At 37.9% G+C, this 144179-nt stretch overlaps 3 protein-coding genes across 11 annotated transcripts in view; 1 reads left to right on the top strand and 2 right to left on the bottom strand.

Annotated features, from left to right (window-relative positions):
* ESF1 (ESF1 nucleolar pre-rRNA processing protein homolog) overlaps positions 1-23767 on the bottom strand; it is a 71085-nt gene extending 47318 nt beyond the window's left edge. The window contains exons 1-9 of one of the 3 annotated variants that reach the window (XM_057502712.1): positions 23638-23731; positions 23416-23521; positions 21745-22429; positions 9765-10141; positions 9069-9182; positions 7249-7349; positions 6104-6256; positions 3868-3982; positions 2058-2205 (exon numbers count right to left, since the gene is read on the bottom strand). In XM_057502712.1, coding sequence (XP_057358695.1) covers positions 2058-2205; positions 3868-3982; positions 6104-6256; positions 7249-7349; positions 9069-9182; positions 9765-10141; positions 21745-22387 — 1651 coding nt within the window. In that variant the 5' untranslated portion in view covers positions 22388-22429; positions 23416-23521; positions 23638-23731. The other 2 variants (XM_057502713.1, XM_036892112.2) reach the window with 2 other exon arrangements.
* A 20-nt stretch (positions 23768-23787) lies between these two features.
* Positions 23788-54175, top strand: NDUFAF5 (NADH:ubiquinone oxidoreductase complex assembly factor 5). Of its 5 annotated transcripts, XR_008997888.1 has the most exons (12): positions 23788-24045; positions 25198-25238; positions 27669-27732; positions 29373-29420; positions 30790-30893; positions 33726-33765; positions 36424-36621; positions 43598-43658; positions 49388-49471; positions 49805-49887; positions 51163-52276; positions 52324-54175. XR_008997888.1 is itself a non-coding variant. In XM_057502714.1 (11 exons), exons 1-11 carry the CDS (start codon positions 23788-23790, stop codon positions 51286-51288), a joined length of 1107 nt encoding a protein of 368 aa, XP_057358697.1. In that variant the 3' UTR covers positions 51289-54175. The 5 variants fall into 5 exon arrangements, 3 of the variants coding, with proteins under 3 accessions (XP_057358697.1, XP_036748005.2, XP_057358698.1); XR_005026196.2 differs by lacking the exons at positions 51163-52276; positions 52324-54175 and adding an exon at positions 47781-47876; XM_057502714.1 differs by having other exon boundaries at positions 51163-54175.
* Positions 54176-73203: 19028 nt separating this feature from the next.
* SEL1L2 (SEL1L2 adaptor subunit of ERAD E3 ubiquitin ligase) lies at positions 73204-131151 on the bottom strand. Of its 3 annotated transcripts, XM_036892195.2 has the most exons (17): positions 130994-131096; positions 123726-123888; positions 106718-106771; positions 106206-106265; positions 106036-106117; positions 104661-104815; positions 103912-103968; positions 95647-95715; positions 94665-94742; positions 90592-90654; positions 89948-90035; positions 87483-87631; positions 86173-86338; positions 85991-86065; positions 81784-81956; positions 73992-74120; positions 73204-73852 (listed from the first exon to the last, which is right to left on the bottom strand). In XM_036892195.2, exons 1-17 carry the CDS (start codon positions 131041-131043, stop codon positions 73733-73735), a joined length of 1731 nt encoding a protein of 576 aa, XP_036748090.2. In that variant the 5' UTR covers positions 131044-131096; the 3' UTR covers positions 73204-73732. The 3 variants fall into 3 exon arrangements, with proteins under 3 accessions (XP_036748090.2, XP_036748091.2, XP_036748089.2); XM_036892196.2 differs by lacking the exons at positions 81784-81956; positions 86173-86338; XM_036892194.2 differs by lacking the exons at positions 81784-81956; positions 86173-86338; positions 103912-103968 and having other exon boundaries at positions 73204-73855; positions 130994-131151.
* Positions 131152-144179: the final 13028 nt, after the last annotated feature.

The following is a 144179-nucleotide window of genomic DNA, read 5'->3' as shown; positions in this document are numbered from 1 at the left end:
CCAAAAAAAATTTAAATAAGCATATAGATAATCTGAGAATTTCTGTTTCCATTAATGCAAGCAAGAAACTTCAGACCAGGCCTTTCCCTAAAGACATCAGCTTGGATGAAGTATTTAGAAAATCTTTTTAAAAGTGTCAATAGAACTAAAAAGAAAAAACTTCAAAGAACTGAGAAATTAGTGAAAAATTATCAAGTTAAAATCAAGAAAGGAGTATCAGAGAGATGATCCCAGCATTCAAGACCTATTTTGCCTTGAGAGGACTTACTGATCCGCAGAAGAAACAACTATGAAACTAAACTATAGTTTTGGCAGCCTGGCAGGGCCTAGAGGTCAAAAGTTAAAAAGCCATGGAGGAGGGGATTTCAACTAGTACCCCCACATTAAGCAAGTATCCAGAGGGATATACTCTCAGGGCCAGGGTCAAGCTGAAGTAATCAGCACTCACAAAGACTTGCATCACCCACAAAGTTCAGGGAACCTCAAGCCTTAAAACTTGGAGTAGTGCGATCCCAGAATGACTAGAGTAAATTAAAGTTCTGTCTGATAATATACCCTCATCTCCAATATCAAACTGCACACAAAGTTAACCAGGAATTCAGACAAACAAAAGAGAAATATCTTGTGAAGTAACAGAAATCAACCTAGAAAGACATGAAACACTGAAATGATCAGACATAGACTATAAAAACAGATTTACTTTTTACAGCAATGAAAGTGTTGAAAATATCTGCAATAAATAGAAGACTATAAAAAGCAATAATGCCTATTTGAAAAATAACCAAACAGGACTTTTAAAAGTGAAAAATAGAATAACCAATTAAGATCTCAGTGGACAGGCTTACCAGTGGATTCAACACTGCTGAAAAGCAAATCAGTGAACTGGAAAATAGGTCAGAAGAATATATCCAGAACGAAGCACTGAGAGACAAAAGATAAAAAACATAAGAGAGCAGCAACACAGAAGTGACAGCACAAAGATCTAACATATATTTAATTGGAGTCTCAGAAGAGGGGAGAAGAAATATCTGAATAGATAATGCTGACAAAATTCTGAAACTGATGAAAGATACCCACAAGTCCAAGAAATCCAACAAACCCCAAGCACAATAAATAAAAAGACATCTACTCTTAGTTCATGGTAAAACTGCACAAAGACAAAAATAAAGAGAAAACTTTATTTCTGGAAGCTATTGGAATATTATCACCAATGTGGTGGTGGGAGGACTAGACACCTAGAATTTTTTACCAGTGAAAATATCCTTCACAATGAAGGCAGAATAAGGATACTTTCAGAGTAAAATTCAAGAGAGTTTGACACCAGCAGATTCTACAAGAAATTATCAAGGATATACTTGAAGCTGAAAGAAAATGATCCCAGACAGAAGTATAAGATTTAGAAAAATATAAGGACCAAAAGAGGTGGAGAAAATGTGGATAAATTTAAAGGGCAGTATAAAACAGCAATATTAATATCTTGTGGAAATTTAAAAAAATAGAATTATATAGAATAGTGTGAAAGTTGTTTTAAGATTCCTTGCATTGTCTAGTAAGGTAAAAATTATTACTTACCATTAGATTTTAATAAGGATGCAAGTCATAATTTCCAAGCTAATCACTAAATGAAGAGAAACAGAGTCTACCTTCTAAACTAGTCAACGAGAAAAATGAAATGTAGAAAACATTCAATCAATACAAAAGAAGCTCTTATTTTCAAAAACAGGAGTAGTACAGCATTTTACTAGTCTATTAAGATAGTGCATAACTATATGAATCAGGACAAGTCTAAAAGGCCAGTGGACAGGTTAGGATTTTAAAGAAAATGTTTAGGGTTAACGGAAGTCAGGCTAAGAAAATACTTTTAAGTAAAAAATTTCAAACACTACTTATAGGTGTATATAATACTATACATGTGAGTATGCTCTGAACACAGACAACATTAAGAATTAGTTTGGGACTCCCTTTTAAGCTACTGCTAAAGATGTATTTCTGTTAACAAGTCTAGATTAGGCATCTAAATGCCTACAAATGTAAAACAACAAAAGATTAACAAGTACCTTGTAGCTCTTCTTCCATCTCTTCTTCATCTTCACTAGAGGAAGCTAAGTAGGCTTGAAAATCCATGTCCAAAAGCTCTTCCTTCTTAAACTTCCTGTTGAGTATTGTGATTCTGTCATGATCAGTCTCATCCCAAGTGATCTCCACCTTTTACCAGTGAATAAGAAAAAAACAAGAGCAGAAATGTCAGCAACCTAACCTTCTTAAAAAATATTTATCACTAATGTGGATGTTTAATACGCTAAAAAAGTTGATAGGCTCAAACAAATAATAAATGATATACTCAATGCTTAAAAAGTATTCTATTTGTGAAAAGGAACCCTTTCTATTAATCTGTATGTTCCTCCTAACTCTGCTATATGCAAGGTACTCCATCATTAGAAGTAAAAATTCATCAGTGTGTAGATTGTGGTGAAGAGAAATAAGAAAATGCTCAAGTGAAAAAGTTAACATTATTATGATCAGTGAAAACATGTCTTTCACTTTGAGTTCTACATATTTCAAGAGATCTACAAACTGTGTGAAATCTGTTAATAAAGGTTTCAGTACAATCTCAGTAGGGTCCCTTTTCCAAAGATTAAAAGCCACTGATGAGAACGGCATCCACTGGTTGGGAATACAATAAACCCTGATGATCCAGGAATTCATCTATAATACGACTGGTCTGTGACTGGCTCCTGTCCTCTATGCAGCCCTCATTCTCAGATAAGGTCCTGTTAGAGGTTTTATCTTCACTGCAGGGTGAGTCCTGCATCTGTATTTTTTTCCTCAGGCCCATCTCTCCAGATCAGGACAATAATAAAGGCACCAGTTAGCCAAGGGATCCTTAAAATAGCTGCCATTGTCTTAGAAATTCCAGCTAGTCACAGGATCCAGAATTATCCCTATTTCCATAATTAAACCTGAGCTGATAACCAAACAATGCTTCTGGAACTCGGACATATGTAGATGATAGAGCCAGACCCCAGGAACTCCAAAATGGCTGGCTAGACAGCCTGCCCTGGTCATTTTTCAGTCTTGAAAATAACATGACCTTATATTTTATGTGACTGAATCTTTTAGACTTCACCTATTGCATAATGGTGGGGTTTTACTACACTCAGTAACTACTCAAGGCCACACAGTGCCCACCACAGCATGCAAGTGACAGATACGGCAGTTCTCTCTCCTGCCACCAGCCTTTCCTCAGAGGAACATAGTGGTTCGTCACAGAAAGGCAGTGGGAAACCTGTGGGGTTGCTGTAGAGTCCAGCTGTGGGCAGAAGGTTAATGAGAGAGGGAAGAGAAGAGAGATAGATGATAGGCTGCTAAGTAAGTAATTTAAAGAAACCTTTTGGCTGTTACTATTAACATTAATGTGACATTTAGTAGTACTGAATTAGTCTATTTCAATTGTTTTTACAATTTTGGATCACATATGTAGAAAAACATGTGTTTATATTATATTTTAAATTTTCACTGGTTTTAACTGTGATTTGAGGTAATCTGTTAGCTCCTTCCCCCTACTCCCTAAGATAGTTATAACTGACAAATTACATATTAAAGAATCTAGGTGAATAAGAGTGTATGGGAAAGATAGATGAGAAAAATGAAACATTTGCAGGTAATTGACTCAGGCTGAAAGGCGTAACAAAAATATGAAAATAGGCTCAAACAGATGTGGTAGATTAAAACGCAAATATACTCATGTCTCATTTCTATTTGTACTTGTGCATTAAAATTTTGAATACTTTCCATTTTTAAAGATGCTCTACAAATTTTTTCTTAAAGCAATAGAGTCCAGCTACACGTTTCTAAGCTAAGAAATACCGTTGATGTTCCCATTGCAGCAGATGTGAAATATTTTGGTTTATATGCTGTTAAATCTACTTCTGAGGCTACGTCCTTGGGCTCTTCATCAAAAGTAGTATCATCTGGTATAAACCTAAGAAACAAAGAAAAAATAAATTTATTTAAACATACACTACAGTGATAAATTACAAGTTTAGATTCTCTTCTAATTAGCTGTAGTTTATATATATCATATCAAAATTTCTATAGAACACACATGTAGATGAGGCAAACAATGTCAGAAGTAATCTTGCACAAAATTTCTGAAATTTGTATGCTATAAATCTGTAATTAACTAAATCTGAGTGAACTCTGTGTAGACAGAGGCCCTGTATTAGGAGTTAGTCAATATGAGGCAGGTGTAAACACACATGGGTCCCTCATGCTTCAAAAAGACCTAGACTCCTGATAGTGTGGTCACTGGCTTGTTACATGAAATTTTGAAGATCATAAAGAATTATTAATGGGTAAGTGTACTGAATAAAAAATATCATACACATGAGCTTTCACTGAGAATAAGTAAAAAGGTTTATTTTTCAAGACTAAAAAAAACCTTAGCAATATTATGTCACAACTTTCTTTAACTGTTAAATGTAAATTTACCACTGTAATTGTTTGACAAGTCTTAGACATCATGCTAAGGAATAAGGGGTAAAAAGCAAAGAGTTAAATAATCCACAATTAACACATGTAAGTTTTGTAATTTATATTGGAGATTTTGTTTCCACACACACCCAAAAACATATGCTATATAATCCATCAGAAATGACTTTTTGGGGGAGGAATGAATAAAGCTCATTAGGTCTATACAATATCCTAGTCCAGTAATATTTTTACACAGACTTAGTAGAATAAAAAAGTAAATACCTGGGATCAATATTTTTAAATGTTATTAATATGCATGGTTTTACATTTTGGGGGTGGATGAAAAAAGTCTTCCTTAGATAATTAGTTGGCAGCAGAAAACTCAATTTTCTTTTCTGATGCTATGTTTAACAAAATAAAACGATATGTCCATGGTCATTGATCTTATTTTCTAGGCACTGCCAGAGCTTATTTTAACACTGCATGGAAATGTCCCAAAAAGGAAACAGGAAGAACAAAATAATCCTGAAAAGAACATGTTAATGTGAATTCACAATACCCAGAGTTTGTCACTCTAACAAATGTTCAGTTGCTATTTAAACATTCAAAACAAGCACCTCTTACTGAAACTAACAGAAAAGAGAAAGAAATACTTACCTGATATGTCCTTCTTGCATAAGCACGCTAAAATTTTACCCCAAGTTTTGAACTGAAAATTTTTCATTTGTATTTTTCTATCAGTTGGAATGCTTTTGAAGTATAAAAGTCCCAATGACTATGAAATGATGCACTTTTTCCCCCAAATATTTCATTTTGAGACCAAAGCTCCTAACAAACCTGGATGCAAAGACGTGACTTCTATTTCAAGTGTCACAGTAGAATGGTTTGTTGAGTTCAAAAAGACTAGGTTAATGATAAAATGGTACATAAGTTCAGCTTCCCGTTTCCTTAGAACTGATATTCACAACCATCTAAGGTATTTCAGCTCTGGGTCAGCACAGACTGAGCATGTGGTGAAATAATGACCAAGTCTGAAGACAATGCCAGCAACACTGTACAGTCACCGAGCAGTATTTAGAGCAAACTTTCCATGATGATGGCAACGTTTTTATATGTTCTCTGTGCAACATGTAACCATTAAGTACTTGAAATGTATCTAGTCACTAAGCAAATTAATGAATTTGAAATTTTAAAAAATTAAGTAAATTAAAATAGTCAGATACGACTAGTGGCTACTGTATTCAACAGCACAGATCTATACGTACTGATTTATTAGCAAATTCTTTTGCTTCCACCTTAATGCTTTTTGAAAAGTTAGTTGATCTGGTTCCTAGTTCTAAAAGAGAACTGCAAAGAAGTATCATTACATATAACCCACCATCCTAAAAATATAGCCAACACATTTGAAATTAAAGGAATTAAATATGAGGTGACTCAGACCTAATACTTTAGCAATTTTCTCATTCCAGTTTCCTTTCTTAAGAGTGATGTTCTACAGGACAAGTTCACCCAAAAGCAAAACATTTTCCTTTGTAATACGAAACAAAAGAGAACATTACCAATTTCAATATTTTACTTCTTATAATCATGTTGTGCTACAACATTAAATAGTAAGACACACAAGGATTACCTTAGATCTATAAACGAACAACTACTTTCAAATTCCAGGCCATCACAATCCTCATAAATTTTACTAGCTGTTTCAGGAGAATCACAGTCTACTATTGCATAATAGTACTTCAGTCGTTTGAACTGATAATCTCTCAATTTTTCTCTAGAGGTCCTAAAAGGGGAAAAACTCATTAAGCTTACATATGTAGGAACACATATACCCATTTTCTTTTTAAAAAAACAAATGTAATTGTTTCAAGAAAAATACATTATAACCTGGCCTTTATTCCTTCATGACTTTGTCTTTGTGAACAGTAAATACCTAAGCTTAATTTATCATTTGACAAGGTCTAGAATAGGTATTTTGATTGGAATTTGGTATCTAGAAAAGGAGAGTGTAAGTATTACATGTGCTTACCTATGATTTTAATTCTTAGAATAATTTGTTTTGCTATCACATAGAGCTTCCTCAAAACTGCTGGACAGGATCACTGTATTTTAATATATGTTAGGAAAGCATCAGTTTTAATTACAATGAAATTCCTGATCTTTAAAACTGTTTATACCAGATGCATGAGCTGTTGAGTCTAAATGGTTATAAGCTTATTTTCCCTTAACTACCACATGGTCTCTGAAGGTTTTTCAGTGGTTCTCTTTGGCCACCAATCTGACCACCATTTTTATAAAGTGCCCATATAGCTCCACCTAGTGGTTTAAAAACGATCTTAATTTTTTTTCTGTATTAACTTGGTGATGATAAACAACTTATTCTTTTATTTTTGTTTGACACTCAAATAAGAAAAATTCTACAATTTGAAAGCAACCAGAATTTCAGTGCCACTTAGATGGAAAGCAACATCTCAGAGTAACAGCAATTTTTTGCTAATTTAGAGCAATGAGGCTGAGAACTCTAAATCAGTTCAATCATGAAATGTTTTTCAAAACTGCAGTAACTATTTCCATCAATATAGGAATATATTCACACAATGTTGTTGGGCTAGTGTGGTACTTCTGACAGACTTTAACCTGCTTTTCAACCTATTTTAACTATGAATGGCACAGTATAAACTTTAGTCCTAACTAACTATTAAAATAACCAGAATTCTCTGAACTAGTGACATGAACTTAGGAGGTTTGGTTTTATTTTCTATAGTGACTTAATACCAGTCCTTTTCAGGAGCATCTTCAGGAATACTTAATAACTCTACTGGTCCTTGAAATTGCTCTTCCTTCATCCTTTCCTTTCCAAATTCCGAAGGATATATCTAAATAGAAAACAAAAAGGTCAATGTAATTTATATTTCCCTTCTCTTACAATATATAGACCTGCCAAGGTCATACATTCTTTAAGAGTAACAACTGGACTAAATGGAAACAGCAAGGATGACTTACTTCCAAGCCTACTACAGGAAGCTAAAGCATGCTGAAAAATCGCATAAAAATAGTCATTTTTGCTGGAGAGAAAACAGGTTTGGAGCTTGGGAACAAAAATAAAGTATCTCCTCCACACATCAATTGGGACAAAATGGTTCTGGAATCCAAGGGAAAAATTAAGGAGGAAAACAAGATTCTAAACTGAAGGAAATCAATGTAAACACACAAATGAAAAATGACTAAATAGGTTACATGAAATATACAAATATGATTAAAGAAATATACAAAACATAAGTAATGAAGAAAAACAATTTTGTAATATCCAACTTATCTCTAAGTCATATCATTTATCCATGTCTTCCTTGAAAGAAATTATTTAAATAGAAAAAAAGTGATGATAATCTTATCACATAGATTAGATATAGTATTGGTATAAAAGGATTCAGCCTCAGCAGGACTTTGTACTAAACAAATAATAATACTAATAACTAATTTTTTGAGTTGTATGCACTATGTAATTTATAAACTAGGGGACCCAAGTTTTTCTTACTAACTTGAGTTGCATATAATAGGTTCTAATGCAGAACTTTTAATTATATATGTAGTCACACCTATTGATTCTTTATGCCTTTTTTTCTAAGTCTAGAAACTTCTACCCGTTTCTTGAAACATGAGATTTAACAAAATCACAATTGTATTTTACTCTGTTTCTGTGGTTTGATTTTTTTTCTTTACTTTATCTGGATTTTATCTGGGGTTATTATGAAGGGAAGATCTGAACTAAGTTCTCAGTACAAAGATATGTCCACTTGTCCCAATACTATGTATTTAAGAAGCTTATTTTGATCCCAATTACCATATTAAACTCTTTTATTCATCTATTCCATTCTATCAGTTTGTCTTCCTGTTTTTACCCAATCCTGTTAACTCTTGTAGCATTATAAAATGTTCAGATATTCTAACTGGAAGGGTGAATCTTTTTATACTGGTATGATTGCTCAAAATCTATTAATCATTCTATTTATGATCTTAAATGATTATTGGTATTTTCTTAACTTTCACCTGAATTGAGCTTTTGACTGAAACTACACTAATAGCATGTATCAGAATCAAGACTTAAATGCAGGTCTGTCATTCCGCAAAGCTTGGATTCTTAATCACTATGCTTGCTCTCTAGAAATATAGCATCTCAAAAGTTATTTAAGTTTTCCAAATTTATCAAATGTATGGTTTACTTCATACAGACCATGTGTGTTTAAAGCATTCCCAAGGATTTTATGTTTCTGCCCCTTGTAAAAAGAGGATTTTTTTTTAACTGGTTAATACTGATAATGAAGAATGTAATTTTCAAAAAGATATTTGTCTTTTATCCTGTCCCTTTACTGAGCTCATATTATAAATGCTTTTCAATTGATTTCTTTGCATTTTTAAATTACAAACAATCATTTAACTAATCCGTAATTTTACCTCTTCGTAAATTTTATACCTGTTACGTCAGTTTCATGCCTAACTATAATGAACAATTTCCAGATTATTTTCCTCAAAAGGGATGACTTAAAAAGATTTAAAATGCTTAGAAATATTTACTTCAAAATGAAATCAATTCTCACCTTTACAGAAAATATCACACCTCCTTTAGGTTTAAATGAATTGAACAGAGCCAGCAAGTCTTTTGCCTTTAGTCTATCCCAGTCCATGTTGCAAACTGCTAATCGATGTGTAATCTAAGAAATGAGAAAAATTGAATATTATATTATGGGTATCATTCCCAATGCTTGCAAAATAAAGATACTAAGAAATGTAATGCCTCTTTTCCTCTAAGTTCTGAAATCATCAATAAGTAGTTTCAGAATGTAAGAGTCACACAATGGTAAATTATCAATTTGTCAATAGATAAGAAGCACTTTATCTTACTTGGACCTTAGTCCAAATCAGAACATGATGAGCTAATCTTTTAACTACCAAGTTTGTTAAGCAATTTTGCTACCCATGCAAGTGTAGGGAAGTTGAGAATGTTACCCTACAGCATTTCTAATAGGTGCAGTAGTTAAGTGAAATATAAACTAGCTAAAGTAAGATTTTTCTAAAAATTTCATGTGATTTTTATTTATTTAATTATTCCTTATCTGCTTGGATATCTAATCTATATGAATATATTCCATATCAAGATTTTTTAATCAGAATAAAAATCAAGAATATCATTTACCAAGAAAGAATTCCCACTTAATTTAATGACTATCGATCCTACCATCCATAAAACTACTTGTACTGTGCTCTTCACAAATAATCTTTAGTCAAAAGGTCACCTCATCAGTCCGAGGAGCATCTTTATCTAATTCTCTCCAAGCATGCTCAAATCCAGATTCCTCTGGCAGTAAATCTGCCATATCTTCTTCATCTTCAGAACTAGTTTCTATATTTCCTTTGCCCCTTGCAAGATCAGGGCCACTGTCACTTTCATCCTCCTCCTCACTCTCCTCGTCTTCATCCTCCTCCCTATCATTTTCATTTCCATCATCATCAGCAGTAGCTGAAGCTCCACAAGTGCTTATAATCCCATCTTCAGATTCTTCATCATCTTCTGTTTCACTAGCACTTCCTGAATCTTCCTCCAGAGCATCTCTGTCAAACATTTTACCACCCAATGAGTTTTCATAATCATCATCCCTTATGAGTGGAACCACTGCAAAAAAAATAAAGGAGGGAGAAATTAAGAAAATACAATGAATTAAGTGAATCCAACTTATTTTGACCTCAAATCCAGCACAAATAGAATTTCTGTGAAACAGATTAAAGGAAAATAGAAATCCAATAATACTCATGCTTAACCAAGTTATTTAATAGCGATCTTAACATGTGAAAGATCATGTTAAGTAGATTAATATATTCATTTGGTATTTACGGAGTACCGGCTGTATGCTAGGTGCTCAATATACAATTATTGGCCAAAGAGAAACAGTCAATACCCTCAATTAATTTCCAGTTGAGTGAAGAGGATAAATGGACAGACATTGATAAAATAAAATCAAATAAATACACATAAAAAAATGAAATTACAACTAGGACAAATGCCAAGAAGGAACATAAGATAATAGTATGAGAGCATATATTAGAGGGTCTCCAAGTGAATGATAACTGAATTGCTACTTGAAGGATGAAGAGGAATTAAGTAGTCAATGTTAGACTAACAGATGAGAGAAAGGTTCTGAACAGCAAACAGAGCATATGTAAAGATCCACAAATAGGAAGAAGTTGGCAAGGATGTCTGGATTGCAGATAACCAAGAGTCTAGTAAGAAATTAAACTGAAGAGCTTAGGTAAGGGCTACACTATCTAAAAACCATACGGAGGACTTATTTTGCCATAAAAGCAATGTTTTCAGAAAGAGGGACATCATATTTGCATACTGAGGTCACCTTAACTAAACTATAGAAAACTGACTGGAGGGAATTAACAGTGGATGTGAATAGAGAATTAGAAAAGTAATGAGTACTCCTGACAAGAGATGAAGGCAGCACTAAGTTGGTGGCAGCAGAGGTATAGAGAAGTGGTGGAGCCATTTCTGATTTTCAGAGTCAGGACGTAAAATCAATAGTAATTAATGACAGGGATCAGTGTGGGGCATAGGAGTTTTAGAAGTGTTGAAGATGAGTTCTAGTGTCTTGACTTGCAGAGCTAGCTAGCTGGTCAGCTGGATAGATGGATAGATAACAGGCAACGATGGAACAGAACCAGTTTGGTGGAGGAAGATCATGAGTTCAGTTTTGGATATGATGAATTTGAAATGTCTTTGAATCAGTCTAAGAGGAGCTATCAAGGCCTATGGCTGTATGAGTCTACAGCTCAGAGTACAGGCTACAGATAAAAGCTGGCTTATCCATGTATGTGTTGTGATAACATAAGCTGTAATGTGGATGAGATCACCCGTGAAGAGTGAAATTATAAGTTTCCTGCTAACCTTTGAACCTTGTAATTTATGGTTAGTAATATACAAAGAGTGAAACGTTGTTTTCACCTAAATTGGATTTTTTTTAGCCCATTGAAAGGGCTCATTTCCTGTTCCTAAAGCAATCACATGCTTCTGTCTACTCTGTGTATGTGTGTGTGTGTAGATATATCTTATCTTAGACGTTTTATTCATCTTTAACTTGGATCGTATGTTTCTGCTCAGAGGCCCTAAGCTTGGAGAATTAAATATTTATTCACTGATCAAATATTTATTGAGTAGCTATTATGTAAAAATTATTGAGCTAGGTGAAGGGGAAATAGAGATGATTTGTAACATGATCCCATGCTCTTGATGGGTTTATAAACAAAAAGAAATCATTTAATGGTTTATGAAGCTATGTTCTAAAGCACCTCATAGAGAGAAACATTTAAATCTACCTGCAGGGAGGCATCTATAAAGGAAGGCTTCACAAAGATACCATTTGACGTGAGCCTAAAGTTTTGCTAGGAGAAAGTATAGAAAACATGTCACACATTTATTTCAGTTCCAAAGAGAGTGGGGAGTAATAAATAACTAGCCAGTAGATATAAAAAAGCCCCCCAAAACCATACCCTTAAGTTTTGTGTATAGAATCATAAAAATACAAAAACAGCCAAAGAAAAGTTACTATGAGGTAAGCATCAGAATTCACGTTTTAGCAACATGCTCAGAAATAACTCTTTGGGGACCTGGCTTGGAAACAGTTGCATTATTTCTCATCAGTTATTACTATATCACTTTCAGGATTTTTGCAAATCACCAATATTTTTTGTTAAATTGAACATTTTAATAAAAAAATTAGCTTTGAACAACATCCCTGAAGTCACAGATGTGATGTGGTGGTTATATTTTTTCCCAAGATGTTGAAATAGATACATACTAACATAAAAATAGCCTGAGTATCTTACCTATGATATCTTTTCACATATGACAATGGTACACATATCATACCTTGGGTTGTATAATAAACTGATACACAGGAGATTTAAGATCTAGCATTTTATTATTTTTGACATCAGTACATACAGCGTATTTATACCCTCAGTAAGTATTTGCTCACAGCCTACCATGCACAAATCCTTATGCTAGACACGGGATTACCTCTATTACTAGATGGCACTGCACTGCTCTCCTAGTGATAAACACTACTATTTATCCAGCTATTTAAAGAAATTCTTTATCATTTTCCTCCTGATTATAAAAGTAATGAATGCTCACTGAAAAAAAACCTAAGAAAATATGGTTTAATGAAGAAGATAAAAATGACTAGTAATTTTTTTTCTATGAATTTGTTTTCTATGATATAGCCACTGACTTTTTGAAGTAGTTAGTCATACCATTTGTGCTATTTTGCAACCTGTTTTTAAAACTTAATATATCATAGACACAATTAGATAAATCACAACTTATTTAATCAATTAATGATTTGTTACCATTTAAAAAAATTTTTTAAGCAATGCTATATTGCACATTCTTTGAACACATGCCCAATTTCTTACTTAAAATAAGTTTTCAGAAGTTCAAGTGCTGGGCAACATTTAAAAATAACATATAATACCAAACTACAATCCTCACATCACCTTTACTTCATAAAACTTAAAAGCCCCTTGCACGGTCACTGGAATGAAAACTGATGAATGAATAATGGACAAAAGATGGTTATACAGGAGTAACGTAATCCCTACTCACAGACAGTGCCTTTTTCGAGACTGTGGAACCAATGTAAACTACAGCAAGCAAAAGGCAGGTGGAAAGATTCAAAGACTTGAGATGCAGGCGCAGCTCTGCATGCTCACATAAATAATTTTAACCTTGTTCCTGATTAAGTTTTTTTACTGAGAAAATCAAATCAAAAATAAAAGTATGTGAAAAGATTCTATAAAGTCTATTCAAAGGATTATGTGATGTTACAAATCCAGTGCCCTAAATGAGGTGCAGTTTAAGATGTGAGACTAACTTACCTCATAAACTCAGCATCAAACCAAGCTTGCTGTTGTTCTCATTCTAATCATATTTGCCAATTTCAGTAATCAGACTCCTTTCCTTCTCCTTACACCTCAACTTGTTGCCTGGTTCCAAGCAAATGCCTGATACCTCCTACCTTTCGAACGTTCTCAGCCTGTCAAGACCTCTCTCTGCCCTTTCCTAATGCCTACCCTCCTTGGGTCCTGTAATCACGGCCAGCCTTTGGCTCATCAGACCACCAATTTTCAGTTACAACACCATCAATCAGCAACATCAACTCAGAATTTCCTGCTGCCAAAGATGACAAAATTTTAATAACCTTGGTAAACATTTAAACATGAATTACAATCAGATGTTTTTTAATTCCAAACAACAGCATTTCTAGTTATATAATCCACTCACCCCTTCAGAGACATTATCTAATCAAATGGGAATACTGATTTCTTCTGGACATACCCAACCACATATTTGCTCAAAAGTTCTTTCCTGTAATATGCTCTAGTCCCCAAATTTAATTTTTCCAAACCCCAACCAAAACAGTGCTTCACCTATGCATTTTTCTCTAATTACCATATTGAGTGACTTTTCCTATGAATTCTCAGTGCCTTCTGCTACACATCTTTTATGGCACTTACAATTACTCCACTTTGTATTGTGGTCCTAGTATCTTCCACTTTAGATCTGTGCTAATATGGTAGCCAGCAGCCAGATTTCACAATTGAGTTCATCCGTATTTGAAATGTGGTTCATTCATATTTCATAGTTGAGATTAGTATGAAGATAGAATGCAAAATATCCCATGAAGTTTCTAATATTGATTACATACTGAAATAATTTTTTGATATACTGGGTTAAAATACATTCATAAAATTAATTTCACCTAGGGAGGAACCAAGATGGCGGCATGAGTAGGACAGCAGAAATCTCCTCCCAAAAACATATACATTTTTGAAAATACAACAAATACAACTATTCCTAAACATCTGTGAGAACCCAGCGCCTTGCGAAGGGGATAAGATACAAGCTGCGGCCTGGCGGGACCCAAGCGCCCCTCACCCCAGCTCCCCAGCGGGAGGAGAGGAGTTGGAGCAGGTAGGGAGAGGGAGCCCAGGACTGCTAAATACCCAGCCCTAACCATCCACACTGGGAGCACACACAGTGCGTGGTGTGGTGGATACTAGGGAAACGGAACAGTAAAACCTGCGAGCGGGTTCCCACAGCCGGTGCCCCTGGGACAAAAGAAAAGTGAGTGCTTTTTGAAAGTCTTAAAGGGACAGGGGCCTCACAGCTGGACAGAAGCGGCCCGGCCCACTCAGCCCAGCTACTGGGAATCCCAGGGAACTCCGAGCGCCCTAAACCCCTGGGCGGCAAGGCAGCTCTAAGGCCCCTCACAGCGATAAACAGCCTCCCACCCATCCCCCTCCAGTGCCGCCCGCCATAACAGGGCAGCAGCCTGAAAGGGGCCACACCCACAGCAACTATGCGGAGCTTACTCCACAGCGGCTGGGCAAGAACCAGAGACCCCGTCTGCACGCAGCTGCCCAGGACAAGCCACTAGGGGTCGCCGTTCTCCCAAGAGAGGAACGCGAAGAGCAAGCAGGAAGGGACTTTGTTCTCCCAGCTGACACACATGCCAACTGCCCATTGCTATGAAAAGGCAGAAGAATTTGATTCAGACCAGCATCACACAGACATCCTCCCTTGAGAGGGAACCTGGGGAGATAGACCTAACCAATCTTCCTGAAAAAGAATTCAAAATAAAGGTCATAACCATGCCGATGGACTTGCAGAGAAATATGCAAGAGGTAAGGAGGGAGAATACAGAAATAAAACAATTTCTAGAAGGACTTCAAAGCAGAATGGACAAGATGCAAGAGACCATTAATGGAATAGAAATCAGAGAACAGGAATGCAGAGAAGCTAACGCAGAGAGAGACAAAAGGATCTCCAGGAATGAAAGAATATTAAGAGAACTGTGTGACCAATCGAAACGGAACAATATCTGCATTATAGGGGTACCAGAAGAAGAAGAGATAGAAAGTGTCTTTGAAGAAATAATTGCTGAAAACTTCCCCAAACTGGCAGAGGAAATAGCCTCTCAGACTACGGAAGCACACAGAACTCAAAACATAAGGGAGCCAAGGAGAACAACACCAAAACACATAATAATTAAAATGGCAAAGATCAAAGACAAGGACAGAGTATTAAAGGCAGCCAGAGAGAAAAAAGGTCACCTACAAAGGAAAACCCATCAGGCTATCATCAGACTTGTCAACAAAAACCTTACAGGCCAGAAGAGAATGGCATGATATATTTAATGCAATGAAACAGAAGGGCCTTGAACCAAGGATACTGTATCCAGCACAGTTATCATTTAAATACGAAGCAGGGATTAAACAGTTCCCAGACAAGCAAAAGTTGAGGGAATTTGCCTCCCACAAACCACCTCTACAGGGTATCTTAAAGGGACTGCTCTAGACGGAAGCGCTCCTAAGGCTAAACAGATGTCACCAGAGAAAATAAAATCACAGCAAAGAGCAGAACAATCAAATACTAACTAAAGGCAAAAAATAAAATCAACTACCCACAAAAGCAGTCAAAGGAAATACAAAAGAGCACACACACAAAAAACACGTAACATACAAAGAATGGAAGAGGAGGAATAAGAAGAGAGAGAAATAAAGAATCATCAGACTGTGTTTATAATAGCTCAATAAGTGACTTAAGTTAGACAGTAAGATAGTAAAGAAGCCAACCTTGAACCTTTGGTAACCACGACCCTAAAGCCTGCAATAGCAATAAGTACATATCTTTCAATAATCACCCTAAATGTAAATGGACTGAATGCACCTATCAAAAGACACAGAGTAATAGGATGAATAAAAAAGCAAGACCCATCTACATGCTGCTTAAAAGAGGCTCACCTCAAACCCAAAGACGTGTACAGACTAAAAGTCAAGGGATAGAAAAAGATATTTCACAAAAACAAGGAGAAAAAAGCAGGTGTTGCAGTAGTAGTATCAGACAAAATAGACTTAAAAACAATGAAAGTCACAAGAGATAAAGAAGGACATTATATAATAATAAAGGGGTCAATCCAACAATAGGATATAACCATTATAAATATATATGCACCCAATACAGGAGCACCATCATATGTGAAACAAATAAAGAATTAAAGGAGCAAACAGAATGCAATGCATTTATTTTAGGAGACTTCAACATACCACTCACTCCAAAGGATAGATCCACCAGACAGAAAATAAGTAAGGACACGGAGCCACTGAACAACACACCAAAACAGATGGACCTAATAGACATCTATAGAACTCTACACCCAAAAGCAACAGGATACACATTCTTCTCAAGTACACATGGAACATTCTCCAGAATAGACCACATACTAGGCCACAGAAAGAGTCTCAGTAAATTCAAAAAGACTGAACTTCTACCAACCACTTCTCAGACCACAAAGGTATAAAACTAGAAATAAATTGTACAAAGAAAGCAAAAAGGCCCACAAACACATGGAGGCTTAACAACATGCTCCTAAATAATCAATGGATCAACGACCAAATCAAAATAGAGATCAAGCAATATATGGAAACGAATGACAACAACAACACAAAGCCCCACCTTCTGTGGGATGCAGCGAAAGCAGTTTTAAGAGGAAAGTATATAGCAATCCAGGCATATTTAAAGAAAGAAGAACAATCCCAAATGAATAGTCTATCAAAATTGGAAAAAGAAGAACAAATGAGACCTAAAGTCAGCAGAACGAGGGACATAATAAAGATCAGAGAAGAAATAAATAAAATTGAGAAGAATAAAACTATAGAAAAAAATCAATGAAACCAAGAGCTGGTTCTTTGAGAAAATAAACAAAATAGATAAGCCCCTAGCCAGATTTATAAAAAGAAAAAGAGAATCTACACACATCAACAGAATCAGAAATGATAAAGGAAACATCATAATGAACCCCACAGAAATACAAAGAATAATTAGAGAATACTACAAAAAACTATATGTTCACAAGCTGGAAAACCTAGAAGAAATGGACAACTTCCTAGAAAAATACAACCTTCCAAGACTGACCAAGGAAGAAACACAAAATCTAAACAGACCAATTACCAGCAAAGAAATTTAATCATTAATCAAAAAACTACCCAAGAGCAAAACTCCCGGGCCAGATTGATTTACCACAGAGTTTTATCAGACATACAGAGAAGACATAATACCCATTCTCTTTAAAGTTTTCCAAAATATAGAAGAAGAGGGAATACTTCCAGACTCATTCTATGAAGCCAGCATCACCCTAATACGAAAACCAGGCAAAGACCCCACCAAAAAAAGAAAATTACAGACCAATATCCCTGATGAACAGAGATGCAAAAATACTCAACAAAATATTGGCAAACCGAATTCAAAAATACATCAAGAGGATCATATACCACGATCAAGTGGGATTCATCTCAGGGATGCAAGGATGGTACAACATTCGAAAATCCATCAACACCATCCACCACATAAACAAAAAGAAGGACAAAAATCACATTATCATCCTCATAGATGCTGAAAAAGCATTTGACAAAATTCAACATCCACTCATGATAAAAACTCTCAGGAAAATGGGCATAGAGGGCAAGTACCTCTAATGGCCATATATGAAAAACCCACAGCCAACATCATACTTAACAACAAGAAGCTGAAAGCATTTCCTGTAAGATTGGGAACAAGACAGGGATGCCCACTCTCCCCACTGTTATTCAACATAGTACTGGAGGTCCTAACCAAAGCAATTAGACAAAACAAAGAAATACAAGGGATCCAGATTGGTAAAGAAGTTGTTAAACTCACTATTAGCAGGCGACATGATATTGTACATAAAAAACCCTAAAGACTCCACTCCAAAACTACTAGAACTGATATCAGAATACAGTAATGTAGCAGGATACAAAATTAATACACAGAAATCTGAGGCTTTCCTATACACTAACAATGAACTAATAGAAAGAGAAACCAGGAAAACAATTCCATTCACAATTGCATCAAAAAGAATAAAATACCTAGGATTAAAACCAAGGAAGTGAAAGACCTATAGCCGGAAAACCGCAAGACATTCTTAAGAGAAATTAAAGAGGATACTAACAAATGGAAACTCATCCTATGCTCTTGGCTAGGAAGAATTAATATTGTCAAAATGGCCATCCTGCCCAAAGTAATCTACAGATTTAATGCAATCCCTATCAAATTACCAACAGCATTCTTCAACGAACTGAAACAAATAGTTCTAAAATTCATGTGGAACCACCAAAGACCCCAAATAGCCAAAGCAATCCTGAGAAGGAAGGATAAAGTGGGAGGGATCTTGCTCCCCAACTTCAAGATCTACTACAAAGCCACAGTAATCAAGACAATTTGGTACTGGCACAAGAACAGAGCCACAGACCAGTGGAACAGAATAGAGTCTCCAGACATTAACCCAAACATATATGGTCAATTAATATGCAATAAAGAAGCCATGGACATACAATGGGGAAATGACAGCCTCTTCAACAGCTGGTGTTGGCAAAACTGGAAAGGTACATGTAAGAGAATGAAACTGGTTAATTGTCTAACCCCATACACAAAAGTAAATTCGAAATGGATCAAAGACCTGAATATAAGCCATGAAACCATAAAACTCTTAGAAAAAAACAGGCAAAAATCTCTTGGACATAAACATGAGCGACTTCTTCATGAACATATCTCCCTGGGCAAGGGAAACAAAAGCAAAATGAACAAGCAGGGCTACATCAAGCTGAAAAGCTTCTGTACAGCAAAGGACACCATCAATAGAACAAAAAAGGCATCCTACAGTATGGGAGAATATACTCATAAATGACAGATCCGATGAAAGGTTGACATCCAAAATATACAAAGAGCTCACGCACCTCAACAAACAAAAAGCAAATAATCCAATTAAAAAATGGACAGAGGAGCTCAACAGACAGTTCTCCAAAGAAGAAATTCAGATGGCCAATAGGCACATGAAAAGATGCTCCACATCGCTAGTCATCAGAGAAATGCAAATTGAAACCACAATGAGATATCACCTCACACTGGTAAGGATCACCACCATCCAAAAGACAAACAACAAATGTTGGTGGGGTTGTAGAGAAAGGGGAACCCTCCTACACTGCTGGTGGGAATGTAAATTAGTTCAACCATTGTGGAAAGCAGTAAGGAGGTTCCTCAAAAAGCTCAAAATAGAAATACCATTTGACCCAGGAATCCCACTTCTAGGAATTTACCCTAAGAATGCAGCAGCCCAGTTGAAAAAGACAGATGCACCTCTATGTTTATCACAGCACTATTCACAATAGCCAAGAAATGGAAGCACCTAAGTTTCCATCAGTAGATGAATCGATAAAGAAGATGTGGTACATATACACAATGGAATATTATTCAGCCATAAGAAGAAAACAAATCCTACCATTTGCAACAACATGGATGGAGCTAGAGGGTATTATGCTCAGTGAAATAAGCCAGGCGGAGAAAGACAAGTACCAATTGATTTCACTCATATGTGGAGTATAAGAACAAAGGAAAAACTGAAGGAACAAAACAGCAGCAGAATCACAGAACCCAACAAAGGACTAACAGTTACCAAAGGGAAAGGGACTGGGTAGGATGGGTGGGAAGGGAGAAGTGGGGGAAGAACAAAGGGGGCCTTATGATTAGCATGTATAATGTGGGGGTGCATGGGGAGGGCTGTGCAACACAGAGAAGACAAGTAGTGTTTTTACAGCATCTTACTATGCTGATGGACAGTGACTAATGGGGTGTGTGGGGTGGACTTGGTGAAGGGGTGAGTGTAGTAAATATAATGTTCCTCATGTATTTGTCGATTAATGATACAAAAAAAAAAAGCTAAAATTAATTTCACCTAACTAAAACAAAAGAGAACAAAAAGAAACAATGCTTTAGAAATTTAACCCTGGCAGCTGTATTCTGCATCTTCATTTCTCCCTAAGGGAGAGAAAAAATAGCACCACTAGTATTACCATTGCCCAACACTACACACACACATACTGAGTCAAAAACCAAAAACCAAACGAAACAGAAGGTGTGATTCTGGATAGTGTAGCTAGTTGTTTTGTCTGTTTAATTTTTCTCTCTAAGTCTCACCTTCACCCCATCCATGTACTGTTTTATTTTCTCAGTTCTAGTGAGAGACTTCAGCTGCTTTCCATTGCCAGAAAGTGGATGGGGGTGCAGCTAAAAGATGGGAGGCGGGATGGCTCCCTGTTTAGGTGGAGTCCAAGGTTTCCAGGGACGAGTCTATACTCCTGTGGCCTGGTCCCGGTTAGGTCTGGGTATTTAGTGAGAAAAACGCAAAGTCTTTGAGACGACTAAAAGGCAGAATTTAGGGGCTCCGAAATAAATATTTTATTCTAGGGAAATAGAACAATTTTAATAATGTTTTTCTATTTTCGTTTTTGCTCTTGTAACTAAGATCTAGAAAACAGACTATTTCCAAATAAGCTCTTTCCCCCCTCACCCATAGAACTTGCTTGCCCTTTCATGCATTTTTCTATTAAAAGAAAATTAATTTCACCTGTTTCTTTTTATTTTTAATGTTATCTACTCTTTTTGGGTGTCTACTGGAAAATTCAAAATTACGTATTTTTATTGGACAGTACTACTTTTAGACCAGTGCCAGGACATAGGGCTTAACAGGCTGTTATTTGCAAACGAGGATCTGCAGAAGGGCAGGAAGGGCTGAAATCAAGGCCAAACTCCACTCAACAAGACATGCACCCTGCCAGGGGGACTGTGTCTATTCTAGGGGAAAAAAAACTATTACTTCACTCAAAGGTAATATCCCTTACCAAACTGAGAGCTTTGTAGGAACTAGTGTCCTTTTTCTAATTTGTGAAGGCATCATATAAGCTAGCATAGCTCTGAGATGGAAGACCACGTCTCAGTCCTATTACATCTGCTACAAACTAGTTTCTAAAAGTAGTTGAATGACGGAGTGCCCAACTGTGCTTACCTTCATCAGACACACCTCTTCTTAGCATATAACACTTTATTTGGTTAGAAAATAGAGTTCTCACTAGAGCTTTTAGCTTCAAGACTCAAGGTTTTGTTTCTCTTCCAACCACTATACCACCAAATCAAAAATGAACAATTATTATATGGTATTTTTTTCACAGCTTTATACTTTCAAATAAACATCTGACCATTTCCATCATACTATGACAACACTTACATATTTGCTTTTTTAAAGGATCACTATAAAAATAAATAATGTAATACCAAATAATCCCTAATTCTTTCCAACCAACCTGAATGTATTTCTCTTCGTGTCTCAGAATATTTGACTTTGGGAGATTTCACAATTTCAGAGGTGTCCACATCTACTGTTCTTAGTTTTCCTTTTGGACATGAGTCTGTACGATGTTGAACAATGTTTTTTTTTCCTTTTGTACCTTTCTGTGTAAATTCTTTGCTATCATTCTTGGGGCTTATTTTTGAATCAGCCTTCTTAGATTTATATGAGGTTTTCATTTTCTGAATCCTGTCAGAGTTATCTAAATCAGTTTTATTTCCAGAATCCTTCTGATTAATTTTTTTGGTTTCTTTCTTTTTCTCAACTAGATTTTTTGACTCTATTTCATTTTTAGTCTGGGTTTTTTTTTTCTTCACTTTCTTTTGGTTCAGTGCTTTGTTATTATCTTCATCAGATAGATCTGAATCAGAATCTGAAAGGTCGTAAAAACGTTTCAAATCTTCGGTAGTGCTATGGTTGATGGGGCGTCCTCTTTTATCCACAGCATAATTCAACTTGAACTTTTTGTCATGAAACATTGCTCGAAATCTCTTGTCAATTTTGACTTTTCGATCCTTTTCTGGCATTTCCCAAAATCTCGGGTCCTTTGTAACCCGTCTAAACCGCTGGTCACTCATTATTTCTTGTTTGGATGCCATTTCTAAATGTCTGATTGTACAAATGCTCGAAGAAACCAAATACTAAAGAAAAAAAAATAATGAACAGTTAGTAATATAACTAAATAAATTGCTTTGGGAAAAATACAATACATTCTAAGATAAATGTAAATAACTTGTAAAATAATAAAATGTATATAAAATAAGTCTAATTTCATTTCCCAAACTTAATTTGAGTCACATGCAGAAAAGCAGAAACTATGAGAATATCCTCTTTTGATTACAGAGCATTTGGAGAAATAAGCTTAAGGCAACACCAAATAGAATTCCTGGGCTTTATGGAGGGAGTGGGGAACAAATGCATATTAGCCAATTGCACTCAGAATTTCTGCATTTCCACTTATATACTTGTATGTCACAAGCTAAAAGCTAATGTAATCAAAAGATTCCCAAACCTCAGTTGTTCTCACTAGTTTATTCATTCTGGTCCCATTTTCTGTCAACCTACCTCATGTTTCTCTGAACTAGCCTCTCACAAGCCTAGTCGCCTAACTAAACAGATCAAAATCAATTCAGGTATAGCTCACAAAGTTCTCTCTTTAAATCCGACCATCCATCAAGAACCAGAAAAAGTCTCTCCCTAGTTAATAGACATTACTTCTTCCTACAATTTCTTCTGTAAAAAAACATATTAGAACGTGTGTGTATAATTAGTATTGTTCCCTTGAAAACAGTCACTCATTGATTTAGAATCTCTTGATTTGGGCAAAAGGCGCAATCACTGATTATTAAGAGCAAAAGGAACTGATCAAACAAGGTAGTAGTGCTGTTTCAGCAAGACTTAATTGTAAAGCTGCTTTTCCCTTTAATTTTAAAACAACTTTTTACACATCCAAAAAATCAAAGGTTTCAACGATGCATTTATACACTTACGCATGTAATACTCCCAGTAGCCTTACGAAGGTTGCACTGAACATTTAGAACGAAAACGTAAGATAAACGCCAGGTATTCAGTGTGGAAAAGGAGACCTCACCTAACCTCCGACTCCGCCCTCATCCCCGTAACTCACCCTCTAACGCGGGGCACAACCTAGATGTTCCCAGAAGCGTGGTTCCTCCCCAAGGGTTTCGGACTTGGAAGTCCCTCGACAGGACCCTGAAGAGGACCACGGGAGCCTGAGGAATAAGGCCGCAAACGTAAGGAGGAAGGGCACACCCTCACGATCCAGAAGGAGAGCCTGTCACAGACCAGTTTCCCCTCTACAGTGCTTCTCGACCCCGAGCACACTAACCTCCTCCGAACCCTCTCCGAGCCTCACGTGGGACTCACTCCCACAATTCCCCGCGCGACTCTCCGCCGTAATGGCACGCGAATTGGGCCAAACTACATCCCTTTCCTTCCGTGAAGATCTCTGGAGGCAGGCCCAAAGCCGCAGCGGTGCATGCGCACCAGGCGCGCCAGCATGTGGCGTCGCGGGATGCTGCGACCCGCTGGGCTCTGGCTCCTGTGGCGGCGACCTCCGGCGGCGGGGGTACCCCAGAAGACCCTCAGCCTCGGGAAGGTCGCTGCCGCCGTCTCTTTCCCAAGCAGCAGCTCGTCCAGGGCCCTAAATATCTTCGACCGGGATTTGAAGAGGAAACAGAAGAACTGGGCAGCCCGGCAGCCCGAGCCGGGGAAGTTTGACTACCTGAAAGACGAGGTGAACGAGCGGGGCAGTGCGGGAGGGCTCGCCGAGCCCCGGCTTCGGGTCCTGGAGCCTCGGCGGCCGGCGCCGCCGCACCTCGCGGTGTGACCTTGAGCAGCCGCGCTGCGTGTCTAGGCCTCTACCGTAATCGCTGAAGGGCTGGGCTCGGATACTTGCAAGGTGCTATCATTCATTCACTCACTCACTCGCCCAGCAAATGCTGCTTGACTTACAGAAATGTCCTGGGCAAAGGAAGACGGCTGCTCTCATGCAGTTTGGTTTTATTCTTGAGGGAGGCGAGACAGTGAACAAGAATTGTAATTTCAGCTGAAGAACTGCCCTTGTCTCATATATTCTAGTCCTAGTAAATGAGGTTTTTTTTTTTCATAATAAACAAAAGGTATTCGTATTAGGAATGATGTACAAAGTGGACTCTAGGAAAAGGCTTTGGTACCTCTTGCCTTCTCCAAAAAGAAAATACACATGTTCTAAACTGCAAGTCCTAATAGAAACTTAGGGAATATTAGGTTCCCACATCTTTGTTCCTGCTAGGTAAAGCTGGCCTAGCAAATGCGGGCACCTACTTTATCACCTCTTTTAGATTGGGATGAGATCGGGAAGAGGAGGCGGGAAGTGTGGTTTCTTCAGATTTGGCTAAGTTTTTCTAATTTGCAAATATTACTCAGAAAAGCTTACTCATTTAGGAATTACACAGAATTTGTTAATACTCATCAAATAATAGAGTTTTTATTAAGTGACCTCTCATACATTGATCTGTAATAAATCCCCAGCTACCTAAGTAATTTTTTACTTTTGTATACCTCATGCTAGTATCTGTGGACAACATTGTGGCTTTTTCACCTTGCCACCTTACAGCCCCATGGACAGTAAAGGCTAAGAAATGTATATATAAAGAATGTTAAGACTTTAAATCATCAAATTGACTTCTGAACTAATTTGCTTCAGTTCGTTTCCTGGGATATTTTTATTTAGTGTTCCTATTCACAATTTAAAAAGAAAAGTTGCTGTCCTCAAATTGAAAGGAAGTACTTATCAACATGTTAAAACATAAGTAACCTGTGGATTGTTGAATACTGGAAAAAGAGAATTACTTCTCTGTTAAACCTATTTATCTTGTGTACATTGTTGCCTTTTGTAATCCTTCAGGTTGGAAGTCGAATTGCAGACCGTGTATATGACATAGCCAGGTAAATGATGATTATCATAATAAAGTACAGTTAACTTTTGACAAGAAACTCGAGAAATTGAATGCTAATATTTGATACTTGGAATGGCAGAATCTGGAAGAATTTAGTACCAGGATTTGTGATTTTAATCACTCTCCAGTTCTCTCCTTTTTTATGTCTGGAAGAACAAGTGTTCTTTCCTTCATTGTTGCCTAAAAAAAAAAGGGAAGCACAACTCATAGCTTCTCTTTACACCTGAATGACTGATCAACTTGATTAGGCCATAAGCCAGTAATAGAAAGATTGCTCCAAAAATGGGAGCAAGGAATTGACAAATGTGAATTTTTGAGATTTACTAAACCTAACTTGAAAATTTGAACCGAAGTTAACAACAGAATCTTTTCCCATCTAACTAGAGAGTCTGCCTAGTTTTGCTCCTCAATTAGGTTATATGAGATTTTGGTGATTTATGTTAAATATTGTTAATGGTGATAGGGTGCTATGACAGTTATATAGAGGCAGATATGAGAAAACACTTCTGTCAGGTATTAAAAGATTGATGGATTCAGTGCTCTATATTAGGCATAATGAAAGCTTTACAGATTCAGGTTCACAGCTATGTGGAAGGAACCACAGTTAAATGATGGTTTTGCAGTAGAATTGCACTGTGAAGTCAGCAAATCACTTTTTATGTTCTTTTATTTAAAAGACATACATTAAATTGTACCAACATGGGCTGAATTTATTAAAGCCTATAAAAAAGGGAATTTTTTAAACTCATAGATTCACATTTTCAGTATGTCCTTGGTACTTAAAAAGATCTTGGGATTGGTTAATGGTTAAAAAGAAAGCTTTTTTTTTTAAGGAAAAAAATGCTTCATTGTTGCAAATAATCACCCCAATTTCATCTTTTATTATTTGAAGTTCCATTATTTAAAGATATGAGAAGTAGGTAAATTCTCTATATTATAGTCATTCATTTGCCTGGATTTTAGCCCCTATGATTTAATAAATGAAATGTTAAATTTTCCAAATCAGAATCGATTTTTCAAGCCTTTTTATGTCATAGTATTAAGCAAAATACAGGTCTAGAGCAAGACCCATGATTATGGCTGAAAGTTAAACTAACATTAATTCTGAATTACTAAAATTATTTTAATTTGAAGAATTAAATTGTTAAAAATACTAGCCTAAATGTTCATGCACTGATGTTCTATGATTAGAAAGAGTAGTTTATATTGTCAATACTTAACTTCGGTTGATTTTTACGAACTATTCCCATAGATTATTAAATGTGGTATCTGGAGTCTCAGTACTCTTACAATTAGTGATAATAATAACTCATAAGTAACTTACATTGAGCATTTATACAGTGTTAAATATTGTACATGCACTCTTTCATAAAATTCTCACAATGATCATGAGGGAGGTTTTCCATTTTCTGGATGGGGAAACAGAACCAGTAAGATTAAATCATTTGTCAGTAAATTCTAATTCATGTCTTTCTGATTCCAAAATCTGTGTACTTGACAATGTCATACTGCCTGTGTTCACAGTCAAGATAGAAGGCATTAGGTAGATAAATGATTCCTTTTCACCAGCGGTTCTCCAATTGTGTACTAGTATTCTATGTTTTGACGCAGGTTTTTTAACAGAAATTGGAAAGGGTCTCTTTTGGTTCTAATAGAAAAAAAGTCAGTCATGGATACAATTTTAAGTTTTTTTATCACAAATTTTTTTAGACTAATGGCCTAGAATTAGATGTGTGTACTGATTTAGTGTGATATATGATATATTTAGAGTAGACAGCATAGCATAGGGTATAATAGTTCTCATTCAGGTTTCAAATTGACTGAATTCAAGTTCTGACCACCACATAACTAGTTCAGTGACCTTGGATTAACTTACTTCATTCTGAACACTTAGCACACTGCTTTGGACCTGGTAAGATTTCAGTAAAAGTTATTATTTAGTTAGTGTTTTGTTTTTGGATTAACATGTTAATACTTCATGGTACTTCATATGATGATTTCAAAGTTATCTGCTGCCTCAACAAATTTGAGAAATAGGGATGATTTGTAAGTTCCTGATAAGTATGCCAAATATTTCCATGCTAATTTGCATTAGTTTCTTTTCATTCTTTATCTGGTTATACCATCAAATTGAAATATCCCCACTAAATCTGTTCTTCCAGTCCACATCATAGAGCCATCATGTTATGGAAAGCTGTTGGACTGTAAGGCCATGTGAATGGCTGGACTAGACAGACTTGGTCTGTCTGGTATGTTCTCTGATAGAAAAGCCTACAATGCAAGGCAAAAAAAGAAAGATGGTATAATTTTTTGAAAGTTGTGTTCAATAAAATGCTTTTACTTAAGAAAAATTGGTTCTTAATTATTGTATGGACTGTATTATTACAAACAAAGCATAACCTATGCATCTACTTTTTAGAGATTTCCCACTTGCTTTGGATGCTGGTTGTGGAAGAGGTTACATAGCACAATATTTGAATAAGGTATATCTATTTGATTACTTAACTTATTTTGAGAAATAAAATTGGCTAGTTTTAAGGAAAGACTTTCTTAATTCAATTTTATCTTACTTAGATATTGATTATATTAGAATTGCTAAGTAACTTTTTTTTAATGGTTGAACCAGTGGGTATTTTGTATCCCTTAAGTATTTTTTTCTTAAAGTGGGTTTTCTTTCTTTTGAACCATTTTAAACAGTAGTTCCTACTGATAGAATGTCTTTAAATCTGTAAAAGATAAATTGTCTTCATTCTCACTTTGTTCAGATGTTTTTGATAATTCACAAAAAACCAGATTGACATTCATTTGGAAAAAATGATTAAGCTAGGAGAAAACCACTAATGTCATCAGTTGGTTAGGAATCTTTCTGTGTGATTAAATTTAAGTAACCTCTATTAATACCGTTTCATTTTGCATTTTCTAATTCAGACCATTAAGACATTCATTTATTGTTTTAGGCTTTATATATATGACACTGTGCTGGTCACAGATTAAAGTAGACTTTATATATGAAACCTACTTAGAAAAAACATATACAAAACACTGTCGCGATAGCAGTAAATGCCACAGAAATGGTACTGTGATTAAACTGCAATAGGAATTAAGGGAAAGGAAAAGTCAGTAGGGGTTCCTGTGGTGAAAAGCTTCTGAAAGGGCACAGAATCTGACTTGAGATTTGAGAAAAATTGGATTGGTGTTTTGTAGGGGTTGGAAGTAAGAGCACTGCAGGAAGAAAAACAGAGGTAGAATACTGAATGGTGTGATACAGTGATGTTTAAGGAAGATTAATTTGGGGATGGTACAAGAAGGATTGAAGAAAGGAGAGCATAAAGAAACACGTTAGGAGGCAGTGTTAAAGGCAATGCAGGTGTGAAACATAAAGGCCTGCCACTCGTGGAAGCAGCATGATAAAAAGGAAGGGATGTATGAGAAGGACCTAGTAGAATCCCCAGAACTTGACGGTGATCACATATGGTGGGCAGAGCAGATCCATTCTTCTAGTTGCTCAGGAGAGAAAACTTACTGATTGCTCTTGTGTCCTCCCCCGACCACATCAAATCCATAAGCAAATCTTAATTTGGATTTTAAAATATATCCATTACTCTACCACTTCTTCCCACTTTCACCATTATCATATTGGTTCATATCAATTCATATTGCTGTAGCCTCGTTATTGGCCTCCCTGCTTCTACCCTAGGCGCTGACAGTTCATTCTCACAGCAAAGTAATCCTTTTAAAACAAGTCAGTTCATTGTCCTCTGCTCAAAACTTTTGGCCTCTTATCTAACTCAGTAATAATCCATAATCCTAATCCATAAGGCCCTCAGTGACCTGGCTCTTCATCATGTCTCTGATCTTTTCTCCTCTTCCTCTATTTTATTAAATATAGTTAAATATATTAAGTATAGGGATGATTGCATATATTTAAGTATGTGTAACTCAATATTTGTTATTAAAAGTAATTGTGTTCCCTACTGGTTTTATGCAGAAAAATACCCTTGGAAAGCTGAAAATTATAATTATCACTTTTTCCTTTAGCAATTTCAACAGTTATTTTGTTAGTGGGTTTTTATTTATCTGTTTGTTTGTTTTTATATTAACTGATAAATTTATTCCATTGCAGGAAACTGTTGGGAAGTTTTTCCAAGTAGACATTGCAGAAAATGCTTTGGTATGTAGCTTTTTAACTCCAGTAGTTTGTGATCCCCTGGTTTGATTTTTTTAGTTCTTTTTAATATTTATTTCCTTCAAAATGAAAATAGCTTTTTTGTTTCTGATTATAAATATAACACATACAAAGAAGAATTAATACAGGAAATACAAAAGAGAAAGAAAATATTATCCCTAGTACACCAGAGGCAACCACTGGTGACATATTGGGCTCCACTTTTACAGATATGTGACTGTCTTCCCAACACACAATTTTATACAAATGATATTATGCTGATGTGACATATTTTTCACAGGATATCATTCTTTTATATCAATGAATTATATACACACACACACACACAATCTTTTTAAAGGCAGTATAGTATTCCAGTATATGAATATCCTATGGTTTATTTGGCTAAATTTCTACTGAAGGACTCTTGTATTTCCAGTTTCTCTATAACCTACACTGTGATGAACATCCTTATATAAAGCAAATTGTGTGTTTGATTTATTGTCTCCCTGGGAGTAAATTCCTAATAGTGGAATTTAGGGATTCATTGATGTTCATCATTAAATTTTTGATACACATCTCCAGACTGACAACCCTTAGGAAGACTGAACAACAGTGTTATATGAAAGTACTTTTTCCTCCTTTTCTTTGGTAACACTCGGCAAGTTGTTTCTGTCTTTGTCAGTCTGATAGGCAGAAAATAGAATCTTGTAATTTTTCTTCTGCACTTCTTTGATTATTAGTGCAGCCAAACATCTGTTGATGTCTATTGACTTGGTATTTATTTGTTTATGAATTTTGTAAATAATTTGGATATTTGCCTCTACCTTATCTTTTATCTACTTTTGCCTTCGCATGTTCCTATCCTAGGTGGTTTGTAAGAGCTTGTTTTTTAGAGATATTAATCTCTCATCATGTATGCTGTAAATATTTTCCCAAAGGTGTTGTTTACAATTTTTTACAAGTTTTGATTAATTTATCATCAAATATATATATCAGTCTTTTCCCTTAGAGTTTCTGGCTTTTGAGTCATATTTACTTAGGAGTTTCCATCTAAGAGTATAAAAATATTCACCCATATTTTCATCTAGTACTTTTATGGCTTCAATTATTCCACTGAAATGTTCAGCTTTATGAGATTTCTTTTGGTGTGAGAATAGGTATCCTGTTTATGTTTTCCTAACAAGCTAGCCCCTTTTTATAGCTAGTCTTAAGTATCCTTTAAAAAATACTTTTTGAGCTTCTCTGTGGCTACTTTATTTTTTGCAAGGGATAAAACAGCTGAGTAAATACAACACTGATGTTAACAATGATTGCTTTAGTAAGTGACATTTTATATGAATGTATTTTTGAACTTCTATTTTTTAATCATTAGAAAAATATCTTAGAAACAGAAATTCCTACTATCAGTGTTTTAGCTGATGAAGAATTCCTTCCCTTCAGAGAAAACACATTTGACCTGGTGGTTAGCAGTTTAAGGTTAGTAAATCTGTTTGAACTTTTTAAAACTGTGTGTTATAAATAGATAATTTATGCTATAAAATTTTAATATTATAGGGTAAAGAAAATGGATAATGGATTAAATTCTTGGTAAAATTTCTTTTTTTTTTTTTTTTTAGTCATAAACTAGTTTTCTTGGTTTATAAAGTGTAAGACTTTTCTGTTAAACAGTTCTGGATCATGTGCTCCCTAGAGGAAACAGTATGATAATAGTATCTCAAATTTTTTTTTCCCCAGCTTTCCTCAATTTGCTAAATAAAGCTCATCTGTGATAGAAGGGTCTTTCTACCTGCTATACTTTAGTGTCCTGGAATTGATATTTTTAGGAGCAGAAGTTGGAAAGAGGATACTAGCTTCAGTAGTCAAATGTTAGAGCACCCTTATAAACTCATTCTGGTAAATGAGGAAAAGCTAGCATTTCCCTCAACTTTATTTCTTCACATAATTACAAGGTTACTTTTCTTTCTTTGTGCCTTCTTACCACATTTATTACACAAACATGTATTATAAATGTTTACTGAATAGATTATAATAGTACAACCACTAAGCTAGATGCTTTGGGGGAATACAAAAGTGAATTCAGACAAGGATCCTCAAAGAACTTAAGTCTAGTAGAGAAAATAAAAGTATCCTATGTTGTACTTCATTTCTCCTATCTTATTATTATAGTCAGATAGATTTTCTTTAAAGATTCAATAGCTTTTGACAGCTGTTTTTAGGGTGACAGGTCATCACTTTTTGCCCAAGACTTTTCCAGTGTTAGCGCTGAAAGGCCCAGGTCCCATGCAGCCCCTCACTCTCAGGCAAACTGGGAGAATTGGTCACCCTTGCTGTTTTCTTCAGTGAGTTTACAGTTTCTTCCCTGCTTTTTAAGATATGCTGAACACATTTAGAAAAGTATTCACATTCTAACATGAAATGAAAAACGTTACGGAGCCTTGGCCTAAGGGAGAGAGCCTGGACAGGAAGTCAGAACCCAAGTTTTAACTTTTGCTCATCTGCTTGCTATTTACAAATATCTAATTCTATTGTTTTCAATTTCCCCATAAGTATGATAGAGCTTATAATATGACCTCCTTAATTTTTAAAGTATCTAATCATTTCTAGAAAACATTATGAAAGATAAATATGAGCTTAACATTAAATGGGTATTCAATGCTGTCCTGAAAGTCAGCATCAGAGGAAGCCAGCTCTCTGCCAGTGAGACCTGACTGTCCTCTACACAGACCATGATTCTTGTTGTCACATAGCACCATATGCTGGAGAGGGTAAACAGGGTTAAAAGATACTGTAAATTAAGTTTTAAGTATATAGAGCTGTGGGTTTCTGTTTTTTGATGATCTTAAAAAACTAGGATGTTGTTTATCAGAAAACTCTTCTGAGTTAAGTTATTGTTGTGTAATACTATTTGCCTTTGGAAAATTGTAGGTCTACTGATGAATTTTATGTTTTTCTAGGAAAGGAAGATTTGGAATACTATTTATCTCTAGCTTCATTGTTTGATTTAGTTGATGAGCTTCTTTAAACATGTCATCAGATGCTTATTTTTACTACTTTTTTCAAATAAGCTTTCAGAATAGCACTGTCTAGATGAGATGCCAGATAGCAGTGACTTAGTTAATTTTTTTCTCCAGCTTCATTGAGATATTATTGATATATAACATATATAAGTTTAAGGTATACAGTGTGATGATCAGATACATATATCTATTGTAACATGATCACCACAATAAGGTTAGTTAACCTCTCCATCCCTTCACATGATTATGCTTTTTGTATATGTGTGTGGTGGTAACATTTAAGATCTACATTCTTGAAAACCTTCAAGTATATAGTACCGTATTGTTAATCATAGTACCATGCTGTGCATTAAATCCCCAAATCTTACTTACAGCTGGGAGTTTGTACACTTTGATTAACATCTCCCCATTTGCCTAACCCTCTAGCCCCTGGCAACCACCATTCCACTCTCTTTTCTATGAGTTTGGTTTTTACATTCTGTATATAAGTGAGAACATTCAGTATTTGTCTTCCTTTGTCTGACTTACTTCACTTAGCATAATGCCCACAGGGTCCATCCATGTTGTCCCAAAAGGCAAGATTCCCTTCTTTTTTATGGTTGAATAATATCCCATTGTGTATATATCTTTATCCATTGATGGACACTAAGGTTGTTTCCATATCTTGGCTATTATGATTAATGTTGCAACATGGGGGTGCAAATATCTCTTTGAGATTGGGTTTCATTTCCTTATGTGCCTGGAAATGGGATTGTTAGAGCATATGGTAGTTCAATGTTTAATATTTTGAGGAACCTTCACACTTTTTTCCATAGCTGCTATACCAGTTTACTTTCCCACTAACAGTACACAATGATTCCCTTTTTTCTACATCCTCATTAGCATTTGTTATTTCTTGTCTTTTGATAATAGACATCCTAATAGGTAAAAAGTGATATTTCATTGTGGTGTTGATTTGCATTTCCCTAATGGTTAGTGATGTTCAACAATTTTTTAATTTACCTGTTGGCCATTTTTATGTCTTTTTGGAAATCAACTTTTTATTCAGTAAAGAATAATTAGACAGTTAATCATATCAGCAGAGTGATATACTGTCACAATTTCTATTGTGACAGAAGGCAGGTTTACCCCTAGGAATATTTTCTACTTTAAAACTTGTATAAAAGTTATCAGTGAGTTTGAATAAGCAATTTCAAACTTCAAAATTAACATCCTTATTGTGGCTTATTATACTAGTGATAATTATACTAATTACATGAATTAAGCTGAAATATGCATTTTCATATCTTAGTTTGCACTGGGTGAATGATCTTCCTAGAGCACTTGAACAGGTAAGAAACTTAATGTTAGTTCTAATAGCCTGTTATTAGATGTTTCCATTTCTACACAGGAAGTTATAGATGTTTTATATTTTATACTTCTGACAATTATAAATGGAAGCAAATGAATTATTTATTATTTTCTGTGGGCTGGATATACCTGGTACCCTTTGGCATATTGAGAAGTACATTGGGTGCCTCCCCATCCCCCGGGAATTTTAGAAATCTAATTATGGAGATGTTTTAAATATTTATGAAAACTTTAAAACTTGTATAAAATGATATTGATATCATAAGACATTTTCTGTATGGGTTTCTTTTCTTTCTTAATTGACTATAAATTTTTGTGGGTAGGAACCTGTTTGTTTATATTTGTATCTTTTCTATGCCTTACTCTCACAGAGTGCTGGGTAGATGTTTATTGGTTGATATTTATCAGTGGCCAGGTAAGGGGTGGATAAAAAGCATTGTGTTCTAAGAAGGGAAGGAGACCACCATGGCTTAAAATGCCTACAGAAGTTCAAGAGGAGGAATTACTCCAACAGGGCCTTAGACGGTAGGTCAGATTTGGAGCGGGAAGGCATACCAGGAAGGCAGAATCACAGGATAGGTGGGAGGTATAAGAGCCTTTGGAGCATAAATGACAAAAGAAGCCTGTTTGGAGATTAATATAGTGCTAGAAGGGGGGCACATTGGGACTAATTTAGGAGGACTTGAGCAACAGATAAAGCATTTGGAGTTTATTTTTAGGCAATTCAGAGCTACTGGAGAGTTTTGAAGAGGAAAGTGACATGAGTAAAAAGCTGGTAGGCAGGATATTAACTATCATTTCCTAACCACATACCATTTGCCAGTCACTACCCTATTTTGTATATGTGCTAAAAATTCTGCAAGATGTCTTTATTTTGCGGATTAGGAAACTGATGCTAGAAGTGAAGAGAGACCATTTCAGGTCCAGGTCATGAGGTAAACTAAGCCTAGCTGGCAATGGCAGGAGTTAAAAGGAAGAGAGAGGTATTTAGGACTCTGCAAAGGAGAAATCACCAGCTTGGTAACTAATTGGATCTGGTGATCAAAGAGAGGAAGGGTCAAAGCTCACCTTCAAGTTTTGTGTCTGGATGCCTGGGAGAATAATTAGTGAAAGTAGGGGAAAGAGTGGTAATGTTCAGATAAAGGGGAGAGAAAATGACAGCAAAAATATGGCAATAGGAAATGGGAGTTGGTTTGAGAATAAGTGTGTGTGTGTTGGGTGTGTTGGTGGGATGGTCAGGGCAGTGAGTTTGCTGAGACAGATATCCATGGCATAAACAGTTGAAGATGAGCTTAGAGTTCTGAGAAGGTGGTCTGGCTAAAGATAGAGATTGGAAAGTCATCCTTGTGAAATCCATGGGAATTGGTAAGCCCTCTGAGGTAGAGAGAACTGCAGAGGACTGAGGAGTACATCTGAGGTACTTGCTATCCTAGAGTTTGGTCACAAGAGAAAGGAATTAACACTAATGGGACAGAAGGGAAGAAACTAAAGATTTTACAGTTGGCTTGCTTATATACTGTTTGTAATTGCTTGGTAATTTATTAAATACAAATTCAAGATGGATACTTTGATTCGAAGAGCCTACTGTGATTTGGGTTCTGGTTTACTTTAGAGTCCACCCTATCCTGTAATGGTCCTCATTGCTGAGAATAGTCAGAGTCAAACTAGTTACAGATTGTAGTTTTAATAGAATCAGTGAAGAAACGTTTGTGATTCTGAAATTCATTGCAGCCACTATTTTGCTCAAGTTGTCAATTAAAAATTGTTTTTGTTTTAAATCTGGAAAGTAAGTTAATTTTTCTTTCAAAAAAACTAAAGTGTTAGTTGGCAAATGTTGTGAATCATGGTTTCTCTGTTAATTAGCTTTTTTTTGCATAACAAGCCACCCCAACAGTGATTTAAAACAATTTACTTAGCTTATGATTTTGAGGGTTGGTATCTTGGGCTGACTTAGGAAATTCTTCTGAGTCTGGCTTGGCTTACCCTTGTGTCTGTGATCCGCTCTAGATTGTCTAGGATGGCCTCAGGGGGCATCCTGGCTGATCTCCACCTCTCATGTCTCTCATCCTTCACCAGGTCAGCTCAGGCATGTTCACAGCGTGGTGGTGGGTCAGGGCTCCAGCAGAGCAGATGGAAACACAAAGGCCTTACGAGATCTCAGCTTGACACTGACACAGTTACTTGCACTCGTTTTTTTGGCCAAAGCAGGTCACAGGCTCGCCCAGATTCAAGGAGAGAGGAAGTAGATATCATCTCTTGATGGGAGTTTTTACAAAGTGACATTGTACAGGGCACAGATACAGGGAGGGTTGTGAGTTTTGAAATCTACCATACTTAAAAATGTTTTTCCTCCAGTGTTTTTTTGATGATTAAAGTAAGTCGTGTCCATTATTAGGAAACTTGAAAACATACAACATATTTTATAGATATTAATACTATCAATGAATGTATTGTCAATCCTAACTTTCAGTGCCTTTCTGATACTAGTTGCTTTAGATGTTATTTATTAAATTATCTGATTATTAATTGACAAAATAAATGATAATCACAAAATACTGATTTAGACATCATATATTTATTCTTCTAACACTGTTACATGTAAAATTTTGAATAGCTTTGTTATTTTGTATTTATTACAGATTCATTATGTTTTAAAACCAGATGGAGTGTTCATTGGTGCGATGTTTGGAGGTGACACCCTCTATGAGCTTCGGTGTTCGTTACAGTTAGCAGAAATAGAAAGAGAAGGAGGATTTTCTCCACACGTTTCTCCTTTCACATCTGTCAATGACCTAGGACATCTGCTTGGGAGAGCTGGCTTTAATACACTGACTGTGGTAATTATCAGGAGACTCAAGTAACCCATTTTTACACAGCAGAGAAACAACTTCTCATTTTAAAGATAGAAAGCTAGGTATTGATGGTATTACGGGAAGGTCTTGGCACTTTGTCTTTTTAAATTTGGTTTGTATAAACACATTTCAATTAACATAGGTGGGAATGTAAAATTTTTAGTATTTGTTACTTGAATAAGTTCAAAAAAATGTACTTCAGTTAACAAGGAGGCTATTTCCTACAACTTCCTACTCTATCAGATTCTTCAAATTCAGGGTTAGGTCTAATATGAGCAGGCATTCCAGATGCTAGGGAAAGGGGGGTATACAGGAGCATTTACTGCATTGCCTCTACCACCAGCCCTTAGTTGAAATAGTGCTCTGAGGCAGAAATGAGAGAATGCGCATTCACAAAGCCTGCAGTTAGATCAAGGGTAAAGAAGGTAGAATGGGGCTATACTACATTAAGCCTGGAGTGATCTGGGAAGAGGACTTGTAGGCTGTCAGGGCAGGAGAAACATGAGTCAGCATGTTACAGTGATGGTGTCTGATAGGTAGAATTTTGTTCCTGGCTAGGGGATGTTGGGGGATTTATTTCACCTCTCTGAGCATTCATTTCTATAAAAAATGAAAATGTTATTCACCTCAGGCAGCTGTGATTATTAAATAAAATAAAGGGTGTATAGTGCCTGGATTATGGTAGATGCTCAATAAATATTAGCTCCTGCCTTTCTCACTCCCGCATCCTCTACTCCGAGCACTCTGATGGCCAAGGCTTCCAACAGGGCGTCATCTGGAAAGACTATGGTTGTCCTCTTCCAACTCCTGTCAGTAGCAAAGTTATTCTAAAGGATGTCATTACTACCTTCAGAGATCAGTTGAATAGACTTGCTATGATTTTCAAAACCCCTCAGGCCTAGAAACATTTCTAAACCTGATTAGAGGAAATAGGAATTTCCTGATGAAGAAAGCATCATATGGTATAATTAGAGATGATAGGCTTAAAATTTAAATAATTGGTTAAAGAGATTTAGTGTGAACATAATTCATAAAAATCATCCAACCCAATGGATTGTTATACTCTTCCTTATTTAAACAAATCAAGGGGCATAAATCAGCAGGGCTTCTGATGTTGGAAAAGGGCTTCAAGGGAAGGGAAGAGACTAGTCCAGGAACTGCCAACAACATTTCGTGATTTCACCACTGTGTCTTTTGTAAACTTCTAACTAGCCTGAATCAAAAACTGCATTTTGAGATTTTGGGCAGGTGGAAATGGAAAAACTCTGCTTCATGCAAGGGTTCTGCTTAATTAAAACAAATGCTATTAATAAAGGCAGTTTTACATTGAGGGATCATTATATATTTTTAACATTTTTAAGTATATAAGTAGTAACAAATATATTTTGCTTGTAAACATGAAACTGTACAGATGAAATGCAGGTCATTTCCCCTTAATCCCTAAAATATTAGCTCTTTCCTGAGAGGAACAGCTTCTTAAAAATGTTGGTCTTAGGACCCCTCTACACACTTTAAATTATTGAGAACTTAAAGGTTTCTTGTTCTTGTGAGTTACATCTATCAATATTAACCATATTAGAAATTAAAATGGAAGTTAGTATTTAATAATTCATTTTAAATAAACAATAATATGTCTATTACATGGTGACAAATAATTATTTGTGGGATAAAAACCTATTTTCCAAAAAGAAAAAAGCTGAGAATGTCATTGCTTTACATTTGTACAAATTTCTTTAACATATGATACAATAAAAGAGCTAGATTCTTATGTCTGCTTCTGCATTCACATCAATTTCAATATCATGTCATGTAACTTCTGAAAAATCCCATTGTATATTCATGAGACATTGAGAGGTATAGAAAAGGTCAAACAGCATCTTAGTATTATTATGAAAATAGATTTGATTTTGTGGACTCCAGGGCTCTCCAAACCACACTTTGAGAACTGCTGCCCCGGAGGTAGCTCTTAAGAGTGTGGTATGTAATGTTCCAGCTTTTTTTTAAGCAAGAAATACTTTATCATACTATTTACACACACACATATACATACATATTTCTGAAACTTATTTTTCCGTCTTAACAGTATATTTTAGAGATTTTCTGGTTCAATATAGATATATTTGCCCTCCTTAACTTTGGCATATTATTCCCTAGTATGAATTAACCATGGTTGCATTTAACTATTTCCCTAATCAATTACATTAGATTTGTTTCAGTTTTGTCTGTTTTTTTTTTTTCTATCATTAGTATACAATTACATGAGCAACAACGTGGTTACTCGATTCCCCCCATTATCAAGTCCCCACCACATACCCTATTAGAGTCACTGTCCATCAGTGTAGTAAGATGCTATAGAATCACTACTTTTCTTCTCTGTGCTATACTTCCTTTCCCGTGCCGCTGCCTACAGTATGTGTGCTAATCGTAATGCCCTTTATTACCCTTCTCCCTCCCCACCCACCCTCCCCAGTCCCTTTCCCTTTGGTAACTGTTAGTCCTTTCTTGGGTTCTGTGAGTCTACTGCTGTTTTGTTCCTTTGGTTTTTGCTTGTTCTTACACTCGACAGATGAGTGAAATCATTTGGTACTTGTCTTTCTCCACCTGGCTTATTTCACTGAGCATAATACCCTCTAGCTCCATCCATGTTGTTGCAAATGGTAGGATTTATTTTCTTCTTATGGCTGAATAATACTCCATTGTGTATAATATGTACCACATGTTCTTTATCCATTCATCTACTGATGGACACTTAGGTTGCTTCCATTTCTTGGCCATTGTGAATAGTGCTATGATAAACATAGGGGTGCATATGGCTTTTTGAAACTGGGAAACTGCATTCTTAGGGTAAATTCCTAGGAGTGAAATTCCTGGGTCAAATGGTATTTCTATTTTTAGCTTTTTGAGGAAACTCCATGCTGCTTTCCACAATGGTTGAAGTAGTTAACATTCCCACCAGCAGTGTAGGAGGGTTCCCCTTTCTCCACATCCTCGCCAGCATTTGTTGCTCCTATTCTTTTCTATGTTGGCCACCCTAACTGGCATGAGGTGATATCTCATTGTGGTTTTAATTTGCATTTCCTTGATAATTAGTGATGTGAAGCATCTTTTCATGTGCCTGTTGGCCATCTGAATTTGTTCTTTGGCGAATTGTCTGTTCATATCCTCCACCCATTTTTTAATAGGGTTATTTGCTTTTTGGATGTTGAGGCATATGAGTTCTTTATATATTTTGGATGTTAACCCCTTGTCGGATATGTCATTTACAAATATATTCTCCTATACTGCAGGATGCCTTTTTGTTCTGCTGATGGTGTCCTTTGCTGTATAGAAGCTTTTTAGCATGATGTAGTCCCATTTGTTCATTTTTTATTTTGTTTGCCTTGCCAAAGGAGATGTGTTCAGGAAAAAAGTTGCTCATGTTTATTCAAGAGATTTTTGCCTGTGTTGTCCTCTAAGAGTTTTATGGTTTCATGACTTATATTCAGGTCTTTGATCCATTTTGAGTTTACTTTTGTGTGTGGGGTTAAGACAATAATCCAGTTTCATTCTCTTGCATGTAGCTGTCCAGTTTTGCCAGTATGAGCTGTTGAAGAGGCTGTCATTTCCCCATTGTATATCCATGGCTCCTTTATCATATATTAATTGACTGTTTTGGGGTTTTTTTGCCTTTTAGAAATAATGCTGAAATGAATATCCTTCTGTTCATTTATTTATTCAATTCATTCATTGTTTTATTTATTCATTCAATCTTACAACAAACATTTAATGAGTAACTTATATGTGCCACATTCTATCTTCAGATATAGTAGTGAACAAAATCCCATGTTCTTGAACTTACAGAGGGCCTATTTGGTAGATGTTAGAGGGTCCAGTAATGCTGCGTGCTGTGGACCAAGTTGGATTTTTGTTGTTTCTGTGTGGAGGGCAGGACCCATAGTCTTAATCAGACCTTGAAAGTGGACTGTGACAAAATGTTAGAAACCACCTGTTTAAAGCATTAATCTTTAATATTTATTTTCCATAATAATAATAGTCCACCCTTTTCAGAATTGTTTCCCATATTGCTATGTTACAAACCAAAGCGAAAAAAAGAGAATCTCTGATTGGGAAGGTAAAGCCTCCAAAAAGTAGGAGGGGCTGTAGGGAACGGGAGTGACATAGAGAGGTGTGGTACAAATATTCACAGGGGTAGGGCAGAGAATCTGTGTGAGGCAGTACAGGTTTTCAATAGTATTGGGGGACCCAAAAGTTGTTGCCCATTAGAAAAAAAATGGGAATTCTACCCTGAGTCACTGAAAAAATATTAAATTATGTGAACCACATGGAGTTTTCTACAGTTAAGAAGTGAATTATGCATTTTAGAGAGATTTCCAATAAAATTAGTTAACCTGGCATAACATTTTAAAACTTACATTTCTGTTAATTGGAAAATCTGTTAGTTCAAATGCTTCTGTATTCTCTAAAAGTGAGCTGAATGACTTAAACATTAATATAATACAGAATTACAGGTGTAGAATCTACTTTATGGTATATAAAATTAGAGAGGTGTTGATTTAATAATAAATCCATTCAAATTTTTTCCTTGAGACAAATAACACTCTCTGTAATGTGCTGTATTAACTTTGTATCCTAATTCCTTTTCTAAAAATCCCATCCAAAAAGGCTTTTAATCTAATCAGTTATACAAATTTATGTTTCATGCAACATTAGGTATATTACTTTTATATTGCAATGGATTTTTATTTTTAACATGAAATCAAGTTAAATTATTATTATATACTTACATTTATATTACCTTGTTAGTGAATTATTTTCAGAGCTAGTTGACATTCTAAATGAAGCACATTTCCTTTTAGGGTAGAGTTGTCAGAGTGGTATATTAGGAGAAAACTGCAGATATGTTCCACCGTAATTTGAATAAGGCCTTTGACCAGAGCTACTGTGGTACTCTTGATTGAGATGGTGCTTTTAGTTGGTTTCACTGAAGAATTATCTTCAAAGGGTATTTCTTAATGGCTTGGTATCAGCCTGAAAGGAATTTTGTTTTTAATGTTGGGATCGCTTCTTAAGAATAGTTTAATGTAGAAAGATACATAGAAGAAATGGATTACACAAAGGTGGTCTTATTAAAAAGTGAACTCACATCCTGATCCATGCATATGTTTTAAAAAAAAAGGAAATAGAAAAAAGTATAGGTAAAATGAGATAAATAGAGCAGTGCAAAGTGAGTCTTTTCCTGACTTCCAACAGCCTGGTCCCTCCCTCCATAGATGACCTTTGTTAGCTGCCTTGTACATCCTTTCAGAACAGTTTTTCTTCATAGACCAGAGTATAGTTACATCATTTAAACTACATATGCAACAATATATGCACTCTTTTATTTTCTTTCTATATGTACTCTTTTGTGTTTTTTTCAGTCAAAAGCATCTTCAAGGTCTTCCCCTACATATATCTACTGCTTTCTTTTTTTGAACAGTGGTATAGTGTTTCACTGAATAGATACACATACTTTAATTTACATAATCAGTTCTCTATTGAGGGATGTTTAGATTGTTTCCAGTTTGTTTTTTTGTTTTTTTTTAAAACAATGCTGCAGTGAATTTCCTTTCACATAATCTGGCACATTTGTCAGGCCAACTGGCGGTGGAATTACTAGGCCAAAGAATCTTCACATTTCAAATTGAGATGGATTGGGTCAAATGACTCTCCAAAAGGCAGCATCAGTTTACATGCCCAATCAACAATGTATGCAAATTCTTACTTATACTTTGGTAGCTCTACGGTTAAAAAAAAGTCATTTTGTTCTGCATTTCTGTAGGAATTTGAATGGGTGTTTTTAATAAGTGTTGTTTTGAGCTTTATGCTTGATTCTGTATAACATTAAAGTCCAAAATTGGGAGAATAGTTAATATATAAATAAAGTTACAAAACACAAAAAGATCTAGATCCTCAAAAGTGGTTAATACAAATAAGATGAAGTTTGATATCCATGCACCATTTTGATAGCAAACTTGAAAAAAAATAGGTATCATATTTAGGGCTAGTTTTTAATATAGACAAACTCCTGCATCTTACTACTTAATTTTCTGTACTCAGTACATATTTTCACCTTGCAAGCCCCCATCTGATTGGGCAGCCCATCTCCATCTTGTAGTTGTGCCATCTGCCCTTGAATCTTTGAAAGTCACCACTGCAAAAGAGGCAGCCTGGAAGAGCCTCGCTATCTCTTTATTACCTTGCCCTTCTCCCTTTTCTCTGGCCAGATGATATGTCTGTTGGGGGCCAGGAAGTGTCAAGGAGCACCTGGATATTTGGGGAGCATTAGTGGTCTCTGTCACTGTACCAATAGTAAACTCTTGTGTCAAGCTTCAAAAAGAATGGGGCATCTTTGTCCAAAAGTTCATTTGAGAAATAAACTTCATGTGCCAGCAGTGTGCCCGTCTCCTAGACAAGTCAGTGTGGTATTGCTGTGTTCCTAGAAGTGGCATCAAAACATCTTGGGAGGTGACTCTTTATTTGGATTGATTCTGGGTGCCACGTTGTAAAAGGGAGACTGATACTAACCAGGTACAGAGAATTGTAATGAGAACATGTAAGGATCTGTAAATTTTGTCTAAAAGACTAAGCTCCCCTTAAAAAAGTTATGGTGTCCTGGAAAAGTTTTCCAAAACTTGAAAAAGAGGGTAATGAGTTGTAATTATGGAATAGTCTTATTCTGTGTTGTTACCAAGGAGAAAACTAGAACCAGCTAATGGACTTTTAGGAAGATTTCTCTTACAATGGCAAATGTTTATTCTACAATTTGAAATCTTCAAGTCTAAGCCAGATGACATCTGAGAAGAAAATTGTAAAAAAGTCCCTGCTCACCATGAGAGATTAGTCTGGGCAATTTAGAGCTTCTTTCAAATCTGGATTTTTTGTGATGAATGTCAAATGAATATTCCTTTTTCTTTTTAAATAGGACACTGATGAAATTCAAGTTAACTATCCTGGAATGTTGGAATTGATGGAAGACTTACAAGGTAAGGAAGAATTTTTAGACTCCATATGAGAGTCATATTTTGAGAGCTGACTTTATGGCAAGCACCAGGGATACATTGGTGAGGAGAAAGCGGACTGTCTTCACAGTACTTACAAAATGGGCAAGGCAAACATCACACAACTGCCACAGATACATGGCAAACTAGAACTGCGGCAAGTCGGTGAAGTAGAGGTACATAGTGCTTTGACTGCCTATAAAAGGAAGGCAGGACTTTCCCTGAAGGGTGCATTTGCAAATGACAGAACACATCAGTGACTTTCTCCATTCAGAGTTGGCAGCTCAGGGCCAGACACAAGGAAGCAGGCAATTAGGTTAGTGTGGAATTGGGATGTAGGTTCTGGTCTGAGCATCAGAGAAGTTTTGTCAGAAGTGGTGATTGTGTTCTAAAAAATGAACATGAATTAACTAGGTGAAGAAGGGAGGGCAGTGTGAGTCCCTGGCAAGGAGAACATGTGTAAAGGCTCCTTTGCAAGAAAGCATGACAAGGACTGAAAGAAGGGCATTTTGGCTCAAATACAGAGGGTAAAAAGAAGAGAAGTGATGTAATTGGTGGGCTAATTGGGGGCCTTATAGTCCTGTTAAGGTTGTTTGTCTTAAAACACCCCTTGAGGCATTTTAATGGGGGAACAGAAGGGAGAGTCATGATAATAGATTTGTATTTTGAAAAGAAAAGGGTTGGAGGCTAAACTGGTAGGAAAGCTTATTGGTGTAAAGCTTATTGAGAAATGATGGTGGTTTGAACTAAGGTGGTGGTAGTGGAGACTAAAAGAAGTAAATGGATTCTAGAGATACTTAGGAGATAAATTTGATCGCTCTTCCGGATGGGTTACATGTGGGTGAATGAAGAGAGACATTTCAAACATAACTGCTGAATTTCTAGCTCACATAAATCAGATGGATGGCACTCCTCCTTGAAAGAGCAAACTGTAGAAGAAGACCTAGAGTGGGCAGGGAGAGCCCTTGAATTCACATTTGGGTATGTTGGTTTTGAAGTGCTTTTGAAATATCAAAGAGGAGATGTCAAGTAGGTGATTAGGTATGTGGGTAAGTTGCTTGGAGGAGGCAGATTGGCCTGGTTAAAAAACTGAGTCATTTGTGAATAGGTGGTATTTGAAGCAGTTGCATGGAGTGAGAGGATGGAGTAAGAAGAGAAAGTGGCCTCGTCTTGAGCTTTTAGAAACCTAACATACAGTGGCTATGTAGAAGGGCAAACCTGAAGAGAGACTGGGAAAGAATAGCCAGCCAGGTGTTAAGGAGAAACAACAGAGAAGTATAGTGTTGCCTACACCAAGGGAAAGAGTTCCAAACAAAGGGAACAAGGGCCCAGGACATGTTACAGACAGAGGTGGAGTGATGGAGATGACCACTACAGTGAGAAGACCAAAAAACGTGGAGGCCAAGGTACTTGACAATTATTGGCTTGATGTCACCCAGGGTGGTGGCAGGACTTGGGGTACAGAGGAAAACTGAACCAGGTGCCAAACCTTCAGTGACAGAGGAGGGACTGGGAGCCCCATGTCTGACAGCAAGCAGGAGTGGGAGGGGGTTGTGGCCAAGTGGGGTAGGTCTCTGCAGGCAAGGGCTTTTAATAAGTCAGAGAGTAATGGCCTGGAGGAGGCTTTGAAGAGCAAGAAGGACACAAGCCCTACCTCCCAAGCCTCAGAGAGGCGAGATACGCAAAAATACACGTCTAAACGGAGGGCTGCTGGAGACATGGTTTTCTGAGAGCCTTGACTCACCTCAGTGAGAATTTGTGATGTCTGATTCTTCATTACACAAATGCCATAGGTAGTTCTGGTGAATGGGGGTAGCTGAAGGGATTATAGGTGTGTTCTGTGAAACCAGAACAACACTTCCCTAGGGAACCCTTGGTCTGAATCCTGAAAATTTTCAAGATGATTTAAAGCAAGAGAATTTGAAAAATAAATACCTTATATTTGTTACAGATTTATAGTCTTTTATGAGCATTGTTGTACTTCTCTCAGTAGCTCTCTGGTAACTACTTTATCCCCATATTACAAGTGAGAAATATCAGGCCCAGAGAGAATACATGCCTGTTAGTGGCAGTATTAGGTGCCAGTCTCTTGCCTTCTTGACTCCTGGCACTCTCTTAATTCCCTCTGCTGCTGCCTGTAGCAACCCATTTGTAATAGTCCATTTGAGCCATTGCCCAGCCTCCTCTAAGTATGGTATTTCTGTCAGCTTTACTGGGGGAGAGATGTGTAGCTAAAAACTTCCTATTGCAGTCACTCTCCATTCACAGTAAGTTAATACAGGGATTTGCTGCCTATGGCACGCACGCCCAAGGTGATGGACAGATAGTAAGTCACACAGTGCCTCCCAGCACTGCCTCTTGTCCTTGGCTCCCCGAGGCAGTCACAGAGCCCCTTCATCCAGGGGTTGGAGAGAGGATGGTGGGCTGATGATGTATCATTCAGACTCCAGTGATAAAAATATTTTTCAAATATAGCATTTACTTTTGTTCTGCTACATAATAATGGCTGTACTTATTCATTTTAAGAAAGAAGAGAGAAAGAAACTAGAAATTAGACTTAACAGTTGGAAAAGGTTACTGCCCACTGATTTAAAAATACAGAACTTACTCTGTACTGGGTGAAGTTTTCTAATATCCTAATTTTACAGATGAACTAATTGAGACATCAAGAGGTTCAGTGTCTTGTCCATGTTACACTAAATCTGGAATTGGGATTTGAATGCAAAGTTCTGTACTGCATACTTGACCTGTGTGCAGTTTTTTTATTGGCATTAGCATAGATGTTCAGTAAAATGCACTAATCTTAACTGTACAACTGCTTGTATTTGTAGCCACTGTCTAGAGAAAGGATTAGAACATTTCCATCCCCCTCAGAAGGTTGCTTCATGCCCCTTTTTAGTTTATAACTCCCTCTTCCCCTAATGGTTTTACAAAGGTCATATATTTTGAGGAACTACTACCTAGTATTTACCTTTAACAGGCTTTGCAGGTACTTCTCTTATTTTTACTGTAAAGCCTTGTAGACAAACAATGTGTTTCAGTCTTTGATGTCTCTTATCTTTAGGAGGATTAAGAGAAATTCTCTAAAGGTAGCTTGTAAAAGTGACATTTGACAAAGCAGATATAAACATTAACTGGTTGAGTTTATATTTATTCACTTACATTTATTGAGTATCTGCCTTTTGCCACCAGTGAGCCCATCATGAAAATACATAGTTCCTGACCTCAGGGAGCTTGTGCTGTAGTGGAGAGAGACACAGAGACAGATAGACAGACATAGGCATTTACCTATGAAATGAGATTATTGTTTTTTAAGATACAGGGAGAAGCACTAGAGAAGAATTTCTAAATCTACTTAGGGAGTCTGCGGTGCTTTTGCAGAGGAGGCAGCCCCTGTGCTCAGTGTGTTTGCTGGGACCATGAGGGGTATGTGCAGGTTTGGGGGCTGGAGCACTGCATTCCAGGCTGAGGAAATGGCCTGTGTAAAATTGTGGAGATACAGAAGGATACACACTTCCTTCACTTCCCTGATTAAGGAACTGTACAGTAATTCAGTGTTGCCTGAATATGTAGAATGGGAAGATGGTGAGAAATAATGCAGGATAGTCCTTCAGAAGCTTGTAGATTTTATCAGATGAGGCTTGGGTGTGTTGGCGAGAGACAACAGAAGAGGAACAATCAAATTAGTGTTAGAAAAATCACCCTCCAGCATTGTTCATGAGGCATATTTTATGAGGAAGGTAAGACTAGAGCTAACATGGTTAATCTCTCTTGTTATGCATGAGGAAAGCAAGGACAGAAGTTAAGTAACTTGCTCAAGGCGATGTGTTTAGTAAGTGGTAGAGCCAGGATTTAAGGCCATGGTAGCAACCTGATTCAGATCCTGAAATCTCAGCCACTCCACAGTGAAAAGGTCAGAGGAGCTGAGGTGGGTGGAGTGGCAGTGAGAAGGGGAAGCTGGGGGGGAGCCTGGGAGACTTCCAGGTCTGCTGCTTTGCTGAAGGTGGTGTTACCTTCAAATTGGCTTTCGGTATTTTACATTGTATGACACTTTTCTTGATGGTTGTGGTATTTCTCATTTAAGCTGCCATTATTATTAATTCACAGAAAAAGTCCAGAATGTTGATCTAATTTTACAAAACAAGTTGTGTATCAGCCAACGAATGCATGAAAAGTTTTGAAGGCTTTCACAGTAGTTTTAAGGTAAGTTCAGTTTTTCTTTAGACAATGCTCAGTATTATTCCTAATAAACCATAATAAATTAGATTTCTTTCTAAGCAGTTGGACTTAACCTTAAAAACACTGTGAGAGTCTTAAACAGTTACCTGCTTCCTGGGTTTTTCTGTTATTCCAATCCCAGAGCTGGTCACAAGTCTCCAAATGTCTTTCCCCAGTGGTCTTCAGCAAAGGTCCACCGTAATGTGTTAGGAGGTATTAGCATTCCATTTTGAAGGTGATAAAACTGAGTTTGATAGAGGCAAATGCCTTTGCCCCAGGTTACATAAGGGTCAGAACTGGGATTATGATCCCAAATCCAAACTCCTGTCACTCCATCACACTGCTTCTGCGAGAAGGCAAGTTCAGTATGGGTGTGTGCTTCTCTGTGAGAGAAGGGCGGGCTGCCCCGGCAGCAGAGTTCTGCCTACGTTACACAGGAGTGCACTTGGATTTCGGTATCAGAAAGAGCATTACACCTAATAATTTGAAGTATTATATCCTAATACTAGTTATTCAGAAGACATTTTAGAATTTCTAGTGCATCAAGTATTTATATTGAAAAATTAAACTATTTTCCACTGGTGTTGCCTGTATCTAATGTGCAGATAAGTCACGACAGTGGGAAGTTGAGCAGAAATGAAAACACCACAGCTGTCATCAGCAGTATCTCTTCCAGTAGGATCCTGGTTTACCCTTGGTCTCTTGATACGGTTGATACTCAACAATGTACGAGAGTGGTTTTAGATTAGGTTATGTAGTGAGTCAATAATGTTAGCACTGGAAGCCTGTAGGGATCATCTTGTGAGGCCACCTTGAATACCCAGAGCGATTGGTTTAAGGTCATCTAGCTGCTTCGTAACAGCAATAATAATCTTGAAAATGACTGATCTACTACTTTGTATGTCTATTGTTCTTCACAAATTGGGTCTGCTACACTCACAGGATGTAGAACATGACTTTTAGTATCAGACAGTCATTATTTCAGGGAATAATAGGAACATTTTGGTATTGGAGAGAAGAGAGATTTACTTATTACAGCTCGTTATTAATTGTTTTTAATAAGGCCATTTAAAAACTTGGGAGATTATTATTTTTAAACTACTAAAGAACACCAATATTGGGAAGTTTATTGGTTTCTTGTGAAAGGAGAAAAATAAAAACAAAACGGAGAAACTTTCATTGCATTATATAGAGAATAAATATAAAGGATTTTTACTTTTGAAAGTCTTTTAGTTCTTCCAGCTAATTTAAAATGTGGCCTTCCAGAGAAATTTTCTTACTTGTATGCATAAAAAAATCAAATATACAACACTAATTTTTAAGGAACAGTAGAATAGCATTAATCCTAACTTTTAGTTATTGACTTGAAACCTTAAGATAAATTTTAAAACATTAAGAAATGTGCCTCTGAAAAGGTTGGACATAATTCTTTCCTAATCTGGGTTCGGTCTGGGACCAGTGTGCTGTTGGGTGAGATGCTTGTAATGTATTTTTAGGCATGGGGGAGAGTAACTGTGCTTGGAATAGAAAAGCCCTCCTGCACCGAGACTCAATGCTGGCGGCCGCCGCGGTGTACAGAGGTAAGGGGCACACTGCTCTTCCCACCTGTGCTTGCTGTCACATTCGTCCTTTAAAACTGCCAGTGCTTTTCCCTGGACTGCTAGGCACCATCAGATTTCTTGTCCTTCCTTTCAGAACACTGACCCTGTAGCTCGGTGTCCTTTTTCCAAACAGTCTGTGCTGTTTCCTCACAGTCAGCTTCTCAGTGTTGAGGATTCATGTGAGGTGTTCTCAGAATCCTACGAGTATCCTAATAGCCATTTCTCTCTGGAGGGCATGACTTATACAATATTGAGCAGATTTTTTTTCCTACTTGTGTGTTTTCAGACTTGACCCATTATTTGTCTTTATAGAAATGTATGGAAATGAGGATGGTTCAGTACCTGCCACATACCAGATCTATTACATGATAGGATGGAAATATCATGATTCACAGGTAACGTTATTAAGACAAATCACCTTTCTTAATGGGGTTCATGTTTCCATTTATTTGTTATCATTGTTTACTTAGGGTGGGGGATTTTTTAAAAATGTAAGACAGCATTAAAGAGTATAATTAGAACTGTATAGTTGTCTCTAATAGCTTTTATTTTTATCATTCTTTCAGGCAAGACCAGCTGAAAGAGGTTCCGCAACTGTGTCATTTGGAGAGTTAGGGAAAATAAACAATCTCATGACACAGGGGGAAAAATCAAAATAAATATTTTACTTAATGTAGTCCAGAATTTTCATCAGAGATGGGTAACTTTCACATCTCAAACTATTATATTTTGAAGCAAGAAACAATATATAAGCTAAGTACCAACAGACTTTCCCAATAACCAGCATAACCTGATACTGTATCTCTATTTGGTAACCATTCAGTTTCACATGGTTTTTGTCTTCATATGGATACTGTTCTCTAGTCATTCGAGTGTCTCGTTTACAGATTCATCCTAAAAGGATGAATAAATAAAATATTTCTCTTGAAAAATCCCCAGAAATATTTATGTATATATACATATATATATATAAATGCCTGACTTGGTGGAAAAACATTACTCATTACTCTGACATTTTGTACCTTTTTCTCCTGATCTTGTGTTATTTCTGTGCAAAGGCCATAGTCTTTGGAGATGAGGAGAAGGACAAGTTGGTAGATTCTCAGAGGTCTGGCTCATATGGAATAAAAACATAGACTTCTCTTAACAACTACTCTAGGATACTTAAGCCAAAGTTATGTCACAGTGCCATCTTTGTCAGGAAGAGAGCCTAGGGTTATGTTTTCTCCAGAGCTATTGTGTAGGTTTGTACTTTAGAAGGATGTGGATCTTTACTGAGTTTTTCTTCATCTTTTTTTTAAGTATTTTAATCCTAATCTTACTTTTCTTTCTTACTTCCATGATCTGGTAGGTGCCCCCTTGGTTTTACACCCCTACTCCACCTTACGTAAGAAGAGATTTTTAAAAATGCAGAGGGGAAATCACACAGAAAAGTATCTGCACAGTGAATAAAAGTGCTTTATGTTGTTTGACTTTCCTTTGTCATTTCAGGCTTTTGCCACCATGATTCTAATCCAGGTCCACTGTCCCACTGTCATCTATTATTATCAAAATTATCTGAAAGCAGTCAGGCTCAGATATTTTAGACTAGGGGGAAGAAAGGGAGAGAACAAGGCAGCAGTAGGAAGCTGGGAGGCACGGGGGAGCAGTGCCACCTTTCATTCCTCCAGATCTCTGCTAATGGTGCCAGCAGCTATCTCACTGGGCTGCATCTGAGCAGGTGTGTTCAACTTCATCCTCTCACTGTCAAGTGCCAGGTGGTGGCTCTTGTTTGTTTAACACTGATGTTGAAATAAACGCAGCAGAAACAAGTCCATGTCACTTCACATGGGATGAAGCAGAAAACTGGCCTCACCATTCAGGAAAAAAAAAAGTATGAGTGCTGAGTTGGTGCTCACTGGTCAGTGGGAAGCTATTAGTTGTCCTTTTCACTTAACTGGGCGTGACCCCACACTCCTTTGCAGTCTTAGGTAAATACTAGAGTGTTCGCTTGCATCTCTCTTTTGCCTGCCTTCCCTCTTTGTACCATCCAAAGTCCAAATTTTTCCTGGGTAGAGGCTGTGTCTACCCTGTACATAGCATAGTGCTCTGCACATAGTAGATACTCAGTTATATTCTGAATTTAATTATGTGAAAAACGTACCCTTTGAAAGACTAAGTTACAATTAAAAACCAAAATTTGTAGTAGGAAATAAAATGTTCTTGCTCTCTTCAGTTAGGACATTCATTGATTGGTATTAGCAATTGGGGTATTCTTGGTAGCTTGTTTGTTGTATTTTTAGTGCAAAGAGAAAGAATACCTACAAAGTGGAATTGGGGGAATTTTTTTTAGCTTAATTTCCAGAATTTGAGGGGGGAAAAAACAAAACAAAAACCTGTGGATTAAAATGTGAACTGGTAACTGAGAAACAGATAAATTCCATGGTGCTTGTGCTTCCTAAAAGACACGTGTTTATATGCATTTATATTTGTTTTTGAAGAATGCATACAAAATTATTAAGTTATTGCTAAGGAAAGGGACTGAGGATCTCTGTGTCATGTTGAATGTTAGGGTTACAGTGGGTGGGCAGACAAAAGGAGGGAGTCTTACACTTTTCAATTTTTTTTATCTTTCTGTACATTTTGAAGTTTCTTACCATGGATATTTGTTTATATCATGTCAACAGTGAATCTGTGGATGATGGGGTGGGCTATCTCAAAAATAAGTTCCACTGATTAAAAAAAACTAAAGGAAAGAAAAATTAACACAACTAATCAAGGATATATTTAAATAAAATTATTTTAGTAATTTTTTTACTAAAATTTTTATATATTTAAATAAATTATTTTAGTTTTACTGAATTTTTTAAATTATAATTAATTGTAATTGTAATTAATACCTGCTTGAACTATCAAGATTTATTTGCAGTCATCAGGAAATTCATTCTTTTCAATAGCCTTGTTTTCCAAATGACCAAGAACTTGTGTGTAAGTAATGCTTTAAAAAGAGTCTTATTAAAAATATTTCCAAAGTATGTTATATTCTTCAACATAACCATTTCTTTATAACTCCACAATTTTATCATAAACTCAAATTGCTTTTTCCTATATTGACTGGCCCCAAAAATGATGTGGTTTGTCTTTCTTCCAACATTTTTCGTATTTGCTGTCAGTTGTCAGTTTCAACGGCTTGATGAAAATGAACTTTCTTGCCCTTTCTGATCTGGAAGATTATAGAGTTCAGATGGGAAGGTGTCTAGGACTCGTATGTAAGGTAGGAGAGAGGAATGAGGTTCTGGGAGAAGGACCCCCATTTGCAGTAAAATGCACGGGCTTCATTGGCTCCCTTAATCCTCAGTGAGGTCTCTGGGCTGGGCTTCCAGGTCTTTGCTCCTTCAGTCAGTTTGTCAGGGCTTCAGTGTGTGGACACGGGGACATCTGGTGGCATTTTTGTAATATTTCCTGGTTCTTAGCAGTTTCCAGGTTGTTGGCCTAGAGAATTCCAGAGATGGCAGTATGTGTGACAATTTATATTTATAAAACAGATTGTTTGCTTTGTAGAAAGAATTTCTGTAGGATTTGTTGAAATGGAAGCTATGGGTAGACATCAGGTATGTGATGATTGTAAAAAGTTACACTTACAGGGGTGTGTGTGTAGCTCCTGAAGTATCTAGGAAGCAAGTTTTGTTTTTCAAGCCCTTTAATTCCATTTTTATCCACTAGGTGGAAAAAGTTACAATATGGCCTGTATTGAAGACATACACAATTTCTATACTGAGTATATGTCCCTTAAGTAAGGATGGAATAAAAGAGTTTTACCATGGACTGGCTTCTGTGTGGGAAACAAATGAATATTGATAGGTCTTTGGGAAACAGAAGGATACTTGGCACAGTGATGATTATTTTACTCCTGCATAAGTTATGTTAGCCTCTCTTGCCTAAGATGAAATATTTTTAAGTTTTTTTGTGGGGATTGGGGGCTGTTTTATTTTTCTGTAGTTAATGTGAGATTTATCTTAAGAGAACTTAGCACAGGTGGACCTGCCCTTTCAGAAATTGCTGTACTTTAATTCTCTGCCTGGATAGTCAACAGATATTTATCTTTCGGGTTTACAAAATTTAATTGGAAAAAAATGGAAGGTACAGTGGGCCCTGGTAGGCTGTCATTAACAAATAAGGAAATAATGCTTTGTTTTCTGGTAGTTTTAAATCTATCCACAGTTTTTTTGATATGTTTCTCTCTAAGAAGTGGAGCTTCATTCCCCTCCCTTTGAGTATGGGCTGAATTTATTGATTCCCTTCCAACAAATGGAATACGGATATGGTGGTGTGGCCCTGCTGAGGGAAGGTGACGAAAGGCATTGCTCACCTTGCTGTCTGGGGTCTCTCACTGTGGGAAAGCCAGCTGTCATGTCGCAAGGGCGTGCAAGCAGCACAGTAGAGAGGACACGGAGGTGAAGGACCGCCAGCACCTGAGTGAGCCATCCTGGAAGCTGATGCTTCAACCCCAGGCAACTTTCAGATGACTGCAGTTTTGGCTGATACCTGGACGGCAGCCTCATGAGAGACCTTGAGCCAGAACCACCCAGATAAGCCACTCCTAGATTTTTTAAACTAATACCTACTTGAAGTATCTATCAAGCTTTAATTGTCTGCAACCATTTGTGAGCCACAGACTGAGATAATAAATGTTTGTTTAAGCCACTGTGTGTGGAGTAATTTGTAGACACAGCAGCAGGTAACTAATACGCTCTGGGGAAAGCTGGGTGCCTGGGTACCCAAGGTATGCCAGGTTGTTACTTTGAGTATAGAGTGCAGCCTGCTTATTTGAAATGGTGTGACCTCAACACAAACTACTTAACTGCATTTGTTTTCAGGGAAAATAACCTTACTTTGAGGTCTGAGTCCATGGTATCTTAAAATAGAATTAACCTCTCAAAGTACCTTTTGTAGGCCTCAAATTTCATTTCCTAGGAGTATGAGGATCAGTTTTCTGGAAGCCTGACTGAGGTTAGTCCAAAATGAAACCAGATAATTTGAGAAGTCTCTGACCTTGAAAGTTCAGTGAGCTGAACAACTGTATGGTTTCCTCGATCAGTTCCCTTCAGTCTTTTTTTTTTTTATTAAGGTATGATTGATATATACTCTTATGAAGGTTTCACATGAAAAAACAATGTGGTTACTACAGTTACCCATATTATCAAGTCCCCACCCATACCCCAATGCAGTCACTGTCCATCAGTGTAGCAAGATGACACAGATTCACTATATGCTTTCTCTGTGCTACACTGTTCTCCCCATGATCCCCCGCACCATGTGTACTAAGCATAATACTCCTCAGTCCCCTTCTCCTTTCCCACCCGCCCTCCCACACTCCTCCCCTTTGGTAACCACTAATTCGTTCTTGGAGTCTCTGAGTCTGCTGCCATTTTGTTGCTTCAGTTTTGCTTCATCGTTATACTCCACAAATGATTCCCTTCAGTCTTAACTGTTGAACTGCTGATAGCTTGTTATCAGGATGGACTGTTGACTTTGCATGCTTGTTACCAGGCTCTCCGATGAGCATAATGCTGTGGAAGTAGTGCTTTTTAAAAGCATTGATCTGTCTTGCTAGCCACTGCTAAAACCAGGCCAAGGCAAACTGCCTGCACCCTCAAAGCAGCACATGTAGTCTGGGCAGTGTCCGCACTCATATGAGAACCCCATGCCTGTGCACAAGGTGCCCATAGCTACGTCTTTCAGAGCCAGCCCTGCAGAAGGATGATCAGGTGCAGTTCCAGGTCTGAATGTTAGAGGAGTGTGTGCTTAGGTTGGGAATGGGAGATTAGGGGCGGAAGATTTCACAAAGAGGACTTGCCAGTCCTTGACAAAACCAGTAGAGGGAAGGTTAGGGACTAGGAGCCAGGTAGTCTGGGTTTTGTCCTAGCCCTGCTGGTTCCTAACACTCAAGCAAACTCCATCTCTCTGACTTAAAGATTTCATCTGTCAAATTGCAAGTTTGGTACTCAGGGAGTCTCAAGGAGGCCATAGGCCTGCCTTCCAAGTTCCTGAGGGGCTTTTTCAGAGAAAATACATTGCCACCTTCCTCCAGTTGGTTGAAGATCATAGTCACAGGGTGGCCCTGTCACTGAGGGGAGAACGGCATCGCTTCGTCATGCTATGGTGGGAGAAGGGCTGTGAGCCCTCGGGCAGGGCGACCTCAGGAGCATTCGGCTTGATACTATGACCTGGGTCCCAGCCCAGAAGTGAGCAAGACTGCCCTGCCATCCTGACAATTCCTCAAGACTCCATGCTGATGTTTGCACACTTCTTTTCCCTTGAAAGTTAACCTGGATTGCGTCAGTTTAACGAGAACGCTCACAGAGCGTGACTTGCCTTGGGTCCCCTAGTCTTTTAAGTGGTCCAGAATGCATTACTGCTGCAAGTTCCTGGGCTACAGAAGAGCGCCCAATATGTGACTTCAGTCTTACATGTGACAAAGCGATGGCGATTCAGTTTTATTATGCTGCTTGCTTTGGGGGGTCAAAGCCTTCTTCACTTTCACTCCATGACCCCACCTCCTGTCACAACTGTTGTACCCCCCAACCAGCCTACTGGGGCTAGGCAGATGATCCCACCCACTGTCTCTAACATGCTCATCCCTGTGCTTGAATCTGACCCTGTGGAGCTACCTGCCCCCCAAACTCTTCTGGGTCCCTAATATTCTAAGCATCATCTTTTAAATCCAGCTCAAATACATCTTGCTTTCCTGTCCCAGGCCATCTGGAACTTCTTTTGGTTCCTTCTTTAACACTTTGTACATTGTTTCCTGTCTGTGAGTTCTGCCTGGTTAGTATCTTGAGTATTGGCACTGCTCTAACTAGGGCTCCATCAGCTGCAGGGCAGGCCCAGAGGGAGTCACTGCCAGGCAGACAGGGGGATTCCTATGAGCACAGCAAACAGCAGGAGGCTGGGAAGACAGGCAGCTGGCGTTGGGCACAGTCATCTACAAACTCCAAAGATCAGCCGCTCGGTTGTGTTTCAAGGCTAGACTCCTATTCCAGTGAAATCTGGGTATCAAGCAAAGAAGCTGGACATGAATAATAGGAAGCAGAAAACAGTTGCTGGGACTGGGGAAACAGAGAAGGGCTTTGTCCTAGAGAATAGGACTAAAACCATGATGTGAGGGCAAAGCAGGGCCTGCAGCAGAGTATCTGGGCATCACACCATGTGGAACAGAGGGTCTCAAGTCCAGGCAAGATATCCCACTGTCTTTAGATACTGAGATGACCCAGTAGAGTGATTAGCATGACTTGTGAAATCAAAGCTGCTCATTGAAGCCTTTTCCACCACCAACTAGCAACTAAATTACTCAACTGTGAAATGAGCCATTCTTAGAAGCCTTAATGCAACAGCTAGCGGAGAATAGATGTCGCACTTATTTTTTCTTAGGCTTAGGAAGTCAAGCTCCTAAGATAGATGCCTTACATGTCTGGTGCAATAGCTCTTAAATTACAGAATGTTGATTGGTGTTACAGGTGGAGCAGGGGGAAGGGAAGAGTTTACAGAGCTAAATATGGTTGGAAAACCTGGGTCAAACAAAATTAAACAGATACCTTTCCTGTAAGTCTTCCCAGATATTTAATACCCTCATGCTGTGACTCTCCGTGAGGAGCCTGTCTTTTATGGCATCTTCCAGCAATCCTTTCATTAAACTGCATCTTGTAAGCCCTTGAACCTATTTTGGGAAACATTAGCCTAATACAATGCTAGACATTGTAGGGGTTTGTTAAATAATATGAATAGTTGTGGGAAAACCTACATTCAGTTATCAGAATTTATTCACCTGCAAAATTATGAACTTTCTCAAGGCAGTCAGTGCAGTGGTTAAGAGCATGGACTCTGGACCTGGTTGTGCTGTCTTTGTCACCTGGAACAAATTACATGACCCCAGCTTTCTTTTCTGTAAAAGAAGAAAGATGGTACAATATCCCCCTGGGAAGGTAGTTGCAAAGATCAAATGAGTGAATAACATATTTGGTTAGAACAGTGCCTGGCACATAATAAGCATGGTATGTTATCTCTTATGAATCTAGACAAAGTGAATTTTAGAGATGCTTTCAAAAATAAATCACTGACTCCTATAATGTGCTAGCTCACCATTTTTCCTACATAAAATTTCCTCTTGCTTACACAAGATTGATTAATAAACAGATACTGCTTAAGGTCACTGTCCCTTTTTAAAAAAGAATAAACCACATGACCTCAGAGAGCTCTTTTGCCTCTGGCAAAGTCCAAATAGTTCTCATATATAAGAGATTTGTTCTTAATACTCAATTAGGTGAAGATTGAACATTTCTTTTTTTAAAGGCACTTATCATCATCTAGACATTATTTTCTGATTAATGAAATACAAGTTAGGATAACTCATTTCACACAAGCACACCACAAAATTTTTCTGTATCAAAACACAGGCACCAATGCTGGATGAAATTAATTGGGTGGCAAAAAGTTAAAGGACTGAGAATTAAATCTTACAGCCTAAAAAATAATTCTGACCACATGAAAATATTTTAAAACATTTTTCTGTAATAGACCTTAATTTTTTTACCTGAGAGGCTGGATTTGAATTTTAAAACTTTTGAGCTATAAGACATCAGTGAAATTTTGTTTTGCAGTTGAAGAAACTGAGTCCCACATAGGGACTGGTTTGCTTGAGGTCACTAGCTGGTCACGGAGAGACAGTCCTGAAAGGCAGGCATTTCAGTTTTGTCCGGCCACCTAAGGCAGGCTTATGTCATTCACTTGAGCACAGCAGAGCTAAGCCCCAGCTACACCACACACAGGAGGCAGAGCTGTGGAAGGTGTGGCAAGTGAACCCTGTCCAGGTCCCTAGCCAGCCTGCCATTCCACAGCCATGGGTATTGAGTGCCAATCCTAGAGTCACCCCTACGTTGAATTTGCTCAGAGCAAAGTTCTGGGTTGCAGGTTACTGTAGACCTCAGCCTGGGCTGCACTCTGTGAACTAAAAAAATACCACTGTTTGGCTCCCACCCCCAGAAAGCCTGGGTTAAGCTGGCATCAGGATTTTAAAATCTCTATAATCTGCTGCAGAGCCAGTTTTTCTGCAGAGAGAAAATGTATATGAATCACTGACAGGCCCCATGTTAACCTACCTTCTGTCACAGTCGGAAATTTTGCAGGACTTCTGCTGCTGTGTTGGTTATGAAAACGTACAGTTCACTGTGCATCCAGAGAGGGTGTGTCCGACTGGGCTGGGGTGAAGAAAGGTGTGTGAGGACAGGTCATCATTCAGTACTTTTTGAGCACTACGATTTCTGATGCACTGGATACCTAGGGATGAGAGGACATAATCATTGCTCTCACAGAGCTCACAGCTGGGCTGAAGAGACCACAGTGAAGCTGACATTATGCAACCATAAGTACTTTGATTCAGATGCTTATGTGAATGCACCCTTACGTAATAGTGCATGGTGGTCCTCAGATAGTCAGGAGGAGCCTGCCTTCATTTCAGTGGTGTAGGCTAACAGTCACTCCATGCAGCTCAAGGCAGAATCTGTGAAATCCCAGATAAAGATCTGACCAAAGCACCTTGGTAATTCAAGGAGAGGAGGTCAAGCAGTCTGTGTGTGGTACTACCTATTGACAGAATAAAAATCAAATCATATTATATACCATTTAGCATCCTTCCTCTTTCACATATTACACTGTGAGCATTTTCTTGCATTCTTTAAAAAATTCATTATTTTTAATAACAACATATTTCACTATGTGAGTGTACTATGCATTGTTAAATTGTTCTATTGTAGGCCTCTGTCTTTTCCAACTTTTTTTCTATTATAGATAACTCTCTGATGAGTAGAATAAATTCCTAGGAGTGGAATTACTGGGTTAAAATGTAAGAACATATCTAGAATTTTTGATAATTACTGCCAAATTACACCATAGAAAAGTTGTACCAGTATCTCTCTACCACCTGTAGGACAGCTCCAGGAGGGCAAGGATTTTGGTTTCTTGCTCATTGACACAGTCTCAATGTACAGAAATTACCCGGCTCCTAGTGGATGTTCAATAATAATAATTATTTTTTTCAGTGAAACTTCTTTATGTTTATTTATTTATTTATTTATTAAGGTATTATAGATATACAATCTTATGAAGATTCGACATAAGTAACATTGTGGTCACTACATTCACCCATATTATCGAGACTCCCCCACACCACACCGCAGTCACTGTCTAACAGCGTAGCAAGATGCCACAGTCACTACTTGTCTTCTGTGTGCTACAGTGTCTTACCTGTGACTATCCCCACACCATGTGTGCCAATCATAATACCCCTCAATCCCCTTCTCTGTTCCTCCCCACTCACCCTCCACCACCCCTCCCCTTTAGTAACTGCTAGTCCCTTCATGGAGTCTATGAGTCTGCTGTTTTGTTCCTTCAGTTTTGTTTCACTATTACACTCCACAAATGAGGAAAATCATTTGGTACTTGTCTTTCTCCACCTAGCTTATTTCACTGAGCATAATACCCTCTAACTCCATCCATATTGTTGCAAATGGTAGGATTTGTTTTCTTCTTATGGCTGAATAATATCCCACTGTGTATATGTACCACATCTTCTTTATCTGTTTATCTATTGATGGACACTTAGGTTGCTTCCATTTCTTGGTTATTGTAAATAGTGCTGCAATAAACATAGGGGTGCATATGTCTTTTTGAATCTGAGAAGTTGTTTTCTTTGGGTGAAATCCTAGGAGTGGAATTCCTGAGCCAAATGGTATTTCTATTTTTAGCTTTTGAGGAACCTCCATATTGCTTTCCACTATGGTTGTACTAGTTTGCATTCCCACAAACAGTGTAGGAGGGTTCCCCTTTCTCCACACATCCTCACTAGCATTTGTTGTTCCTTGTTTTTGGATGTTGGCCATCCTAACTGGTGTGAGGTGATATCTCATTGTGGTTTTAATTTGCATTTTCCTGATAATTAGCCATGTGGAGCGTCTTTCAGTGCGCCTGTTGGGCATCTGAATTTCTTCTTTGGAGAAGTGTCTGTTCAGATACTCTGTCCATTTTTTAGTGAGTTATTTGCTTTTTGGGTGTTGAGGCATGTGAGTTCTTTATATATTTTGAATGTTAACCCCTTGTCGGATATGTCATTTACAAATATATTCTCCCATACTGTAGGATGCCTTTTTGTTCTACTGATGGTGTCCTTTGCTGTACAGAACCTTTTTAGTTTGATGTAGTCCCACTTGTACATTTTTGCTTTTGTTTCCCTTGCCCATGGAGATGTGTTCAGAAAAAAGTTGCTTATGTTTATATTAAAGATATTTTTGCCTGTGTTGTCTTCTAAGAGTTTAATGGTTTCATGACTTAGATTCAGGTCTTTGATCCATTTAGAGTTTACTTTTATGTATGGAGTTAGAAAATAATCCATTTTCATTATCTTACATGGAGCTGTCCAGTTTTGCCAACACCAGTTGTTGAAGAGGCTGTCATTTCCCCACTGTATATCCATGACTCCTTTATCATATATCAATTGACCATATATGCTTGGGTTTATATCTGGGCTCTCCATTCTCTTCCATTGATCTATGGGTCTGTTCTTGTGCTAGTAACAGCTTGTCTTGATTACTGTGGCTTTGTAGTAGAGCTTGAAGTCAGAGAACATAATCCCCCCAGCTTTATTCTTCCTTCTCAGGATTGCTTTGGCTATTCGGGATCTTTTGTCATTCCATATGAAATTTAGCACTATTTGTTCTAGTTTGTTGAAGAATTCTGTCTGTATTTTGATGGGATTGCATTGAATCTATAGATTGCTTTAGGCAGGATGGCCATTTTGACAATATTAAATCTTCGTATCTGTGAGCACGGGATGTATTTCCATGTATTGGTGTTTTCTTTAATTTCTCTCATGAGTGTCTGGTAGTTTTCAGGGTATAGGTCTTTCACCTCCCTGGTTAGGTTTATTCCTAGGTATTTTATTCTTTTTGATGCAATTGTGAATGGAATTGTTTCCCTGATTTCTCTTTCTGCTAGTTCATCATTAGTATATAGGAATGCAACAGATTTCTGTGTATTAATTTGGTATCCTGCAACTTTGCTGAATTCTGTTCTTAGTTCTAGTAGTTTTGGGGTGGATTCTTTAGGGTTTTTTATGTACAATATCATGTCATCTGCAAATAGTGACAGCTTAACTTCTTCCTTGCCAATCTGGATGCCTTTTATTTCTTTGTGTTGTCTGATTGCTGTGGCTAGGACCTCCAGTACTATGTTAATAAAAGCGGGGAGAGTGGGTATCCGTGTCTTGTTCTTGACCTGAAAGAAAAGTCTTTCAGCTTTTTGCTGTTAAGTATAATGTTGGCTGTGGGTTTGTCATATATGGCCTTTATTATGTTGAGGTACTTGCCCTCTATACGCATTTTGTTGAGAGTTTTTATCATGAATGGATGTTGAATTTTGTCAAATGCTTTTTCAGCATCTATGGAGATGATCATGTGATTTTTGTCCTTTTTGTTGATGTAGTGGATGATGTTGATGGATTTTCAACTGTTGTACCATCCTTGCATCCCTGGAATAAGTCCTACTTGATCATGATCGATTATCTTTTTGATGTATTTTTGAATTTGGTTTGCTAATATTTTGTTGAGTATTTTTGCATCTATGTTCATCAGGGATATTGGTCTGTAACCTTCTTTTTTTGTGGCTTCTTTGCCTGGTTTTGGTATTAGAGTGATGCTGGCCTCATAGAATGAGTTTGGAAATATTCTCTCCTGTTCTACTTTTTGGAAAACTTTAAGGAGGTTGGGTATTAGGTCTTCACTAAATGCTGGATAAAATTCAGCAGTGAAGCCATCTAGTCCAGGAATTTGTACTTAGGTAGTTTTTTTGATTACCAGTTTAATTTCATTGCTGGTAATTTGTCTGTTCAGATTTTCTGTTTCTTCATGGGAAGTCTTGGAAAGTTTTATTTTTCTAGAAAGTTGTCTGTTTCTCTAAGTCATTCAGTTTGTTAGCATATAATTTTTCATAGTATTCTCTTATAATTTTTTGTATTTCTGCAGTGTCCGTGATAATGTTTCCTTTCTCATTTCTGATTCTGTTTATGTATGTATACTCCCTTTTTTCTTGATAATTCTGGCTAGAGCTACATCTATTTTGTTTATTTTCTCAATGAACCAGCTCCTGGTTTCATTGATTTTTTTCCGTTTTTTTATTCTTCTCAATTTTATTTATTTCTGCTCTAATCTTTGTTATGTCCCTCCCTCTACTGACTTTGAGCCTCATTTGTTCTTTTTCTATTTTCACTGTGAGTTTAGACTATTCAATTGGTATTGTTCTTCTTGCTTGAGGTAAGCCTGTATTGCAATATACTTCCCTCTTAGAACTGCTTTTGCTGCACCCCACAGATTTTGCAATGTTGAGTTATTGTTTTCATTTATTTCCATGTATTGTTTGATCTCTGTTTCTATTTGGTCATTGATCCATTGATTATTTAGGACTATGTTGTTAAGCCTCCATGTGTTTGTCACCTTTTTGTTTTCTTTGCATAATTTATTTCTAGTTTCATACTTGTATGGTCTAAGAAACTGGTTGGTTCAATTTCAATCCTTCTGAATTTACTGAGGCTCTTTCTGTGGCCTAATATACGATCTATTCTTGAAAATATTCCATGTGCACTTGAGAATAATGTGTATCCTGCTGCTTTTGGGTAGAGTGTTCAGTAGATATCTGTTAGGTCCATCTGTTCTAATGTGTTGTTCAGTGCCTCTGTGTCCTTACTTATTTTCTTTCTGGTTGATTAGTTGTTTGGAGTGAGTGGTATGTTGAAGTCTCATAAAATGGATGCATTTCATTGTATTTCCCCCTTTAATTCTGTTAGTACTTGTTTCACATGTATAGGTGTTCCTATGTTTGGTACATAGTTATTTATAATGGTTATAATCTCTTGTTCGACTCCTTTATCATTATGTAATGTCCTTCTTTGTCTCTTGTTACATTCTTTGTTTTGAAGTCTATTTTGTCTTGTACAAGTACTGCAACTTCTGCTTTGTTCTCCCTATTATTTGCATGAAATATCTTTTTCCAACCCTTCACTTTTAGTCTGTGCATGTCTTTGGGTTTGAAGTGATTCTCTTGTAGGCAGAATATAGACAGGTTTTTTTTTTAATCCATCCTGGAACTCTATGTCTTTTGATTATTACATGCAGTCCATTTACATTTAGGGTGATTATTGATAGATATATACTTACTGCCATTGAAGGCTTTAGATTCATGGTTACCAAAGGTTCAAAGGCAGCTTCTTTACTATCTAACATTCTAACTTAACACACTTAGTACGCTATTTCAAACACAATCTTAAGGTTCCTTTTTTTTTCCCCCTCTACTCTTTATATTAGGTGTCATATTCTGTACTCTTTGTGTATACCTTTACTAATTTTGTTGGCAGTTGATTTAATTTTGCATTTGGTTAGGAATTAATTGGTCTACTTCCTTTACTGTGGTTTTATTGTCTCTGGTGACAGCTTTTTAGCCTTAGGAACACTTTCATTTAGAGCAGTCCCTCCAAAATACACTGTAGAGATGGTTTGTGGGAGGTAAATTCCTTCAACTTTTGCTTATCTGGAAATTGTTTAACCCCTCCTTCTAATTTAAATGATAATCTTGCTGGGTAGAGTATCCTTGGATTGAGGCCCTTCTGTTTCATTGCATGGAATATATCATGCCACTCCCTTGTAGCCTGTAAGGTTTCTGTTGAGAAGTCTGATGATAGCCTGATGGGTTTTTCTTTGTATGTGATCTTTTTTCTCTCTCTTGCTGCTTTTAATACTCTGCCCTTGTCCTTGATCTTTGCCATTTTAATTATTATAATGTCTTGGTGTTGTCTTCTTTGGGTCCCTGTGTTGGGAGATCTGTGCATCTCCATGGCCTGAGAGACTATTTCTCCCCAGATCAGGGAAGATTTTAGCAATTACCTCCTCAAAGACACTTTCTATCCCTTTTCTCTCTCTTTTTCTTCTGAGATCCCCTATAATGCAAATATTGTTCCATTTGGTTTGGTCACACAGTTCTCTTAATATTCTTTCACTCCTAGAGATCCTTTTTCTCTCTGTGCCTCAGTTTCTTTGTATTCTTGTTCTCTAATTTCTATTTCATTTACCATCTCCTGTACCTCATCTAAAATGCTTTCCCATCCCTCCATTGTATGTTTCATTTCAGATACTCTATTCTTCAATGTTTGTATCTCATTCTTTAATTCCTCCCTGAGTTCTTGAATATTTTCCTGTAGTTCTATGAGCATTTTTAAAAATTTTATTTTGAAATATTTATCAGGAAAATTGGTGATTTCACTTTCACTTAGCCTTCTTTCTGTGGTTGTGGAATTTTGGTTTGTACCAGGTTCTTGTGCATATTTGTATTTATCACTCTGGAATAATAACTTGGTGTAGGCTGTGCCCTCTAGTGTCCAGAAGCTCTATTCTCTGGAGCTGCCCAGCAACTTGAGCAATGGCAAGGATCACAGGTGAGCAGTTCTGGTGCTTGTCAGGAAGAAAGAGCTCTTTCCTGCTTCCGAGCTGCAGTGTCTGCCTCCACTTTCAGGGCCAGTGGGCCTCTTGTGCAGGGAGGAGCCTCTGTTACACTCATATAGCTGCCATAGGTGGATCTTCCCTGTGGCTGGCCTGGCACAATGGCAGGGGCAGCAGGTTTTTGAACCAGTACCAACTGGGAAGAAGGAGACACAGGCTTCCTATCGCCAGTTTGGGGCCTTGATGTGCATCACCAGCCAGGGGGATGGAGCAGCACCTGAAGCTCCTAAGAGTTCCCAACATGTGGGCTGAGTGTGCTGGGATGATTTTGTCCACCTGTCCTTTCTCCTGAGCAGCAAGCTCTGTGTAATTCTTGCCCCTTTAGCAGCCCTCTTGCTGTTGGGAAGTCTTTCAAAGTACCCACCTTTCTTTTTTCCTTGAGTGGCCAGCTGTGGGTACCAGTTCTCCACAAGCACCTGAAATCTCAGTGTTTCTGAGTAGTCCACCTGTCTTTGCTTTCCAACCACACTAATCTGCAGAGCACCATGTAATGTGGGTTCATGCTTCCAGAGCAGATCTCCAGGGCTGGGTGTTCAGCAGTCCTGGGCTTCTACCCCCTCCTCACTCCATTTCTCTTCCTCCCACCAGTGAGCTAGGGTTGGGGGAGGGCTTAGGTCACACTGGATTGTGGCTTTGCTACTTTACCCTTTTCCATGAAGTTTTCTCTTTACCCCACATGTAGGCAATCTGTCGCAATCTTCTTTCTGGTTGTTATTTCAGGATTTGTTGTATTTGCTATATTTTCATATTATATGTGGTTTTGGGAGGAGGTTTCTGTCTCACTTGTCGTGCCACCCTCTTTAAATGAATCATCTTTTCAATAATTATTGAATGTTCAGAAATTACATATGAGTGAGTGACTGAGCGAATGAATGTCTTACCACACTCTCACTACTATATTGGCTATACTTTTTACTGGATCTTTGCCAATTTGATAAGTGAATAATAATATATCAGTGTTGTTCTCCTTAATATTGCTTGATTACTAAGTATGAATGCACAAGTTTTCCTGTGGAAGGGTAGTGGTTAGCTCTGGCATTTGATAAGATTCCAGAGTATCTGTTCCTTCCCATTCTAATATCACATATACTAATTAGCTATGTGATTTTGAGTCTTGCAAAATACTTCACTAAGCCTCAGTTATTTCTTTTTTTAAATGGACATGATATTAGTACCTCCTTTGTAGAATCACTGTGAGGATGAATTATATGTCTATTGTATAGCCTGCAAATAGTAGTACAAATAAATGTTGGTTATGTTTTAAATCAATTATTTATATTTTCACATCTTTTGTCCAATTTTCCTATTTCATAGTTTACTTTAAACATTAAAGATCCTAACTCTCAGATGCATTTATTCCAGACAACTTTCCACATTTCTGTCATTTTGTATATGGTGGCTTTCTTAATGTACCAATATTTTATTTCTACTGACATATCAAAAAAAAAAGATTTTCTTTTGTGATAACTTTCATTGCTTTGGTGCTTAAAAATTATTTCCTCATGCTGGGATTGTAAACATTCTATGAGATTGTTTTTATTTTTTCTAGGCTAGTTTTTAATGGTTCTATACAAAATGTTTTACTCTGTTATCTATTTTAGTTAGACTAGCTTGGGCTCAGTAACAATTACAAATAAACTCTGAAATACCATTGGCTTGCACAATAAAAAATTATTCCTTATTCAGGGTAATTCTGTTGGAATTGGGAAGAAAGCCTCTATCTAGTGTCTCAGTGATCCATGCTACCTCCATCTTGTGCTATGGCCATCTCATTCTTTGGTTTTTAAGGTGTTGGCAGGAAAAAGGGGTATGGAGAAAGCACACCAGCTTTTGATTGCCTCAGCCTAGGAGTGACAAATATTAGATCTATTGCAGGTCACTGCCAGAACTAGTCACATGGGTCCAACATCGTCACCAGGGCAGCTGGGAATTTAGAAGAGCATATGGAACATTTACTGATGAGCACCAACTATCTATGCTAGAGGAATTGAGGAAATGAACTATTTTTTTTCTAAATAGGCAATTGACCCAGCATCCCTTTTATTTTAATTTAGAGATATTTATAAGTAACAGTAAAATTTGAAGACTAATATAACATGCCCTAAACCCTGCCATAACAACTGTTCAGATTTCATTATATTTGTGTCCATATATTTTTCTTTTAAAACAGCTTTATTGGAGATATTCATATACCATAAAACTTGCCTTTTTTAAGTGAACAATTCAGTGTTTTTTAGTATTTTCACAGAGTTATGCAACCATTACCAATATCTAATGTTAGAACATTTTCATCAACTCCGAAAGAAACAGTGTACCACCTGGCCATCATTGTCCTGTCATTCCCTCTCCCCAGGCCCTGGCATTAGCTAATCTACTTTCTTTCTTTATGAATTTGCCTATTCTGGATATTTTATATAAATGAAATCATACAAAAATGTGACCATTTGTGACTGGTGACTCTTACTTAGCACACCCTTTTTAGGGTTCATCCATGTTGTTGCACGTATTCACACTTTGTTCCTTTTCATTGCTAAGTAATATTCTATTGTATGGATTTACCACATTTAAATATCTATTTGTAGTTGGTAGACATTTGGGTTGGCTATTAAGGATAATGCTGTTATGATCATTTGTGTACAAATATTTGTATAAACATATGTTTTTGATTCTTCTTGGTATATACTAAGGAGTGAAATCACTATGCCTTATAGTAACTATGGTTAACTTTTGAGAAACTACCAGACTTTTTCTGGGGAGGAAAGCCAATAAAAAATGTGTTAATGACCAAGTTACTACAGTGGACAGCTGGGCCTCAATAGTGCTGGACACCTGAGAGACTCTAAAGAAAATACTCCAGATCAGCCCACCAAGATTTCTGTTCCTCATTGGTTGAGGGTTGCTTCTGGAGCACTAACTCCCTGGCACTCTGGCATGTCCTGTCTGTGGCCAAGAATGCGCCTGCAGTCAGAGAGCCTCATCAGGCAGAGGAATGCAGGTGATGCAGGGAGACTGCCCATGGAAGGTGCAGGTGATCTCAGAACTAGGCTGAGGGGACATGGGTGGGGCACTGATGGTATCTAACACAGACACTGTTCATCTGGAAAAGGGAGCAATCTTGAAAAGTGCATTTACATAGAGGGAGGAAGGGGGAGAAATGGGGGAGGAAGCCAATATGAAAAGTTGGTGCAGCTCAGAGAATAATCATAATAGCATTGGTCAATAATATTGATTGATCACAAGATTGCACGTTCCACTTTGAGTTGTCAATGAATCACATGACAAGAATAATGATGCCTTTTGGAATTTTGTATGTTGGCAAGATTTTTCTCTATGATGTTTTGAAATGACAAAAAAAGATTTTTCAAGGGAAATTTATATAAATTTTACCTTTTGTTTATTTTAATACTTTTAATGGGAAAATAAAGAAAAGAATAGATACCACATTGAGAGATATATTTGATAGTAAGATAATAAGATAACATGCAGCCAGGGTAGAATGGAAGAAAGAGAGCAGTGGTTCTGGGATTGACTCTAAGTTTGAGTCCTAAATCTTTCCACTAACTCTCAGTGTGACCTTGGGCAAGTTGCTACACCAGGATATCCTTATCTGCAAGATGTGCAATGGCTTCTTCCACAGACTGTTTTAGTTTAGGGTCCCCAGGAGCAGACCCTTAGAAGAGAGGCTTTTGGAGCTCAGGAGTTTGGGGAAGTGTAAACACTTCAGGTATATTGTGCCTCTGGAAATATATTCAGCACATGACTATTTTCCCACAGTTTAGCTCTAGTAGCATCATTATTTTTAGTTTTATGGCTTTTTCTTGCTAATAACAAGTTCTTATTAGAATGGCACATATATTGTTGCTATGGGTTAGTACCTTTCCTTATAAAAAGAATGTATCATTAGAGGAGGTCAATCGTTTTTAATATTAGGCATATACAAGCAAAATGCTTCATGGGAGAAAGAATTCATTCTGTGATAGTAAGGAATGAAGGGAAGGCAGAAGTGATGGGAAGACCTATAACCTCACATGGAACAAAATTTGCCATGAAATCCAAAGTTCATGTTTCCACCCCATTTTCTTTTTCTTTTTTTGTAATAGTTCCTTGTAAATTGAAAAAAAAAGTTAAATCCTTCTTTGATGCCTCAAGTAGTTTTTGTGGCTAGGGCTGTGGCAAACACTATTTTTATGAACCCATTACAAACTTACAGTATAGACCTGGTCTGACTTGCCTGTTATTGTGAGGATAGGGACAGAACCTTGTTACAGCCCATCTCTGCTTTCCTGCAGCTTACTCTTCGGTTCTCTTAGGAGTAAATCTCTTTGGAGACTCAGCGTATGTGTTGTGGGTCAGTGTGTTCTTTCTGTTAAATGACGTGGGGACAGCACAAGGTGGTGGGAGAAGTGGGAAAACCTTGGAGGAATTTTCAAGTAAAGCTCATTGAGGTAGCTGAACATGGAACAAAGTAAAGATCATATTCATGGCCTGATAACTTGTGAAGATTTATAGAAAAAATGGGACTTCTGGGTTTTCTAATCATTTAAAAATAAGATAAAATACAAAGTAAAATATAAAAAATTAAAAACCATTACTTTTTTAGACAAAAAGTCTCCAATCTGTAACTCCTGGAACCTTACCTGAACAGGACAGCTTGGGATGGTTTTCCCCATTCTTCATTACTGGAGCCTGGCCCTTCCGAGTGCTAAAGTAACAGCAGGGTAACTTTGATATTAGAATGGGAAGGAACAGATACTCTGTTCTTTTTGCGTAATGAGGTTTAGGAGATACATTAGCAGAGGATTGACCAACATAGTGCAAAAAAGATGTGTGATATTTTTTTATACATTCCAATCTAGAGGCTGTTTCCAGTGAAGGCTGATTTCTCTACTCCCCAATCCAAGGATGTGAAAGGTCCCTGTTTGCTCCCATCCAGCAGCAGAACTGACACAGGAAGCAGACAACCCATGCTGAAGACTGCATCTCACAGGAAGACTTTAGCTGCAGAGCATGAGGCAGAGGAGATGGATCTGTAGGCATGTGGATTTGGGAAGGGAAAATGAACAGAATGAGCAGGAGCAGAGAGGGACCTGGGTATGTCTCTCACCTGCTGAGTGTCTGTCAGGTGTGGGTCCTAAGACATGGGGTGGAGCCTGAACATCAGGTGCTCCAGGAGAGAGCCCCAATCATCCTGGGAGTCTACACCTCTTAGTGCTTGTCACTTAAGCTCAAAGCACAGAAAGAACAGCATTCTTCAACTGTGTGTGTGTGTGTGTGTGTGTGTGTGTGTGTGTGTACATGTGTGTATGCCTGGCTGAAGAAGAGAGGAAGCCTTCTTTTCCTCCCTCCAATTGCCATCACACACCTGGATATCTTCAATCTGAAAGATGGGATAAACACAGACAGCCAGGCATGGATCTTACTAGTCTGTCTAATTCTTGTCTTCCTAGATAAGCAGTTTAGCATCTCAGTGAATTAATACGACCCTTGGTAGATTTTTAAACAGTATATTTGTAGGTTAAATAAGACTGAAAATTCTTTGCTACTTCTCCCATGGAGAGGTGGAATCTAATGCTTGTCCAACAGGATGTGGCAGAATCAATATTCTAGAAGCTCCTGAAGCTAAGTCTTAGGAAGTCTGCAGCTTCTGCTTTTGTCCCTGTGAACACTTTCTTTGGGAGTCCTGAGCTGCTGTGTAAAAAGTCCCATGAGTCTAACCATCACGTGGAAGAGGTCACGTGTGACATGTAGGCGTGTGACACTCACAGCGGAGCCCAGCCTTCCAGCCATCTCTGCCAAGGTGCCAGAGATGTGAGTAAAACTCTCTTGGACTCTCGTCCAGCAGGTGACTAACAGGGAGTGACCTCTGTCAATGCCACGTGGAACAGAAGAACCACACAGCCACACTCTGCCCAATGCTGAGATATCATAAAACGATTGTTGTTTTAAACCACTAAAGTTTGGAGGAGTTTGTTAAGCAGCAAGAGATACTTGGGACAGTAATATGGAGGAAAGAATATATTGTGCAGTCAGATCTGGACTCAAATTCTAGCTTCACTATTTGCTATGTGATCACATTCTTATGTGATCTTTTCTTAAGTAATGTAGCTTCTGCCAGCGTTAGTTTCCTCCTGTGTGAAAACAGAGTTGTACTGACCTCCGGCCTCATCACAAAGATGGAGCAAGAAAACCCAGAAAACTGAGCCTAGGGCCCAGCGGGTGTGTGGCCTTCCTATCTCCTCTTCTCATGGCATCGTCTTCTCTGCACTTTCTGGGTTCCCAGAGAGTGGGTGCATTACCACCTGCCCCACTTCCCGCAGGACTTGATTGTCTCCTCTCTCTTCCCCAGCCACTCAGCCACAATGGTTAAAACCCAGTATTAAGACTTTGGGGAAAAGTGTGGAATTCCTAAAGCATGTTCTTCCTAAAATGACCATGGATGCCTGCTCCTAGGAAAAAAAAAATTTACCTGGCTTTTAAGAAATGTATTGACTTGAACAGTGATGCCAGTTTTATAATGAATCAGGGAAGGAAGCACAGAAGAAAAAGGGAGTTAGCAACTTAAGAGTTTAAACTTTCCTTGTAGTCCCCAGACTATCCATTTTTATTTAAAGCTATCAGAAGCAGGAAAAAAATAGGGGCTCCTTATGCCAGTGGAAGGGTGCACTTGTCATAACCAGGGAACCCAAGCACCTCACCAGCTGGAGGCTCTTTCACCCTTGCTCGGTTATAGCGAAGCTGCCCAGGAGCCGGCAGGGGGGGCCTGTCCGTGCACTGTGGGGATGTAACTGCAAGGTGGCTACTCCAGGGAACAGGCCCAGAAACGGACGGCTGAATGATTCCAATACCCTGATGGCTTTCAAAGCCTTTGCTCACATTTACTGGGAACAATTAGCTGGAACTGGAAGCTTAGGAGCTCATTCTACCCATGTTCTACTCTACATAGCAAGCCACAGTCTTCCTTTATTGCTGCCTGAAGCAATTTTCACAAGCTTTACCTCTTAGGAGCTCATCTTTCATGCAGGCAGGCTTTCAGCCAGGACTCTTGTTTTGCCTTCCACACTCCCCTGTGTGTTTTTTTTCACATCTCTGATGTGCTCACACTGCAGACACTTGTGAGAGAGAATTCTCGGCCCCCTGTCCATTAGGCCCTCACCTGAGACTTGGGATGCCTGCTCCTTCCTTGCACGTTTGTAAATCAGGCTTTTCAATTCCTTTAGGACTGGAACTCTCTCATAAGTCAGGGATTTTGTCCAGGAAATTCTAAACGCTCGGACCTCAAACAGGCCTGGATTGGCCAACTCGGGGGCTGATACTTGTGCAATGTTTATAAAGCATGAAGTTAAGGCTTATTTAAATCTCATAATTCTCCAGTAAGGTAGGAATTAATCCCATTTTATGGAGGAAGAACTGAGGTTTGGAGAAATTATGCACAAAATCATAGAGCTACTAAGGGACAGAGCTGAACCTCAAGTCCAGGTTGATTCCAAATTCAGTGATTTTCCATTTCATTCTACATTCTGATTATGATCAACATTGTTCACTTAACTCTTTTCCTGTCCCTAGTTGGATTTTCAAGGAGGCAAGAATGATCTTTCCCTGCGAAAACACCCAGCATTTTGGCTGGAGAACTAACTGCACACTGAAACCATACAGATCATCAACTCAGCTATCCCCAAATTCCACCCAATAAGCTGTGAGCTTTTAAAGAGTATTTAAAGTTACCATTTATGGAGTTCATTCTAGATGCCAGGCCCTGTGGTGGTCCCTTGACATATGCTGTCCCATTAATCCTCATGCCAGCTCTCTAAGATCTCTTAGAGCTTCCCACTTGGCACGGCAGGAAACTGAAGCTCAGAGAGGTGGACCAGCATGGGGCTCCTGCACTCTCCTTGCCCCCCACTGCCCCCCCATCCCAGCTTTGTCTATCAGGGGAGACAGCACTGAACCTTTGGCTTCTGTCCCAGGAGGTTGGTTCCTTTCCCCTCTGGGTACTCCAAAGGAAACTCCCCAGGTAGAACAGTGTTCCATTCCAGTGAGGGATGGAAGAGAGGGTACCAGCCTGGACAGGCCCAAATGGTGGTATTCACTGCATTACTGCTAAGGGCGCTTTGATAGGCCCCTCAGCAAGGGTCTGAGTCAGTCCCCAGCACAGAACACCACAGAAACTCATCAGAGCTACAGGCTACAGTGCCATTCACAGGCAAGATGCGGTCTATTTGTAATTCCCACAAGATGAAGGTCTATATGTAATTTTTGTGTTTATCAGATTCTGAGGGATCTTTGTCCTTTCCATCCCCAAACTCCCCCTTCCTCCACCACAGTATGTCTGTAGGAGGCAAGAACCCATTTTGTCCTCTCAAAATGGGAGAGGTTTAGACAATGTGAAAATGGGTGCTGTTTACTCCTAACTCAGGACTAGATCACCTGACAAGTTTGTAAGGAAATCTTGGGTGACCCACCTCCAGCAGCCCCCAAATGGTCACCTCAACTAAGCAAGAGGTCTGAAATGGTTTCTCAGAGGACAGGTCCCCAGCTTTGTCCGTTTTCCATTATAGCCGTGTGAGAAATCTGCAGCAGACTCTTACATTTGATGAGGAAATTCTTTATTTAGTGAGGACAACCTGAAGTGAGCTGTTTCCCAGGAGCAGGTTTTCCCATGATCCAGACACTACCCATAGCGATTTCTGAGCAAGAAGGTCAGCACAGCAACAATTAGGCCAATCATAAATAAATCCCAGTGTAGTCCAAGGCTGTTGTCCAATTTTATCCATTTCCATTTCATTGTGAACTGCTGGCAAGAGACATTCTGTCAAAAAAAGATCCAAGCCTCCCACTCCATTTAGAACCATCATCTCCTTCCATCCTACCACCCAAGAGTTGCTTACTAGAGTTTTCAGAGATTCAGGACCTATATGAGACAAGCTTACATTAAAAAACAGGATATCTTGGAGTAAATGCACAGTTTCCAGTTTCATGAGGGCAAAGAACACAGGTACGTGAGCATCTGGACTTGTTTGAGCAGCCATATGGTACAATCTCCTGGCCAAATGGATGTCCTAGAAATAGAAGAACAACCCGTATTCATTAGGTGTAGATTCTTTAGGGGTAATTAAGTGGAAGCCATTGTTTGAAATATTGATATTTATCTTTGGTAGATAGAATGCCCCTCCCCCCTTAATCTTTGGACCTGTGAATATGTTATGTTAACACAGCAAAGAGGGCTTTGCAAATGTAGTTGAATTTACAGACTTTGAGAGAGGGAGATCATTCTGGATTCCTGGGCAGTCTCTATATAACCACATGAGCCCTTAAATAGAGTTTCCTCAGGGCTGAGGGCAGAAGAGGAAGTCAGAGAGATATATCAAAAGTCAGAGATCCTAGGTATGGAAAGGGCTCAACTTGCGATCACTGGAGGGGCCACGTGAAAAGAGTAAGGAATTTGAACAGCCAACAAGGAAATGGGGCCCTCAGTTCTATAAGGACCAGAAACTGAATTTGGCCAACCACCTTTCTTTTCCAAAGCAAGGAACCCAGTCTTAATTTGAGCCTGTGAAACCCTATATAGAGGACCAGTGAAGCTCACCCAGATTTCTGACCTACAGAAACTGTGAGATAATAAATGTGAATTGTGGTAAGACACTAAAATTGCAGTAATTTGTTAGAGCAGCCATAGAAAACTAACACAATCTCTTTCCTGGATGCTGCTGGACCATACTTAGGTATAATTCCAGTTAAAGAACAGGAGAACTAACACAACACTAACAGACACTAACAGTACAGCTCCTGAAACAAATAACAATACAGATAGTAACAAGAATTTAAAATTCCTAGTTTTCTTCATGGGTCATATCAAACATGATAGAAGTTACAGAATTTACGTATTCATTTGTCTGTCTCCAGGTCCTCAAAGACAAGGACTTGGATGATGTGTTCACCTCTCAACCCCCAGTGTTTAATGAAGTACAGAGTACATACAGGTCTTTGATAATGAATAAATAAACTATTCTGGTCCTCAGGTGGAATCTGATTACTCAAATGGCATACTATATTTTGAGGGACTTTTTTTCCCATTAAGTTATGCCATGGCAGATAAAATATATATATTTTAATTTTACCTACTCATGGCTTGTTTTTATTTGTTTGCTTTATTTTTACTGTTCTCCTAAAGAGTAACAAAAGGCTAAGTACTGTTGCTTTTAAAGATTGAAGTGCCCTGAGTCAGTCCCAGAATTGAATTTTGCTTGGGTGCCTGTGGATTATTTTCAAAAGAACGTGAAGACAGATTTTTCACAAACTGTGGCCATCCAGTATCCCTTTGTCTTTCCTCTCCATCTCCCAGACTTCCATGACACAGAGCTCAATAGTGACGCCTTCAGGCCCTTTCTAAACCCATTTCTTGGGTGGCATCCTCTCTCAGATGTGTTTTACTTGTCGTTTCTTAAATTTTTCCAAAGCTTTGTGGTCTGGTAAGTTGATTTGTTGGAGAAAGAGGAATGTTCTTGCTTAAGATACTTAAAATTCAGGAGACTGTTCTGCACAAATCCTCCTGGCAACGGCGAAAATGGATGTTGTAAAAACTAATTTGTGTCTCTAATTCCAACAAATTCAGTGGGTGTTCACCCAAAAGCACCCTGCAGATTATAATGGCTGTCTCACCCCCACACGTGAAAGGCATATTGACTTGAATAGGATGTTCAGGGAAAGGCGGCCTTTGTCAATATCTCAGGCATTTATTCTTATTTGAGGCAGGCAATAGTTATTAATTTCTTTCTTGAGGCATAAATATCACAATTCAGTCGCTTAGTTTATAATAAAAAATAGCACGAAGCACCATTAAAATGGAATGAGCTCTTTCTTTGCCCAGGAGGCCTCACTATTTGCTGTGGGGGTGGGGTGGGGTAGGACCGTCTTTACAGTTCCCAGAGAAAGAAATTCCTGAACCCATCTGGCTAATTAGCACAACCCATATAAAAGACATTTTATTAGTAGGCTGTAGAAAAGACTCCTGTTCTTTGATACTATTTAGTAAAAACTTCAAATCATTCAAATAAAAAATTCCTCTCAATAAATAGCATTTTGATGGCCAGGGTCCATTAAATAAACCCATTGCAGACCTATTCCACTTACATTTAACTCTTTTCTGGTACATTTGAGCTTATTTTGCCTTAAATTCGGTGATTTAGCAGATTATATAAACCTATCTACAAATTCTTCTTAAAATGTTTTAACTAAAATGTTAGGTGTGCCAAAGTGCTGTCCAGTTTTCACATGTTCAAAATAGCTTCTTAAAATTCAAAGATACAGAATTCTCCACCAACAAAATATCTGGTTTATGAAAATTGTTCAATTACATTATGCTGGAGTTTTTCTGCTGGAAATCTTTGGGTATTATCAAAAATTTATTATACTAAGACAGAGGTAATTTTTTGAATAATTTATTGTTTTCTTACCACATATATATATATATATATATACTCTATGTTAATTAGAAGAAACTGAAAATATAGAACTGAAAAAAAAAAAGCCATTCACCTACAATGTCACTGTACAGAGATAAGTAATGATAACATATTATATACATCCTCAAGAATTCCAGCACTTTTCCATATATTCACATATACAGACTTTCAACTTAGGGATTTTCTATTTTGCATAGTATTTTGTCTTTTGCTTTCTTAACCTAACAATATATTTCAAATAAAATGCCATGTTCTAAGATATTCCTTTAGTCTATAATATTTTTATTTTTAATGGTTGCATAGTGTTTCATAATAATAGCTAATAGTTAATAATACTTTTATCACATTCCAGTCACCACTGTCATTTATTTAAGGCTCATGACAATTCTATAGATCAATATATGATCTATAGATGATATTATTAATTCCATCTTAAAGATGAAGAAATTGAGGCAAACACACCCAGAGGCTAAGTCACTTAACCCAATTTCATGTGGCTTGTGAATGGCAGAGCTGAGATTCAAATCCAGATAGTCTGCTTCTAGCCTGTTCACTTAACCACAAGCCATAAAATACATAATAGAATAGTATGCCACCACACAATAGTTTACATAACCTGTCTCCTGTTTTGGAGCATTTTGGTTGTATATAGGGGCCTTTTTTTCTGTAATAAATAAAGCTATACACACAAATTGTTTTTTCCCATTTCTGGTTATTGTATTAGGTAATAGACATTAATTTCAAAAAAGGTTATGACCAATTCTAAGAGATGTATATTCTGTCCTGTCATATTTTTGCGAGAGCCATTTTAAATATCTAACTAATGTGTCTTTTTCCAGAGAATAATTCTATTCTTGTGTTTAAAGCTTCAGCTCTAACACTCCACAGGGGTCAGACCAGACAAAAGAGGAATAAAAATGCTTTGTGCCATAATTGCTTTTATTTCTGAGAGGTCTACTTATAATTTATTCAGTGGATGTGGTGTTGTTTTCTCTGTAGGATCTAAAATATGTGTTATCTAGTAGGTCTATATATATATATTTGAAGCTCATCTCCAAAAGATAATTCCCCCCCACCACCTTTTGTCTTAATTTATGGTAGATTTCCCAGTCATTATCTTAAAATAGACATCCTTCCTTTTACTTAAAAATATTATGTTTCTTATATCTTACAAAAACATTTTAGAACAGCACTGGTCACTACTCATTCCTACACCTGAATTAGTTGTTCCCTCTTGAACATGTTTATAGTACTTGACTTGTGAGAGGATGTTCAGGCTTTTACTGTAGCTCTGGGCATGCCTCTTCTATAATAGACTGTGAGCCCTTTGAAGACTTTCTCATTGCCTGTATCCCCAGCACCAAGCACAGTGCTTCCTGACATAAAGCAAGCACTTGATAAATATTTGAGTGAATAAATAAAGGAAGAAAAGCATAGGTACCATGGTGGTTTAGAAGCAGATATCTTTTAAATCTGGGGGTTCATTGGAAGGTTCATAAAGGAGGTGATACTGGAGCTATTCTTTTAAAAATAATTGGTTTTCAATGGCAAAACTGTGGGAGAAGATAATTCCAGCACATGGGGTGATATGACCAAAGGTCAGGAGGATTTAGTTCAAGGCCTTTGGTGGGGAAGGAAAAGTAGCCTATAAGATATATTGGGAAATAGGGGCATATAAAGCCATTATTATCAAGATGGTTAGTTTAAGGAGAGTTTTGAATGCCAGGGTAAGAAGTCTGGACTTCAATAGGCAATAGAAAGTCTGTAAGATTCTTTTATTTTTGTGTTTGCTTGCTTGTATTTGTGTGTGTGTGTGTGTGTGCATGTTATAGGGAAATAAAAGGGGGGAGCAAAAGTACAGAGTTATACTTTATCAGGAATAATCTGGTAGTGTTTTGTTAGATGAATTATGTATTAACTAAGATAATGCTAGCATCTGTAGCAAGTAAGCTCCCAAATTTCAATGGCTTAACACTCAGCACTTAACATTAGACACTCCAGTGTGAGTGTTCCTGGTTGGTGATGCGTTTCCTTCACAGGGTAATTGAGGGACTCAAGCTCCTTCTCCCACATGGTTCTGCCATTCCCAGAGTCCCTGTGTTTTCTATAATAAGCCAATGAAAGGGGAAAGAGGCTAAGGAGAAGCTCCATCTACTTCTTAGCTACCGTAGTCCAGAAACGACACTTTTCACTTTTACTTTCACGTGAGAACTAAAAGGTGAGAACTGTCACATGGACGCAAGGGGAGCTGGGAAATGTGGCCTCCACTAGGAGACATCCCAGAAGGAAGTCCTCCCTGTGGGTTGGGATCACAAATCTTTCGTGGACAGAGCTTTCTCTGCCACATATTTAAAGGAAGGACACTAGAATGGAAGACCCTTGAGAAGCCTTTACAATAAGCCTATGTGAGTAGAAATTCTGGCCTGACCCAGGATACAGACAGGAGTTGGGCAGGAAGAATGGACATTCAGGTTAAATTTCTGGAGTATTTCTGAATCCGTATAAGTTGAGAGTTTCAGGACAGCCTGTGAGCCAGAGAGCTTGCATTTCTAAATCAGTTTGGCTCCTCTCCTGATTTCTTCCCAGGTGGTATTCTGTGTTCTCCACCATTGGGCCGTCAGTCCTGGCCCATGCTTTAAGTCAAAGAGGCCACTGAGCTTAATCCAAAGTTGGAAATTCTCAGTGAAGCTATTAGGGTAACTCACCTAAAGACGGATGAGAACAACAATGACCCATATTTTTATACTGGTCTACCAACAGTGGATTTATACCTACTTCCTTCTCCCAGAGGGCTTAAATACAGAGCCTACAAAAACTTTTGGAGTCTTAGAGAAATCCTGGTAATGATATTACACTCGTCTCTCCTTCTGGTTTGCATGAGGATGAACCACTAAAGAGGACTGGGAAGTACTTCGCTGGAGAAGGACTTAATTACTCTGTGACTTAGTACTGCGAAAGCTTGTTCGCCTAATTGCTTTGATTTCATTAACCATCACTAGAACAAGCCTTCAGCTTTTAATTATCAGCTTATTCATTTTAAGAATCAGAAAAGGTGGTATCTCCTTGTTAATTTGACTATGAGTTAGCAAGATTAATAAACTTGGCTCTTGGGTACTCGGATATTATTTTTCTAATTGCTAACAAAAGAAATTAATAAAGACAAAGAGCAATGGGCTCTCATTAACTAAATCTACAATTCTCATGTCCAGATCTGAGATTAAGTGCAGACCCTTTTCTTTTTACATTTAGAGACTTTCTGTAGGAAAAAAATTAACCTGTGACTGTGAAAGACTGATCAAAATGCACTACCCATGATATAATAGGAACCATGCCAGGAAAGGACAGAAATGTAACCAGAGAGAAATATCAAAGTTTTTTCTAAATGTATGAAATGTATGTCTCAACACCTGCTATTTGACTCTGTGAAGAAAGTGCCTAGGAAAGAGATCAGTGGGGACTCCTAGGAGGGAAGCCAAATCTGCCGACACAGGGGGCCAGCTGGGTGCCAGAAAGCAAAGTGTCCTCTCTTGCACAGATGTCCCCATGTCCTGAGAGGATGCCCTTTCCTGCCCTGCAGGGGCTCATGGCGAAATGGCATCATTGTGGTGAGGATGAGGCTGGTGATCTTTGAATCAAGGGAAGCAGGGGGAGGGTGGCAGGAGAGCTAATTGGAATTTAGCTCATAGGGTGGGATCATGTTCACCCTTTACAATGCGCCTCTCAACATCCCTGTTATGTTTTTCATGGGGAATGATAAACAAAAGCTTTAATCTTATTGAAACCTTACTTAGCAAGTCACTCAAGTTCTCTTGTGATCTAAATAACAGTCATTCCATACACTGACTACAAAGCCCTTTCATGAAGGCTTGCTCATTTTATCCTCAAAGCATGGAGCAGGGCAGGTATGATTGTCCTATTTTATAGACATGGCTGACAGTTGGAGAGGAGCGGGGTGTGGCTAAATGGCATCCAAAGAATCATCTAGTTTAGCTATTCAATACACTACCATTCCACTCCCACCCTTGATTTTATAAACACAGGGAGCTGCACCTGCTAGAAAGGAGGGAAACAGCCTGGATCTGGACTTGACGTTCTTTCCACTGCTTAGGGTGCCACAGCTGATGAAAAGTAGTCAGTCAAAAGGCAGGCCACAGGGGAGCACAGAGAGGCAGGGATCTCTACCTCTGGATTGTCAGTTCCCAAATAAATGCTTGGCTTCAGTGTGTACCACTAGCAGCTATCAGATAGGAAATTCCCCTCCAATAATTCTCAATTACTAACACTACCAGTAAAAAGAAGAGAGCATAGGAGAACTAATATCCCCCTCATTATTTGGCTTTCAAAATGCAGCCAGGAATATAAACACTGAAATGAAATACATGCGTAAGCACTAAGAATGACTCAATGCAGAGCCCATTCTTTCCCCACAAATCATGGGGTCAGACAGACTTGCATTCAAATTCTGACTCCATCACTGATGAACTCTGCAAAGTTGGCCATGTGACTTAATCTCTCCACACTGGGATTTCCTGATGCATGCCCTGAGGACAATGATAGGGCTTATCTTGGGCAGTTATCTTGTGGCTTAAATGACACAGTACCCATTACACACCAATGCCTTTCTATTATCATTACTGATGCTAAGATATCTTTCTCCCCCTGTCAGAGTCCAATGTCATCTGCCTTTATTACACTTACTGAGAGATCTACTCAATACCTCCTTGTAGTGTTAGCCTTTTTCTCAATAGATAGGCCTCATCTCCTCAAGTCAAGTGTTGTCTTTGAAGGATGGAGATCCATTTTCTTGGGCCTCTCTAGAGTGCTCAGCATGGCCATGTGCATAGTGGGTGTTGTAGAAGACCTGGATTAATCCAACTCAGACCTCATTTCCACTTTCTCCATGTTACTGAGAGTTTGAGAGTCAATGAAAATCTTAATGGAAACAGGCCTGGAGGCAGAAGGGAGTTGGGGGAATCAGAGCCCACTAGTATTGCTGGGAAAGTAGCATGAACTTTATGAAGCAAATTAGCCTAGACCAGATTTATTCTTCTCACTAGTGTGTGTCCTTGGGCATAAATGTAGAAAATAATTTATACCTCCTGTGTAAGGGTAACATGTGTTGGCATGGGGGAATGGTGTAGCACATGGTAAGTCTTTTCTTTCCTTCCTCTTTACTGATGACATCAATGAAATTCAGAGCATTTACAAATTTTCCCACACTGCTGCCATTAGTAATTTGGATTATTAGCAACACACTTACCTTTGTGATCCCTAACCCATGCTCGTACATGTACGCCAGGTTGAACATGGCTTGTGCACTCTGATACTTGGAAGCTGCGATGCTGTAATGAGCGGCTGCTGTTTGATAGTCCTTCCTAGTCCCGTAGCCATAGTAATGGTAATCTCCAAGTTTTACTCTAGCAAATGCATTGCCTGATGAAAATATTAGAAAGAGAAGAACTGACATGGTTCATGTATAGTTCCTAGTACCTCAACCTAATGATATATATCTAGAAAAGAAAAAAAGAACACTCAGAATCGCAGAATCAGGATGAGATATAATTTATGTAGTATAAAATATAATACTCAATGCTAGCTGCCTTCTTTGCAGGATAACCCCCATGGGATAGTACACATGATCTCAAAGAATAAGAATTGTGAATTTTATCTTTAAAATTCATTTTTTGGAGGTAGGTCAGCTCTTGGGGAACTGGATCCCACTCTTCCTGTTCTCAGACTTCACTCCTGAAGCTTTATTCACCTGGTTCAGTTTCTCCCTCTTCCTTAGATCAGTCCTGTTTAGTCACTCAAATGCACTTTGGTATCTTCTATGAACAAAAATAAACCCTTTCTTTATCCCGTGGTGTCTCCCCATTCCTCTGTTCCCTTTATGTGCAGCCTTTTCAAAAGTGTGTTCTACACTCCTGGTCTCCAGACCTTCACCTCCCATGTACATTTCCACCCACCCCAGTCTGGTGTCTACCTCTTCCTCGTGAGAAGGCTACTGTCAAGGTGCCTGATAACCTCTGTGCAGCCAGATCCATTGGCCATTTCCTTGTGCTCATGTCCCTGGACCTATCTGCCCCAGCACCTTCCTCTCCTGACGTCAGTGACTTTGCATTCTCTGGATTTCCCTCCTGCCTTATAGGTCTCTCCTTTTCAAACTCTTGCCTGACTCGTCCTCTACCCAGCTTCTCAATGTCAGAATATCAAGAGCTTATTATTTGACTCCTTTTTTCCATTTTTCTCTCCTTTCTTTTCTCTTCTCTCCTTTTGCCTTCTCTCTCCACCACTCCCTTCTATCTCAACTCTTTTTCTAGGTGATCTCATCTAGTTCCATGGCCATCTATGTTTACTATTCCTGAGTTTATATCTGTAAACTTACCTCTCCCTTAGCCCCAGGTGCTTATGATTGCCTTCCTGACTTCTCTACTTGCATCTCAAGACATTCAGTAGGGATTCCTAACACCCTGCTATGCCCTCCTTCAAACAAAATCATCCATTTTCCTCCTATCTCAGTGCTAGTGCTATTGTTCAGTCCAAAAATCTAAGGTAATCATTCCTAGTTATTTTTCCCTCCCTTCCATCATTGAGTCCATTGGGGCAAGTCCTTTGGGTTCTACTTCTAAAACACACCTGTTTCTCGTCATCTCCTCCGCTATCTAGTCCAAGCCTGGAATACTGCCACAATAGCCTCCAAGCTGTCCTTTTATCTCCACTTTCCAACATATTCTTCATGCGGCAGCAAGGATGGTCTTTTTAAAGTGTAAAGTCAAATCATGTTATTCCCTTGTGTAATCCCCCAAGGGCCTCACTTTGCACTTGGAATAATATCCAGACTCCTCATCTGACCTACAAGTCATGCCTTACCTGTCTTCTGCCTCCCTGGCTACCTCACTGCACGTCACTTTCTCCATATGCTCTAGACTTCTTAATATTCATTCAACACATGAAGCTCATTCTTGCCTCAGAGTCTCTGCATTAAGATTCTTCAAGTCCTCTGCCTGGCATGTTTGGAGTTCCTTTGACTCTTCATGTGGCTGGCTTCTCATCATTCAGGTCTCATTGCACATATCCCTTCCTGGAGGCCTAAAGCATCCTGTCCACCTCCTGCCCTCATGAGGACGAGAACTTTGAAGTTCTTAATCACTGATATAGTCCCAGAAACTAGAGTGGTACTTGACAAATATTTATGGAATTAATGGACACAGTAGGAGACTTCTTAGAAAATCCTTTTCTTAGATGTTAAGTGACTTAGAATCTTTTAAACAAACATGAATCTATTCAGCAGAAGAAAAAATTCATGTGGCTTTTTAAAATACGAGACTTCCTTCTTTTGAAGGCCACTTAGGGTCTCTCTGGGGTCCGTGTTGCCACTCATTAGCATAGTATTGACTGAAAAGATGAGGAATGCTCACCTAGGACATCCATCTCAGCTGTGGCCAACCCTTCTCGCTCAGTCCAGGCTTGGAAAAGGAAAAAGTACCCCTGTGGTACGGTCTGAGGTGCATCATTAAGGGTTATAGGGCTCCTTCCAAAATTTCCTGCCCACTTGACCTAGTGCAATGCCTAATAAGCTCCTTTGGATTGATTCCTTTAAATAGAGAAGTTCTTTTAAATCTTCTAGAATCCTCTATCAAAATGTAATACCATGACCCATCTTCAGCTCTCTCTGAGTAAAGGTAATGTCATAAAATTCTTAAGCTGCCAAAGACATTAGTTATCAGAGTTTGCTTCCCAGTTGCTTGAAAACTTATAGGTAGCTGAGGCAAGTCCTTAATGCAAATGCTGCCCAGAAGAGGGGCCTGGAGGGGCAAGAGGCCCCAGGAGCCCTAAAGAGAAACCCACCCCATCTCCAGTTTTGCCCTCCTTTGACCCCAAGATTCCTCTGGGCCATAACCACTGAAGGACAGGATTTCTGTGCATTTTCCAGCTTTACAAGCAGCAAGCAGGACCCCTGAAGTCTTGAGAAGGGAAGGAAACAAGCAGGTTCTCCAGAGGATCTGGCTGCACCCTAACTAGTGGGCTGACTGGGGGCATGTGGCAATCCTGAAAGGCTCCCAGGGGCACCAGACAGTGGGCAGGTTTTCCCCTTTGATTTCTCAGTCGCAGGGTGGTGACTGGGTCCTGGCACTTCTGCCCTGTCCTCATGTGCAGCCACCATGAGGAAGCACCACCAGTGGCAGGTCAGACACTTTTATTATTAGGTTTCCCAGCCTCAAGTGAGCCACTCAACAGCCACATCTTCGGGGACACTCATGCCTAACCTTGCTTGTGAAACATTATTTTTAGCAGCCTGACTTTTCTCATATGGGAGAACTCTGTTTAATATTAATGTCCCCTTCTTTTCAATGTCTCTTTGCCTTGGTGCAATTTCCCACATCATTTCCTGCTTGGAATGAGCCTGCATTTATTGCAGTTGGGCTGACTTGCCATAGCGGGTGTTGTTCCCCCACTCTGAGCAAGGTCTTTATTGCATTTTAGAAAACATAGCCTTTTCTTTCTTGGGGGATTTCTCACTGACATTGCATGGACGGCTTGCCACTGCATCACCAGCTCAGCTGGATATGAGCAGGCACCACTGTGACTTTTTCCTCTGCTCTGCATCAGCATCAGTTAAGAATTATTATTTTTTATCCCATTTACTTCTTACAGAAATGAGATCAGGTGGCCTTAGCATGATATGATTTTAAGAAACTTAGTTAGAAATGAAATTGCTCTCTTACTGCAAGAGAGTTCTTCACATGTCCAAAGACTGATAGTGACAGCTGTGCAGTATCTCTCTGCTGTTAATAACATACTTTAAGGGAAGGAATGGAATGAGACATAGTGATGCAAATGCCACCTGCCAATGTTTCCCACCAAAGCTCCTACCTTCCTCATCACATGTGATCCCTTCAGGTAGAGCATGGGAGTGCCAGGAATGCGGAGAGCATCTTGCCATTTAACTCTGGGTTGTATTTGGTTTTGTTTTCTGATGTTAACATGCTAATAGTTACCATAAAGACCTGAAGTTTGTGGTAATCATCAATGAGATATTTTAAAAGAGAAATCAACAGAGTCTTAGGTTCCTAAGTAATTTTGCCTACAAAAGCATTGAGACATAGGTCACATCTCTGATAAGTTCAGAAAAATCTCAGCAAATGAGTGACTGAAGTCAGACCAAGAACAATGGCTTCTTGAGTAAAATTGTTATGTTTCAAACAACTGTTTTGGTGCTATGGAGACAGAGCCATAGAAAAATTCCTATGGTTTTCTAAACCAGGGAAATTGAGAATAACAGAAAAGAAATTACTGGCAATGACCTCTAACCAAAGACTGATGCTAACATCAGTACAGTTTGGAATGCCACCTGCTAGATAGCCTACACCTTTCTGTCTGTATGTCTTAACACTCAGCTAGAGCAAGTCAGATGAATAATAGCAGACAGAGCTGGGTATGCACTCATTTTTATCCAGGTTCGATACCTTGAATGGCAGCTCGATTCCATAGGAGAAGTGCCATTGGATACATCCTCTCTTTTTCAAGAATTTTGGACTTTTCTAAAAAAAACAGAGACATTCCGTGAAAAAGGCTTAAAAGACCCTGTAGTAAAGGCATACATACATATGTATGATTGGAAATTGCTAAGAATTGTAACTTATCTTACTAGATTCCAAAATGAATGCTGAATTGCTTTGAGCTACTTCGTACCCCATTTCTGCCAGTAGTGCATACTGAACAAGAGAAGAATCTATATCACCATCTTTATACGCAAAGTATGCAGTCAGGAATTTCTCGGCCCAGTGGCCTAGTTCACAGACACCTTTATAAAGCTGTATATGGGAGGAGAAATCAAGCAGACTAGTTAGCCAGAATACTTCATTCTAGATGAATGATAAAATGAAGTCAGTTTTCAGCTCTTGCTGGCCGGTCAGGCAAGGGTTTTAGGTCTAAGCATGGCTTTTGCAAATTATTTAGGGTGAAGATATAGTAGCTTTGATAGGCTCAAAGATTACAAGTGTGTGTTCTTTTTGTCTTGAGCTGAAACTTCCTGAGGCTCATTTTAAATATGCATAATAAACTTTCCTAAGTTGGAGGCTATTTGGCAGGATAAGAATGCATTGACTTCTGTTTTTTAAACAAGGGCTTTTCTGGGCACTGCTGCTCAGAAAGGTCAAGTTATAAGGCCACACTGCTGATGTGGCAAGTAGAAAATGAAGGGAAGACAATGCCTGAGGGGGTAGGTGACATAACCACCAGGGAGGTGTGCAGAGCTCTATGGGGACAAATGTCAACTTAGCTGAATAGCCCTTATGTAACCAAAAGAGGTTAGCCATACATAATTCATTAAGAAGTTGGCAAAGGAGCAAATCTAAAGATAGATTATTAGCTGGCAGCTTTTCAAATGAGTTTCAAAGGGGCCAGATTGCAACATGGAGGTATTTGTATTGGTGCAGTGGAAGTGTTTAATAAATCGATGAAGGGTACTAAGGTTCTAAAAGCATTCTTTCTGAAAAGCATATCACTGGCTCAGGCTGAAAAAATTCACTTTGTCAGTTTTTATCTGAATCATCAAAAACCTAAGGATCCTGCTTTCTGGGAAGAAGTGGGCTATATTTTCTAGGCTAAATCTAGCCTTTCATTTCCCAAGTCGTAACTCCTAATCCTGCTAGAAATGCCAATTTGCCCCGGCAATTTGATTGAAGGCTGAAATAGAACCCCTTAACTGAATTCTGAGGTGAGCCCTGAACTTGATGAGAAACCAGATCTGAGAGAGGAGGGATTGTATTTCTTCCCCCGTTTTCCCAGTCTGAGTTTCATCACTGCCGTTCCTCCCTGGTGAATGTCAGTGTTCACATTGTCAACTGGAAGAAAAGAGGTAATATCTACAAAACCAAAGGCACCAACAACTTAAGGACAGTATTACCTCCTCTGCATGACAAATGAAAAGTACTTTTAAAACATCCGATTATTTACCTCCACAGCAGTTCTGCATGATCTTAACACTCCTGTTCCTGTGGCATACATCTTGGCCAGATAATAAATGGCAAGGGGCTGCCCACTCTGAGATGCCAAGTAAAAATAGTTGAAGGCAAGTTTATAATCCTTCCATACTCCAGAGCCATCTGAAAATTGAAGTTATTTTGAGCCACCCCTTATTTATTTCAGTTTTTACATTATAATATATGGATGTAATGGTCATAGTGATGCTTAGTGTTTTAAATAGGATAGAAGAGCCAACCAAAAGTCAAGCTGCTCTAGATCCGCTATTTGTGGGGAAGAAAGTCAAGTTGGGTCATAAGTAAGAATATGGAAATTTATGATCTTGACCCATTCAGAAAACTGAAGGGGAAGGACTGTTTAGTCCCATGAAAATATCTCCTCAATATGGTATAACTGAAGTTAATGAAAGGAGACCACGTGATGGTCTTTGAGGACCAGAAGCCCCACTAGGATGTGTCTGCCCATCCTTGTCACACTTCCTCACCAAGAGATCAGTAGCTCCTTCCTATGCAATGTTTGGAGCAGGCAAATCCCAGCTCCAAGAGGCCTGGCTCAGATTTAACTCATGCTTCTAGTAAGGAGAAGCATTTGGAGCTAGGGTGCAAAATCATCTTACTCCCAGCAGCTGGGATCCTTGTCCTGGCTCTTCCATTACTCCCTTTGTGAGTTGGGCACCTCTAGGCACTTCATTTGCAAAAGGAGGGACTGTCACTACTTGTCCTTCAATCGCCTTCCAGCTCTAACATTTCAGAGCCTTTAGAAGCAGTGCCATGTAGATAGTGGCTAAGAGCAAAGGCTCTGGAGGCAGATCGCTTGGGTTTGAATCCCAGCTCCACTAACTGTAATCTTGGGCAAGATGTTTGATGTTCATATGGCTCAATTACCTCTTCTATAAACTATCTATAAACTATGGGGTACCCCCTAGATGTGTGGAGAGGACTAAATAAGTAAATATTTATATAGACTAATAAACACTAGCCAATACTATTACTCTTATTCTAGGTGCTTAAGTAATCTGATAGTTTCTAGGCCTGGGACTTGGAATGAACTGAAACAAGGCCGCTTTAGGCAACCCTCCAAGACAACAGAGCATAGGCTTTCCCCCTGGGCTACTGTGGAAAATGACAGCTGACTTCTGGGCAAGATCTGACTTCCTGGTGGTGCAGTCCACTGAGGCCCCAGCTCCACCTCTGACAGGAAGGACATAGCAGGGATACTCAGGTATGTCCAGATCTCCTGGTACTTGTCTTGGCCACTCCCTCTATCAGTCCCCACAGAGATCAGTACAAACCTTCATGGCTTTCTGAGAACTCCTATGCCAATCCCTCTACTCTACCTTCCCTCTCAGAAGACAACTTTGTACCACCTGGCTCACCGAGGAAACCTTATATTGTCTTTTCTCACTTGCCTCTCTCCCTCTTCCTCAGATTTATGTCTGCACCAGCCTTTCCTCCCTCTCTCCAGTCTTGGAGGGTGAGAAATCCCTCCCCTTTATCAAGGCTAGTGAGGCCTCCACCTACTTGGGCCCAATCAGATCACAATGCCACCCAGCTTTTTCTAGATCCTCTTCTTCAGTTACCTTCTCTCTCCCATGACACATAACCACCTTCACTGGCTGGCTCTCTCTTTTTTTTTTTTGAGCCAAAAATTGTACTCAGGTCTCTCACTGTCTTAAAAAAACCTCTCTCTTGGTTCTTAGCCCCCTCATGCTATCATTCCATCTCTCTCCTTTCATTTAAAGGCACAGTACTTCCAAAAATATTTTTATCCATCTACTTTCTCACCTTCCTTTACACCCCAACCAGTCTAATGACCTCACAAGCATCCTCCATATTGACAAGTCCCATGGATGTTCGGCTTTTTTTTTTTTTAAGTGAAAACCAGTCTCTTCATTGCATTTCATAGGAGTGCTTATTCATTCATTCTTTCCTGAAAGTTCTTAGCTTCCTTAAGATCACTTTTTTCCTCCTATTCTTTTGACCAAGACTTTTCAGTCTTCTTGTGACCACTCTTTCTCTGCCCATCTTTTCAAGACAGCACCAAGGTCCAGATTTCTGACCATGGCCCACTTCTCCTTCCTCTCACACTTTCTCCTTTTCCTTTGTAGTCTCAGCTGCTCTTAGAACTAACACCTGTATGTTGATGCCTCCTAGATCTTTTTCCCCAAGTTTGACCTTTCTTGTGTCAGACCTGTTTCTGGGGATGTGCACTGGATATCACAAGGCACCTCAAACTTAACCTTTTCAGAGGTGAATTGCCTCACTATGTCTCCTTGCTTCCTCCCCCAACTGGTGTTCTTTCCTTCAGAATTCTTCAAATTCCTCCTCAACATTCTATCTAAACTGCACACCCCAATGCTTTGAATTATGATAAAAAAGGAGCAGGTTTAACAATACATTTGGCATTCTAAGCAAAGTAGCCATATTTGTCACACTTACAGTAGTACATGAAGCCTAACTGAAACTGTGCATTGGGCCATCCTTTCTGTGCAGCTTTCTGAAAGTATTTAAGTGCTTCAGCATAATTCTGCAAGATAATTACACTTTGTTACTCAAAGGCTTATGTGTAACTCCATGGTAACAAGTACCTTCCAGTTTTTGAGAAAGAGCATAGATAGTTCCTTATGTGATTGAGGCTAATTAACATAGTATCAGAAGTGTTAGGTGTTTTATTTCATTATTATATTAGATTATATTAAGAAATAATTATGTCATATTCACTGTAGATTATGTCTCTTCCTACACTGATAGTAGGTCTTGTTAGATATTGGGGGAAGATCACTCAAAAGACAGAGGTCACACTAAGAAGATAAATTTCTCTATCAAAAAACATCCTCAGGGTTAGATCATTTCTAAGGTTACTTAGAATCTATGATTTTAAGACATAATTAGAGTTGCTATTTTTGTCACAAACTTGTTCTATGTCTCATTGGCAAATATTTCACTGGATTATTTTATTCTCTATTGATATGATAGTGTGGCAAACCAGGTAAGAGACTAATTCCTTGAACTCAGTGATCATGAATTTCACCTTATAAATTTTTAGAAATATGTTGAAAAGACAATGAAGTCATTTAACTTACCACAGGAACTCCTTTCCCATAAAAGTAAAGAAGACCAAGCCCATGGAGACCAATCGCATTACCCTGGAATAATTTTAAAAATCCAAGTAAACTCCCAGAATTCATGATAAGGAAGATTACTGCAAAATCATTCCAAATATTTGAAATGCACTCAATAGGAGATCAATCAAGGCAGGTTAATCAGGGAGTAAGCAAGTTATTCTGCACCTCTCTAGCTCCTCCTTTCACACCTTCAAAAACTCCTCTGACTAGAAAGAGAGGAGGGAAAGTAAAGTAAAATCTTTCTTCCATTCCTTCATTCAGCATTTATTTAGTGCTTGTGTGACACCATAATAGGCATTGGACAGAGGTAAGATGTAAAAGTTCAAAGATGAATAAACCATGATCCCTGGCTTAGACAGTTCATAGGCTAGTGGGCTCTTACCTACCAGGTTGGACCTCTTAAGGTAATCATGTCAAATTAAGTCCTATAGTAGGAACAGATTGAGAGTGTTGTGGGCACTTAGAAGATGGTCACTGAGCTGCCTGGATGAGGGTAGGGACTGAGTGAATTGAGTTGAGGTAGTGACATTTGAGCCAGGTCTTGAAGTATGAGTAGGAGTTTTCCAGAAAGGAGAAGTCTATCCAGACACTTGTTTCCTGCTTTGGTGCAAGAAGGTTGGCATAAATGGACAAATAATATTTTAGAGATTGAATTTCAAACTAGCCATTACAGATGGTAAAGCATTATTGGTATATATTTCTTTATTCAAATTTGACTGTTTATAAAATCACCAATGTTTTCCACTTGGTGCTAAATTAATTACCATTTCTCTTTCTGATTAGAATTTTGAACAGTATAAGGAAGAGAGTATCTAGCAAATTTAACATTCAGCACATATTCAAATATATTAATATTTACCATATTAATCCTGGATGAAGAGTGAACCTTGAAAGTGACTTCCTCAACCAAGAAACACTTTTTCTTTTTATCACCCATCATGCATTTCACCCTTTAGTGACTGAGCAAGGAGCCACATTTGGCCACTTGGCTTTCATTCAGCTGATCTGTAGGTTTGTTTTATAGGTTTATAGTATTGCTCTAGGAACTTGTTTTGACAGAGAACTCTTAATTTCTTCTTGCCATCTAAATGTAGTTATTGTGGACACATCAGAGTACCCCTCAGTGGTTAAAAATAAAATAGCACATAACTAGAGAAGGCATAGTTCAAAAACTATTTCAAGATTCCAGAGTTTGAGCCTATGCATACCAAAGGGCCAGCTGTTGTAAGCATTCTCAAGGACAGTCCATCTGTATTTAAAACAGCGGGGATATGTCTGCTCTCTTTTTTCCTTCTTTTCCTCTGACTACACCTCTCTGTGGTCCTACGAGCCTTGGGACAGTCTGGTCTGGGGCAGTAAGGCCTGGTGTGATGGATGTGGTAAAGTCTAGTGAGTCTGTCTTCTGCTAACTGTCCTCATTTAGGTGTTGAGGAAAACTGAAGGGAAGGAAGAAGGGAGAAAAGAAGGAGAGAGGTTAGAGTGGTGGGAACAGATTACTTTCCTTCTCTAAGAGAGTGCCTGGGAGTCTGGGGCGAGGGAGGCTCAAGAGATGACTCGCCAACTGTTTAAGGCCCAGAGGAACTGTTTAGAACTTTCAGGTCAGGAGTGGCCAGCTCAGATAACTCCAGAGCCATACAGATGATGTAAAAAGTCCATCCTTCCAGGTGATGGAGGGGTGCTGGAGGCTGAGACAAAGCAGAGAGTCTGAGCCATGTTTAAAGGCAGCGGTAGATCCGCAGCTCTCTGCTCCACACAGTTATTTTTGCACAGAAAAAAAGCCCCATGGGGTCAGCTCTTCCCATGTTCCAAGAAAAGATGGAGGTCCAGATTTGGATATGAAATATCCTAATGTGTAGAACACTTCCTGGGCCAAACAAAACATATGTGTAGGCAATACCCCCACGTACAATTTCCATGTTAGGACTCAATGCTCTTGCTTAGGTTAACTGACATGGACTTAGGGAGCAGATGGTCATTTGTTTGGCAAATATTTGATGAATTCCATCTATGTAGCAAGACTAATGTCTTCTTCTAGTTGAGGAGATGTGACCTTCAGACAGCAGGAGAGAAGGCACAAGGTAAAGAAATAAAGTTCCAGAAGTATGGAGAGTGAATGCAGGGCAAGTTCAGAAGAAGGAAAAAATGGTGTGAGCCAAGGGGTGAGGAGTGGCTTAGTGGGAGGAGAGCATTGGGCTTTCCTCTGGGGGGTGGGCAGGACTCAGAGTGGGGGGTTCTGTGAAGGGAGGGGCAATGACAGAAGTGTGGAGTGGGGATGCGCCTGATGTGTTCAGAAGTGTGAAAGAAAATAACAGGAGAATACTGTCTGACATCACCAAGGAGAACTGTTCATGTTTCTCAGTAAATAAGACAAAAGAGGTCAACAAGTTATAATTTTGCATCCACTGATATGACTTAAAAACAAGTACAAAAAGCAATGGTTTTTAAAAAAAAATTAATGAAATGAAAATATGGGTGTGCAAAGAGTGGAAGACAAAATCTCTTCACTTTGGCCATGACCTCAAGTGAGAAATCTAATAAATTGTTCAGGTGATGATAAAAGAATATATGTCCACCTGATGTTATTCAGAATAATTACCTTAAATGTAATTTCAGATTTTCTCTGTAAGGGAAGCTACTCAGGTTTAGAACACAAGTAGCTGAGATGACTGCTGGTTACACTGAACATTTTGGGGGTTCGGTTAATTTACACACTCAACTTCCTGGCATTATTTCCTGGGGCTGACAAATCAGTGTTATTTGCCAGATTACAAGAGATCTTCCTCTGTTCTATTACCCCACCTCTTTTTCAGTCTGCTCTCCCTTGTCATCCTAATCTAATGGTACTCCAGATAACTGTCTTACTGAGCAACAATTTCATACAAATTACAAGGCAGAAGAGCCGAGTACCAGCCTTCTTAGTAATTTACACCACAATAGCAGCAGCTCTGAGGTGCTAGTCATTTATAAATAGGCTCCTAAAGCATGTGTGGGCTTTTAAAAACTGAGAACAGTTGAAAATACTACCCAATTTGAGCACATCTTACTGCCAGTGTTGCAGTAGGGCATTGTAAGACAACAAAATGCCTCCTGCTGTACAGAGAGAGAAAGTTTATCAAGGCCATTTACCCACATTAGGCTGATGGGTGTTTCAACAACATTCGTTATGTACTAAAAGTATTCGGAGTAGTCTATGAAGTTTTAGCTGACTGATACCAGCCTCACAGGGCCTAGGAACCAAGGCAAAAACCTCACCAGCTGGAGCCACATTATATACAATTTCTACCTTCCTTCACCGAGCCAATCCATTCTGTCTTAAGTTCACTCCACCTACCTGGCCTCAGACTGCAAAACATAACAGATTGCACTATGTCCCAGGCACTGCTTTATGTACTTTACAATATGAGGCACATAAATATTAATTCATTAAATCCTGACAACAGTAGGAGGCAAATTCTTTTATATTCCCATATTACATGTGGGGAAATTGAAGCACAGAGAGGTTAAGTAACTTTCCCATGGTTACACAGCTAGTAAGTTGCAGGGGCTGGGGTTCAAACCAACAATTCTATCTCCAGAGCCATGCTTTCACCAGTCTTGTTCTGACCACCTCACTGACAATCTTCTGCCTAGGCCAGGGGGATTTCTGACCTTTGGGTAAGATTGAACTGGAGAAAACTGGCATTTCTTGTTTATCTTTGTTATGAACTAACTGCAGCTATTGACTGAGTTTTCCTTCCTCTGTCCTCATCTCTGATTTCTTGTTTCCTGAGCTACATAACCTGTTGGATGGTGGGGAGGAAAGCTGAGCTCCAACCTGGCCTCTTGCTAGGGCAACACAAGTCACTGCCCTTTCCCGTGTACCAGGAAGACAAGATGTGTCTCTCCCTATTTTAACTGCATTTTATTGTCAATGATGTTCTCCAGGACACAAAACTCATGGGTCAAGTAGTTGGGTATGGGGCTTTGGAATCAACTTTATGGCATCAGACCACATGTTTTAATGTGTTTACAGGAAAACGCCGAGTACATACCTTACTGGTTGCCATGGAAAAATATTTGAAGGCAGTAGCATTATTTTGCGGTGTTGCAGCATTCCCTTCTAAATACATCTACAAAAAAAAAAATAAATAAAATTAAATTAAAAAAAAATTTGGAAAGGATGTAAAAAACTAGAGAATTTGAGGGTGATGAAAATGTTTTAGAACTAGATAGAGGGGATGGTTGCACTACTACATTGTGAACATAGTAAATGACATTAGAATCGTACACTTTAAGATGGTTAATTTTATGTCATTTGACTTTCACCTCAATTTTAGTAAGAGGAAAAACTAAGGAAATAATCTACTACATACAATATGGAGTGACTTTGCCTGAGGGCAAACAAATGGACCCTATTTGTGTTTTCTCTTATGTTTCCTTGCATCTAAATGTACTGTATGTGGCACTTCTGGAAGTGGAGTATTTGTCCCCATGGTTACTAATCCAAATTGTCAGGGACCCAAGGACAGCCCTGGGGCAGTGAATGGTCTTTGAGGGAGAGATAACAGGCCTCCCTCAAAGCTGCTCAGCAGCCAGTGTCCTCCCATTAGAGGTGGCCCAAGGATGTACTTGCTTCAGCCTCAAGCTGTTTCTCGTTCCTGGAATAGAGGGAAGAGGCACCTCACTGGGTCATGGCCTGTACCAGTTCCATGCATAACTATCCCAGAAATCCTGTTATATGCCAAAATGGGGGGTCATGGTGAAGGCAAAGAGGTGGCTCTGAGCTACACTCAGCCAAGGAGCCCTGGGATAGGTACACTTTCAAGGCTGATTTTGGTGCCCCTGATAAAGGCTGCTGTTGTATGGGTTTCTTCCCAAACTGTCACTTCAAGAATACTATCCTCAGTTTGTAGTGGAACCCCCTGTGAAAGAGGCCTGCAGCTCGGTCACCTACACTGGGTTCATTTAGCTGGTCCCATTAATTTCTTAGTATTTTTAAGAAGTGAAAGGTATTGATCAGGATGAAGAATGTACCTTTCCTATAAATGCCATGGCATTTGCACTCCCGGCCTTTGCTGCCTTTAAAAAGTAGTATAATGCTTTCTGGAGAGAAAGGAAACAGTATTATTGACAGTCACAAACATATCCTACAAAATGGTCCTTTGACCTGAACTGTATCTTATTCAGCATGCATTCAAAAAATATCTATGAAATGTCCACATTGTTCAAGGCACTATTCCAAGTGCTACTTCAACCATAAATCTGAAGAGTGGGAGCTACCATATAGTGCACATACATAATTTTAGAATGTAAGGATATGTTCCTTACATTTGGAAAGACATGGTGGGCATGTGGCTTTGTGGAGACAGGTGAATCCCAGCTATAGAACTAAATAGTCCATTATTTTGGAAAAGTACTCTTTTACGTTGGCACTATGTACTTACTTATTTATTTTTATTTTGGTAACATTAATATATGCTTACATGAGCAACATTGTGGTTACTAGATTCCCCCCATTATCAAATCCCCCTCACATACCCCATGACAGTCACTGTCCATCAGCATAGTAAGATGCTATAGAGTCACTACTTGTCTTCTCTGTACTATACTGCCTTCCCTGTGCCCCCTGCTTACATTATGTGTGCTAATTGTAATTACCCTTTTTCCCCTTATCCCTCCCTTCCCACTCACCCTCCCCAGTCCCTTTCCCTTTGGTAACTCTTAGTCCTTTCTTGGGTTCTGTGATTCTGCTGCTGTTTTGTTCCTTCAGTTTTTGCTTTGTTCTTATACTCCACAGATGAGTGAAATCATTTGATACTTGTCTTTCTCCATCTGGCTTATTTCACTGACCATAATATCCTCTAGTTCCATCCATGTTGTTGCAAATGGTAGGATTTGTTTTCTTCTTATTGCTGAATATTATTCCATTGTGTATATGTACCACATCTTCTTTATCCATTCATCTACTGATGAACACTTAGGTTGCTTCCACATCTTGGCTATTGTAAACAGTGCTGCGATAAACATAGGGGTACATATGTCTTTTTCAAACTGGGCTGCTGCATTCTTAGGGTAAATTCCTAGGAGTGAAATTCCTGGGTCAAATGGTATTTCTACTTTGAGTTTTTTTGGGAACCTCCATACTGCTTTCCACAATGGTTGAACAAATCTACATTCCCACCAGCAGTGTAGGAGGGTTCCTCTATTCTCCACATCCTCACCAACATTTGCTGTTGTTTGTCTTTTGGATGGTGGCCATCCTAACTGGTGTGAGGTGATATCTCACTGTGGTTTTAATTTGCATTTCTCTGATGCTTAGCAATGTGGAGCATTTTTTCATGTGTCTTTTGGTCATCTGAATTTCTTCTTTGGAGAAGTGTCTGTTCAGATCCTGTGCCTATTTTTTAATTGGATTATTTGCTTTTTGTTTGTTGAGGTACATGAGTTCTTTGTATATTTTGGATGTTAACCCCTTATCGGATATGTCATTTATGAATATATTCTCCCATACTGGAGGATGCCTTTTTGTTCTACTCATGGTGTCCTTTGCTGTTTAGAAGCTTTTTAGTTTGATATAGTCCCACTTGTTCATTTTTGCTTTTGTTTCCCTTGCCAGGGGAGATATGTTCATTAAGCAGTCGCTCATGTTTATGTCCAAGAGATTTTTGCCTATGTTTTTTTCTAAGAGTTTTATGGTTTCATGACTTACATTCAGGTCTTTGATCCATTTTGAGTTTACTTTTATGTATAGAGTTAGACAGTAATCCAGTTTCATTCTCTTACATGTAGCTGTCCAATTTTGCCAACATCAGCTGTTGAAGAGGCTGTCATTTCCCCATTGTAAATCCATGGCTCCTTTATCATATATTAATTGACCATATATGCTTGGGTTAATATCTGGACTCTCTAGTCTGTTCCACTGGTCTGTGGGTCTGTTCCTGTGCCAGTACCAAATTGTCTTGATTACTGTGGCTTTGTAGTAGAGCTTGAAGTTGGGAAGCGAGATCTCCCCTGCTTTATTCTTCCTTCCCAGGATTGCTTTGGTTATTTGGGGTCTTTTGTGGTTCCATATGAATTTTAGAACTATTTGTTCCAGTTTGTTGAAGAATGCTGTTGGTATTTTGATAGGGCTTGCATTGAATCTGTAGATTGCTTTAGGCAGGATGGCCACTTTGTCAATATTAATTCTTCCTACCGGAGAGCATGGGATGAATTTCCATTTATTAGCGTCCTCTTTAATTTACTTTAGGAGTGTCTTGTAGTTTTCAGGGTTTAGGTCTTTCACTTTATGTACCTATTTTATAAGACAGTTTGTACAATTGGCAGGACTGGATATACAACACCCTACTGTTTATAAGGCAGAGTACCAGATATACCTGGCTACCTGCCAAGACCAGGTCTTTCTGCAAAGGTAGACTTCAGGCCACTTCTTTCTAAATCAAATTGAGGGAGACCAGCAAAGCCTCTGATTCTCTCTAGGTGATAACAGTGAAACACTCAGTCTAGAACGCCTAAGGACTGACCCAGGTGTTGGTGCCCCATTCCCTCGGTCTTATCTGAACTGTCCAGCAGTATTCCTCAGAGACTACATGGAGTATGAGAAGAAATCAGCCCCAGGAATGAGAAATGAAGACACCCTCCAAAGTGTCTTATAAGGACATGTTTCTTCTGTTTTTTGGAAAGCCTTGACTAGGTTGATATGCAAGGATCTGCTCCTTCCCAAACTGGAGAGAACATTTAAGGAAGAAATGTCAGCAGTTCTTTTATATGTAAATTTGCTCTAGAAATGTTGCCAGCTTATTTAAGAACTACACCCTTGTTACTAAGGCCAGTCTGCCTTGTGGACATAATACAAATGACACCATTGCTGAACTTCATCCTCTCATGCATCCATTCAACCATCCATCTCTTCTACTTCTCCTTTATCCTTTCAAAAAGTTGATTGAAACATGCTTTATATATGTTATATGTTAACTATATAGATGATTCAAAGATGAACAAAAAACACTGCTCCTACATTTGTTCCCTAATAATACTGCTGAGAAAAAAGGCGTATTTGGAAATAGCAGTAAGACAATAAGTGATGGGGGATTAAAAGAACACCAAAAAGAATTCAAGGGATATAGAAAAACAGAAATTGTGCCCAGTTCTGTGGTAAGTGTTTTATAAGCTTTTTCTTCCCTAATCTTCAAAATAGCACTATAAGGAAGGTATTATTGGCATCTGAGACTATTTAGTGACACTCAAGAGTTAAGTATCTGGTACTACAATCTCACAAGCAGCCTGAATCCAATTCCCATGTGCTTAGCCCTCTGTCCTCATGGTATTAAGGAGGAGGGATTAAATTATAAAGGTCTCACAAAACATGGAGAGGATTCACAGTGCAGAGGGTGTCATAGGCTGGGGGAATAACATGAGCAAGGAATGGAGGTGGAAATGTCCAAGGTGTGTCCAGGAAATAGTAGTTCCTTCAGTATGGCTGAAATAGAATATCTGAAAGCTAAGACTTGAAATAATATGATGGGCTCATATAAATAGTCTTAAACACCAAGCTAAGAACTTAATTTTATGTGGTAGAGAATAGAAGCCATTGGAGATTTATGAGCATGGGAGAATCCTGAAACAAATTATTTGTATAGTGTCAGGAATAACCTAAGTGTCAATTGGATAGGAGAAATTTGTAGCAATGTGTGATTTACCAATCAATATTGGTAAGTAAATCAAATGTATGATTAAATGCATGATTTACCCATCAAATTTATCAGAGCACATTAATATAAAAGTTGGAAGTATTTCTTATAATGTCTCTACTGAGCCAAGACCCAAATATGCTCCTAGGTAACGATCACGGTACTCATCTATTGATTTAATTGTCTGCTTAATTTTCTATCTCCTCGAAGTGTTGAATCATCTGTACTTAGCCCAATGTCTACTGTAGTTCAAGCACTCAGGAAATATTTCTGAAATGAATGAATGAGTGAGTGAATGAAAAGATAAATTTATAACCCTCCAAAACAAGGGAACTGGATTTTAATCTTTATATAACTCTAGTATTCTGATTCTATGAAGTCATTTTCAAAGTCTGCCTTCAGAATTTGGCTCTCAAATATTCGGCAATAGAGAGTTCTGGGGGAAAAGTTATATTCTGGGAAACTAGATTTGAACTGTTAAAGGAGAATAATCTACTCTACAGAAGCAAATAAGAATCCTGGAGTTTTCCCCATCCTTCAGTATAATGATCCTTCCCATTAATACCAAAGGAATTGAGGCTTTCTCTAATTTTTCCTTCCACACTCCACTCTCATAGCTTACTTGGCATTTCACTTCTCTTTGCTTTGTCTTTGATCTGCTGTTAATGCTATTGCTTCAGTTGTATAAACATTTATTAAACATTGTGTGAAAGTATCACGCAAGCTTCTTTAATGCGATATACATGAGTCAGTCTGAATTCTTGTTCTCTAAGTTAAGATCAATTATCCATCCATCCATTCATCTGCTGTAGTCTGCATATTTGTGTCCCCTCAAAATTCTTACACTAAAAACCTAATGACCAAAGTGATGGTCTTAAGAGGTGCCTTTGGGAGGTTATTTGCAGAGCTCTCATGAATGGGATTAGTGCTCTTATAAAAAGAGGCCCCAGAGAGCTAGCTCATATCTTCTCCTATGTGAGGATACAGTGACAAGTCTGCACACTGGAAGAAGCTCTCACCCAGTCACACTGGCATCCTGATCTCAGATTTCCAACCTCTAGAACTGTGCGACATAAAATTCTGTTGTTTATAAGCCACTGTATTTTTGTTATAGCACCTCAAACAGACTAAGACATCCTCCATCTATCCTTCAGATGTTTACTGAGCACCCACCATCATATTTTACTCATTCTAATATGTATATCTGCTCCCCACCCCCATTTTAATCAGGACATTTCTTACTATCAATGGCACCATATAATTTATACTGACAATGTTTTTTCTTTCTCAGTAGAAGACAAAATATCTTATAATTGATGGTCTTAGGTTGGATGAAGTATAGTATGTATCAGGCATTGTGCTAAGTGTAGTTTTATTAATTGAATGCACATCTCTTTTTTAAAAAAATGAACATTGGTCCTAAGAAAATCCCTAGTTTAATTAGCTTGTAACAATTCTAGAATGAAATGTCAAGAAAATGTATTGTTCTGAAAACATTTATGAGTACTTCTTTTATCCCTGGCTCTGTAAATTATCTTGAAAAGGGGTGATAATAGCTTTTTCCTTTTAAATGCATAGCAGGGTAGACAAAATAGTTGCTGTACACATCTGATACTATTCTTCTGCTAGGTTTAATTTAATTTTTCTGTATCCACTTTAATAATATGCACCCAAATACCTAGCTTTCCTAATCCAATTCATTCTGAACCTGTATATATTTAGAAATACAAACAACATTAAGATGTATGTGTAGAGATTCAAGATAATGTAATCAAGAATTGCATATATCTTTCAGTAATTAAGAATTTGGTGTGGGGCTGGGGAGGTGAAAATGTTGCCTGTGGTGACAACTCATGAGAAAGATTAATTCAATCAAACAGTGAGGGGGAATTTTAAAAAAGGCAAGGTAGTTATTTCCAGGTATTCTGTTATTCAATTTGCTGGGCAGTAAACTGGACATCACCTTTATAAGGAATGTTACACTAATAATTTTATTTGGTGAAATGAAAAATTAGCATACATGCTTCAAGGGGTGCATCTCAGGCTGAGGAGCAACATATAATGCTTAGGATGTTTTCACTGATTCATTTGGTAAATACCTACTAAGTCCCTAATATGCACCAGGCACTATTCTTAGTACAGGATATACATTAGTGGCAAGATAGACAAAAACTTACATTCCATTGTGGGGAGACAGGCAGAAAACCAGTCAAGATCAATATAATTCAGTGAGTGATATGGACTAGAGGAAAATAAACACAGCGTGTTGGGATAAGTGACCAAAGAGTAGAGCTGACACGAAAACCCTCTCTGCTGAGGTAAGACGTGAAGGATGAGAAGTTAACCGTAGGTGGAACTGAGGTAACAGTCTTTCAGACATTGGGTTTGTCCCTTTATTTTCTCTCTCTCCTTTGCATCTCTTATGCCTCTCCAAGTTGATTCTAGTGCAGCTAAGCTGTGTAAGTTGCAAAAGTGATCAGAATACTTTGCAGTTCTGCCTTTAAGAGGAGAAGTCTTTTTTCCTACCTCTTCAGTGCTGGCTGGTCCTGAAACATGCTTTGGCCAAAATAATGTGGCAGAAGTTATTTATGAATTTCAACCCCATGCCTCAAGAGACTTCTGCTTGAGAAGTGTTCTGAGAACCTTTGGCTGCAATGTGAAAAGTTGGGCCAACTGTCTGGAGGAGGAGAACATGTGGAGAGACCCAGTCATACTAGCTGTCATATATGGGCCATCATAAACCAGCTAGCCCTAGCCAATGCTCTATCTAGCTAACTACAGAAACATGAGCAGGCCCAGTGAAGATTAGTTGAGCTTGGCTGAGACCAAAGAATTACTCATCTGAGCCCAGCCAAAACTACTGACCTGCCAAAATGAATTAAATAGTTGTTTTAATTCACCTAAGTCTGGGAGTGGTTTATCATGTAGCCTAATCTAACTGATAAATAAGTGAATCAATCTTGAAGTTTGAGACCTTGACTGGCACCCTCCATGGAAGTTTGGGTTTATTAGGCTCAGGAAAGCAGAAGGACCAGCCTTGCCCCCAGAATGTACCTGAACACTGGGATTGTTCTGGAATTAAACCAGCCTTTTTAGAATATCTGGATAGGAAGCATGTGACCCAACCCACATTCAGAAAATTAGAGCTGAAGCAACATGAGAGATTATATCATTCCTTCTTCATGCTTTATAAATTAGGAAACTGGATTTTAGACACTGTATTTTTCTCCAGATCTAAAGAAGTAAGGATTAGATAAAACCTCTGTGAACGCGACCAAGGAAAGCCTGACTGGGTTCCTGGTGCCCAATCTCTTGGCTACTGCCACTACAGCACCAGAATCTTTCAGTGTCAGCTTTGGGATCATACTTCATACTCACCTGGAGGCAGTTACAGCCCTCATCAGTGTTCACAGACACTGGAGCTGACCAGAAGCACTTAGCTTTGTGAGTTTTCATGTACTCACAAGGACTGGCAGGTGTTTCCCATAGCTGAAGTTTGAGTGCCTTCACACTCAAAAGAATTCCATGTTTATGGAAAATGGGGAATTCTTCCTAGTTATGCATCCTATGCTTAACTTGAGAAACTCATTGCAGGCTGAAATATGACACTGGAGTAATGCTGTAAATCCAGAACTTCCTTTCTAAGAAGATAGAACCTTGATTATAATGAGGATTAATAAGAGACCTTCAATTGAGCTGTTTTGGGATGCATATGTTTATTTCAATTGCTACCTATTTGATCACAATTTATGAAATTAACTTTGACCTTTAACTTATATGTACTGTACTTCTTATCAAACACAAACTACAGTACATAATATAAAGAAAAAAACAATGAGTATGTGGCTCTTATAAAATGATGAGGCCTGCAAAATCTCTCTTTAATAAGAATCCCAGTTACTTTCCCAGATCTGCGGGGATTTAGGGCCTTGAAACCACAATCAAGATCTGGGTAAGACCCCATCCCAGGGGTCTAGAATCTTACTGAGGAGGATGTTGTGTAGGTCAAGTTTATTTGTTTTTTTCTCCATTATAAATTTGAATTGTTAATTAATCTTCTAACCTCACTGGGATAAGGTACGATTCGGCAAGACAATTGAAAAGAGTTTCACAAAATTATACAGATGCTTAATAATATTTCTAATTATATTGAAAGTGGTCTGTCCTCTGATAGAGCCAAACAGGGCTGAGGCTGGTCCTCAGGCTCCTGCACAGGAGACTCCTAGGTGGACTTTCCGCAGCTGCCTGTGGGGAATGGGCATGTCCAAAGCCTGCAGGTGGGGGTATCCTCCACACTTAACCTCGGTCCAAAAGTGTGTTTGGGTGGAAAAAAGCCACGTTCAGGGGGAGCATGGAAACTCCCCTGCTTCAACTTCTCCTTCAGAAGCCTAAACCTCTCTGTACTTGAAGGGAGGTAGGAAAAGTGCTTCCTCTGGTTTATTTTGTTCTTCCTCAAAAGCTAGGAAGCTGATCTGACCAAGGAAGCAGCAGTGGCCTTTCCCCAGCAACCCTTTCATACTCCCACCTTCCATTTATTTCACTGCCCTGCTACCCTCCCTCACTACTGTCCTCCCCAACCCCTCAGGACTGACTCTGGAGATTGACTTACATAGTAATCCCGATCTAGACCTTTCCTCCCAGTTAGATGTAATTGTCCAAGAGATACCTAGGAATGATGATTTTTGAAAATTATGTTAGTGGTAGTATTGATTTAAATATAATAAGTCAATTATACCTCATTAAAAAAATAAATGAATAAAAATAGTGAGAAAAATAAAGAAAACATTTACTTGGTCATTTTACAATATTATGTTGATTCAGTTTGATATAGTTGGCATGCTTATAAAAACAACAGCAAAACATTCCAGACTATATTTCTTATTGGGTAATTGATTGATGCTGAGCATAGGCTTCCTCAGCCTCGGGACACTGGTCTGCTGGCACTAGGGCAGCACCTGGGTACATAAACCTAGCAGCCTTAAGTCTTGGTTCTCAAAGGCACGCAAATGTTATCACTAGTCTATTCTCAGAGGCAGAACACTTCTGGCTTCTGGTAAGGGTTCGTCCATAGAAAAACAAACATGGGATAGTGTTTTTTTTCCATAAATAAAATCTAATTTTTCTATATGAAATTTTTTAGGAGTAAATGCAAAAGAAAATTGCCATGACTCTGACAACAGGTTCTCCCATAGGCACAGGAACTGCAAATGGCAGGGAACAAAAAAGGAATAGGGCAAAGAGGAGGGGGTTTCCTTTCCTATTCAGGATGGAGCACTGTTAACCCTCTAGGACTCAGGGTGAACCAAGAACCTTGTAATATGCACATTCTAAAAACTCAACCTTGTCTGTATACATTACTTGTATCTGAACATCTCCTTTTTCTGCCAAAAATTTATAGTATTGGTATATGTCCCAATCCAAAATCTCACTGTTAGAATTCATATTTTCAGGTCTTTCAGTTAGTCTCACTTTTTCCACTGGAAAAGCTTCACTTTTTTCCAGTTTGTCGGCAACTGTGAATAGAAAATAAGCCAAAGAATAGCCAAAATTCATAAGGTTGCAAGAGATAACAGTCAACTTAGAGAAAACACTGTTATGCCTATTGTCCTTAAGTTGTGCAGAGACCTGGTGTACTAGCAGAAAGGAAGTGCCTTTCAGAGACAGAAATTTGCTAATTTTTGTTCATTTAGTTCTGAGAAAAGTGAAAGAAACTAGCTATGCTTTGCAAACCATACAAATATTGTATCAACATTTATCAGACCTTACTGAAGATCTTGGCCATATAGGCTCAAGGAAAGATGACAGATTTTAGGAGCAGGCAACTGATCCCTTTTACTACAGTCTTTTTCCAAGACTGAAACTACAGTATGAGAATAATAGCAGCTCTTTAATTACTTTCTATGGGTAATCTGAAATTAAAGATAACTATGTTTCAATAAACCTAACAAAGTATACAGTTTGAAATATATATATATATATAGTAATTTCAGTTTCATTAAGCATTTGAAATGATCTTGTTACATATAGCATCTTAAATTCAAAAGTAATATTTTTCCTTTTTTTTCTCAGATCCTAGTAATGCCAAAGATGTGTATTTAGATGTTATTCTGATTATAGAAATTAACCAAATGGACTTCATCTTATTCATTCTTAGGAAACTTTTATTTAAAACTATTAAGTATTCTGGTTCAGTGGTGTTACAAGATGGAATGTTAAAGACAACTTTGAAAATGATTCTAAGAACATATATTAATCTTATGGTCTATTTTTTTGTAGACAAGGTATAGGGTAATAGATAATGATTACTTGAATTGTTCTCAAGTGCAGTGACAGAGATTGCCAATGTATACACCTTACATCCACTTCTTCAGGAATTTTTAACAAGACACCCCATATTCTAGAAATTAGAATTAGGGAAACTGCTCAATATTTATTGGTGCTACATTCAAATTTTCAGTTGAAGGAAGGAACATCACAATAAAAAGTAAAGCAGAATTGTTTGGGGACATGTACTAATATAAATAAAAGGTGAACCTGTTCACTGAAAAATTTTTGAAAAGTTACTATTGAAAAGTAACCAATCAGAAAACTATGTTGTATGAAAAGAATTGTATTAACACATCTTAAAAGCTTAGTCTTTTAATACATTCATAAATATGTCAATTGACATTGGTTTGTTTTCCTAATTGCTTGTCAAGTCTGTTATTTTTAAAAAATTATGTAGATTACTCACTATAATCTGCCACTTTCTTGTAATGATTTAAGGCAACTTCACAATTCTGTAGAACATTGATTCCTGACAAATATCTGTATCCCTAAAATACAAGCATATAGTCTTAATATTCTGACAATGTTGTATTTATAACACAACCATTTGGGCCCCAATATGTTTAATTTACAAACCAAAATCATCTGGGCCATCATGCTTCCTCCAGCACTTCCAAAGGTGTAATATATCAGTGCCTAGAGTAGGAAAATATATTACTTTGGTCATTCAAATATGAAACTCAAACTGATTATCAGTTTTTTTATCCTAACCCAGCAATGAACTTTGATGAAATAAATAATTAGTCCCAAAATAAATGACAAATTTTATTCTCTTCCTCTATAAGCTGACTGACATTTTGGTGGGGGGCTTTGTGAGCTCTGGAGTCTGTGAAAAGAGCATTGTACATGATATTTCACCTAGTCATTATAAAATACCTATGGAGTAGACATTATCTATCTTTAGTGAACAACGTGAAATATGGGATATTAAGAAATGTATAGTATTTTAACCCTAAGCTTCTTTATTGACCTAGTGCTTTTATCCACCACACTTTAGTGAGCTCCTTTACCTAAAGAGCAAGATCTTTACTTAATAATGTCCCCCTTAAAAAATACAGTTTTGTTCCAGAAAAAAAAAATGACCTTACCTTGGCTTGATCATATTCCATTCCTATTCCGTAAGAAGACAAAAATCCTAATGCCTAAAGGCCAAAAGAGAACCAAAAAAAAAAAAAAAAAAAACCACACACCTCAATAAATCCATTTATTTCACAATTATTCTTATCTACATTGGTAAGGGATATCTTGAAAGTGTGCTTCATAATAATTTATATTGTCAGTTTATTTCTTATACCATAACAAAGTGGTTTTTTACACTTTTGCTAAGGCTGCAAGAATCTGGAAAAGGTCATACTGGTGGGAGAATCACAGTGTGAAATAAACTAAACCTGAACTTTAGTATAAATTATAAAATAAAACATAAACCAATGTTATTTATGTGCTTCCTTTTCTTGGCAATGAAAAAATTGTACCCCTTCAATATTTTTGAATTTGAATATTTTTCTTCATATTTTTAAAATAAAATGTGATGGATATAAAAAATTCAAACAGGAAGAACTATGTTGAATAAAAAATGAAAATATGATCACAGAGCAGCATTGTGGAATAGGAGGACAGAGACCATGTTTCCCAACAAAGACTCTGGCTTAGCAACAACATGTAGTCTAAAAAAATCTCTATGAGAACTTCAGAAACCAGTTAAGAAATAATAGTAACCCAGACAAACAAAGCAAAGAACAATTCACTGCAACAGGTAAGAAAAGCTTTTCATTTAATCAGCATTCTCTCTCCCTCAAGCGAGCACAGTTTAGTGTAATCAGGAGAAAAATCACAAAAATCAGGCTTCTCCCTTGGGAAGGAAAGGGAAGAATGGAACATAGGTCCGATGTTCCAGATTTTGTGGGAACTGCCTTAGGGACTAGGTATCTGCCTTGCCTGACTCAGAGCATTGATGGGGCACCAGCATCCTCTGGGGTCCTAGGGCGATGCTGGGAAAAAAAAGAGCTCACCCACTTACTGCAGCTCCAGAGAATTTGCAATATACCATAGACGGAGCCAGCACAACTTGGTGCAATCAGGAGAAGGCAACCTGCTCATGACCTATCTCTTCAGAGAGAAAAAGAAGAGTGCAATGGGACCCAGTGTTCTGGCTTTTGTGGGGGCTGCTCAAAAGACTGGTTTCTATCTTGTCTGCCTTGGAGCACTGATGGAACTGGCATGCTTTAGACGCTTGGAGGCCACTAAGAACAAAAGAGAACATGGTAGCCTGTTGCCACACCGGAAAACCTACAGTACCAAAGACAGACAGCAGGGGGAGCAAAATATTAGTTTCCTGAAGAAGACCAGCAAACCTTTTTAATTGGGAAATTATAAACATAAGCCCTGAGAAGACACATCTCCAGAAAAGATTTATGAGGACCTTAGAATTCTCAGTCATGCTGATTGGTGAAGGTCTTCCCCTATACGAATTCTGTCTATAAAGGTGGAAAGGTGGCTATATTACCAAACGCATAAAGTGCTGCCAAAATTAACGAGGCACACAAAGAAACAGGGAAATATGGCTCAATGGATGAAAATATAGCTCAAAGAAAGAAAACGACCTAAAGAAATGAAAATCTTTAAATTACCAAAGACTTCAAAATAATCATTTAAAATGCAACATGTTATAAGAGAACACATAAAAACAACTAAACGAAATAAGGAAAATGTTATGTGAGCAAAATAAGAATATCAACAAAGAGATAGAAACTAAAAAAGAGCATTTCAAACATTCTTAAGCTGAAGAATATAATAACAATTGAAAAAATTCACTAGAAAGGTTCAACAGTAAACTTGATGGAACCGAAGAAACAACCAGTGAATCTGGATATAGATGATCTGAAATTATCAAGTCAGAGGAACAAGAAGAAAAAAGAATGAAGATGGGTGAAGAAAGCCTAAGGGTCTTACTAGACACAAGAAGTGGAGCAATATACACATTATGGGAGTCACAGAAGAAGACAAGTAAGAGAAACAAGGGCAGAGAGCTTATTTTAATAAATAATGGCTGAAAACTTACCAAATATGAAGAAGAAAATGTACATCTAAATTCAAAAAGCTCAAGAACCCAAAGAGACCCACTCTAAAACACATTATAATCAAACTGTAAAAAGTCAAAAACAAAGAATCTTGAAAGCAGCAAGAGAAAAGAGAGTAATCACATGCAAGGAAGCTCTCATGAGATTATGAACAGATATCCCAGCAGAAACATTATAGGCCAGAGGGAGTGGGTGATATAGTCAAAATGCTGAAAGAAAAATCTCTCAATCAAGAATACTGTATCTGGAAAAACTGACCTTCAAAATTGAAGGAGAAATAAAGACCTTCCCAGATAACAAAGCTAAGAGAGTTCACCACCACTAGACTGCCTTACAAGAACTGCTAAAGAAAGACCTTCAGATTGAAAGAAAAGGATGTTAGAAAGCAATACAAAAATATAAAGCTATTTGATAAAGATAAATATATAGACAAATACAGAATCCTGTAATATTGTAATGGTGTATAAATCCTTTTAATCCTGGTATTTAACTTAAAAGCTAAAAACTTAAAAGACAACTGTAACCAAAAAACTACATTAATAGATACAAAATATAAAAAGGTGTAATTTGTGCCATTGATGACATAAAGTTGGGGGGGGAGGAATATATGTGATTGAAGTTAAGTTGTTATCAGTTTAAAATAGATTATTATAACTATAAAATGTTTTATGTAATCCCCATGGTAACTACAAGACATCCTACAGAAACTGCACATAAGAAAATGGGAAGAGAATCAAAATATGCTGCTACAAAGTAAATAATTGAAAGATGATCAAAAGAGGAAAAGAGGGACAAGATAACTACAAGAGAGAAAACAATCAACAAAATGGTTATTTGCTTGTTCATATCTTTTGCCCATTACTTTATCTTTATTTCTCTCACTGAATGTGTAGAGCTTATTATAAACTTTATATATTAGTCATTTACTTGTTGTATATTTTGGCAAATACTTCCTCCTACTCTGCCACTTGCCTTTTATCGCTGATTACACTGTTTCTTTATATGCATCTTTTTTTTTTGGTATCATTAATCTACAATTACGTGAGCAACATTATGGTTACTAGACTCCTCCCATCATCAAGTCCCCACCACATACCCCATTACAGTCACTGTCTATCAGTGTAGTAAAATGCTATAGAATCACTACTTGTCTTCTCTGTGTTGTACAGCCCTCCTGGTGCCTCCCCTACATTATGTGTGCTAATTGTAATGCCCCTTTGTCCCCCTTATCCCTCCCTTCCCATCCACCCTCCCCAGTCCCTTTCCCTTTGGTAACTGTTAGTCCACTGTTGGGTTCTGTGAGTCTGCTGCTGTTTTGTTCCTTCAGTTTTTGCTTTGTTCTTATACGGGACAGATGAGTTAAATCATTTTATACTTGTCTTTTTCTGCTTGGCTTATTTCACTGAGCATAATACCCTCTAGCTCCATCCATGTTGTTGCAAATGGTAGGATTTGTTTTCTTCTTATGGCTGAATAATATTCCATTGTGTATATGTACCACATCTTCTTTATTCATTCATCTACTGATAGACACTTGGGTTGCTCCCATTTCTTGGCTATTATATATAGTGCTGAGATAAGCATAGGAGTGCATATGTCTTTTTGAAACTGGGCTGCTGCATTCTTAGGGTAAATTCCTAGGAGTGGAATTCCTGGGTCCAATGGTATGTCTATTTTGAGTTTTTTGAGGAACCTCTATACTGCTTTCAACCAACAATGGTTGAACTAATTTACATTACCACGAACAGTGTAGGAGGGTTCCCCTTTCTCCATATCCTTGCCAATATTTGTTGTTGTTTGTCTTTTAGATGGTGGCCACCATCCTTTGTGGTGTGAGGTGATATCTTGTTGTGGTTTAAATTTGCATTTCTCTGATGATTAGTGATGTGGAGCATCTTTTCATTTGCCTGTTGGCCATCTGAATTTCTTCTTTGGAGAAGTGTCTGTTCAGATCCTCTGCCCATTTTTTAATTAGATTATTTGCTTTTTGTTTGTTGAGGTGGGTGAGCTCTTTATATATTTTGGATGTCAACCCTTTATTGGATCTGTCATTTATGAATATATTCTCCCATACTGTAGGATGCCTTTTTGTTCTATTGATGGTGTCCTTTGCTGTGCAGAGCTTTTCAGCTTGATATAGTCCCACTTGTTCATTTTTGCTTTTGTTTCCCTTGCCTGGGGAGATATCTTCATGAAGAAGTTGCTCATGTTTATGTCCAAGAGATTTTTGCCTATGTTTTTTCTAAGAGTTTACTTTCAGGTCTTTGATCCATTTTGAATTAAATTTTATGTATGGGGTTATATGCATCTTTTAAAGTTTTTATAGTAAGATTTGTCAAGTTCTCCTTACAGAACAAAACAAATGCCAATAATAAATTCTCAGAGTCACTTTTCTGGAATATACAGATGTCATCTGATTATATATGTTACACCAATTAAACTGAGTATGACATGTCTTCATATTGGTGTCTCAGATTATGTGTTTACTAAGTTGCTGTTGTATATTAGGATGAAAAGAGTGCTTACTTGCACATTAGATGCCATGATAAGCATTTGAAGCTTGACTAATCATTGGAGGGAGAAAACAGAATGGACAAAAATGACATACTATATCAAAAAGGAAATTAAATGGCCAAAATTCAGAGCACTGACAACACCAAATACTGCTGAGGATGGGGAGCAACAGAAACTCTCATTCACATGCTGATGAGAATGCCAAATGGTTTCGTAACTTTGGAAGATAGTTTGGCAGTTCTTATAAAATTAAACATACTCTCACCATATGATCCACCGGTTGCACTCCTTGGTATTTACCCAAATGTGGTAAAAACTATGTCCATACAAAAACCTTCACATGGATGTTTATAGCAGCTTTATTCACAATTGCCAAAACTTGGAAGCAAAGAATACGTCCTTTAGTAGCTGAATGGATAAGTAAACTGGTATATCTAGACAATGGAATATTATTCAGTGCTGAAAAGAAATGAGCTACTGACCAGGAAAAGACATGGAGGAAACTTAAATGCATATTACTAGGTGAAGTACTTCTAATCAAGTAAATTCTTGAAATGCTTATTTAAGTTGCAAGCTGAATGAGGCACTATTTCATGTAACACCATCTTTACTTGAAGGAATAATGGACTATGTTCATTAAGACTGGCAGACATTTTCTTGAAACTGAATAAAGCCAGCCTGTCACTTCAATGAAAACAATTGAAAGTATTTGTTGCCAAAGGTAAATTCAAGTTTTTAAACAAAAATTAGAATTTTGGAAAATTGGCACCCTAATAATTAAACTTATCTGTTACCATGCACTTGACATCCAATAACTAAAGGCTTTTTATTAAATCAATGGTAATATTAAATGTAATTTTTCTTTTGCATTATATAATAAAATGTATCAAATTTAGAAGATTTGCATAACTCAGTAAACTTATATTTTTTTAGAATCACCAATGCATGATACTATAAAATCATTTAGGGGTAAAAAAAAATTCCATTCAAAATTCAAGATGGATCAGTCAAGTTTAATGTAACAGAGTAGGAAAAGTTCATTGATATAGTTTCAGATTCCACATTGCAACTAACCTTTCAGAAGTTACCACTGTTGAGCTTTGGTGTAAAACCAAAGAATATCTACAGTTATCTCAAAAGGCTATTAAAATACTCTTCCATTCTACTTTTATTTTATTTTGTATTTTTTTCTGTTAGCTTTTTAAGGTATGTGCTTAAGTGTCTTGTTTATTAAAACATTTAAAGTGGTGTATTTCCTTCCACATCTGGATTGAGCCATATCTCTTAACTTTTATATATAGTGTTACCATGATCACTGAGTTCTCAGTATAACATTTCAGTTCCTATCTTATCTTTGCTATTTGACAAAAATTAAGAGACTCTTGAATTTTTATAAGGAGCTAAATTTTAAGCTATCTTTTAGTGATTAATCTTTAATTTTACTTCTTCTAGTCAAAGAATATAGTGTCACTTCTATTTGTTAAAATATAGTGTTTCTTGTGTGATCATTTTTGAAAATAATTCTGCAAATATTTCGCTTTTTTATTTTGTTTAGGATGCTATCCATCCAAAATCTTAATTTTGGATATAGATGTAGTCAGGGTATACTTTTTTTGTCTGCCTAGATTCTCTTTGTGAAACCGCCTTCCTTACAATTCTTAGTTCATTTGGTTCAATAGGGCTCCTTTCCCCTATCAGAATCTAGGGAAGTTACAACACAGGCTCAACCAATCAGACTGCTCTCTTCCTGGGTGCAGTGATTGATTCAGGATGGTTTTATAATCTCACCCAGCACTTCTGCTGAAATCACTAGAAAAGAAGCTGACTTCTTTCACACAGACTCCCAGATATAAGGGCGAAGGATACCCAAGACTGTTGGTGGCTGTCTCTGCCTCCACGTGGGGTCAGTCTGCTCAAAAGAAAGACTTCATAGAAAAAAACAAAGCAAAGAGACCAAGAAAGTATGTCCCAATGTCTTCATTCTAGTCTCTGTATCCAGATCATCTAAAGGTAGCTATAACTCGAACTTTACAATTACATGACTAATAAATTCTACTTTTGCTTAAGCCAGTTAGGTTGTATTCTCTGTACTTGAAACTCAGAAAAATCCTAACCAATATAAGTGGATGCCTCTGTTGATGGGATGTTCTTTGAGTTAATAGATACGCAGTGAACCAAAATTTATCTCTGTATAGCAGTTCTGTTTTAGTACTAAGCTGCCTTAAACTGTGTAGTACTTTGGTGCTCAACAAATCAGTTTCTTCTTGCAGCACTGCCTTTTAGGCACTTGAAGGCAGCTATCTGGTACTTCAATTATTCTCTTTTACAAAGATTCCCTATTCTACCTTCCTTATGTGATATATTTTAGCTTATATTCACAATCTTGTGTGTTCTCTGAATCTGGTCTACATTGTAGATGCCTTATTTCTGTCATGGCCTTGTCAAAACAAAGTAGTTACAAGTTTCTAAGAAAAGGAAGACATCCCAAAGTAGATGAAACTGTATTACTTTTTGTTACTAAATTATATGCAAAAGGAATAACTGTCACATCAAGCTACGCAACTAAGGCAGGAGGAATTGCTAAATCCCTAAGAATGGATGAGAGACTGATGAATGAGGAGGAGCTGTTGTGGCCAATTTATCAGAAGGATTCTGATTAAGGTGTTCATTATCAAACACTGTCAGAAACTTCTTGCTGACTTGGAACTGGACTTCCAGCCACATGTGATTCAATGAAGAAAAAGTATAAGTCTGAATTTAGTCATACTGGAAAGTGTCAGCATTAATAGTTGCAGAATAAGTCAGCAGTTTGGAAGAAATCCTGGAGGTACTCAAGGAACACACCCTTAAGAAATGCCATGCTACTGATCCTCTTAATGGTACAGAGAATGATATCAGGTTGGACAAAGATAAGTATAAACTAAGTTTTAAGTTGAAAACTGATTCCATTGAACTTTGAGTGAGAAGAATTTTGAAACACCTGAACTTAATTTATTTAGCTTATATATACTTTTTTCTATAACCAAAGACTGATATGATAAAAATTTATGTTTAAAATGTCTAAAACAGCACTCTTAATAAGAATAAACAAAAATTCTAAGTACTAATGAAACATTGTTTTAAACTTTAATTGGCAGCATTTAAAAAATGCAGTTATATAGCTTATATTTAAAAGGATAGTGTCTTAAAATGGGTAAAATATGGGGTTATGGCCTGTACTACATTTTTCAGATTTCTTAGTTTAGCAACCCTGTAAAATAGAGCTTGCTTAATACAAATTATTCTTGGTGAACTCATGCTGTTTGATAAATGGTACTGCTTCATTTATATGGGATTTTATAAACAAACACTGAAAATATGTTGGGGAATCTCACCCATTAAACTTGCCAGCTTTATGTGTGATTTGTAGCATATGACAGCCTCCAGGCCTTGTGGCTCCTTTCCTGCCCTATTTAGTTACCAAAATCATGGACAAGTTGGCAGTGACATAATTTATAAGTTCTCTCAGTACCCATGGATGTAATTGGATTGGGCCAAGAGATCTGAACTCACTGCAAACAGATGTTTGCTGCACTCCACTTCAGGTGCTTTACTATGGCTGTGTAACAAATTACCCCAAAACAGTGATAAAAAATAACCATGTATAATGCTAAGGGTTCTGTGGGTCAGGAATTTGGCCAAGGTGGAGTAGGCATAGCTTATCTCTGATCCACAATATGGGGGGAAGATTCAAAGACTGGGGTCTAGAATAATCTGAAGGCTTGGCTCATTCACATGTCTGGAAGTTGGTGCAAGCTGCTGGTTGAGCTCAGGCTAATGGCCAGAACACCTACATATGGCTTCTCCTATTGTGTGAACTTCCTCACAATATGGTGGCTGAGTGCTAACAGTATGCATCTTAAGAAAGGATGAGGCAGAGCTATATTCTTTTTATGAATTAGCCTTGCAAGTGATGTACCATTATTTCCACCAAATTCTATTTCTGAAGGAGCCATGAACCCACCTAGGTACAAGGAGAGAGAAAACAGACACCACTTTTTGGTGATATCAGTTAGGGTGCTGAAATAGCATATGGGACTATAAATAATGCTGTGGCCATTTAAAAAAAATTTTGGTATCATTAATATACAATCACATGAGCTACATTATGGTTACTAGATTCCCCCCATTATCAAGTCCCCACCACATACCCCATTATAGTTACTGTCCATCAGCATACCAAAATGTTGTGGAATCACTACTTGTCTTCTCTGTGTTGTACAGCCCTCCCCTTTCTCCCACCCCCCCATTATGCATGCTAATCATAATACCCCCTCTCTTCATCCCCCGCCTTATCCCTCCCTACCCATCCATCCTCCCCAGTCCCTTTCCCTTTGGTAACTGTTAGTCCATTGTTGGGTTCTGTGAGTCTGCTGCTGTTTTGTTCCTTCAGTTTTTGCATTGCTCTTATACTCGACAGATGAGTGAAATCATTTGGTACTTGTCTTTCTCCTCCTGGCTTATTTCACTGAGGATAATACCCTCTAGCTCCATCCATGTTGTTGCAAATGGTAGGATCTGTTTTCTTCTTATGGCTGAATAATATTCCATTGTGTATATGTACCACATCTTCTTTAACCATTCATCTACTGATGGACACTTAGGTTGCTTCCATTTCTTAATGCCATGGCCATTTTTAGGCAAAAAATAACTGTAATGCTCAACAAAAGCCAGAAAAGTGGGGAGTTAGTGTACTCCCTTTTGGTTTTTAATCTGCAAGGCTAACTCCTATTTGATAAATACAGAATATTTCAAGCATATAAAAGTAAAATGAGTAATATAGTAGGCCCCATAGTATCCATCACTCAATCTCATTATCTATTATCAACTCAGCTTATCTTGTTTCATTTATACCTGCATCCATTTTCCCTGGTCATCCAGTTTACTTTGAAGCAAATATTAGACAATGTATATTTTCATCTGTAATTTTAATATGTGCCTCTAAAAGAAAAGGTCTTTAAAAATCATAACCAAAATACCATTATTCATTTAAGAACATTAACAATAATTCATTAATATCATCCACCAGTATCTATACCTGCCCAAATGTCTTATACATTTTGTTTTCATTTTAACTTTAATTAAAAAAATTTTGTTTTAGTTTGTTTGAATTGGGATCCAAATATAGTCAATACATTGCAATTAAATGGCATGTCTCTTAAGTGTTTTAAATCTGTAAGATTCTTATCCACCACTTTTCTCCTTGTAATTTTTTTGTTGTTGTGAAAAAAAAACAGGTAGTTTGTTCTGTAGTTACTCTTAGTCTAGATTTTGTTGATTATAACACTATTTTCTGTAAATTGGTAGATTCAGAGGCTTGATCAAACTTAGGTATAATTTGTTGGGCAAGACTATCTCATAGAAAGTTTTATGTATTTCCATCAAGAGGCACATAATTTCATGTCTCAGCCTTGTGATGTTAGCAGCCGCCAATGACCATGGCCTACATCCATCGATTCATTAGGAGTGGCAGAAAGATACCCTCTAATTCTGTCATTCCTTTGTCATTTATTAGCTGGGGCAATTCTATAAAGAAAAACTTTCCTTTATCTCCTGAAGTCTGAGGTATAGTTTGTATAGAATAGTGAAGATAAATGTTTGAGTCTTTTTCTTTTTGTAAGTTTTTGAAATAATGAGAGCTGGTGATTAACCCCCCAAGGTAATTAATAAGTGCTGTTTCTGAGTATCATTATTAACTGATGGATTTTAGTATATTTGAGGTATTTCATTCTATTGTGGTCATCGTGTCCTGTAGGGCTCAACTGTTCCATCTTCAGGCAGTAGGAACCCATTAGAGTTGGCTCGGTTCTTTGGTCATGACCCTAGTATTTTCTGACAGCTTCCTTACTGCAGATATAATGAGGTGTTTCAAGATCTTCTTGTACATTTATTGTCCCACACCTGGAATTTGACATTTTCCAAAGATGCTCGTACCTTTTTAGTAGGAGAGGACTTCTATTTTTTACTTTAAGCCCAATTCCTTTTTGGAGGGAAAGTTAATATCTAAATTTAACATATTTTTTTCAAACTAATGGATGCATATGTATAAAAAAATTACAATTCTAACACTTTTGAGGGTCTATAATATGAACATTTTTACATTGCTTCTTTTTTGGACACTCTTTAGTCTTTTCTTATATAACAACTTTTAATTATTTCAGTTGTTTTTTTTGATAATCACCATCATTATGACTACTGATAAGTTGCTACTACTTGCTGTTAATTTGTATATTTCACACATTGCCTATCTATTTGTTAACAGGACAGATGATGAGTTAGGCATCTACATTATCTTCACACCTTGTCTCCTTGTTCCTCTTCTCAATAAAGGTATAACACTTTTTTTGTCAGAACGTAACTGTAAAATTCTACTCATAGGGGGCTTTATCATTCCTGTCACCATTTTTAGAAGTTCATTCCATACTCTTATGTATACTATTGGTAGTGTGCCTTTTTTTCCATGCTTCCTATTAAAAACAATCTGGTCTTAGCCATTAACTGAATAGCTGAAATATTTGAAGAGCATAGGTCATAGGCAGAATCCAGTGGCAGAGTGCTGGAAACTTGCTTTCCCCTTGGAATTAACACATTAGTTTATACTCTTTATCTACCATCATCAAAGTCCACATTTCTGTTTTTTCATCTAGTTCATGAGAACGTCATAGAGACTTTGTTAAATGTTTCACTAAAATCAAAATACAAGGTCTGATAATTCAATCAAAGCAGAAAATGAATAATTTCTTAAAGTTTTTGATATAGTTTCATTGACAAAGAACTATGTCACTTTTAAAACTAGGGAATTGACTTCAGAGTTCAGTTTCCAAATCATAATAGCTCTAACATGTAGTTCATAAGTATACTTTGTATGATCTATTAGTCCATAAACTGAAAAAAAAATCTTCTATGACTTGGCCAATTCCTCTTAGTCTCAAAAGTTCCCTTTTTTAGAAAAGTTCACCATAAAGGCTATTACAAATGGAAGGTATCTAGGATCCTGGTACTCTAACTATAGTTTGTATTTAAAATGGCTAAATTGGCTTCTTTTAAGGATCTCTCTAGCCAATGCTAGATTTTAATTTTTCTTGAAACTCTTAGAAATTTTTGATTCTGTTCAGTTTGAATATGGTTTATTTATGTAGAAACTTTGCTAGTAAACGAATACAATGATAAGAAAATTAAGATACTGTTCTATTAGATGAGCTTGAATTTAAGATGCTTTCACCAACAGTGTGTCATTTTGTGTAGAGCCTGCCACAATTTTGGGCCTGATCCTCCTAGAGAAATCTGTAAACTCATGAAGTTGTGAAGTGGATTATGAGCTAAATTTCCATCCTGTGCTGTGACTTGGAGGGGAGCTTTCCTCTGTATAAGTTCACTCTAGAAAGAAATACTAAAACCATGATTTTACCAGCTTTAAATAACCAACCCAAAGAGTATGTTCTCTCTCTTTTTAGCAGAAAAATAAGAATGGTTGATTTTGAATTAATTCTCTGGAGGGCTCAACTTTCACTTAAAAAAAATTATCACTATTTAAAGCATGGCAGGCACTAGAGGAAAACAAAAGATGGCATGGATTCTTATGTAGTAAACATGTTGATTATGGTCAGTGCTGTTCTATTCCTTTATACTTGAGGATTGCAACCTAACAACTTTACAGTAAGCAGTTTTTGGTATTTGGTCTTTTTTTGAGATAAGGCTGAGATGAAATTAGTTGGATTATAGAATGGTTAAATCAGTCCAGAAAAAATAATGCTCTGCATTGAAAGAGAAGCTACATAATAGTGATGACATCAATGACACTTGCAGTGTTCTTAAAAGGTCAAGCTCTGCAAATTGGATTTGTTTATAAGACTTGATTCTAAACTCAACCTTTATGCTGCAGTTTTTAAGTCATTGTTACAGTAGCTGGGGTTTTAATGCATAGAGTTAAGTGTAGAGGATATTTTATTACATTTCAAAGCAAATTACTCAAGTTTCATAATAAGAATTGTAAAATTAAATATTCCTCCTTTTACTTTTTTACATAAGAAATTATTAAAAAGGAAAAAATATTAAGCATTTTGCCTTTAACTATTGTACAAGGCTTGAAAACATCTAGATCATTACTTTTAGTTCAAATTGCATACCAAACAAAAGTGTGAATCAATTCTAATGAGCCACTCAGATCCTGTCTGTACCTTTAATACACAAAGAACATCAACATCAAGATGAAATGTTCTACACAGATACTTTTAGAATTAACAAAATGACTATTAGGTTGTTGATACTAAAAGTCATTTTTCATTTTTAATAACTATAGTCCCTGTATGAAACAGTTCTATAATTCAAATCTGAGATAAATGAAGAATATGTGGAATCTTTGCCATTGAGATAGAATTATTCTAGAATCACAATACATGATAAAACATGCAGTCATTCATATTCTCATCCATTGTATGTTAATTATAGTAGTTTTTATATAAAAGGATGGATTTTCTTATAATTCATAGTGTACTAGTTTGAGCTGTGTAATAAAGGAAGTACATGCATCTAAGTTAAATAATTTGTCCTGATATGAAAGCAACTCATACGTATGAATAGAAAGTTTAGAGAAAAAAAATCCAGAGAAGTGTTTTTAAAAACCAGTCACAAACAATACCACTACTTAGAGATTACTACAATTAAATTAAGCTTTCAGGTGATACAATGTGAATGATTCTTCCTTGATTCTTAAAGCAAATGAGGTTTAATACTACCTTCTTGTTTGGCAAATTAACAGACAAATTTCCTATTGAAACAGTTCATCAGTATCAAGAAAAGGGTGAATCTTTCTATATTTGAACTTTTACTTTCTGAATGAAAGTCAGGGAGATTAAAAAAATACATAATTTATCTACCTCCAGCTGGTATAGTATTATATCTTAAAGGACATTATAGTATATATACAGTATGACTCATTTTTGTTTGTTATTTCCTCAATTTCTATAAAGACTAATCTATTAATTAATAATTCACATAATTTGGGAAGTACAGATTCTTTGAAAGTCAATTCAATGGACTCTTCATAACCTTAAATGCTTTTTTTGCCTTATGGGGGATTTTTCTTCATATTGTGAATTTTGGGAGATGAACCATTAAAGGTACAGGAAAATAAGTAATTATGCCTCTGTTCCTCCATCCAGTTTCCCTTTATACATAGCCTGAAATTGCATTTCCCCCGACTCCCTCAATACCACTTTATAATATAAATTCGCATCTTTTTGTTTTTCTTTGTTAAGGCAGGTCTCTGTGAGACCTCTAGCACTCCAGGCTTCTCCTGTCTGTTACATTCCAGTATTTCTGATTGTTCTTCCCTTTTTCCCCAGAGATAAATGTCTTAATTCTCTTTCTCTGTATCTGTACCTGTCTATCTATGTATCTCTAATCCTCTCATTTTCTTTCATTATCATTCTCAGTATGCATTTCCAGCTTCTTTAGCCACATTTCTGTTGTCACATTGTCTTCATGGTCCCAGCAATATTTCCTTCAAGTGTAGGCAGGATTCTTGTACCAGTCTGACACAAGCAGCCTGAGATGAAATGTGATCACCCAGCTAACCCTGTTAGAGAGCTGTGGTCAATAAAGCATGTGGCCAGCCTGGGCCCTACAACCAGCCATCAAACTAAGCATTATTTGTAGCAGAAAATCACTTCAACTAGTTGTTCCTTGATAAATCAACTGCAAGAAGACTTGCTATTGGAAACATTTTCCTATAGCAATGACAGGCATGATAGAATTGCAGAACAGAATCCCACAATCCATCAGAATAGAATTCGTTCGCAGCACTAGCCCAGGGTCCTGTAGGACCCCTGCTCATCTAAATGTAACACTTTGGTCACTAGATTATGAAGAGTTTGGGGGAATTAAGGGAGTCTGAGTGAGGAACAAGGGTGTTCAGGATGTCAGGGAGGGCACAAGAGGAGCTGGGGACAAAGACTTTCTGCCAATCAGTAATGTGGCATTTCAATAAACAGTGTGGTTGGATTTTTGCCTACCAGGTCAATGTCAGCCTTTCAGATGATAAATTTGTCTGACCTGCAGTCTGTCTTCCTTTTCTCCTGAGACCAAACATACACATATATAGACATATAATCCCATTTTACAGATGAGGACATTGAGACTCAGAGAGGGCAGGTCCCAAGGGCCAGTGCTGGATGGAAAGCCAGGACTGACTGACTCCAAAGACAAAGGAGTTGGGATTAAAATTATTACACAACCTTATTCACTTATGTTCTTTAATATTTGCTAAGGGATCTTACAGATATTATTTGGTTCTTTTGGTAACCTGATGAAATAGTGTGGACCTCATTATCAATTGCCTTTTAGGTCTGGGAAAACTTAGATTTAGAGAAGTAATTTCTACAGGGATACTGAAAGGGTCAACAAAAGATGGAAGCTCATTAGGTTGTAGAATCTGGATTCACATACTGCCAGACCTTCTGATCTGGAATCTCTGCTCTGCTACCACCATGATACCCTGAACACTGTCCCAACAATGCCTGCTTTTCTCTCCAAAGATGGCTGTGATAGATAATCCATGGACAATGGTCATACATGTGCAGTTTCACTTCTTGGCACTGGGTTAGCACTCAGCCAATTATACTCTCCCACCTGATTTTCCTTAAGACCAGTGGCAAATAAATGATCAGTTAACTAGGATTAGAGGGAAGACTGTAGCCATGCAACAGAACCACACCAACTAGAGTATAAGGAGTGAAATACTCTGACTGTAATTCTAAAATCCACATGTTTTATGTACCATTTATGTTAATTTTGAATTTCTTTTCTGGGAGTTGCATTTTGACTTTGTATCAAATACCTTATTTAAATGCAAACAAATAAATCTTCTATGTTACTTATATCCAATATCCAATATCTTACTTAGACTGGTTACAAATGTCATGGCTTCCTTGAAGCCTTCCCTACCTGCCCCAGACAGACTAGTGAGACCCTTTGCTGTTCCTAAAGCACTTTATGCATACCTTAACTTATCCACCTAGATAGTGCTACAAGTATTTGTTTGTATTTCAGATTGACCCATAAGGACTATTACTCTTTTTCTCCCCATCAGCTAGATTATGTTTGGCATAGGTAAAGTGTCCAAGAAACAATTGTTGACTTAATTAATTAATTAATACACCCACTGAAAAATAAAGGACATGTTCACTAGTTTGGAAAGGAGTTCAGTAATGTCATTTTTAGTGATGGACATGATGGAAACATTTTGTCTGTCTTGGAACTTTGTTTTTGATTAACCAAATATAGAGAATGAAGGTGTAATAACCATATCTTATTACAACATCTATAAATCAGTATTTTGTAAGTATAATTATTTGGTATTTAATTACAAAAAATCTCCTGGGATAAAAATAGTATTCAACAACCTAAATTAATTAAAGAAAAATTACATGGACATTTTAAATGGTGATGTTTATTTGTATATATTTTCTTGGAAAGACATCTATATGTGTTGTTCAGTGAATAAAGAGCAGATAAAAAGTAATTCTGTATAGTTATAAGAAAAATTCTAGATGAATAATAATAATACTTATATCCTTTCTTTATAATGAATAATCACAAATTCCCAGGTATGGAATTGTCTTCACACATCATTTTAATCTTCACAATAACTCCATTAATTAACTAATTCATCATTAATTAATTCAACTTTCAACTTATATTTCTTGTCTCAGGCATTGTGCTAAACACTAGAGATACATCAGTGAACCAGACACACACAGTACCATGTTTTGTCATTATCCTAACTCTACAGATGAAAATTAGAGAGACTGGCCTACCCATCAAGGGTAGCATTAAGTGAATGTAGCCAGCCAGAAACAAAATAATATATACACTGGCACTGTGATTAGGGTGATGCAAAAAGAGGGATGCACAGAGGAAGAAGCCAAGCAAAATTACAACACAACCCTAACAGTATTTGAGTCAGAATGGTTGGCTTGGTAAGGCCCTTTTTTTCTTTCTGTTTTTCAGATTTTCTGTGCCTGTTATTCTTGGAATAAAATGAAATACATTTGTTAGACTGAAAAAAGAACTATATTCAGTTGATAAAATATTTAAAATGTAAAAACCAGTCAATCATCATCCTAAAGTAATAGACTTAGCTCCATATTTCTTTGTTTAGGTAAATGTATTTTACATAAAATTTAACTATGTTAGGAGCTAGGTGTTCTCAAATTATTTCAAAACACACACATGGACTGGAAGATGGGAATGCAGAGTTCCCTTCTGAAAGTCAGCCATGTAACTAGAAGAATTTCCCCTGGGCTCCTGCTCATTGCTGCCCTGACACCATTATTTCAGGAACTTCCTAGGTCTGGGCTCCCATTGTAGGATGGGAATACTATAGCTCAACTCCTTTTACATGTTATTTGTCTGTAGTTATTTAAGAGTGTAGCTATTTAAGGCTTAATTTTCTTTCGAAACTCACGTTTTGGGCTTTATACGATCCTTCTTTAGCCAAGGACTCATATAATTGGATAGCTGCTGTTATGTTCTGCATGCCAAAATTCCCAAATAGAAAAGCATCAGCCATTTTCTCCATAGCTTTCAAATTTCTCAAGTCAGTTGCTTTGGCAAAGAGTATGTAGGCTCTGTTCCAAGAATATGAAGTTAGAAGTTTGATTATCAAAAATGAAATATTCTGCTCCTTCCTTCATACTACTTCTCTTTAACAAGTAGGACCCAGTTGTCCTTGCTACTAACAATACGGTTTAGTGGCAGTCCATTACATCTACACCAGTAGATATTTTTTTCATCCCTAGATTGGTCTAAGATTATAGTATCTAATATATCTGACAAATAATGAAGCTGTGAAAAAGAGAAATGTATAGGATGCATCATGCTTCAACCTTATACACAGTGAGAAATGAAAAATTGAGGCACTTGTCCTAAAATAGTGCAATCTTTCATGGCCACCACCATTATATGAGTATTTGTTGTATAAAATGAACTCTGAAATATATAATCATACAATCAAACCAATCAAAAACATAATCAAAACTGGAATGCCAAATCTAGGCAGCACTATCATGAGAACAACAGTCCCTTTATATTCTGAAATAATTTTCTAAAACAGAATACATCCTTCAGCACAGACTGTGTGGAAAACTACAGCCAAACAAAACCTAATGGCTGTTAAGGCTTTAGTCTGACTGCCTGCATTTAAATCCTGGCTCCACTTATCAGTTTGTGAGCTTCAGACGAGTTACTTAACTTTTCTGTGCCTCTCTCGTCTTGGGGTAGGGATGATAAGAGCACCTACTTCATAGGGTTGCTAGGAAGATTCAGTGAGATAATCCATGTGAAGTGCTTGGCAGCTTGGCATAGAACCTGGTACAGAGTAAGTACTCAAAAAATTTAGCTATTGTTATTAGTGTTATTTTTATTAAGTAGCCTTAATAAAGTTGCATAACATGGTGGCTGTTCCCTTGTAACTAGTGAGTGAATGGTGTGAGAGTTTAGTGATTACTAATGTAGATGCCATAGGATTGCCTTACAATGCATTTTTTGAGTCCGGATCAGAAGTCATTTGGGTTTGTTCTGTATAACAAGCAGTGATGAGGAAATCTGCAAGGTCAAAACTTGTGTCAGAGACAGAGAGTACTTTTAGGGTTTATTTTTACTTTTATAACTTTCTTTTTGGTAGTGGTGAGGCCAGAAAGCATTAACCTATACCCGTGACCTTGACTCAAATACAGGAACAAACACAAATCTGCCATTGTTTCAGAACTACCTTCAGGAGGCTCAGGAAACTCAGCTTTATATACTGCTTACCCGCCCTGATGCTAAAATAACCTGCTCTTCACCAAAGGCTGGAGCAGAATAGAATGAACATAAAGGGCTGCGACTGAGTGATAACCAAGTATGCATTAGGATCCTGGATAGCAAAATGCAGAATAGATTTTAGTGAAACAGAAAGAAGTCAGGAGGTCAAGCAAGAAATTAACCATGTTCAGAGTAGGGCTGAGATTCTGGGGATGCAGAAGGCAAACAACAAGACAAAAGTTCCAAAGGTCAATGAATGCAAATGTGTGGCATCCAGAAATGGATAGCATTAGGATACAGACTCCCTGAAGCCATTCTGTCACAGCATGTTGGGGCTAGAAGAGCACAAACATAGACCAGGGCAGAGAAACCAGAGATTGGCGGCTGGATCCAGCCATACATCCATTCACTGGTCCTCAGGGGCAGCAAAAATTTGCAAAACCAATCCATCTAGGTATCTCTGATTTTCCAAGGAAGGTATGGGTACTTAGGTCCTCTGTCAGGAAAGTCCAAGGTGCTTTAAGGCATACTAGGAGTAGGACCCAGGGCTGGAGAAAGTTGTTGTTAAATTAGGTAGGATTAACATCTAGGTTGCAATCCCCAAGAGGGAAAAAGTAGGAGAAAACTGGTCAACAGTGGCAGATCCCAAAAAGAAAGTTCAACTAGGTATCTGGATTATTTCTAAGAGATCTGATAGTAGATGCTAAAGGCATCTCTAGGACACATTAAAAACTTGGTGTGGGGCAGTAGCTTATTGAGACAGGGACCGTGGGTGTAGTCAGAGTAAGGTGAGGGCCGCCAGAAAAAAGCAAGGCAGGATATTTGCAGTCAGAGCAATGTAACTACATGCAAAGAAACCTCCTACTAAAACTCTGTGTTAAACATTCAGCCCTAGAATCATTCTTCAGTGAGATCAGTTGGTGTACCCCAGATAAAGAAGAGTAGCACATGTTTATTTTATGCTAATCATTTATAATCATGTGTAAGATTCACTTTAACATGCTAAAAGGCCCAGGCCTATGTGCTGTCTTTCCTCCTTCAGATCTGATGATTTTGCAAACTGGGCAAACTAATTTAGCATGCAAACCCAGCCATAGCACAGTAGAAGGCAAGAAGGGTTCTACCTTAAAGATAAGATTGCACTTAACTTACTCTTTAGCAAACAATGCCTCAGCCCACCTTGGGGGCTGAACAGGTAGCCTTGTTTCATATGCCTCCAGACCGAGATGCTGGTATCTCAGGGAAAAATCAACAAAGCAGAAGGTTACTTGTATCAAGTTAATTGTAAACATCCTAGGACCACTTAATAAGTCCACACCCCTAAACTTTTTTTCATGTTCTCGAAAAATCCTCAACTGCCTATAAAACCCCCTAGACAACGCGCCACTATGAATTCTCTTGTCCCCTCCTGGTGTGAGCCGGGAGCTCCGTCCTTTCACTTTATCTCTAAATAAAAGCCTGTACCTTGCTCTCCTACCTTGAGTGTTTGTGAAGCTCATTCTTCAGCTTTGTGAACAAGAACCCTGGCATCATTATCTTCAAAACTTCTTTACTGGTGGGGAGTAATTCTTAATGACAGCTAACCCTTGAAGTCAGAGGCTTCTTGACTCCTTCAGACAAGTTTTGTCTCCCTGACATACGCTTGCTTAACATCTGTACTTCCAACAGTTGACTTGTTCAGCAGTTTTCCCCCTCATACATACAAAGAGGCTGAATGTGAATGAATGAATGATTGACTGAATGAATGAACTGGGCCTAGATGTGGGTGTGGATGAGCCAAAAGGACTAGTAGCACCTTTATCTTATGCTACCCCTTTCTGAGAAGTAAGTGGTGAAGCAAGGAGGAGGTAGGACAGAGGGAGTGAACATGATTCCTTTTTGGTCAGTAGGGTGTTTATTTTTCTCTCCTCAACAGTAGTCAGATAGATGGTGTGGGTAAAATTGAAACATTTCCAGAATATCTCGCCTGGCTTTAGTATATCCGCATATCAACAGGCGTTCAGAGGTGGAGAGAAGTATGGCTTTAGTGCATTTGCATCTTTTCTCAGGAGTGGAGAAGTTCATCTCTGTATCAGTGGGTGATTACCTGGGCAACAGAGGGCTTATCTGTACCTGAGAGGTGACGGGGAGGGCCAGTGTTGTGGTTGCTGCTTGAGCAGAGAAGAAAGATGGCCTGGGACTGTAGTTTGTGAGCAATAAACAGATTTTAAACTTTATTTCTCCCTTTGACTGACTTTGGTTTTTAGAGGTATTTTGTCCCAGGATTTCCTTTCCCTGGACTTACAATTGGCATAAGTCGGCAGGGTTCCTCTGAACCCGAAATCTGTCATAATGGGTGCGACCTTTGGGAGGGCTGCCCCTAGAAATGATGGGGAGAAGCGGCACTCATGCTGAGGGACATGTGCCTACACTCGTGTGGTGGTGGAGGTGCCACCACCACTGATGGCCACGTCTACCCCGGCCTGTGGCCTGAGCCTAAGGCTACTGCTTCTGCCACTGCTGCTGCTCTTGCTGCCTGCCGAAGCCTGGCCACAACCATGGAAAGGAGCAGAGGTCTGGGTCACCTTGAAGTAACTGGCTGCTGTGTACCACACCTTGCTGGTTACAGAGCCTATCACCGGAACAGCTCCGACCAAGGTAATAACCTTCTATTCCATTGCAGGGCGGGTGCAAGATTGGACCCAAAGGCCACGGAGTGGTGTGGCACAGACACCTCAAAAGACAATGTGGGCCCATCTGTGTGGCTTGTCTTTCACCTTTGAAGAAGTCAGCTGAGCCCAGAAGGAGTGCCCTGCACATTGTGCATATCAGCAAACCACCAAGAGGGGCCTAGAGCGTCTCTCTGCAGCCTATGGTCAGTCGCCGGTTACTGAGAGCAATTGAGGTACCCATTTTATCGGACATGTGGTGCAAGGATGGGTGCAGCAATTAGGAGTAAAATGGACATGGCTCTGGACATTTCAACACATGGATCGGCAATGGCTGGCTCTTCTGGCACCTTGGGAAAAAGGCCTGGAAGCTGGCCTTCTGTGTATTCCTGTAATAACAGCAAATTGGCCCCTGACAATCATGGTTATTTGCCTCTATGGTCTTTGTGTCCTGGATGCACCCCCTGGCTGCAGCTGCCACATGATGGCTGGAATGGACGAGCTTTGGACTTAACTGCATGGGACTTTGAACCTAGCTGAATCCTCTGGTTTGAGAATTATGATTGTGTTGCTGTTGTTGAGAAAATAATGTTTAAAGAGAGGCTTGACTTTGTCTAACGTTTGGTAAAAGTTTTGTGAGCAATCTAGCATGATTGTTAGGAATGAGTAAATAAGTGTAGAAATGTGTTTTTGTGCTTAGTGAGAGATTGTGCTGTAAGGTAACCTAGCTGAATCCTCTCTGGCTTGAGGATTATCAAGATTTTATTGCTGTTGCTCTTGCATGTTACTAGATTGGTTGGAAGAGGGGGATGGAGTAAATTGTAAGGCTAGATTTCTGGAGGGGTGGATTGTGGGTAAAACTGAAACATTTCCAGAATATCTCGCCTGGCTTTAGTATATCTGCATATCAATAAGCGTTCAGAGGTGGAAAGAAGTATGACTTTAGTGCATTTGCATCTTTCCTCAGGGGTGGAGAAGTACATCTGCATATCAATGGGTGATTACCTGGGCAACAGAGGGCTTATCTGTACCTGAGAGGTGAGGGGGAGGGCCGGTGTTGTGGTTGCTGCTTGAGCAGAGAAGAAAGACAGCCTGGGACTGCAGTTTGTGAGCAATAAACAGGTTTCAAACTTTGTTTCTCCCTTTGACTGATTTTGGTTTTTAGAGGTATTTTGCCCTGGGATTTCCTTTCCCTGAATTTACAGATGGTTACATTAGATGTAACTGGCTTAAGGGGAGGGCAGACCATGCTAATAACTGAAGGATTTTCACAAAGCTTGTCCACAGACTCCTGGGGTCTCTTGTTAAGAACAGATTTAGTTTCAGTTTTTCTCTATTGCTACTAACTCAGAAAGGTCAGGAGACTCAGCTTTATGTACCCTCTCATGTATTCATGCTGCTGCAAAAACAAGCTGCTCTTCTGGCATTCTGGAGGAAGACTAGGCTGTGAAAAAGGAGCCTGAGATTGAATGACACCAGGTAGGTGTGAAGTTCCTGCACTGCTGGATGTAATGCTACCAAGTCTGTATTTCCTCCCCATTCTTTAAGCCAAAAAGGAGGGCACCCATCAAGTTTAACTGGATAGTTACTTGGGACCTTGTAAGAGTATTTTTGTCCCATTAAACTGAGTCTCAGGTTTGCTTGGACTTGAAAGGGCATACCTTGAGGTCCTCATATTAATTCAACTGCTATGAGCAGAGCTAGTCTGAAATCTCAGGGACCAGTCCCCTTCCAGACCTCCATTGTTCTCTCCTCTAGCTACCGGGGTTGAGATTTCCTCATTCTTACTCATCTACTCAGTGGGCACCTGTATGAACTGACTTCCCTATCAGGCTCTATTTTTGTGGTCTCAATTAATGCCATCCTCATCATGGCAGCCCCCAGAATGCTCAGCATAAGGCCCAGGTTTTGCTGGGGAATGTTTCCTCTGCTCTTATACAGAGCTTCTAAAGCAGCTTGCCCCAGGGAGTGGACCAACTCCCTTCTTTCTTCTTGTCATTTTGGGAGAATTACAAGTCTTTTTGACCTTCCATTTCCTCCTTGTAATTTGGGGACAATAATTCATGTCTCTTAGTATCATCATGAGGAATGAATAATATTCCACACATAAATGCCTAGAACAATAACTAGCACAACAAAGGAGCTTAGTAAAAGGAAGTTGTTGATGTTGTTATAACCAGGTTCGCAGCTGAGTGCCCCTTCATCCTCTACACCCTTACACTCTTCTTGAAGGTTTCAAGTTTAAAGAAAGAATGCATGGACTCTGCTGCTGGCCTGTCTAGGGCTGGCTACCCCAGTTCTGGGATGTTTCCCCCAGGGTTTGTATGCCTAATCTGTGTGAAAACAAAAGATGTCTCCTGGTTGAGGGTTCAGAGTCCATTCTTTCTACTATTGATTCAAGACACATATGCTTTCTTCTCTCTCACTCCTTCCACTTAGAATTAGAAGACTAGAGATAGAAATAACAAATGCGAAATCCCCTGGTTACTATGTACCAGGCATTGTTCTAAGAGCTTGACTATATTATCCATGACACAGGCAGGTTAAGTAACTTGCCCAGCAACACACAGCCAATAAATGGTAAAGTTAGGATTTGATCCCAAGGTTCTAACTAGAGAATTGAGGGATGACCTCATGTTCTGCCCCTCTTCTACAGGGGACAAGATATTTCTGCCTCCCTTCAGGATAAAGTAGAGAATTAAAAAGAGAAACAACATGGAGTGAGACCATGTGATCATAGCTCACATCCCAGCTGCCTATTTCTGATCACCTCACTTTAATTTCTGTTAAATTTTCTGCTAATTCTTGAATTTCTGTTCCCTATTTTTTAAAGAGGAAATATGAAGCTCCTCATCATGCTGTTCTGGGGTTAAAATGGAATCACGTACATGAAAGGGCTCTGTGAACCATAAGGTGCTGTACAAATGTTCATTAAAGCAAAATAATTCTAAAACAAATATTCTAATTCAAATAACATTTTATTTCCTTTGAAATACCTAAAAATTTAAAGTCAAAACAGCACATTTTTGCCTGAATGCTCAGACAGTAACTTAATGTTGCATTTCACTTAAATTGTAGGGAACCATAATTTCACATACAGGTCTGTTTATTTACACTGATTATTTGTAAGAGTCTTTAAATACCATTTGATCCTTTGAGAAATGAAAGCTTATGGGAAAATAAATTTGTTATTCTGATAAGTTTTTAATGACAAACTATTTTGGATTGTTCTTTTTTTCAAACTGGAAAGTTAACTTGGCTTAATAACTGGATAAAGACTTACTCCGCTTTTTGTTTTTGATTTTTAGACTGCTGGAGAATCTTCATGCCCATCTTAAATATGTGGTCTCCTTCATCTGTGAAATTTTTCTTTGCATGTCCTTTTACTATATATGGACAAATAAGGAAAAATATTATTATTTTATGTTAATATTTAAAAATTAATGTGCTGGCATATATGTTTGGGTTTTGCTCTTAAAAGGGTTCAGAAAGAGCCTCCATAAAATGTGCCACTTTGGCATGTGGATTATTATGAGCTGAAGATGATCAAGGTCCAGAAGACTCAGGAAATGCTTTTTACCTCCCTTAACTGACTTAAGAATTTAGATAGAGGGCCTGCTCCAAGAAGAGAGCTATCACCAGAGATAACTGTAGAGTATGGGCTAGGTCTGAGATGATATGTTTATTCACATTCTTCTCAGTGTCCCATTGTCTCTGTGTGGCCTCTCTGACAAACATTTGTTTACTGAATATTTGCTCTTTCCGGCTTCCTGTGAATTATCCTCCTTCTGTTTGAAGTCTCAGACCTTAGCTGTTTCTTAGCTCAGGATGCCTATAAACCTCAGTTGCTTGACTGTCTTGGAAACTCTCACGTCTTTGTAGGTCCCTGTACATGCAAAATTAAAATTTTTTTCCTCCTTTTAAACTGACTTATGTCAATTTTATTAATAGACCAGCCAACGGAACCTAGAAGTGTAGAGGTCAAAAATTTCCTTTCCTACATTCTATTTTTTTAACCTCTGCCATTTCAAGAATCATCTTGCCTTTAATTAGAAGGTAGAGCTGCCTGCAGAAGTACTCTATTACTGTCTTTTGTGAAAGGGTCTGGAGCATGGAGGAGATAGAGGGATGCTACTGATGGTAGGAGGGAGAGAGATGCTCCCAGTCTTGGAAAGGGATGCATGGTTCTACAAGCAAGACAGCAGGAAGCAAGGTCTCTAGGGAAGGGAAGGGTTGCCTGGTGTACCTTCAAGTCAACTGCTTGGACACCAGGCTTTCAGCTCTCACATTTCATTGTCTGAGGATGGTCCGTAAACCTCATAGCCATAAGATTCAAATAGAATATGAGGACCTGAGCATTGGTCATCTCCTAGATGGCCAATGTGCACCTAGGATTGGGGGAGAGACTCTCCCTGAAAATTTTGCTCTGCCAAAGGCTCCCTTTAACTCCTGCAGAACCTTTCTAAGATCTTGGGGAAGACACACAGAAAGAACACCAATAATCTGTCATGGGGTGGGAATTAAGAGTCAATTTTATAGTATTTAAAGAAAATAAAGAAGTGGAATTTTACCTGCTTCTCAAATGTTTGAGATTTCATATAACAATTCACAATATTTAAACTATCATCACTAGTTTAAAGAAGGGGAAAGCTGGGGGGAGGGTCAGCCTAAGAGCCACCACTCCACCTCCAACACACAAACACACAACCACAACCTTCTACAACATCGCAGTGTCTCCAAGTCCATTATGACACTTGGTGAAACTTGTGTTTAGGTGAACCATGCCTGATGCCATTTTTAAAAGGAGAGGCATTCCGGGATTTGATGCCTCATTAATGAGATCATAAAAAACTTGTTTTTCTTCTTCCTGACAAACTATCCAAGTTGTCCAGTTTGCTTTTTAAATTAAAAAAGTTTTTTAAACTTAAAAGCCAATTTACAATTATTTTGAATGCTTCAAGTTATCTAATCAATTGTAGTAACTCCAGACACTTTAAGCATCTAATTTCTGCTTTGAGTTGTATGTCATCTATCCTCATGATTATAGAGGAAAAATAACGGCAAAACCTAACAGTAGGTGTTTGCAATAGCAACTGCTCCTACTAACATGCTTTCAAAGAGCAGGAAGAAATTTTGAAAGGTTGATACTGCATGCATGAAGATCTGATAAATGATTTACTACCACAGATTTCCACCCATGGCTTTTACTTTTATTTGACATTCTTATTTTGGCTTCCCAATGTCAACTACGAAAAAGAAACAAAGGTTTTATTTGGGGGGGGAGTCTAGGAATTGAAATTCGCGTAGCACAGATCCTGGCAGCAACTAGAGAAAGTGTCCTGCCTCCATGGGGAAGCAAGGAGTTTTTATGAGAAAGAGGAAGGGGACAATTACACGGCTTGCACGGAGGAGGAGAAAAGGAATTATTGACTGGGCACTAACAGGCTGAGCTGTTTCATTAACACTTTTTTTTGACTGATTTATTAGTGCTATCAAGTGAAACAAGTCCTGGTATGCCTTAATTCACTACCCTGTCTCCATATAGTCCATATTGACAGTTTTTCTTCATGGTCTCTTCTTGGATGCTAGTGGCCCTGTTGATTTTATGATCAACCACTTGTAAAAGACAACTTTGTTTCTGGCTTAGGTCAAAATGTCTTTTTGCCCAGTTCAAAAGTGCATTAGTTAGAAAGGAAAATGGAGTTTCACAATGGGGTCCCTCATGCCCAGAGATTTTATACAATTCCCTACCAAATATATTGAAATACACATTTTCTTTGCTAGAAGAGGTCTCGATTATCAGATGTTATTCTGACAACACTTTAGTTTCCTTTTTTCCGGTTTAATGATCTCCAAATCTGGGGAGAACACAGTCAGGAAATGACTTGAAGAGATCATCCTGAACTTGATGTTAAGGACCTTAAAGAGTCTGGAGTTCTCTGAATGGAACTCAATAGATGCCTGTTGCTCTATCCTGCTAGGGGCTCTAAGCTAAATGAGAAGTGGTATGGATAAGAGGATCAGGAATCAAAGAGGGCAGGATAGGTATGCCAGAACACTATTTAAAATAGCAATAAGTGTGGAAAGTGCTTCAAGTAAATGAATTTATATTTCAGTGTTTGTAGAGAGTTCCTGACATTTTGCTACATCTGCAGTATTATTGCATTCCATATCTAACTTGGATGCTGTTTGGGGCTGAATTGTGTCTGCCCAAATTCATATGCTGAAGTCCCAACCCTCAGTACCTTATACTGTAACCTTATTTGGAGATAAGATCCTTAAAGAGGTGAGAGAGTTAAAATGAGGCATTAGGGTGGGGCTCCATGCCAATATAACTGCTGTCCTTATAAGAAGAGGAAGAGACATCAAGGGTGTGTGGGGGAAAGGAACATGTAATGATGCTGCATCTATAAACCATGCAGAGAAGCCTTAAAATGAAACCAACATTTCTGACACCTTGATCATGGACTTCTAGATCCTGATCTAGAAAATTAATTTCTGTTGCTTAAGCTGAAATTATTGATGGTATGTAGTTATGGCAGTCTTGCAAACTAACAGATGCCAACTCTGGATTGCATGGAATATAAGCTGCCTCTTTTCCCTAAAAGAAGGGATGCACCCCAACTTTGCTTCCTATCAGATCAGTGGCTACCTTCTCTAAGCAGAAGGTTCTATAATTTCCCATGGATCCCCAAAGTCTCCAGGTGCTGGGTATCTGACTTTCTAGGAAGCTGGATGCCCAGGTAGCCAGCTCTGACAAGGCCACTTTCTCATGACTGTACTCTAAGTAGGCAGTGTAGTAGGTAGCCTCCAGACTTTAGCCACCTTACTCTAAGTGAAATAAATAAGTCTTCACAGATGAAATGACAGTTTAGATAGTTATTGAAAGTTGGGTATGAGTTTGTCAGGCCAAGAAGAAACTGGCCATTTGGAGGAAACAGTCAATGCAAATTAACCATATGTATGAAACAATGGTCAGGGGATAGTGTGTCTTAAATGAAAAGTGCGGGCTTGGGTGTTGTGGTTGGTCATGTGGTCCAGGCTGGCTATGGAAGAAATCATAACTGAGGGGAGTGAACAGAGGGGTGAAGAGGATATAGGAGGAGGGAACTGAGGTCATTGTGAAGGTGAAGGTAGGTTTGGTAGAACAGAGAGAGCAGAAGTGTCAAGAAGGCAGCTCTGATTAGAGACAATTATTTTTGACTTTGAAGTTATATTGGTGAAATAGCTGTACATATACCTGGTAAGTGACTGAGGAGAAATACAGACAAAGATTATTGTAATTAGAGAGGTCTACAAACAGGGCAGGTCTTCAACATGGATATTTAATGCCCTAGGGTGCTGGAGAACTATAGTCATTGACTGATAGATGTGGGGTATAACGGCCCAACCCCCTTGCCTAAGTGAAGGGGCAATCCTCTGGTACAATTCACTCTTCAAAACCCTAAACTTCTCCTGAAACCTGTCTTTGCTCAGCTCTTTCCCTTGCCCCATCCTTCATTCCTCTCTCTTACATGTTTCACAACAAAATAAAAACTTTAACATTTAAATTTAAATAATGCCACCTAAAACATCTAGGAAAAAAAGGCAAAATAATACATTCATTATTTTGAATTTCAAATTATAGTTCCATCATGAACCACATAAAGGATCATTGAGAGTTAAAAGAAGTAACAATTAAGCTAGAAGAGGAATGTCTTTTGGTTTGACTAAAAATCAAGTGCTTTCACCATTAAAATGAGACAAGGAGATAAAAATGGGAAATTCTTCCCCTGAAAAAATCTTGCCTACACAGACACTGCATCCTTCATATCTAATTTCAATTACATTTAATATAAACCAACTTCAGCTTCTGATTTTCTGAATAATGCATTAGAAGAGCTCTTCACATTTGTCCTAATGTGTGCCAGGAAGATACAATCCCAGATAAGAGAGAGAATAACAATCCTTTACTAAAAATAGCATTCCATCCAAGAAAGAATGATTCAGCAGAGTTTAGTCAGATAAAGATCAACTCAGATGCACTTAAATAAGAGTGTAGATATTTACAATAATCAAGCTGATTCATGATGTCTCCAGATCATTGTTGTCAAACATAAATACCTCCAGTGGTATTGCTAGGAAATGGTACACAAATCATATTATAAGTACAGAAACATTTTTCTTTTCAAATATCTACTAAACAAAGCTTGAAATGACAGAGATTCTGATGCACAAAGATTTAATTCACTATCTAAAACTCAATTTATCAGAAAGAACTTTGTAAAACAAATTAAAAATCAAAACCAGTATGTATTATCATAGGAGCTAACATTTACAAAGCACTGAGGCACGGGGTGGTTTTCTCATAGATTATAAAAAGAAGGAGCTATTATCGTTCTCATTTTAGAGATGAGGTAATACAGGCATAGAGAAGTTAATAACCTGTCTAATGTCATATGTTTGGTACCCAGTAGGTAAGTTTTCAAATCTATGCAGTCTAATTTCAGAGTCTGTACTCATACTGCTTCACAGAGCTACATAATATGCAGAATCATGTGAACACAAAGTATCAATTGATGAAAAATTTGAAAAACAGGCTCAAAATACATCAAAAAATAAATTTATTGTAATTTTTTGTTGTATACTTATACAACAGGTTATTTACAGTAATACCTCACTTATGTGTCATTATTGAGAAGTATGTTTCATATAAATAACTTTTCCCATTAGATGAATCCTATCCCTTTTTATTTGCACTGTTTCCTGATGGAAATCTGCCTAGGAAGTATACTATATATTCCTCCACCTTCCCCAACAGAAGATAATGAGCATGATTTAACCTGGTTTTGATGACTCAGAGCATCATTATGCACACTTGACATTATCCAGTGTAGTGGTTTGGACATGATTATGTAAGAAGACAGTGCTTGTGGGAGGCCTTGGACAATGGGAAGCCCTTCAGGAATAAGTTGGAGCAGAAGGGAGAGAAAGACAGTGATTTGCTGTACTCATGGCCCTCTGGGGGGCCAGTGCCTGCTCAAAGTGACTGTGTTGACACTTAGCTGCACTTGCCAATATGCACCACCTTAGGTTATGTTTCCCAAAGGGCACATGAGGCAATTTTAAGTAGTACACACACAAACTTTAAGATTTTGATAGTTAATGTATTTAATATATATTCATCTGTACATTCTATTTATCTCAAGTGATACTAATTTCCATTAATTTCTTTAAAAAATTAACCATGAAATATTTCAAACATAACAAAAAAATCCAGAAAATGAAACACACCTCACCATAACCCTCTCCTCTCACATATACAGTTTAACAGATGGTAACATTTTGCCTTGTTTTTGATATATCTCTAAGGAAAAAGAATGGTACAGACATACCCAAAACCTTCTTAATATCCTTTCCTTTGCTCTCACTTCAGAGGTAGCTATTGTCCTGAAGTTGCTATGTAGCTCTCATATATCTATGTCGTATTATTTCTATACTTTATATGAGTAGCATCATACTGTATGTACTTTTGCAACTCACTGTCTGCTTTTTGAGATTTACCTATCTAGTTACAAGTAGGCCTATTCATTAATTTTAACCAATTCCATATGTCCGGTCAAAATTTTTTGTATGAATAGACCAGTTGATTTTTTCATTCCTCCATTATTTACCCTACCCATTCCACAGATATTAGGTTTTTCCACATTCTGTGCAATGAAAATCCTTGCATACATTTTCTTACACAGATGTGTGAGAATTTCTCTAGGATGTATTTCTAGAAGTACAAGTGCTGAGTGTGGGCTGCATACATCTTATGTTTTACCATATTGCTCTACAAAGAAGTTGTACCAAAGTTACACTCTCACCAGTTATGTATAAATGTTCTCATTTTCTCACATTCTGGATCACTCATGGGGTTATGTGACCTCTTAGTTTTGCTATCTGTGTGAAATGATAAATCTTTGCTATCAAATTTGCATTGCTGCAATTACTAGTGAAGTTTAGTATATTTATTTACCTTTGGTTGTTTTTCTCTTTTAGGAGTTGCTTATTTGTATCCTTGTTCAGTTTTCTATTTGGTTTTCCTATTGATTTGTAGGTGTTGTTTGTATAACCAAATAGAGTTCTTTGTTGACTATATTTGTTGCAATTCTGTTTTGTGGGGATTTTTTTTAACTTTATAATAAATTACCTCTTAAAATTTTTAATTTTCAGGTAGTGAATTTATGAATATTGCTATTATGGTTTTACTTTTGTATTTTCTAAGAGTTTCTTTCTTATGCCAACATCAAAATGCTTTTTCCTAAGATTGCTCAATCTTGGTATTCACATTTAGGTCTTAAATTCATCTGAAATTTAGTTTTGTGCATGAGGTGAGGATGGGATCTGGTCTTAATCTTCTTCCAAGTGAGACTCAAATGCCTGAGTACAATTTGTTAGTACTTCATTCATAATAACTCTTCATTTAATCAGAAATTTTTTGTAATTCTTCAAAAAAGTTTTATGCTTTTCCTCTTCTTAAACATCATGTAGATCTTTGTTAGATTTCCCAGCTAATTTGTAATGCCACCTCTGCCATATACTAAATTTCTCTGTGTTTATGGAACTGATTCTAAACTTTCTGTTTTCCAATTCACGTGTCCATACCACATTGTTTATATAAATGACATTTTATAGTAAGAACCTAGTGAGACAAGTTCTATTTTTCATTCTACTTCAAAAGTACCTTGGCTATCCTTAGACTTGTTTTCATATTTACTTTTAAAATTAGTTTGTCAAATTCCATGAAAGCCCTTTTGGGCAATTTAAAAAATATTTTGGCAAGAAATGATAACTTAGAATTTGGGTCTTCCTATTCATAAACTCTCATTCATAATAACTCTTCATTTAATCAGGTATTTTTTATAATTCTTCAAAAAAGTTTTATGCTTTTCCTCTTCTTAAACATCATGTAGGTCTTTGTTAGATTTATTCTTAAGTATCTTTTAGTTTTTATTGCTAATGACTTTTACATAGAAATTTTTAAATCCAGCAACTTTGCCAAACTCTATTAATTCCCATGGCTTAATAGAATTTCCTGAATTTTTCAACATACACATTTCATCATTGTGGTGAACTGTTCTTTTGAACACTATGTGATAATGCTTTCTGCTATTCCTGCCTTTACCTTGAAGTCTATTTGGTCTGAAATTAATGTCAACTCTCTTTTGTTTAGTATTGCTTAAAATATCACTTCCATCCATTTACTTTCAGCCTTTTTATGTTATGTTTTAAGTATATCTTTTGCAAACAGCATATATCGGAGTATAATATTTTTATTTTAATCTATAATCTCTGTTGTTCAATTTTTCTTTCTGGGTTTCATTCAGGGCAATTTCTTCTGATCTCACCCTGGTTCATTATTCTCTGTCACAGTGTCTAATCTTCTATTTAAACTATCCACTCAATTTAAATTTAAATGTACATACTTTCCATTTTTCTTATATTTGTTCTTTTGTGCAGATGCTCATTCTTTTCCATGATAACTTGTCTTTTTCTGATGGTCCCTTAACTAAAAATTTATCTATTCTACAGGTTTTTTTTTCACATTGCTTTTCTATTATACAAAGACTTGTGGGTACTATGCCTTATGTTGTGTGTGTGTGTGTAGTGTGTGCATGTATGTGCAAACGAATTCACCCTGAATAGACTTTTTTTAACTTGGTGCATTTTATAAAATTTTTTTTAAGACTAGTAAGCTCACCCCAAACAAGGCATTTTTTAAAATTAATGTATCATTGATATACAATCTTACGAAGGTTTCACATTAGCAACATTGTGGTTTCAACATTCGCCCTTAGTATCAAGTCCTTCCCCACAACCCATTGCAATTACTGTCCATCAGTGTAGTAAGATGCTATAGAGTCGCCAAATAATGCTTTTTATGTAGGAATTGTGGAAATGTTTCTCCAAAGTGGCTTTGTGTTGTTTCTGTCAGTTTTCCAAACTTATCATTATAACAATGGAAAGGTATTTATGTGTGTTAACCTATTGGCTTTAAAGTGTTCACTAAAAAGATCAGGTGGCATAAATTCAAATTCAAATCTGTATAAGGTACAGGGCTGTGGCAGAGGTTTTCCCAGGGACATGTTTTTCCCCCGTGAAAGTCTAAGTGAGGAAGAGTTTCTTTCATATTTGTTTCTCTCTCCTTTCGTTGCATGTACAGCTCTCTGAGACTCCTAGTTTGATTCATAGCTCTTCATTCCAATTAGCTTGTCAAAAATCGAATGTCTTTTTTATTTTCCTAGCCTGGAATGTAAAATCCAAGGCTCTTCCACTACCAGTTCTGATCAGAAAACATCAACTCACATGCTTATTTTTATCATTGCTAGCATCTGGGATTTCAGATTTGTAACAATAGGATTTTCATATTGGATTGCCCAACCATTTTGCTAGAATGGGAGGTCTTTAGAATTTTCTTTTAAAATAAACTAATTTACAAAAAACCTGTGTTGATTTAAAGAAAAACTTTCAGTAAGTAATAGGTGTCTAATGGCATGCAGATTGAATCCCCCAAAAAGCAGACTCTCAGAGTTCAGGGTGTTTATTAAATGCCCTTGGGAACTACACTTGGGGAAGAAGCTGGATGGGGCGGAAGGAAGGGGCTCTGGTGCAAGCTCAGGTAAAACCCTGCCTGACCCCACAGGGTTCTCAGGAGCTACAATGGCTCTTCCAACTCACCCAAGTCAGGTTGAGATGGTCAGACTTTTATGACCCTGAACAGATTAGTCATTGGAAATGGGCTGCCCAGGGAGGTAGCATAACTTTGGGCTTTGCAGCTCTCTGGACCTGAGACAGTCCCTAAACGGGACCTTATTTAACTCTGTTCTCATTCAGTTCCCATTTCAACCTACTGTGCACAGGATATCAAAAAACTTGGGATATAGGTGTCATATATAAATGATATTCCCCACATTTCCTAGTCCTTCAGAGAAGAGAAATGAGATTTAATCTAATAATTCTTAAAAAACCTTCCTAATTCTTAGTGATTACATCTCAGTAACTCATGTATGATAATCTGTTGAGAAATTGAAAAAGATTAACATCATGCTATTTCTAGAATATGAATATATTTCTTCACATCTTGAAAATGGAGGAACTATTTACCCATTTTTAGTTCTCTTCCACCTGTTCCTTTACCTAGAAGTTATCAAATATTACCAACAGTGTCTGTACTCTCATTACTTCAGGGCAAGATCTACAAGGGACTCCTAGCAATTGAGTAACAAGTCCCTCATCAAAGGGGGGCTCCGAATGACACTTCACAGTGTCCTCCAAGTATATTCTAAAAGTCAACAAAGTAATAATAAACTCAGCCTACCTGGACACAGACCCCAAAGCAAGAAAGAATGTTAAGACTACTTTAGAGGAAGACTCCAAGACACCCTGCCCCAATCCAACCAAGAGCTGTGTAGTGATCTGGTCTAATCACCAAAATTAATGATTGATTCCAAGAAATTCCATAAAGGACCTGGTCAGGAAAGACAGAGAAGGTAGTATTCCAGTTGGCTTCACTGTTCCTGCTGCATGATTAATTACTGATTTGTCTTACAAACAATAAAGATAATTATTCTACTGGACTCAATTCTGACTCAGAACAAAGAATTAGTTATTGAAGTTATAGTGATACGATACACTGAGGGAAAATGAATGTGCCATTTAAAAAATATATAGTAGATGTGAAAACATTGTGTTCAATTACAAAACACTATTCAAATGTACTCTAAAAATGTAAGGATTTATTATTTTTATGTAGCACCTACATAGTAGTATAGTTTAAAGAATACTGAGCTTAGAGTCAGAAGATCTGATTTTACCTCCTAGCTCTGTATGGAAAGAATTCAACTCAATTTAATTCAGTAAGCATTAATTCATATGAAGTATGTGACAGATATAATGCCAGGTACAGATCTTGCCCTGAAGTAATGGGAGTACAGACACTGTTGGTAATATTTGATAACTTCTAGGTAAAGGAACAGGTGGAAGAGAACTAAAAATGGGTGAATAGTTCCTCCATTTTCAAGATGTGAAGAAATATATTCATATTCTAGAAATAGCATGATGTTAATCTTTTTCAATTTCTCAATGGATTATCATACATGAGTTACTGAGATGTAATCACTAAGAATTAGGAAGGTTTTTGAGAATTATTAGATTAAATCTCATTTCTCTTCTCTGAAGGACTAGGAAATGTGGGGAATATCATTTATATATGACACCTATATCCCAAGTTTTTTGATATCCTGTGCACAGTAGGTTGAAATGGGAACTGAATGAGAACAGAGTTAAATAAGGTTTTTACCCACCTTCATAACCATGTGTATCCCATATCCTTGGTTCATTCCACAGCTTGTGAAACTCAAACCCTCCCTCCAGAGAAGGTTACTTCTCCATGGCTTCCTCTACTTTCCTAACTCCTGATTCCATAGGTACTATATGGGGCTGTCTCACATCCACCCACCGTGAGACTCAACATCTCTTGAGTTATCCCCCTAAAATATTCACCTGTACAACACATTTATGAAGAATATAGATTTTTTAAATCAAAGATTTCATATAGCAGAATGAGATGATGATTAATTTCAAGAGCAAAAACAACTTTACTGGTCATCTTAGGCATCACTGATTTAAAAATATCAGACGGGTTCCCTCAGTTTTGGGGTTTTACTGGTTTCTCAAGTTAGCACAACCAATCACCATCTCTTTGTCTCCTTACAAGCACTCTCCCCATATTTCTTCCATTCTCTTTTCATCTTACTGTGGCAAAGATGAAATGAAGGAGTTCTTCTCCCTGGCTGTGCAGTACAATTTCTTTCCATCCTTGAATACTTGGAATGAGCCAGGCTTTTGTGTAGAGTTGGAGGTCAGGGATCAGGAAGAGGTGGTTGCATACCTTCTACCCACAAATGCTTAAGACATCTTCTCACACAAGGGCGGTGTTCACTGTACAAGGCATTCTTGCAAAACACATTTTATTTTCTCAGCCTCATCACATGTAGATTTTCATCTGACTGAACATTGGGTAAATATAATTATAGAGATTTATGGCGGATTTTGTGGGCTCTAGGCTCTAAAGCTGGCCCTGTCTTGCTAACTTTTCTAACAAGAACTTGGGAAAAGATTGGAAAGCATGCTTGTCAAAATTCTGAATGACAGAAAACTTGGAGAGAATGGTTGATGAATTGATCAATGTAATCCATAGGTTAGAAAAATAGTCCAAAATGAATACAATGAAATTTAATAGACATAAATGTAAACTATTAAATTTAGATTAAAAAATTTAGATGAACACGTAAGGGTTAGGAGAGACCTGGGTGTGATGGTCAATTTTGTGTGTCTACTTGGCTAGGCTACAGTTCCCAGTTATTAAATCAAACATCTGATTGTTGCTATGAGGGTATTTTGTAGATGTTATGAAAACCCATAAGACTTTAAGTAATGGAGATTATCCTTGATGATTTGGGCTTGCCTGATTCAATTCGTCTTAAGTCCTTAAGAATGGAATTGGGGTTTCTCTGAGGAAGAAAAGGTTCCACCTGTAAAACAGCACCCTCAGTTGCTACTGGAGAATTCGAGCCTGCCTTTCTTGACAAACTAACCTATGGATTTTAGAATTGCCCAGCCTGTTCCCATAATCATGTAAGCCAATCCTTGCAATAAATCCTTTAATATGTATCTCCTACTGGTTCTCTTATTCTGTTGAACCCTAACTGATAATACTAGCTTAGTACTTTTAGGTGGGAAAACATTTCAATTTGCTCTAAGTTTGTTAGGCATCGCCACTGTGAGTGGGCATCATTAGTTTTTTTTACTGAAAAAAGTAACATGATCTTAGAAACAGTATACACAAGCTACAGTATTCAGTGAGACAGGTGGACAGCTCCACTGTGGGAATCCATAATGGGATTGTTCTGTCCAGCTCCAACTGCCATAATTAAACACAGACTAACTAACACCTAAGGTCACTGTTGGAAAGCGATTTTGGTTTATCATAAGTTAGGAACATTATAAGAAAGAGATATATTAAACAAAGTCACAAGCTGCCTTGTATGATGTAATGGGCTTACTCATGGGGATTTACGTAGGAGCTGGTGCCGTCTGCCAGGAATATCTGATGAAAGATAGTAGACTAGATGACCTCTAAAGTCCCCTAATTAATTCTAAGAGTCTCAATTTTACTTTGAATAACTATGCTTTTGTTGCATGTCACTAAAAGTCCTCTCATCCTTTTCATGCCATCTAACTTCCCTTATTTGGAAAATCCGTTGTGTTGAATATCCTCTCTACCCTGCTCTATGTTCTGGGACACTAATCCATGTAGACTGCATCAATGGACTCCCTGCCCCTCCAGCTTCAGCTTAGGTTTGGCTAAAAGGCATCAGCAGGAAGTATGATGGGTAGGACAGTGAGGTAGTATTTATTCCCTGGCTCCCGGATCTGGGTTGCTA

Source organism: Manis pentadactyla, chromosome 5 (genome assembly GCF_030020395.1).
Source record: "Manis pentadactyla isolate mManPen7 chromosome 5, mManPen7.hap1, whole genome shotgun sequence".
In the NCBI taxonomy this organism is placed as follows: domain Eukaryota; kingdom Metazoa; phylum Chordata; class Mammalia; order Pholidota; family Manidae; genus Manis; species Manis pentadactyla.
Note: the sequence above shows the minus strand (reverse complement) of the source record. Positions and strands in the feature narration are given on the sequence as shown.

What these genes read in the sequence shown, in the direction of transcription:
- SEL1L2 (XM_036892195.2), bottom strand. Translation starts at nt 131,043, where the DNA reads ATGGGCATGAAGATTCTCCAGCAGTCTAAAAATCAAAAACAAAAAGCG. An exon ending in GTTAGGCTTCATGTACTACT is followed by an intron (nt 87,632 to 89,947) that starts GTAAGTGTGACA and finishes TTCAATTTTCAG; the next exon opens with ATGGCTCTGGAGTATGGAAG. An exon ending in AGCATTCATTTTGGAATCTA is followed by an intron (nt 86,066 to 86,172) that starts GTAAGATAAGTT and finishes TGTTTTTTTTAG; the next exon opens with AAAAGTCCAAAATTCTTGAA.
- NDUFAF5 (XM_057502714.1), top strand. Translation starts at nt 23,788, where the DNA reads ATGCGCACCAGGCGCGCCAGCATGTGGCGTCGCGGGATGCTGCGACCC. An exon ending in ACATTGCAGAAAATGCTTTG is followed by an intron (nt 29,421 to 30,789) that starts GTATGTAGCTTT and finishes TTTAATCATTAG; the next exon opens with AAAAATATCTTAGAAACAGA. An exon ending in GGAAATATCATGATTCACAG is followed by an intron (nt 49,888 to 51,162) that starts GTAACGTTATTA and finishes TCATTCCTCCAG; the next exon opens with ATCTCTGCTAATGGTGCCAG.